The sequence below is a fragment of the Cupressus sempervirens genome, chromosome 3 (genome assembly GCF_028749045.1).
Source record: "Cupressus sempervirens isolate cs-2001-9-10 chromosome 3, ASM2874904v1, whole genome shotgun sequence".
NCBI lineage: Eukaryota > Viridiplantae > Streptophyta > Pinopsida > Cupressales > Cupressaceae > Cupressus > Cupressus sempervirens.
Genome location: NC_143120.1, coordinates 375,825,358 through 375,969,536, shown reverse-complemented (window position 1 = coordinate 375,969,536; position 144,179 = coordinate 375,825,358). Strand labels below are relative to the sequence as shown.

At 32.3% G+C, this 144,179-nt stretch overlaps 1 protein-coding gene and 1 long non-coding RNA gene across 3 annotated transcripts; one reads left to right on the top strand and one right to left on the bottom strand.

Annotated features, from left to right (window-relative positions):
- Positions 1-46,878: 46,878 nt before the first annotated feature.
- On the bottom strand, positions 46,879-49,018 carry LOC149566561 (transcription factor MYB30-like). 2 transcript variants are annotated; one of them, XM_089819867.1, is made up of 3 exons: positions 48,877-49,018; positions 47,816-47,945; positions 46,879-47,718 (listed from the first exon to the last, which is right to left on the bottom strand). In XM_089819867.1, the coding sequence occupies exons 1-3, from the start codon at positions 49,016-49,018 to the stop codon at positions 47,109-47,111; spliced, it is 882 nt and encodes a 293-aa protein (XP_089675993.1). In that variant the 3' UTR covers positions 46,879-47,108. The 2 variants fall into 2 exon arrangements, with proteins under 2 accessions (XP_089675993.1, XP_089675994.1); XM_089819868.1 differs by lacking the exon at positions 48,877-49,018 and adding an exon at positions 48,657-48,817.
- Positions 49,019-49,262: 244 nt separating this feature from the next.
- Positions 49,263-120,179, top strand: LOC149566560 (uncharacterized). The gene is made up of 3 exons (XR_016362219.1): positions 49,263-49,399; positions 119,687-119,758; positions 119,871-120,179. It is a non-coding gene; the product is annotated as an uncharacterized LOC149566560 (long non-coding RNA).
- The last annotated feature ends 24,000 nt before the right edge of the window (positions 120,180-144,179 follow it).

Sequence of the window (144,179 nt, the reverse complement as noted above, 5' to 3'; positions counted from 1 at the left end):
TATCCAAAGTTTGCACATGAAAAGGAGTTTCCTATTTTAAAAATAAAAGAAAAAGCATTTTGTCCACACATGTGAGGTAACACTTTTCAAAGTGGGTGAAATATCTTTTCTACTCCACACATATTTTTCCTCTTAAACACTACCATAGATTTTTCCTCTTGGATATTCTTATGCAAAAATTCAGCTTGAGATTGATTCTCCACAATTGGATTTTGCCTCTTAGACCCTACTATCCATTTCTCTTTAAAAGGAGCCTCTCTCCTTTCTGTCTCATATCTCATGATTGGACTCTAATGTTATGCTATCATTTTCTTTACTCACACTCTTGAGCACATTTAAACTCAATTTACTTTACTTGAATTTTATTTTACTCTCATTCTTACCTTATATTCCCTTTATCCATTATCTCAAATCACATCGTCTAAATAGGGTTTTTTGGTAACTCCTTCATTCTTTTTAGCTTCATATTCTATTTGCATTTAACTTAGCTTTAGATTGAATTGTGCATTGCATACTTTTGATTCTTGGATATTGGAATTCTTGCCTCTACTAGGTTTATTTGAGAGCTACCATACTATCTTGAATCCTTGTACATCATATATAGGAAGCTATAGGCTGCCTCTTTGGATGCTCTTTATCATGGGCTCTTTTAACTATAATGGTCTATAGAAGTGTTCCCACCTTTTGAGAATACAAAGAGGAGATTGAGTTTTTAAATATTAAGCATGATCTTGAAAATGAGAATGAAAATATAGAAGAACAAATTCAAATTAGAAATAAACATGTTGATTTTGATATGAGTAATGTGGAACTTGACATAGAACATTATGTTTTCTAATTAGATGTTGGAATTGGAATAGATAACAAGAATGTTAGAAATGGAAATGAAAATTATGTTGACAAACAAAACTAATGTTATACAATTCCAAATTACATGAGAAATGATGTCCCTATTGTACAAGAAAGAAAAAATTACAAATTCAATACCTTTTAGGACTCTGAAATGATTACTTGATATTGATGACAACATTGTAAGAAATTTAAAGGCAAGAGATCAACATGAACCATTTAATTATAGGCTTTGAAAAATTTTAATGATTTTTTTTGTGATAAAAAATTGGCCAAGAAATGAAAACATTTTGTAGCTAAAGATGAAAAATATGATACCTATGCTAGAAAAGTTGAGTTGTGTGAAAGGTAGTAGTTATGAAAGTTTGTCTCTTTCAAAGGTACTAAAGATGGATGGTTGTGACTCTCTAGAAAGGTTTTAATAATGAAATATTATGACTCTCACTTCATGTAGATATAGACATGAGGGAAAGTCAATTTTGAAGGCATGGAAGAAGTGATCACCATAGGATAACCATTGTAAGTTTTTAAAGATAAGATATAAGATAATTTTGACCTTTATTAAGGGAGCATAGGAATTACATAAGACATAGAAATAATGAGAAGAGAATAAGTATACACCTTCTAAAGGAATGTCAATGGTGAAGGGTTGTGATCATTTAAAAAGGTTGTAGTTGAGAAAGGGTGTGACTATTTGAAGGGGTAGGTATGCAAAAGACAAGGATATCTTCCTCACATTGAAATATTTAAAGAGGAGGTTTCATTTGAGAAGGACAACTAAAAGAGATAAAATTAGGTAAATATAATTTATTCTAAAAGGCCAAATTAGAATGTGACAACTCAAATCACACCAAAGGTATTGACACTTTCATCAATAATGTAGAAAAGAGAAATAATTCCAAGAATTCCATCATCTTTTATCTATTATTAATGACCAATACATAAAACTAGCACACAAACAATCATCACTCTTCAATCTATGAATTTAATATTGATTCAATCATAATCAACTGAAATATCAAATTAATTACTAACATAATAGGGTAGGTATATTTGGAGATGAAATATGGATGAGGTTCCAAAGTCTTAAGGGATTATACTAGTAGATTGGTGTGAAGTGCTTTACAACAAGTAAATCCACATGTTAACTGTGTATGTTAAGTAAATTAACTAGAAAATATATAATGGATCATCTATTATTTACTAATTTGATATAATTTAAATGTACAACAATGTATGCTAATCATTTGAAAGTGATGGAAAATCACGTAGAGTATTATTGAAAAACATCAAATATTATTGAAACACATATAATATTATTAAAACATAGTAACAACACTCACATTCGAAAAGTGGAATAATTCACCGTACTAATACATATAGTGCACATGAGGAAGAAATTTTTAGATAATTAAGAGGGGGGTGAGGGGGAGGGGGGTTAATTAGTAATGTCTAGTTATCTCATATTCCCTTCAAAATTTTCATCACCATTAAAGCACCAAAAACTTTAACGATAATACCTTTAATACATCCAATCACTTGGTAGAAATTTCCACTTAATAATCAACTCATACATCAATTTATTTTCAAACTATTATCAAATTGTTCCTTGCATTACCAACTATCAATAAATTTCCAGTTATTACCTAGACATATCTAGTTATTACCGAGTTGCAATAAACTATGAAACATGTAAATCAACTTGAAACAAAAATATCATTCACACAATTAACACCAATATTTTTAACATGGAAAACTTGTTAAGGGAAAAACCACCTAGGACCAACAACCTAAAAATTTCACTTTTCTAAAGTGATCTCTATTAGGAGACTACCTTGTAAAAGGTTATATTCACTTTGTTAAAGTGATATTGTTAGAGGATTTCACTAAAAGATCATCTAGACCTTATTACTCCTTGTCTAGGACTAGAAATAGTGGCCTAATTTAAAGGACTTACAAACACCGCTAATTGGTGTTACTATATAGGATTTCATAGAATTGTTAGGTGCACTCAGTGCTTTCAAAATTTCCTACTACAATGGTTAAGAAATAACAATATAATTGAAATAAAAACTACCATTTCTTGTTTAGATCTCTATTCTTTCTCTTTCTCTATCCTTTACTCACTCGGCTGATTCCATCTTCCACAAACTCTTCTTCTTCTCTTCTCTCTACCCTGCTTGGTTCACTTGGAACAACACTTCTTTCTTCTCCTTTAACAATTTTTCTCTTCATAGTATACTCAGTCAAATCTTTTTCATTTTTATTTGCTCTCAAACAACATCACAATGAAATGATTAGCCACTTCAAACTGACAACATAAAACTATCATTTTATCCTCCTTAAATAGAATTATCAATGCTTCTAGATTCTTCTATTTGTTTTGCTTGATCAAAATTGTCGATCTTAGGTTTACAACTAAATTGCTTTATACAATGAATTAGACACATAGAAAATATAACTTTACATAGAAATTTGTGTCCATCCTTATCCTTCCTCAATTTCCTTTGTCAAATCCTTCTTGAATTTTCTCTATTAGTGATCTTGTAGTGTCTCTCCCATTTGATTTCTATAAGTCATCCTGATGGATGCAACCTTGATGATCTTTCTTTATGAGTGATCATGAGTGGGACCATGAGTGGTCTACACCCTTGAGGTGATTAGATTTGTGTCATTGTTTTAGTTGGATTGATTATTCTTATGACTAATTTATGAGATTATGATGTGTTAGATGGTTTTATTGAGGTTTGTGCCAGTGGTTACTAGGATTGATGTGGTATCATGATGTTGTTCCATGATTACCTTGAGATGTGAACAACAGTTGCACTATGTATTATTATCCTTCTACAGATGACTAGGTTACTGTAGTAGTGAAGAATAATGTATTTGACCATGTTCACTTATGTGTTTTAAGTACCTTTTTATATTTTTTAACAACTGTTATTAATTCCATTATTAAATGCTTAAATAATTAGAAACAAATTGTCCAATGTGGATTCATTGGTTAGAGTGCTACGGATATGTACCTTATTCATTTTAGTAATTCATAAAATGGGCTATTTAAATGATTATGTAAATGTAATTAATTGGATGCTTTAATTATGTGATTTTGTGTAATTGTCACTTCGACTATTATTATTATGCATCTACACTTGATTATGTTCATTTATTTTGTAGGACTTATATCCCTGGCAGTGGCACATAGAGTTATTGATCAAAGCTTTCATGTTGAACCAATATCATCCCTGTAAGGGAAACATATCTTTATTGTTATTTTAATCCTCTAGTGATTGGTAATTCCAGATTCATAATGCATTACATGATTAGACCCGTGAGCATGTTTGTGCATTTAGGATTCTACAATGGTCACAAAAAAGGTTAAATTAAATGTTGTTTAATGGGTTGAAGGGTTTAATTATTTGATTTAATCTTTATTTTATTGCCATCTCCTTAGTTGGATTGGAATCACTTGATTTAATTTTGGTTTAAGAGAGCCAATTAGATTATTTAATTGAAATAATTTAATTAATATGTCACTTTAAAGTGCATATATTGGCTAAAAGTGAGTTTAGTTGGACTTCTCACTTTGTTACTTGAGGATTTTGGAGAAAATTACTCCAAACCCTCTTCTGAGAAATCAATGTTTTTCTTATTGTAGAAGATTGGCTTGATGGATCGTTGCAAGGTTAGTCTCATTGGATTCGTATTAGGATTACTCCTTTATGCCAATGGTTTCATCCAATTTTGTGTCCCTATTATTTCACAGTGGTATTTCTCATTTTTCCCTCTTGGTTGTGAGGTAGGGCTTTTGGGTTTTAATGGTTTTACTTTTTTTCAGCTTCTGTTTCATCTAAATGTTAAGGAGTTGAGAACTAGTGTTCCCCTCCATTTTTATGAATTCATATCACATAGTTGGAAAATGGTAAGCATTTCCATTTCATAGGAAATTAGAAATGCAAGTTTAGGTGCTATTATGCTGCTGGATTTCTATGAAGTGTCCAGGTCAATGATTTTATTTAAAAATTATGATGTTGGCTAGATTTGATTAGTGGGTTTTTTATACTATTGAATTCCAAGATGTTTTAGTTTCGGGTATTTTGGCATTATCTCAATTTGCATGCCATTTGGTTTTTAATCCATTTCTTTGTTTGGCTTATTTGAGTTTTGATCTTGTAATCCTTTTCTTAATGATGAGGATCTTGGAATCATAATGGTTATAGGACATTCTGGGGTATTTTATTTCCTGATTTGAACTCATGTTTCCATAGTGGATTTTATGGACTTTTTTCTTTTTCCAAATTTTCCAGATTGAGAATTTGAGCCTGTTTGGTGAATTTTATTGGACCCTTGGTCTTGTGACCCTCTTCTTGAGTTGAGGTTTCAATTTTTTTTTTTATTCAAGAACTTTGAATTTGGGGCTTTTTTTCTTGCCTTAGTTTGCATGCCACCCATATTATGTTGAGATTTTGGTATTGTCTCCTTGGATGGTGGAAATAGATTGCATTCGATGTTTCCTTGCATGTTATGTTTCCCCTTCATGGACATTGGGATTCATGTAGAATCCATACTCCTAGATTTAGGTCAGTTGAGTGAGTTCATGATGCTTGGTGATTTATTGTTCATTGGGATTTGTGCAAAATTTGTACCCTCAGATGTAAGTTGGTAGAGTGATCTTGTTTTACTTGGTATTTTGATTATTTCTCATCCAACCCTTGTTGTTTATGATCTTTGTATAGTTGGTGTGCTCACACACGAGCACATGAGCATGCTCTTGTCTGGTTCTTGTGAGACCTAAAATTCTAGTTGATATCAGTAGAGTTATGTTCATTGGGGTTGGGTTGGGAAATTGTATTGCCTATGTGTACTCATTGTGTGATGAGCATGGGTATGTAGGGTAGACAAGTGGAGGGGCTTCTCTCATATACCCTAGCTATCTCAAAAATGTATATGTGAAGAAGTTTCTAATAAATTGTAACTAAATGAGTTCATGGGTAATTAACTAAGATAAGAAAATATCATGTGCCTGTACAACTATTCTAAAGGTATATGCCCATTTAGTTATTTGAGGGCCAAATGTCTACATGGTTCATCTAGGGACACAACATAATGGTCTCCTGAGGGAGTCGCAAGGGAGAGGTTCTGTATGATGTTTAGGTTTGGAGTCCCAAGTGATCTACTCATCACTAGAGTCCCTACACAGTAGACCCATAAAGCATTTGACTGGGACTTATTATATTGCATTGTCTCATGATCTTGGTTTCAATTCACTATACTATTTGGTTAGCCATGGATGATTGTGTTGTGTGATTGTGGTTAGATCATTATCTCCATTAGCTTGGTGGGAGTGGGCCTATGGGTACCATGTGTTTGGGAGGCATAGCTACCTATACCAGTGCTCGGGATCGATGTATAGAGATGGTCTATTTCCAGTTTGACGTTGATTTTGGATATTCACTTGGTACTTTGGTGTATTTGGAGTATGTTTCCTTGTGACTTATATTTTACTTGCGATGCATTTGATATCATGTTTAGATGATGATTAGTATGTTACTTGATGCATTCCTTTATTATGATGTTGTATCATATTGCTAGATGATGTTTCTTACCACTACCTTGGATCAAGAATGCTATTGGTAGATTAGCATGTTGGATATACTTGTTTTTATGATGTTAGTTGATTATTATTTGTTGGTAGGAAACAAGCACGGTTGTTTTTAGTTTGGTGACTTCATTGGTTGTGCCTTCCTTCTTGTGATATTTGATTAAATCTCATGTATGTTCATCTTGATGTTTCTTTCCCCATGATTACATTAGATGTTATGGATTAGATGTTAGAGTTATTTAATCTCCTTATGCTTTTGAATGTTTACTCCTCGACCATGGTGGTTCTAGTACTCCTCAGTGTGGAGATTCTAACTCTATCTTCCTTCTAGAATTGTCATCGAGCTTTCTCCTTGTAAGCCTAGGTGACACTAGTTCAACATTTGGTGATACTGAAAAAGTATCACATGACTATAGGGAGAAATATCATGCAATAATGGAAAGCATCACACAATAGTAGAAAGTTCTAGATAAGTGCATGAAGATGGTGTACAAAAAGGTGGACACCCCCCAAAAAATGCAAAATTTTCAATAACCTAATTAGGTTATTTAAAAATGAAATGCCAACTAGGTTTGGTATCTAAACCTAACCATTATAATTTACAAAACCTTATCGAGTTTTGTAAAGTATATATTTTTACTATTGTCCATGTTTGAGGGTATTTTTATACCCTCAAGTGACGGGAGCATCATGAATTTCTTAGGAGAATGCCAAAAGCCAATTGGGTTTACCATAGAAAATGATTTTTGATTGCATCTCCATCCATGGCACCCTATAAATAAGGTAAGTCTTCATTCTATTCATTGGTTATGTATTTTTTAATCAAATTTTGTAATTTGGTTTTGTAATTTATAAGTTTTGTAATTGTTTTTAAATTTTTTTAATATAGATGCATCAAGGAATCCAAGAAAATGAGGGAGGGAAGAAAGAGCACCTCCTACACAATCAAACCCTCCACTAGTCATGACACAACCACAAAACACTCTACCCATTGTGACACAACCACAAAACCCTCCACTCAATGTTCCCGTTCAACAACCACCACCTCCTATAAACCCTTCATGCATATAATTATATCATTTAACTACTACACAAAAGGACCTCATAAGATGCCACTCACAAAATAGTGCTAACATTACCAAAATGGTCAATAGGTTGCATTCAAGGACACTTGATTGCAGCTCAACCCTAGCAAATACACTTGAAAAAATGACCCAAAATGCAAATGAAGTGTCCAAGGAGGTTACAAAATCGGGTACATGGAGGGATAGGTGTCATGAATTTTATGTTGAGGGTTATCATATAAAAAAGTGAAAGATAAGGACATAAAGAAAGGCACTATATGTTCTCTTTTCACCAATCCTATATTTGACAACTCCCTATTATAGACAACCAAAAATTTTCCTATTCATTAGTGCAATCATGCTAGGATGAGATCATGTTTTTGGGTTAGGTGGTCCCTGGTATTTGAGATACCACCATGTAATAATTATGAGGTGCTACTATATTTTTTGAGAAAGTTATATTGTGAGTTCATCCTTGGTGAGAAGCCAAATTACTTTGACATTCATTAGTTCAATGGTAGAGGGAGAGGCTTTGCATAGGATATACCTAGGGCTCATAGGGTGGTACAACAACATGAGAGGATATGTACAACATGAAAAAACCATGCCTCATGTTGTGCTTCCATCAATTGTAAAGTAGTATATTGATTTATAGACTCTTCATGTAGTTGTATCATTGATAGATGTTATCATTCAACATGGTTAATAGCTACGTAGTTTTCCTTCACCTATGGCACCCCGACCATAATTAGATGCACCTTTAGGGTCATCAGAGCATGAGAAATCTCCATCATCATCAACTATGGTACCAGGGTCATTACAACATGCGACAACTCCATCATCATCACCTATGGCACCTCGGTCACAAAAACCTATGAAAACTCCATGAACATCACATGCACCACCAATGTCACCTCCACTTGTATCACTTGCACCACTAGTGTCATCTTTGCTTGTGTCACCTACACCACTAGTATCATCCTCACTTGTGCCTGGTGCATTGTCATCATGTGCATCATTAGTCTTTAGAGCCCAATCAACATTTTTGTTTTAACTGTCAACACATGTGTGATGAGATAGATATGGAGGTTTTTGAGGATGGAGTGTCATCTCATCCATGTGTACATTATGGGAATACTTTTTATTCATATTGAGGTGGGTTTTCACACTCATAGATGATTTGATGGTGATGGTCTTCGGTGGACAGGGGACATAGGTTTTTTTTTTTTTTTTGAGTTTTGACATGATATTATTTAATCACCTAAATATCATAAAAGTTAATTTATTTTTTTATAGATCACTCTAGATTGATATGTGAACAATATGCAATATAGGGTGCAACAATCAGTATGAGAACACCACAGAGTACTCGTTCTACTAGAGGTACGAGGCTAGGAGCAAGAACACCCAAGGTAAAGATTTTTAAATATTCTTAAAAGTACAATAATACATTGGTTTTAAAATATTGTTTTTAAATTTTTATGACACTAAAAACCCCCTTATAGATCCTCTTCCATCTCCTACCATCATTGAAACCCTCTCATTCATCAAATCCATCCAATTCACATCCACACCTCTTGCTCCCAGCATTACCCAAATGCCATCAAATGAACCTCATGAGTTTTGACATGATATTATTTAATAAAATAGAAATATCATAAAAGTAATTTTTTTAAAATTCTATAGAGCACTTTAGATTGATATGTTCAAACAATATCCAATATAGGGTGTAGCAAGTGATACGAGAACACCACATAGTACTCATTCTGCTAGACGTACAAGGCTAGGAGCAAGAACACCTAAGGTAAACTTTTTAAAATATTCTTAAAAGTAAAATAATACATTGGATTTGAAATATTGTTTCTTCATTAGTATTCTTAAAAGTACAATAATACGTTTCCATCTCCTACCATCGTTGAAACCATCCTAATTTCGTCAAATCCATCCAATTCCCATCCACATATCTTTCTCCTAGGATACACAAACTCCATCTAATGAACCTCATGTGAGTTCATCCTCCATATATCCACCCAAATCAAAGGAACTCCATATCACATAGGGTGTCTTGTAGGAGTGTGGAGACCATGAATCTCCACTTTTATTTCTTGAAAAGGTACCCAAAGTTCATTCACATCTCTATTTTCCTTCTTGATCTCTTTGTTTTCAATTTTGACGCCTTGTAGTATCCTTCCAATATTTTCCTTCAAGTCCTTTTGTCTTATTTCCCTCCCATGATCTTCTTGTTGTTATTGTGTCTTCTTTTCATTTACAACATTATCTCATATTTATAACAATACTCTTTTCTATTTTATAGGGCTTGTTGGGGGCTGAAATTTCTCAAATTTATGATGCCACACTTTCTACCATTAACTTTGGCCTTGAGAGCTATGCGGTATCATAGCTTTCACAACTATCAAGTTTACAATTTGAGTTTAACTCATGATGTGTCTTATTGACTCCTCTTATGTTATATTTATTTCTTCTTTAGGGTACTCCACATAGCTTGAGGTCTAGAGGAAAGGGAAAGAAATCAACAAGAACATCAAAACAAAAAAAGGTATTAAATACAAATCAAGTTTATATTTTGAAATTTATTATGAATGAATGTATATACATGTACTCAATATTGATGAATACAAGTTGACTTGTTTGCTGAATATATGTAGAAAGAATTTAGTTTTGTAGAGTTGATGAATGCTCCCGAGACTGCTGATGTTGAGGTAATGGAAGAGGTAAAATTTCATGTTTTCCTTCTCATATATTTTAGGTTATGGTATGCATTTGTTCTATGTACATATTAAACAGTTGCATTTACAAATGAGTATATGTTTTTAAATTTTTTGATAATAATTATCAACAATTTGTCTTATGAACATGTGTTATTTATCTTTTAGCTATTACAACACTCTTTGAGACTTTGTGCAAATCCTTTCCCATTTCATTTTTTTAGGAGTCTCGAGCTTCAAAGATAGGGTCAAACTCAAAAAAGGCTAGAGCTATGTATGTAGAGTCTTAGTTAAAGCCCTTTTGTGATCTCTATTTGGGTTGCTTGTATGTGTGATAGAAATCTCTAATGCCTAGTCTACAATTCTAACATTTTAACGCTTACCATATAGGCTGTGGCTCATACCAACATCAATTCATTAGTGCTTGTACCTCATGCTAGCACAAGAGATCTAGCTCATGCTACAATAGGTTTTTTGTTTAATTACTCTAATTTTAATCCCTAATACCACTCTATAATGCTAATATTTTATCGCTTATCATATAGGTTGTGCCTCCCATGAGTATTGATTGATCGGTAGTTGTGTCTCCCATCATCACTCTAGCTCATCATTTTGTGAGGAGTTTGACCCATTGATGAAGGAGCCCATTACCGATATCTTTTAGTCCAACTATGGGACAAAGGGATGAGGTAATAAACAAATCAACTATCCACAATTTAGAATCCAATTTCTAGTTATTTTCATATTACTTATAGATAAGATATTTGATAGTGTATTTTAATTTTTCTTCTGTAGACACTTTGCGAGCCACACACTGCATCAAAGAGGCTTAGTTTTGATGATTCTGCATAGTCATAGATATTGATAGTGATATACATATGTAGTTGTGGTCATCACTTGAAATTGACATATATTCAACTTTTTTATTGTATATATTTGAGATTTGTATTATGCAAATTAGAAATTTATATTGTACACATTCAACATTTGTTAGGTATTCAACTTTTGTATTGTATATATTCAATTTTTGTATTGTACGCATTCGACATTTCTATTGTACACATTCAACATTTGTTGGGTATTTGATTTTTGTATTGTACCGATGAGACATAACATATTTTTGTAACTATATGATTGATATGACATAATTTATTGTTCATTTTGATATACATTAAGCTTGGATTTCCATCCATCTTGTTCAATGTATGCATACAAACTTGTATTTCAGCTTACTTTCTTGCAATTAATCAAACACAAGAACATTCATTATTTTATATAGAAAATGTAACATGTTTATAAAATTCATTATAACATTTAATCATATGCCACTTATTTTGATGTAATAGGACATGAAAAGTAAAAAATATGTCATGATTTTTGTATTTGTGTCAATGATCGCAGCCCAATAGTGCATATAGACCCTTAGGGACACTTCTATTCAATGTGGTTGATACCATTGGAGGGATGTTGTGGCTAGAAAAAGGTTGATCCTGGGCTAAACCTGACCAATTAGATCTAACAAAGTAGATGATTCAATCCTAGAACCAATGGTTTGAAATATACACAACCTTGCTCATTTTAACTAGGCAACATTGCAACTTTTGGCAATAGGAAAGATATGGATGCCAAATCCAAACAAAGTTGAATCTTTAAAAACTAAGACAATTTATTGTAGGCCTAGATAACATGATATGGTAGCACCTAATAGTTCATCAATACCATGCATGAGCTTAGAGAAATGCCTAATCAAAGATTGTAGCCCAATGGTGCTTAGAGGCCCTTAAGGGTGCTTCCATTCAATGTGGTCGATACAGTTAGAGGGACATTGTGGCTTAAATGAGGTTGGTCCTAGGTTAAACCTAACCAACCCAAGATAATATAATAGATGATTCGATCCTAGTACCAATGATTTGAAATATATAGAACCTTGCTCATTTTAAGTGAGCAACATTGCAACTTTGGGCATAGGCGAGATACATATGCCAAATCCAAACAAAGTCGAATATCTAAAAATTGAGATAGGTTGTTATAGGCCTAGATAGCATGATCCTATGGGACTTGATAGTTCATCAATACCTTTCACACATTTAGAGAAATATCTGATAAAAAATTACAGCCTGATGCTGCTTAGAGACCCTTAGGGACGCTTCCATTTAGTGTGTTTGATAATGTCTGAGGGACATTGTGGCTGAAATGAGGTTTATGCTAGGCTAAACCTAACAAACTAGAGCTAACAAATTAGATGATTTTTTTCTAGGACAAATGATTTGAAATATACACAACCTTGCTCATTTTAGCTAAGTAATATTGCAACTTTTGGCAATAGGCGAGATATGGATGCCAAATCCAAACAAAGTCAAATCTCTAAAAACTGAGATAGGTTATTTTAGGCCTAGATAACATGATCTTATACTACCCAATAGTTCATCAATACTTTGCACAAGCTTATAGAAATGCTTGATCAAAGATCACAACCCAATGGTGCTCAAAGACCCTTAGGGACGCTTCCATTCAGTGTGGCTGATACCGTCAAAGGGACATTATGGCTGAAATGAGGCTAGTCCTAGGCTAAACCCAATCAAATAGAGCTAATGGAGTAGATGATTTAATCCTAGGAAGAACGATTTGAAATATACACAACCTTGCTCATTTTGACTAAGCAACGTTGCAACTTTTGGCAATAGGTGAGATATGGATGCCAAATCCAAACAGAGTTGAATATTTAAAAACTAAGATATATTGTTGTAGGCCTAGATAAAATGATCTTGTAGCACTTGAAATTTTGTTAATATCTTTCACAAGCTTAGAGAAATGCTCGATCAAAGATCACAACCCGATGGTGCTTAAAGACCCTTAGGGATGCTTCTGTTCAGTGTGGTTGATAATGTTGGAAGGAGTCCTAAGCTAAACCCAACCAACTAAAGCTAACAGAGAAGATGATTTGATCCTAGGACCAATGGTTTGAAATATACACAACCTTGCTCATTTTAATTAAGTAACATTGTAACTTTTTGCAATAGGTGAGATACGAATTAAAAATCCAAACAAATTCAAATATTTAAAAACTAAGATAGATTGTTGTAGACCTAGATAACATGATTTTGTAGCACCTAATAGTTCATCAATACCATGCACGAGCTCAGAGAAATGCCCATTCAAAGATTGGAGCCCAATGGTGCTTAGAGACCCTTATGGATGCTTCTGTTTAATGTGGTTGATACCTTTAGAGGGATGTTGTGGCTAGAACAAGGTTGGTCCTAGCCTAAACCTAAAAAAATGGAGCTAATGGAGTAGAAAATTCAATCCTAGGACCAACGATTTCAAATATACACAACCTTGCTCATTTTAACTGAGTAAAATTACAACTTTTGGCAATAGGCGATATATGGATGCCAGATCCAAACAAATTTGAATCTCTAAAAAATGAGATAGGTTGTCATAGACCTAGATAACATGGTCTTGTAGCATCTAATAGTTTGTCAATATCTTGCACAAGCTCATAGAATGCCTTGATCAAAGATCGTAGCTTGATGGTGCTTAGAGACCCTTAGGGATGCTTCTATTTAGTATGGTTGATACTATGAGAGAGATTTTTTGGCTAAAATGAGGTTGGTCCTAGCCTAAATCCAACAAACCAAAGCTAACAAAGTAGCTCTGAATTGCTCGAAAAAGCCAAAATTGTTGATTATGTCCTAAGTTGGGTTGCTCAATGAGCCAAAAGTTACTGAATAGGTTAAAAGTTGTTAGGGATGGGCAACTAAGGTATTAGGTCACTTAATACATCATAGAAATCTTTACTAGGATCCTAGAATAGTCCTAGATGGACCCATTTGACCAAAATATGTCAAGAGCAAAAATTGCTCAAAAGTTGCAAATTTGTTCAAAAAGTTGCTTGAGTAGCTTTTGCAATTTTTGCAAAAAGCTTCAAATTGACCCTACCTTAAAAATAACCACAAACCTTACATATGGTAAAAACCTAACCGTAACTCTTTGTGGACCCTATTGACCTCATGATGACATCATCATCATGCCATGTGCCAATTAGAGGGCTACTTTAAGAAAGGGGTGACATAGTGTGACAGCAAGGACATAGTCCAAAATAATGCTATAAAAAATTTGCATATGTTTTAGAGAAGCCAAATGGGTATCCAAATCTATAATTTATTTTCCAAGCGTTTTAGGAAGTTTGGAAGAAACATGCAAGAGGACAGCCATTTAAATCCATATAAGTTGAAGATAATTAAATATTTTTTTAAGGATATCATCAAACCCACAAAAAATTTATATATGGCATACAAATATGCACATATTACATGTTTTCACTTGTTTCTTATACAAAATTTGGCATCTAAATATGCACCTGTTACATGTCTTCTCTTTTTAATATACAAAATTTGGCATCTAAATATGCACATATGAGATCTCTTATCATATTTTTATACAAAATATGACATAAAAACATGCACATGTTACATGTCTCCTCTTTTTTATATACAAAATTTGACATCTACATATGCACATTATTGCAAAGTTGCAAAATTTCACATAACATTTATACAAAATTGTCCAAATTATTCTACCATATGTAGATTGATTCAACTATATAGCACCTAATCAATCAAGGGTACCTTCTGGATCAACTCTAACCCTTATTGTATTATTGCCTCATGATCAGATTCACGTACTTTCCATAATTTCTTGTTAAGAAGTCTACCACAATACAATATCAATTGAAGATTTTTTGCAATAATAAGGTTAGAGTAATGAAGAATACGTTTTTGTATCTCAAAATCCTCAAATAACCATGTGGTAGATTTCTTGATAGGGTACCTACATTTAATTGTAAAGACAATTTAAAGTCATAATTTCAATACATTATACATGACACATTGACTTAAAAAGATCTTCATGGTGGGGGACAAAAATATACTACCTTCTAAGCCATGTGTTGATCACAACGATGGATCCTATTGCATACTCAATATACTCACTGTCAATGACTATAGCTATCAGTTTCTTTTTGGGCTCAATACGCCAACATAGAAAGTAATTTGTTCCTTCATCATTATTGTGATATGAAATAATTGCATATACATGATCTGCATTATATAGAAGGATAATTTAATAGAAAAACTGAAAATAATCTTTTAGAGCCAAGTATTAAATTGATAACTTAGTACCTAGTTCTACTAGGTTAGATACATGCTCAAAATGTATTGATGCTTGAACATGATTGAGTTGCAGTATTGTAGGAAGTTGATATGAATCAATTGGATGTAAAGGTCTACAAAACCATTGGTCAACCCACTCTTTTGATTCATATTCATCCCATAAATGATGCATACATGAAGAGAAAAATAATGCAAGCTTTCTAGTATGAATAGCTAGTGACGCTGCATTTGAACTTCAAAATGAATGCATCTCACTTGATCCTGTAAGTGTACAACAATCTTGCAATTTTTAATGTTAGGAAAAATAATGCAAGCTTTCTAGTATGAATAGCTAGTGACATTGCATTTGAACTTCAAAATGAATGCATCTCACTTGATCCTGTAAGTGTACAACAATCTTGCAAATTTCAATGTTAGGTTCACGTATCAACCAAAAATATATAGAAACCACAAACTTACTTGAATTACCTAGTCCCATTGTAGGATTTCACCATTGGAAAGTTGTTTCAACATTTTATAATATTGTGCCAACTTTACACTTTAATTGCTCTCTACTAAGGGCTCTTTTCACACATGCTCTAGCACCATCATGCTCTCCCTTTCCATGTCCTACCTCAATGAAATTCTAAAAATGCTACACTCCACTTGTCACATGCATCCTACTCAACCAATAGAACATCCTTGCATTCTTGAATTGTGCAGTGCAATTGTCTGACCATATAATGTGTTGATTGTATCTTTCATCTCTTTCCCTCAAATTATCATAGAAAACTCTAAAACATCCTTGCACAAACTTTGATGAATGAGTTTGATCATCTCTGATATAGAATTGATACCCTCTTAATATTTTTCTATCATCCTCTATCCTATCATGTGCATGAATAAATGCCATGTGTACAAAATTGACACTTGTATAGAGTTGTAATGCATTGGTTGCACTTCATTTTGAAATTATAGTGTATAGTTTTCAGCAAAGTCAAAAATTGACACAATTGTACCCAAGGAAAAAGTGTCCTTACACAAGTTGATTTGTTCATCTAACCATCTAGCCCTATCTGTATGACCTGTGTAGTCATAAACTATTTTCTCTTGAAATAGTTTCATAAAATCAACTACACATACATCACTTTTCACTAATTCATACCTCTTTAATTCTCTTCCATCTTTAACACCATATATAACTGGTTTTTACTTTCCAAGAGAAACTAGTGTCTTACCAATTTCATGTGTGCTATCTAGATGTAGGCATCTATGCAACTTTGGTAAACCACCACATTGAGGTCAAAAAAATTTCAAACACATGGTCTTCTAATAAATGTGTTAGAAGCATGAATCATGATGATACTTATATGGGGGAGTACTATAGAAACATCATTAGATCATTATCATGATGATATGTTAGATTCATGAGTGTGTTTTTCATTGATGTCAACATAACAGTTTTCTGTGGTATCTAACATAAGAACAATGGTAAAGGACAAGTTGGTACAAATAGAGAGTTGAACATTTTCACTAAATGAGTTAAAGGGAGTTAAAGGGAGATAATACTAAGTGTCTAGTATATGAAACTAACCTTAAAAGCATAAGATATTAATTTTGGAAGAATTTATACAAGTTTTGGTGAAGATTGTTCTAAGATAGAGTTTACAGAAGCATATTCTGATAAACTTGTTATCTCTTAGCAGATTTGTTATTCTGAGAAGCTGAAGTTAAAGATGTGAAGAAGACATTTTGGAAATAATTTAGCTAAGCCTGCTTGTCATAATGTTACATGTACAAAAATTTATCCAAGTTACAAGGAAAAATATTAATGTTATCACTAAGTGTAATGTGTTTTTAATGATGTCTTATGATAATTAATTAAGAAGGTGTAATAGCCAACTCAGAGAATTGTTTTATGGATTTAGTATAAAGGAAGGACATTTTCCTTTATCTTGTCTAGAATGAACGAATGATTGCAAGAAGCACAAAGAGTAGAATGTGAAGATAAGAAAAGCAGAGTGAAGGTGAAGGAATCTTCATTGCCAAGGTTTTATTGTGAGATCCAAAGTTTGATTATTGGATCCGAGGTTCATGACCTTTTCTATAAGGTCTGAAAGTGATCGGTCCAGTTGATAGGATAGAGGAAAGGAATTAAAGTATAGTACAAATAATTATTTTGTAAGGAATAGTTGAGAGATTAGTTGGATAGTGAGTTCAGTGGTCTTTCCCTAGAAGTTGTTTGGACAGTGGATACTTCTGCCTTCTACAACTCCTAACATGGCTGGCACAACTCCTAACAAGGTTGGAATCTCCTCATAGGGATTCAAAGCCTCCTAACATGGACTCATATGTAATAAATATTGTAATAGACTCCTAATAGGTTCCATTATCTAACAAGAAATATTTATATTAGTACATCATCTTGTGGGCATCATTTCCACCAGGGTTTTCCCTTTGATCAAGGGTTTCCATATTTAACAAATCTAGAGTAATTGTGTATGTGCATTTTAGTATGTTACTATTTACTTTGATTGAATGGTTAAGATTATTTAAAGTTGATAATTATTGGATAACTAATTCACCCCCCCCCCCGCCTTTGAGTTATTTTGGTGGACTATTGTTTATAACAATTGGTATCAGAGCATCAGGTCCTTGAAGACAAAGTTTAACAACTTTTTGAGATCCATGGAAAGCATATTAAGAAAGGATAGTCCAAAGTTTGATAGAAAAAAATATGACACTTGGAAGGAAAAGATGAAGACACATCTATTGTCTATGGGTCTAGGATATTGGATCTTGAGAAAATTAGAAAAGACAATTATTGTTGAAAGTGCTTTGGAAACTTGTACTGAGGAAGAGAGAGAACCTTTATGCATGACATGAGACCTAGAGAAGCACTATTGTCTACACTTCCTAAAATTAAGTACAACTAGGTAAAATCACTTTATACTTCTCATATGATTCAAAAAGCTCTAGAAAGCAATTTTGAAGGTGATGAACATTCTAAGAAATTGAAGCTACAAAGCTAGATTTGTGCATTTGAAGAGGCTAAAATGATGGAAGCTGAATCTATAATAACATATGTAGGCAAGCTATCATAAATTACTATAGGTATTAGATCTCAAGGAGGAACCAAGCAAGATGATGAGGTGATCTAGAAGATATTGAAGAGCTTAATGCTACCATTTGAGCATATAGTTCAAATGATATAGTAGTTGATCTCTTGTACAAAACATTACTTGGGAGACTTGAAGTAGTTGAGAATGAGCTTAGACAATCTAAATAATTGACCAAAATAGAAACAACTTTCAGTGCCCTAAATATTCGACCTAGTTTGTCAAGGAGCAAAAGTGCTAGAGGAGACTTTGCTAGTAGTAGTAGATTTGATGAGGACAAAAATATAGAAGAAGGAGTAGCCCTTATAATAAGAAGAGAAAAAGATGGTAAGGAAATATTTAAATGTTGGACTTGTAATGAGTTTGGTCATTATGCATTTAAGTGTCCTAAAAGAGAGAAAAAGTATAGAGGAAATTTCAAACCTAGAAGAGATAGAGAGTGTTTGCATGCAAATGAAGAAGATGATTTTGATGAACAAGAAGTAAGTGCTAGTGATGATGAAATAGGATTTGTAGTTATTAAAGAAGAAATTCTAGAGAAAATGGCTTTGGTATCATAGGTTGAAAATAAATCTAATTGGATAATTGACAGTGGTTGTTCACATCATATGACTGGTGATATGAACAAGTTTGTTGACTTCAAAGGTCATGATGGAGGCATTGTTAGAGTTGGAAACAATGTAGCACACCATGTTAAAGGTATTGGATCTATAAATTTTGATGGTAAGACTAACACTGAGGATGTATATTTTGTTTATGGTTTGAAAAACAATCTTCTAAGTGTTGGACAACTAGTCGATAAAGGTTATTAGTTACGGTTCATAGAGAAGACATGCAAGATCGGAGACAAAGATGAAAAGGTAATTGGAACATGAACTAGATCTAGAGGTAATGTATTTCAGCTGAATCCCACTGTAATGACATGTTTGGTTTCTAAGGTAGATGACAGTTGGTTATGGCATAAGAGATTTTGTCATATAAACTTTGACAACATTGTGAAGACTAGTAGCATGTTTGTATTTAGAGATTTTCCAAAGATTGTAAAGCCTACTAACATAATTGCAAGGAGTGTGTATTGACAAAGCATAATAGAACTTATTTTCCTAGCAAGAAGTTTACTACTACATCAAAGTTTGAGATTATAAATACAAATCTTAGTGGTCCTACGAAGACTAAAGGATTCTATGGTGAAAGGTATTTCATGATTTTAGTTGTTGACTTTTCAAGAATGATGTGGGTTACATTTCTTAAAGAAAAATTTAAGGCATTTGATAAGTTCAAAATATCTAAGAATAGAGTTGAGAATGAATCAGGTATGAAGATTAAATGTTTAAGATTAGATAGAGGATGAGAGTTTACTTCAAATGAGTTTAACATCTTTTTTGAAACTAATGGAATCAAAAGACAGTTATCAGCTCTAAGAACCCCTAAACAAAATGGCCTTGTAGAGAGAAGAAATAGGTTAGTAACATAAGAAACAAGAGCTATGAATATAACAGTCTACACTATGAATAAAACAGTCTACACACTAATCTAAGTTGTTTTGGAGAGAAGCTATGAATACAATAGTCTACACTATGAATAGAGTGCAAGTCAAAAAAGACACAAACAACACCCTTATGAACTATGGTTTGGTCACTCACCTATAGTTAAGTATTTCAGAATTTTTGGTAGCAAATGTTACATCAAAAGAGATGATGATATTGGTAAGTTTGATTCTAGAAGTGATGAAGGTATGTTTCTTGGTTATTCATTAAAAAACAGAGCCTATAGATGTTATAATCTGAGAACTAAGACTATTATGGCAAGTACAAATGTAAGAGTTGATGAGAAATATAGGATACAAGAAAGAGTAGTTGATTGCAATTCGAATGATGAAAATGTTGTTACTAAACCAAGGAATGATGAATTATTCTTTGAGATTAACAATGATTTGCAGAATGAAGGAGTGCTAAGACAGGAAGAAAGCTTGAAACCTTCAACAAAGCTAAGAGTTGAGATAATAACTCCGACTTCTAGTAAGAATATGACAAAGAATCATCTACTTGAGAAGATCATTGGAAGTAGAGATAAAGGTGTGATGATAAGAAGAAGAATCAATGAAGAACTATGTCTGATATCTCAAGTTGAACCAAAGAATACAGATGAAGCATGCAAAGATGACTATTGGAAGCAAGCTATGAAAGAAGAATTGGATAAGATAGTGAAGAATGGGACATGGGAATTGGTCCCCAGACTAGAAGATAAGAATGTGATAGGAAGAAAATGGGTATTCAGGAACAAGATGAATAAACAAGGTGAAGTTGTAAGGAATAAAGAAAGATTGGTATGTAAAGGTTACTCACAAAAAGAAGGAATAGACTATGATAAAAGCTATGCTCATGTGGAAAGAATACAAGTAGTAAGGTTATTCTTATCCTATGCATCATATAAGAAATTCAAAGTGTGTCAAATGGATGTCAAGTTAACATTTCTAAATGGAGAACTTGAAGAAGAGGTATACATAGAACAACTTTAAGGTTTTAATTTAATAGATGATAAGAAAATAGTATGCAAATTTAAGAAAGCATCATATGGCTTGAAGCAAGCACCTAGAACATGGTATGCAAGGTTGGACAAGAATTTAACAAAGCTTGGATTTAGCAAAGAAGAAACGAAGAAGGAAATTGAAATGAGCATGATAGGAGAAATGAAATACTTCATATGATTATAGATTGTGCAAGACAAAGAAGGAATCTTATTTCTTACACTAAGTATTTGAAAGATCTACTGAAAAGTTTTTTTTTGGAAACATGTAAACCTATTGGAACACCTATGGTAACTAGACACAAGTTATCTACAAAGGATGAGACACCTACTATTAAGCAGAAGAAGTACAGGTCTATGATCGAAGGGTTGCAATATCTGACTCACACAAGGCTGGATATAGAAAATTCAGTTGGAATTGTTGCAAGATTTCAAGATGATCCCAAAGAAGCACATTATGCAGTAGTCAAAAGGATATTTAGATACCTTAAAGGAAGACCGGAGTTTGGATTGTGGTATGACAGATCTAATGATTTCACTTTATATACTTATACTAATGTTGATTGGGTAGGCAATAGGGATGACAGAAAGAGCACCAGTAATAGAGACTTCTTTATTAGAGGAAGATTGGTTTCTTGGTTAAGAAAGAAGCATAAATTATACCTCACAAAGTACAACAGAAGCAGAATATGTTGTAGCAGCAAAAAATTGTAATCAAGTTGTTTGGATGAAGTAGATGCCAAAGGATATAAGGATAGAATTCAATGAGCCTGTTGTCATACATTGTGATAACACAAGCACAGTAAATATATCTTAGAATCCAATGTTGCATTTTAAGACTAAGCATATTTCTATCAAATATCACATGTTAAGAGAGAAATTTGTAGAAAAGGAAATTAGATTGGAGTATTTAAGCACCAAAGAGAAGATTGAAAATATTTTCACCAAGCCTCTTCCCAAAGAAACTTTTAGTATTTGCGAGGTATGTTAGGGGTTATGCCCCTTCCTACATCAGAGTAGATGATGAAAGAATGCATCAATCTAGTGTAACAAAGAACTATTGTTTGTCTGGACTAAATGGTAATGCTTCCTATATGGGAGAGTATCTATGATGGATAGAGTCATCTAGGACTCTTGATTGGATGTTATTTTGAATAGTGTCTTTGGATTCTTGAGCAAGTCAGAGATATTTCTTGCAGAGATTGATTGTTGCTAAAACCTTTGACATTGATGTCAATGGAGGAGAAATTATAGCATGAAAAATAATTTGATATAGAGCACATTAAGGTGTATCAATGGGGGAGAACGATTGATGAGGAGGATTTGAAAAGAAAGGTTAAAAGTCTTTTACAATTGGTATTTTTGGAACTAGATGTTTTTCATTTATGTTGCCATCAATGCCAAAGGGGGAGATTGTTAGAGGCATGAATGTTAATAATACTTCTATGGGGAGTATTGTAGAAATATGATTAGATCATTATCATGATGATATGTTACATTCATGATTGTGTTTGTCATTGATTTCAACATAGTAATTTTCTATGGTATTTGATAGAAGAACAATAATAAAGAACAAGTTGATACAGAAAAATAGTTGAGAATTTTCACTAAGAAAGTTTAAAGAGAGATAATACTAAGTGTCTAGTATATGCAGCTAATGTCAAAAGCATAAGATATAAATTCTAGAAGAAGTTATACAAGTTTTGGTGAAGATTGTTCTGAGATAGAGTTTACAGAAGCATGTTTTGATAAACTTGTTATATCTCTTTGCAAATTTGTTATTTTCAGAAGCCAAAGTTAAGGATTTAAAGAAGACATTCTGGCTTGATGTAGCTAAGCTTGCTGATCATAATGTTACATGTATGGAAAGTTATTCAAGTTACAGTGCAAATGATTAACGTTATTGCTAAGTGTAACATGTTTTTAATGAGATCCTATAATAATTAATTGAGAAGGTGTAATAGCCAACTTAGGGAATTATTTTATGGATTTGATATAAAGGAAGGAAATTTTCTTTTATCATGTATGGAATGAATGAATTATTGTAAGAAGCATGAAGAGTGGAATGTGAAGATAAGAAGAGTAGAGTGAAGGTGAAGGAAATTTCATTGCTAAGGTTTTATTGTGAGATTCGAAGTTTGATATTTGGATCTGAGGTTTGTGACCTAGTCTACAAGGTCTGATAGTGATTGGTCCCATTGATAGGATAGAAGAAAGGAGTTAAAATATAGTATAAACAATTATTATACAAGGAATAGTTGAGAAATCATTTGGATAGTGAGTTCAGTGCTCTTACAAAAATTGTTTGGACATTGGGTCCTTTTGCCTTCTACAACTCCTAATAGGGTTGGAATCTCCTAACATGGACTCATATGTACAAAATATTCTAATAGACTCCTAATAGGGTCCATCCTCTAACAAGGAATATTTATATGAGTATATCATCTTATGGGCATCATTCTGATTGAGGTTTTCCCTTTGATCAAGGGTTTCTCTAGTTAACAAATCTAGTGTATTTGTTTATGTGCATTTTAGTATGGTTACTATTTACTTTGATTGAATGATTAAGATTGATTATGGTTGATAATTATTGCATAACTGATTCACCCCCCAGTTATCTTGGTGGACTATTATTTCTAACAAAATGCACCCATCATCTCATTTACATGGTACACTTGCAATAAATTCTCTTGATGACTTAGGAGGTAGTTGTAGACCACATTCTTGCAATATTTTGTTAGTATTTAAGATATAACATATATAACAATAAACATCATAATGCATAGAAAACTTAACATGAACCCTACAAAAACATGTAGTGTATGTATGATTTATCTTAACATAGAATGGTTTTGTCATCTCAAAAAATCTTTGGCTGATTTCAATTTGAGAAAATCTTTGAAGAAACATTTCATAAAATTGTGTTTGGTTCGTATAAAAAAAATGTATTGCATGTGGCTCATGGTTTATTTTTCTAATTCGTCTTTTGACAACATCTTTTTGGATTGGTGAAGCCCTTCTGTTGTCATGCCAAAATTTTTCTATTAATGTTCTTAGTGAATCAACAATAAATTTATCCTTATGTTGGAGTCTACCTTGGAATGAACAAAAATAAGTCTCGTTAGAATTCTCAATTTTCTCTCACCTCACTAAGGCTTTGACTAATTTTGTTTTACTTATCCTTACGATACAATTTTTTTCCATTTCCTTTCCCATTATCATTGACATGAGGACCAATCAAGTTGTATTAGCATCTTTAGTATGTTCTTTTGAACCAATGGATTTGTATGCATCAAAGAGATTTCTAACAATGGTTCTTTCACTACTATTTTTAGATGTTCTTACCCCCACAATTTTCATTGTCTCTCTAAATTTTAGATTTTTAACTATTTCAACAAGTTGGCATCTTCCACTTTGATATAAATTTTCAAAAAAGTTAATCCAAACCTTTTGAATAATTCTCCTACAATTTCTTTCTAACATTTTATCATGCATTTGCTTTAAAAAAATTTCATCAATGTCAATTAGAAACTTTAGTTTTCTACAAATTATTCTAGTAGATGTTGATGTACACATATGCTCTATATTTTCATTACTTACATCATGTGCATTCATCATTTTAACTTGAGATGCTACATTAGGGGCATTAGGTGACGTAAGTGTATTTGTCATAATAATTTCAATTGGGATATGTTGAACATTTTCATTTGTCAAATTAGGTACATTTTCAACATCAATATCAATAATTAGATTTTCATCACTTACATTGGAGGCATTTGATGATGTACCTTCACATAATCTCCTCATACCCTCCCTTGTTTTTTCCATTGCTACCTCTTATTTTTCAATCATTCCTCTCTTGTTCGTTCCCATGATTGTAGATGCAAATTACCCTACAAACAATAACATGAATACAATAAATGATAAGATACTAACATGATTTTTTTAATGCTTAATCATAAGATATTAAAATAAAATAAGATGTTGACACATGAAAAATATAAAATTTAGCATTTCCAAGCACAAAAAACCTCACATTTGCATACCTGGTATACAAATACATGTGAACAATAGTAGAATCTAGTCCAGACCATGCTAAAACATCATAATGACTGTTGACATGTTATTTTATTTACAATTTTCAATAACTTGATCGAGTTATACAAAACTCAATGAGGTTTTAGTTTACTACTACACAAAGGTAGATTGAAGAAGGGAGGGAGTGATGGAGAGAATGAGAGAGAGAGGGTGAGGATAGGATAAAGAGATAGAATGGGATACAAAGAGGGAGAGTGAATAAGAGAGATGGAGAGAATGGGTGTGTGTGTGTGTGTGTGTGTGTGTGTGTGTGTGTGTGTGTGTGAGAGAGAGAGAGAGAGGATAGGAGAAAAAGGGAGAGATGGGGGATATGAGAGAGATAGAGAGATAATGGGATAGGAGGGATGGAGAGAGAGATAGAGAGAGATTGTGTGTGTGTGTGTGTGTGTGTGTGTGTGTGTGAGAGAGAGAGAGAGAGAGAGAGAGAGAGAGAGAGAGAGAGAGAGAGAGAGAGAGAGAGAGAGAGAGAGTAGGGGATAGGAGAAAGTGAGAGAGGGGATATGGGAGAGAGAGAGATTAAGGGATGTGATAGAAGTAGTGAGAGCGAGAGAGATTAGGGATATGATATAGAAAGAGTGCAAGAGAGGTGAAGAGAATAAGTGAGAGAGAAGGGATAGGAGAAATGTATATATATATATATATATATATATATATATATATATATAGAGAGAGAGAGAGAGAGAGAGAGAGAGAGATTAGGGGATATGATAGAAAGAGTGAGAAAGAGACGAAGAGAAAGAGAGAGAGGGAGAGAAGGGGATAGTAGAAAGAGAGGGGGGATAGGACAGAGAGAGTTAGAGAGAGAGAGAGAGAGGGGATAGGACAAAGAGAGAATGAGAGAGAGAGAGTGAGGATGGGATAAATAGAAGAATTAGAGAATATGATAGAAAGAGTGAGAGATAGAAGGGGATGAGAGAGAGAGGATATGAATGTGTGTGTGTGTGAGAGAGAGAGAGAGAGTGAGAGAGAGAGAGAGAGAGAGAGAGAGAGAGAGATTTGGGGAAAGGATAGAAAGAGTGTGTGTGAGAGAGAAGGGGATAGGAGAAAGAGGGAGGGGGATAGGAGAGAGAGGATGGAGAGAGAGATTAGGGGATATGACATAAAGAGTGAGAGGGAGAAGGGGATAGGAGAAAAAGATCTGAGGATAGGATAAAGAGCAAAAATGAGAGAGGGAGTCATGTAGAGAGAGAATGGGATGGAGACAAGGATTGGGGGATATGATAGACACTTTTTATGTAGAATACATAACCTGATCTCTCTCTCTCTCTCTCTCTCTCTCTCTCTCTCTCTCTCTCTCTCCCCCCCTTAATCTAACCTTGTGAAGTAGTAAGACAAAACTTGATCGGGTTTTGTGATCAGGTTCTAAATGCATTTTTTATTTTCATAATCTGATCAAGTTATTTGAATCCAAAAAACCCAATCAAGTTATGGCTTGGTGATAGCCTAGGAAAATGACCCAAAGACATGGGAGACTATTTTCCCTCCATTTTTTTCTTTTTATATGTTTTTCATCTTCTAAGATGAATTCTCATCTCTGCCTTCAGATCAGGTTTTCTAATGGTGAAGTGGGCATCTCTAAAATCACCACCATAATCTTACACATCTTCTTAGCTTTCTAACCATATTAATTTTTCTTTTTTTGGACAACATTAACATTGTAAACTTTAATCACTTTTACCAATGCCTTGACATTCCTCACAGACATATGTCTACCATTTTCAAAATAAATTATATATTATTGTTCTACACTTGATTCTATACACTTTTAAAAAAAAGTTTTCATTTTCAATTATTTTAATGCAAGGTATGCTCAACACATGAACAGGTACCAAAATTTTAGGATGTAGTTAGTTCAATAATTCATAATTAAAAAAATACCCATCATAAAATTACAAAACAATACACAACTTCTAGATATGAATCTTAACTATCATTCTACCAAAGGAAAATGGAAGATACTAAATATAACTTGATCTTTTGTGCTGCAAACAAAAATGGCTATGTTATGTTATCTAAAAAAGCTAGGAACTATTCTTTGTGTGTGTAGGGTTTGACCTTCCTAATCTTATCGATTTTGTAAAAACTCTAGTAGTTTAGAAAGTAGATTCCTAGTACTAAAATTAATATGTTTTATAAATCTTGTCATTTTTAGTGGATGATCCTCAAATGTCTTGTCCAAGTTCAAGTTTACTTGATTTAAGAAAAAAGGTGTCCACTTATACCCCCCTTTTTGTACATCATCTTGGTCCACTCACCCTTCTATCATATGATACTGGCAAAATATCACATGACAATAGTAAAGTATATCATGTGATACTGGAAAGTATTGTGTGATACTAGAAAAGTATCATCTTATAGTTGTGAATAGTATTGTACGATATTGGAAAAGTATCGCATGGTTTCTATGCAAAAACTTGCTTGAGAAAATATCAAGAATTTTCAAATGTGTCAGATGAGTTTCGAAGTGTGTTTTGGATACCCTATTGGATTTCACCTCTTCCTAGGTCTCAATAGTTTGTTGATTAAGTGTTTCTTGTTTGTTAACTTTCTTAGCTAGTTATTGATGTGTTGGTAGTAATTAGTTACATTTGGAGATCGTTGGTTGATTGGATTGTTTGGTTGAGTCTTCCACTGTGATCTTTGAGATCAGTTGCATGTTGATGTTGCATGTATCCATGCTTAATACCTTTTTAAAAAAATGTATTGGCTTTTATTTATTCTTGTTCCAAGGATCTTCGGGCAGGGCATTACAGATCATGCAATAAAGTTTGACTCACACAATAGACCTTCTCAAACTTTCCAAATTTCCACCCAAAGTCCGTTTCAAATTCCAATTTCTCAATCTTGTTCATTAGACTGTCACTTGGTAAACTTACATTTACTCAAGAAACATATAACTTGGTTAATATTAACTCACCCAGGCAAAACTATGTTCTTCCTTGTTCTTACCAATTGCTCAAGTAATATTGTAGTCACTCAATGAATACAATCTCCCTTCATTAACCTTGTGACTCGGTTCATCTTGTGATCTTCAATACTTCTCAATAATAGATGATTGCAAAAAAATCAAACCAATATTACATAATCATTGTCCATCTCATTCAAGTATCCACTAAATACCTTACATATCAAGTCTGACTTGACCATACTTTCTTAAAATCCTCTTCATCAATCAAATGATATTGTACTTTCCTGAGTTAGCATAATGTCTAGCCAATTAAGACTTTGACATCAATGATAATATAACAACTGATATGACTCTTTTACATACACTAATACATCATCACCTAATGATCAATTACAATATCAGTTGGGGATAACAATATCCTACTTTGGCATTGATTGTGACACATAATATAAGATTTTACATTATTAAACATTACATAAGATAATCAAATGTATGTATTGACAAAAATCCAAATTTATAATTATGGTTCTTCAAACTGATACTCGATATGTAGTTTTAGTAGCAACAAAACTTCAACATTACTCATCCTTTGATTATGATTTCTTTTTAAGGTTCAATATTTTTTCTTCTTCATCTGATTATTCTCTTATTCAGTATCTTCTCTCCATCTAGTAAATTCTCCCCCTTATAATATTGTCTCCAACTTTAGTTACACTTCTCCCCCTTTCGTCTGGTTATTCTCCCCCTTTGACAACAATGCCAAAGGTCTTTATAAATTTCAATGTGAAACTTATAAAACCTTGTAATTATCTGTGTACCTGGCATGCAAATATTACATTAGATTCATCACAATTAACTTCACAACTTCAAAAATACTCCTAAAGTATGAACACTTCTACATCAACACCATAAGATATTTCAATTCATCCATGAACTGATGTAGCATGTAGCTTCACTAAGTGAATTTTGAATAGGGCCAGGACCCCCAGTTTACCTCTAAGATACTCAAAAGCATCCTTATGCAATGGTTTGGTAAATATATCAAAAATTTTCTCCTTAGACTTTACATACTCAAGCACGAATTTTTTTAATTATACTTTCTCCCTCAAGTAATGATACTTGATTGATATGTGTTGTGTTGGCATTTCATGCATCACTAAGTTTTCTGTTATATTTATAGCACTTGTGTTATCATAGTAAACATTGACAGGCTCAGTTACTTCTTCTTGCATTCCTTCCAAAAGTTGATTGATCCATACAATATTTGAATAATTGATTGTAGCAGCAACATATTCAACTTCAAGAGTAGATTGTGAAATACAACTGTTTCTTTCTTATTTATGCCATCAACTTTTCTCCTAAAAATAATGCTCGTCCATTGGTGCTTTTTCTATCATCAACATTTCCAGCCCAATCAACATCTGTATAGACTTTAAGATTAAAGTCATCCCCTTGTTTATACCATAGGCTATAATCTTTAGTTCCTTTGAGATATATGAATATCCTTTTCACAATAGTCAAATGTGTCTCCCTTGGATTAGATGAAAAACTTGCAGCAATTCCAATAACTAGGGAAATATTTGGTCTACTATGTACAACATATTGTAGCTTTCCAATCATATATATCTGTATTTTGTTTGATCAACCTCACTAGTAGTGTCTTCCTTTCAAAATTTCACTCCAATCACCATAGGTGTACTCACTGGTTTAGACTCATCCATAACAAATTATTTTCAATATTTTCTTCACACACTTGGATTGAGTAACATGGATACCTTTTAATGTTTGATAGACTTGTAATCCAATGGATTTTTTATATCCCCAAACATTGACATTTCAAATTCAGTAATCATTTGATCAAAAAATAACTTACTCAACATATCATTTCCTCCAAATATTATATCATCAACAAATATTTCAGCAATTAAAACCATATCTTGTGCTTCATTCTTTAGATATAGATTCATGTTTTCACTTATTCTAGAAAATCCTATCTTAATCAGATAAGAGTGTTTCATTTCATACCATGCTCTTGGGGCTTATTTCAATACATATAGTGCTTTGTTCAACTTGTAGACCATGTCTTTCTTTCCAGGTTTAACAAATCCTCTAGGACTTTCAATGTAGACTTCCTTTTCAAGTATTCCATTCAGAAATGTAGATTCAACATCCAATTGATATACCTTGTATTTCTTTTATGTAGCATAAGCCAAAAGAGTCGTTAACCCTTCCAATCTAGCAACAGGTGCAAAAGTCTCACCATAGTCAATTCCTTCTTCTTGGGCATTACCTTTGCAAACCAATCTATCCTTGTTTCTTACCACTTCTCCATTCTCAATCAACTTGTTTACGAAAATCCACTTTGTTCCAAGCACATACTTGTCAGTAGGTCACAATAAAAGTGTCCATGTGTTGTTCTTCTCAATTTGATCAATCTCCTTATTCATGAAATTAATCTAACATTCATCATTCAATGTAGCTTTAACTAACTAGGCTCAAAATTAGCTATTAGACATGCACCTTCTCTTATTTTTATTCTTCTTTATACTCCAACATTTCTATCTTGAATTATTTTTTTAGCTGAATGGTTCTTTCTCACATATTTTGCTAATACAGGTTTAGTTCTCTTATTCTTAGCATTTTCTTTGCTCGATGGGAGTACAACTTCTAGCTTGGGTTGTATTTTCTAGTGCTCAGGTATAACTATCTATAACTTGGGTGCTACTATCTGATGCTCAGGTGTAACTATCTAATGCTTGGTAGCTGTGTGTTGTAACTCAAGTAGAGTGTCTAATGCATCTTCATAGACATAGACAAACTTGTTGCAATCTTTAGGTTCCTTCTTTCTTTCTAGATCATTTCTCTCTACAAACTCATCAAATCTTATATTTGAACTTTTGATCATCTTGTTAGTTTCCTTGTTCTAACGTTTCCAAGCCTTTCTCTTAGATGAATATCCTAGGAATATACCTTCATCTCCTTTAACATAAGGTTTACCATTCGTAGCATCCAAAAAATATCTACTTCCAAATATTTTGAAATAAATTATATTCAATGTATGACCATACCAAAAATCATAAGGTTTCTTGTTTTCTCCTTTCTTCAATTGATCTCGGTTGGGAGTGTACACAACAACACTAATTGCTTCTCTCTAGAATATCTAAGAGACCTCTTTCTCAATCACTAGTGTTCTTGCACAGTCCATGATAGATCTATTTATTCTTTCAACAATACCATTCCATTGTGGTGACCTTGGTGCAAATAGTTGTCTTTTGATACCATTCTCAGCACAAAAGTTAGCGAGTTCAACAAACATAAATTGACCACCTCTATTAGATCTTACATAATTCAAAGATTTACCAGTTTCCTTTTCAACTCTTTCTTTGTACCACTTGAACATATCAAAAGCATGTGATTTTACTTTCATGAACATTAGAGTCATCATCCTTGAATAGTTATCCCCAAATAATATAAAGTATCTATTACCATAGTAACTATAACTCTAATTAGACCATATAAATCAGTATCCACTAATTCTAGAATATCATTGGAAGTGTGTGACTTGCTAGAAAAACTAGACTTTGTGATCTTACCAAGCTAACATTCTTTATACATAACATTATCATGTTTTTGTGAATTTGGTAAGCCTCTTACTCTTTTCTTTCCAATTATTTTCACCATGTTTCAAAGTTTACATGACACAACCTCTTACACCATAACCACACATCCTCAATTCTAGAAAATAAACATGTCTCAACTATAGTTAAAAGGTAGAATAAGTTATCTTTAGTTTGCACTCCTATTTTGATCATATTGCCTTCATCATCAAAGATTTTGACCTTCTTTTTCTCAAATTAAATCTTGTGACTTGAGTTATTCAACCGAGCAACACTCAAGAGATTATATTTGAGTCCTTGAACCCAATATGCATCATCACATCTGATCTTATCATTCAAAAATAGTGATCCTTAACCTTTCACTGAGTAGGTAACATCACTACCAAACTTAATAGTTTCACCATCATTAATTTCTTCTATTTTTTCAAACTTAATTAGATTACCAGTCATATGATGTGAAAAACCACTATCAATAATCCATGAATCATGATTTGTAACATATGAAATAGCATAAGTTTATTTCTCATCCCTTTCACCATTTAATTCTTCCTTGATTGCAACATAAACAATTTCAACTACTTCCTTATCATCATCATAACTTGTCTCAGTATTCTCTTCTTTAGCAATATAGCATGACTTCTTTCCTTTGTATTTGTATTGTATACTCTTCTTGTACTTGTAATCTTTCTTGTCATTTCTACCATTTCTATTGGATTCTCCTTGGTTAGGACATTTAGAAATAAAGTGACCAACTTCATTACATTTGAAACAGATCAAGGGAAATTTACCTTTACCTCTTGATAGTTCTATCTTAAAAGAAATGCTTTAATCTCATCTAGATTATCTTCAGTTATGTATTCACTTTCTTCTTCGATTTTCTTCTCTTTCTTTGGATTGCTAATGGTTATTGAAGACTTAAAATCATTTCCTATCGTAGCCATACTTTTTATCATAATTGCTCAGCTCAAGTGGAGTCAACCCATCAACTAGACCATCAAGTGTCAGATCATATCTAGGCATAGCTCTTACTTCTTGAATGAAGAAACTTTCATAGCATAATTAGGTAAAAGAGTTCTCAAGACTTTACTTACAATTTTAGAATCCCAAATGACACTTCTAGAAGCTCTTATTGAACTCACAAAATCTTTGATTTAGTTTACATATTGTGCAACATTTTCACCTTCTTTCATTCTTATATGATCATTCTTACCTCTAAAAACTTTCAACTTTGGCTCTTCTTACATTGTCATCTCCTCCATAAACAAGATTCAAGTTATCCCACATTTGCTTTGCATTGGCACAATTCTTAACATAATCAAATTAAGAATTAGTGAGAGTAGATTCAATATCAATCATCATACTATTATGATTCCTCTTTTCATTCTTTTTTTCCATAGTCAGAGGACCAAGAAGGTGTGACATATTAACTATCCAACCAATGTGTGACATTATCTCTGATGCCTGAAAGATGCAATCTAATTTGGTCTTCCCATGAGGAAAAGTTATTTGTGTTCAGCTTTGGTGGCTCTCTCTTATACATCTTGATCTTTTTTTTAAGTACCTTTAAACTTCTTCCTTCAAGCACTCAAAGCTGTAATACCAATTTTTTAGATACCTGAGGCGAGGGGGAGATGAATCAGTTATGTCCAGTTCTCACACTCCTTTCAACCTTTTCATCACCAGCAAAGAAACATAAACATTAATGACAATATCATTAATACATTCAATCACTTGATGAACATTTCCATCTTAATACTCAACTCACACATCAAATTCTTTCCAAACTGTTATCAAACTAGTCATTGCATTACCATATTTCAATAAATTTCTAGTTACCAAGTTGCAATAAATTATAAAACATGTAAATCAACTTGTAACAAAAATAACTTTTAATTAACAAAAAGATTTTTGAGGTGGAAACAATGTTAAGGGAAAAACCCACTTGGGATCGACAACCCAAAAATTTCACTTTTTTGAAGTGATCTTCTTTAGGAGACTATCATATTATAGGTTACATACACTTTGTTAAAGTGTCCTTGTTAGAGGATTTCACCAAAAGTTCATCTAGACCTTATCACTCACTATCTAGGACTAAAAAGAGTGGCCTAATCTTAAAAACATACAAATACTGGTAATCAATGTTACCATATAGGAATTTGTAAACTTGTTAGGTCCACTCCGTGTTTTTAAGATTTTTGCTACAATGGTTAAACAGTAACAATATAAAGTGATATGTTAAGAATAACAACTACCTTTTCTTGTTCAAATCTTTTCTCTTTCTCTATCTCTATCTTTTACTCACTCAATTGATTTTGTCTTCCACAAACTCTTCTTCTTCTCTTCTCTCTACTTTGCTCAATGCACTTGGATCAGTAATTCTTTCTTCTTCTTCAACAACTTCTCTCTTGAAAAAAACATTCAATCATATCTCTTTTAGCTTCATCAACTCCCAAACAACATCACAATGCAATAATTAGCCACTTTGAATCAACAACATAAAAATGTCATTTTCTCTTCCTTCAAAATTATCAATCTTAGGTTTACAACTAAATTCCTTCATACAATGAATTTAAAGACACATAGAGAATATAGCTTTAAATAGAACTTTGTGTTCATCCTTAAATCCTTCTTCAATTTCTTTTGTCAGATCCTTCTTGAATTTTCTCCACCATTGATCTCCCAACATACTTTAACTCATACAATAGACCTTCTTGAACTTTTCAAATTTCTATCAAAAGTTGGTCTCAAATTTCAATTTCTCAATCTTGTTCATTAGGTTGTCATCCGGTAAATATTAGATTTACTTGTGCAACATATAACTTGATTAATACTAACTCACTCAGGAAACACTATGTTCTTCCTTCTTCTTACCAATCGATCAAGCAATATTGTGGTCACTTGGTGAATATAGTCTCCTTCACTAACCTTGTGATTGAGTTAAGCTTGTGATCTTCAATACTTCTCAACAATACAAGATTGTAAAACAATCAAACCAATATTATATAATCATTGTCCAACTCATTCAAGTATACATTGAATACATTACATATCAACTCTAACTTCATCATACTTTCCTCAAATCCTCTCCATCAATTAAATGGTATAATACTTTCTTGAGTTAGTATAATGTCTAGCCAATTAAGACTTTGACATCATTGGTAATATAACACCCGATATGACTCTTTTACGTACATTAATAGCATCATCACCCAACAATCAATTACAATATCAGTTAAGGATATCATTAATTATATCAAATAATTATTAATAATTATGTACATGTCTAAATACAAATATGTAATAAATATGAGCTCAAAAAAAGTTTTAGAAAATGTTACATACGCCACATCATAATCCCTACAAAAATACATGTGGCAACTAAATGACTCTATGAAATCCTAGGATACTAGTGGATCTTCAAAAGAAAGCCTCTTCACAATAATCTTCATCTTTAAAGGGTCTTGTTTGAAAAAACTAAATTTAAACCACAATTGAGATAAAGTTAAACTATATGTTTAAGAAACTAAAAAATAACATCAAAATTAATATATACTGAACTATGATAGAAATTTAAAATTGAACTGTAGTGTATGTCTCATTATAATTGCTCATCATGGCTTATTTGCATCTTAATAATGGTTTTTCTTTCTAATTTTATCATAGGCACTAACAATAGTTAATGCAACTTATTTTAAAGAATCATACTTCTTCCTGGGTTTGGCAAAAAATCATGACCTCTTCATCTACTCACATGTGTCCTAGTTTCTCTTTATGAAACCAAGCCACATAGATTGTTTAGCACATCACTTTTAATTTGAAAATGTTCATTGTTTTCATTTATAATTCAAACATGTTTCTTTTTAAATTGGTGTTTACAGTTTACATCCACATTATTGATTTTAATTGACATTTGATTTTTATTTTTAATTAAGGTTTGAATTTCAATTTTAATTGGGGTTTGACTTTCAATAAATTTATCATTATGATTATCATTTCTAATAATTGGTGTTTAATGAGCAATAATTGTTACTCTATTTTCATGAAGAAAATATAAATCATTTAAAGAGTAAACTGCTTCTACAAAATCACCAGCTTCTTCATTAGAATAAACATGTGGTTGTGAAGACATACTTGTATCTTGTACTGGATTAGAAGATGCACCTAAATTTTATTCTATTGTATTTTCTTCTTCAACCTTTTCTATTAGTTTTTGGTGATTGTTTAGGGAAAAACTGCGCATACTCCATGATTCCTCAATGAGGACATTTTTTGGGGCGACTAATTTATCAGCAATTTTGGGCAACATGTTGTAACTAATTTAACCCTAAATTGGAAAAAATACTTGTACAAAAGGGCTTAGGGTTAGGGATTTCATATGGTGTGATGTGATAAGTTCTTCTTGCAGTAGTTTTGAGTTGTAAGGGATTATGGATTGTAATCAGGTTGTAATCACTGGATGATAATAATGTTGGACTTGCTATTTGGTGGGCGTAGCCTAGTGATTGGGTGAACCATGTTAAATCTTGGTGTCTTGTGTTCTCTTCTATGCGATTTATTATTTTCTAATATTGGTTATATTTTCATGTATTTTTTATTTCTGTTTGAGGTTAATCCTAACATCTGTATCCATTATGGTGTACTTAGTGTTCTTCTCTCTAAAATATTATTGAACTTAAATGTGCAACATTACTCAATTATCAAACTAAATTGATCTTATTTCTTATTGTCATTTTCCCTTCTTCTCCCTATTTTCTGCAACCTTTGTAGCTATCATAACCTTCTTTGACCTCTTTCTACATCTCTTTGATCCCATGTTTGCACAAAAATATGAATTCAAATGCCTTTCCTCATGTCAAATATATAACAAAATGTAAGAACCTCAATAATGGGCACACATTTTTTAACTGTGCACCCATTTCTTAAAAATGGGCATCCATTTTACACTTAATGATCCAAATAGAAGTGGGCATCCATTTTTTGAATTTTAAATAACATGCACCCATTTCATGGAATATGGAGAGGGGAACGTACCTTCACTTTAAGTTTTAGTTAGGGGTAGGTTTATTGGGACCAAGCCTATGTTTGGAGCTCAAAAATAATTTCTAAGTCATTGGAATGCTAGATTTGAGCCTTGCAAAAGTTTTTTGACAGTCTTCCTGATCATTTTTTTGACAAAATGAGAACCCATTTGAGTTCTTATGCTAAAGATTTTAGAAATGCAAATTTTTTTGTGATATGATTAGTTTACTATTTTTTAATGTTTATTAATCAAAATGATTCCTAAACTTAAAATGGTGAGGTTTGCAAAAACTTTAATAACATTTTTTTATTTTTACTCTTTTTTGAAAATATATTACATGACATCAATCTAAATAGGATTTCCTTCAATATAAAGATTTTTTTATTGAAAATAAGTGAATTTTTCATCAATTTATGGTGGTTGTACCACATGAGAGGTTTAAAATATATATTTTATGGTTAATAAAAAATATACTTTCCATTTAATAAAAAATTAGTAAATAATATTCAATATTCATAAAAAATACACTCATCAATATTTGGTGTCTTAGATTTTTTTCTCAAGAAGGAATAAAAATAATTATTTATTTACTTTAAAATATGGTGGTTGTACACATGTATGATATGGTCATGAAATACATATTTTGGAAAAGTGATTTGTAAACATGGCTACTAAAAAGCTATTTCTACCATGTCTGGATAGTCAAATAAATTACATATTTGACAAGTAGACTTTGAGCACTACATGTTCCATTAATCAAGTTTTTTGAGATTCAATCTCTAAGAACCTAAAATTTTGACATCAATTGTACAAAAAAAGATGAAAATAGGGAAAATAGACTCAAATTTTGCCAAAACATGGGACTCAACTTCTTGCTACCATCCCACATAAGTTATTTAACATGTATTTCACCATACATCCACCATCTCATAGCCAACTTCACTTTTTAGGGGGATCAATTAGCAGTCTAATATGGTGTTTCACAAATAGGGAATCTATTTTCTCCTTTGTTATTCTAAGGGCCTACACCCCATCAATATTCAACCATTAGCATAATGAGTATGCATGAATTCTCACAATCAAAGTGTGATATTATGTTGGGTGGTCGAGATTTCTATATTCCAATGTATTAATCATGGAGACTAGTCTTTAAAGGATCCTATTAAATAAAAATCTCTAATACCCCTTAGTTAGTTCAAATATTTGGATATGAAGTCTTCTATAAACTAGTTATTTTCAGGTGAAGGGTTTTGTGCTTGTGTCCAAGAAATAGTTTCTATTAATGCTCCCTATTAGACCTGATTAAGTTGAAAACTCATATAATTAACATGTGGTTTAAAGAGTACAAAATAAAAACTCAATTTAAAAGAAAAACTCATAAATGCAAATAATTGATAAAAATGGATAAAATTCCAATGAGAATCATACATATTGGTTGATCTAAGTAAAATAATTTCTTCATTGTTAAAATATGTAGTATATGTCAATGTACTATGCTAAATTAGAAGTGCCTCAATTTAGTGATGATGCATTCGATTCTATCATTATTATTAGCACTTCCTTTCCTAGAATCAACAAAAGTGGTTATTCAAATTTGCAAAGTTGAGGTCTCTTGCTTTGAGCCTTTACGTTTTAGTGGTACTTGCAAGATCTATACTTTGGGAAAGGATTCTCATCTCTTTCTTGAATCCATGGGTAATGCTTATGTATCCCATTTCATCCATTATAGTAAGATATCATATCATTTTTTTCCCCAATAGTCATAGGTAAAAATGATGCACAACTATCATAATAGTTAATTTTATTTTTCAAGAAGTATCAAATATCCAATATCAATTTTGTTACTATAAATTATCTATATAATATATGCATTAATATATAATATAATATAATATTAAATATACTATATTTATTTATTTATTAATATTATTTATACATTTGTATAAGATATCATATATGTTATCAATATTTGATATGCATAGGTGCTTGCCATTGCCAAGTGTATAGACACTCGAACATATCAAAAATGTCAACACAATGTTTCATAGTTTTGGGTAGATGAAAAATGCATTGTTTCACATAAGCACTTTTTGAGCCCTCGGTATTCTTCACACACCCTATGTAGTAAGTAATTTGTATTGTTTGATATATGAAACCTATTTTCATCTTAGAATTTTGATATATGACATACACCAATTAAGCTTTAAGAGATAAGAAAATAATCTAATTTATCCATGGGCTCAAACTTGCACGTGAAGCTTTTATCATCACATAAATCACTTTATACTTCATATTCAACTTTGAAATAGTGCTAGATTTAAGCTCTTAAAATTATTATTTACCTAAATATTTGGATATGGTGACACTCATATAAATAATATTTATATCTTGCTATGAAGTTGTAGAATCCATCTCTTATTTTTATTGCAATGATCTAATAGTTTTTTGGCATGTTTAAAGAACACTAAGTAGAATGTAAACTTGTTTATTCCCTTATGAATGTTGATGCTAATAAATTAGTTACTTTACAATGCTTCGTAAGTGCTCTCGAAGTTTATTATATAACATGTTAGGCCAAGTAGATTTCAATAGCTAATGTTCAATGTAATGAATACCATAGTTAGTTTTAACTTACGATGAATTTTTTTATTTAAAAAATGGGAATAAATTACTTATATACAAATACAATTTACTAACCAAGCTCCATTATTCTCAGTCTAGGATTGATAATTTTTTATATTAAGGATGATATATAAAATCATTGATAAATGGAATCCAAGTTCAAGTTTAGTGACAAGTCGTACACAAAAATGTTAAATTAATGCACTATATATTTATATACTATAACAACTTTTTAAAAAATCATTTAAATTATTTTAAAAATTGTAAATGACTTTTATTTATTTAGAGAAACCAATATCACTTGCAAATATTGAACACATTTTCACAAATGAAGAATATATAAAATGAGAAAAACTATCATACACAACATGGACAACTTGCAAAATATACAAAATCTGTTACAAATAAAGGCAAGGACAAGGATGGGAGGTCGTGGGAGTGAAAATTTGACTACCCCAATAATGAAATACATGTAGGACTTTATGGACAAGTGGTGGAACATTTGGAGATTCCAAAATAATATGACAAAAACAATGATAGATCTTTGAAGTGAGCTTATCAATTTAACATGATAATAATATCCTATGTAGGGTAAAAGATAGTAATGACTCTCTTCACACTAACACTTGTCTTGCAGAAGAAAAACTTGGTTATGCATCAAGTTTTCAACTTGTTGGATGTTCTTTTCTCTATTCTTTCTTCAATTCCTTTTGGTATCTTTCTTCAATTCCTTTTGGTACTTAGAGGAAAATAATTATTGTTTGAGCACTCTAACTTTGTGTCTTTCAAAAATATGTGTGAAACTTGAAATCACTCCCAATTATTTTAACAAAAAATTACTTGGTAAATAACTTATTTAAAACTAAGGTCTTACAACCATACCATCAAACACAATGCCACAAAGTTAGCATGATTCTTGTTGAGGTGTAAAAAAACTTTCAAAAAATAGTTAGATCAACAATTGAGTACTAAGTTGTGATTTATTAGTTTATTTAAGTGTGGCATTATATGATTTGTTACTTTTGAGATCTAAGAAATGTATTTCATTTTGTTAAAAGAGTCTCCTAGGTAGGCCAAAATCTAGTAATAATTCTCTTCACACTACCCTTTTTAATCTCTTCAAACAAGTTTAAATAAAAAATCAGTTATACATCAAATATGCATACTTGTTGGATTTATTCTTTTCTCTATTCTTTCTTTAACTTCTTTTGATACTTAGAGGAGGGGACCATTTCAAGCACTTGAACTTTGCACCTATCAAAATCCCATGTAAAAATCTCAAATTACTCCCTATTTCTTATAGGAACTTACTTGAGAAATCCCTCGTATTCATAACTAAAGTCTTTAGGTCATACTATCAAACATGATGCTACATTTAATTAACATGATTCTTGCTAAGATGTCAAAAAATGCCCCAAAAAGAGTCAAACCAATAGTTGAGTACTAAGTCACAATTTCTTGGTTCATTAATGTATCATCACACAATTCATTACTCTTTAGGTCTAACTAATGCTTTAAGAGATGGGAAAATAATCTAATTTACCCATGGGCTGAAACTTGCATGTGGAGCTTTTATCATCACGTAAATCACTTTATACTTCATATTCAACATTGAAATAGAGCTAGATTTAAGCTCTTAAAAATATTATTTACCTAAATATTTGGATATGGTGACACTCATAAATAATATTTATATCTTGCTATGAAGTTGTAGAATCCTTCTCTTATTTTTATTGCAATGATCTAATAGTTTTTTGGCACATTTAAAGAACACTAAGTAGAGTGTAAACATGTTTATTCCCTTATGAATGTTGATGTTGATAAATTAGCTACTTTGCAATGCTTCATAAGTAGTCTCGATGTTTATTATATGATATGCTAGGACAAGTAGATTTCAATATCTAATGTTGAATGTAATGAATACAAACTAGTTGGACCATAGTTAGTTTTAACTTACAATGAAAATATTTTTTTTAAAATGGGAATAAATTACTTATATACAAATACAATTTACTAACCAAGGTCCATTATTCACACTCTAGGATTGATCATTTTTATATTAACGATGATATATAAAATCATTGACAAATGGAATCCAAGTTCAAGTTTAGTGACAAGTCATACACAAAAATATCAAATTTACATACTATATATTTATATACTATAACAACTTCTAAAAAAATCATTTAAATAATTTTAAAAATTGTAAATATTTTATTATTATTATAGAGAAACCAAGATCACTTGCAAATATTGACCACATTTCCACAAATGAAGTATATATAAAATGAGAAAAACTATCATACACAACATGGACAACTTTCAAAATATACAAAATTTGTTACAAATAAAGGCAAGGACAAGGAACGGAGAAGGTAGGAGTGAAAATTTGACTACCCCAATAATGAAATACATGTAGGACTTTATGGACAAGTGGTGGAACATTTGGAGATTCCAAATAATATGAGAAAAACAATGATAGATCTTCAGAGTGAGCTTATCAACTTAACATGATAAAGAATATCCTAGGTAGGGTAAAAGATAGTAATGACTCTCTTCACACTAACACTTGTCTTGCAGAAGAAAAACTTGGTTATGCATCAAATTTTCAACTTGTTGGATGTTCTTTTCTCTATTCTTTCTTCAATTCCTTTTGGTACTTAGAGGAAAATTTGTAGTGTTTGAGCACTCTAACTTTGTGCCTTTCAAAAATCTATGTGAAACTTGAAATCACTCCCAATTTATTTTACAACAACTTACTTGGTAAATAGCTTATTTAAAACTAAGGTCTTACAACCATACCATCAAACACAATACCACAAAGTTAGCATGATTCTTGTTGAGGTGTAAATAAACTCTCAAAAAATAGTTAAATCAACAATTGAGTACTAAGTTGTGATTAATTAGTTTATTTAAGTGTTGCATTACATGATTTGTCGTTTTTGAGATCTAATAAATGCATTTTATTCCGTTAAAAGAGTCTCCTATGTAGGCCAACATTAGTAATAATTCTCTTCACACTAACCCTTTTTACCCTTCAAACAAGTTTAAAGAAAAAATCGGTTATACATCAAATATGCATACTTGTCAGATTTATTCTTTTCTCTATTCTTTCTTTAACTTCATTTGACACTTTGAGGAGGGGACCATGTCAAGCACTTGAACTTTGCACCTATCAAAATCCCATGTGAAAACCTCAAATTACTCCCTATTTCTTATAAGAACTTACTTGACAAATCTCCAATATTCATAACTAAAGTCTTTAGGTCATACCATCAAACACGATGCTACATTTAATTAACACGATTCTTACTAAGGTGTCAAAAAATGCCCCCAAAAGAATCAAAGCAATAGTTGAGTACTAAGTCACAATTTCTTGGTTCATTAATGTAGCATCACACGATTCATTACTCTTTAGATCTAACTAATGCATTTCATTCGATTATAAGTACTCATCAATAACACTGATAACTTTAAAGTTAAAACTATCAGTATCTTATTATTAAAAATATTAACTCACTAAATCAACAAATGCTCACACAACCAATAAACGCACACATGCTCAACAACAAAGTCTTTCCCTTGCTTTTTAAAATATTCTTTGACAATTTCAAGCCTCACTTAACTATATGATAAAAAACAAAGCTCAATCAATAAAAACAGAACTATTTACGAATTTGTTTTTGGTATGGTGTACGTTTGACTATTTAAATATTGGGGTATTCTTGTTTGTTTCTCCATTTAAGTAATAATAATTTTTCAAAGTTCATTTTTAATAGAATATTTATAGAAGAAAGAGGGGTTGAATGTACACCATGCCCACCTCTGTCACAAGTGGGTCATCCATCTATTTTGAACAATTCCATTTGTAAGTCGTACACAACTTTTGTATGGAATACCTCTTCAATTTTTCAATTCTCCCTGAGCCACCTCGTGTTCTAAGCTCGTACTCATCAGCTGGACCAGTTGTTTGCCCTTTCAATCAACAATGCTTATCTCATGCTCAACAACACCACATTCCCGAAGCTGACAATGAGATCTGTGGGACTAAATTTCAACGTAACAATCTTGAGAAACGAGAAAGTATGAAATTATGAAGATTGGCTTTCCCAATAACTATGGACCATCATCAAGATTTCAACCATTTAAGCGCTGTCATGTTGCATGCAGTGTGGAATTCCAAGGTCATGTTGTCAACGGCTCTATAATGGATCTGTATGAGCCATGCAATCAAAACTTTTGAATACTTTGCTGTGATTATGATCCCCATTCTGATTAATTTGCAGCTTTGATGGTGATTTTAGAAAGTGGTAAAATGAGATTTAATTACAAATATAGTTATTTATAAGGAAGAAAATAATGTTTTGACTATGAAAAAAAATAAAATGAAAGAATAAGTGGAGATGTGGGTGAATTCGACAAGTGTGTATTTAATCTATGTTATTATATACTGTAAGATATAATATCTTACAGTTTGATAGTTAATACTTAGATAGGATTAAAGTTAGAAGTTGAGATTTAGATTTGGAATTATTTATACTTAAAAGAAAAGTACTATATATATTAAAAATATTTTAATTAAAGGTGGAAATATTTTTATTGATTGCTTGGTAGATAGTTATTAATTAGATTTATAAGTTGTAAAATAAGACTTCAATTTAGAATCATATGTATTTTTTTGGTTTAAACTATTTTATTAATCATCTTATCATCTCTTATAAGTTTTCTATTGTTAATGTAAATAATAATAATATTTTTTATAAGGTTGTTGTCATGGGGGACATCTTCTTTCATTAACTTGAAAAGGAACAAATAGCCACTAGTCACACTAAGAAAATTACAAACTATGTCTAACTCATTATTTTAATAATAATAAATGCCTATGATTCATGGGTTCATAATGAAATTATTTCCCTTATGATGATGGTCAATGAGTTACAAAGGAACCTCCGAAAATAAGTGCATAATAGAAAGGAGGAAAATGTTACTAGTTAGTTGGGTGAGGTTAGAAGAGCTATAAGTGATAGTGATAGAAAGATTCATTCATTGTTCCAAAAGTTGATATCACTGGAAAAGAGAAGGAGGGCATCCAAAGCCTAGGGAAAAGGACTCAAAGAAGACTCAACAAAAAGGATATTGTGGTTGGTTCCAAGACCACAGAGGGAGTCCAAAAGGTTACCGAGATCTAGAAGGTCAAAGCTCTTAGAGAGCTTGCTTAGGTGTTGACCTTGTGTTTTTTGTTTTGTATTAGATTGTTTTGTTGGTTGGTGCTAGTCATGTTTAATGTTTCTTTCTATTTCCAACATAGATGTTTGTAGGGACTTATAAATTTCTCTTATCCTTTTGTTTTAAAACTTTGGGTTGCAAGTCCTTGTAAAACCTATTTTTGCTAAAATCAAACTTAAATTTGATATTATATATTTTCTTAAAAATAACTTTGCAAATCATTATATCAATACAAAGTGGCAAACAAAACTTAAATTGATATCAAGTAGTTTCCTTCAAAACAACTTTTCTCATTCATCTTATTATTCTAACTATGTTCTAAAGTGATATATTATAGAAGTCTTATTTTTAAAAGGAAAAAATATCTTTATTCATTAAACTAGATGTACATAGAATAAAAATACCTTAATTAACCATAGAGCCAAATTCAATTATTGTTTATACAATATATTTACTATAAAAGATAAATCTAGGTTAACCAATGTTAGATTGAAAAGTGGTGAGATGGAAATTAGATTTAGAAACATGATTTTCTTATGAATAGTTTTTCCAACAATCTTATCATTTGATCTATGTTTTAGACTAATAAATAACATCCCTATTTTAAAAGGAAAATATTATTTAATTATTGATTAAAGCATTTTTTATTCAATATATTCATTATAGTCCATGATGAATGCAAGATAGACAATACTTTACTTAGATTAAAAAGAGGTACAACGAGATTTAAACTTGTAATAGGAAAACATACATTTAGGAGTCATCTTTTCACCTTATCTATGTTTTAAACTAATAAATATCCCTTTTGTTTTAAATGAATAATATTTTTAAACTATTGAACCACATACATACAACAAACTCGATTGAAGATGGAGATAAGTTCAATGATTGCAAATTCAATGTATTCATTATACAACAAATGAACAATTGATAAACACAATTTAGATTGGAAAGAAAGTGAGACTTAAATTTGAAATCTTATATTGTTTATAAACAATTATACCAAACATTTTATCTTATTTTTGTTCTAAATAGATAAGGTTTTTTTGTCTTTAACCATTACATCACATCCATACATAACGAGTACTCTAATTATAGATGTAGATAGATTCAATGCTTTCTTTGTTCAATAATTTAGCTATACAAGAATAATGGATTGTCAGTCCTTAGATTAGAAAGAGGGAAACTGAGTCATACATTTGGAATCATTTACATTTATAGTAAAATTTAGTTGTATCACTCATCTTATCACCTTGTCTATGTTTTAAATTGATAAATAACTCTCCTATTTGTTTCTTTCTAATAGTTGAATCACATAGAAATATTAAAAATAGCCCAATTAAAAATGAATATAGATTTATTGATTGTTTATTCAATATACTCACTACATGGTGAATGATAGATAGCCGATAATTAAATAAAATAATAATAAAATGAAACTTAAATTTAGAACCATATATTTTTAAAGAAACGGTTTTACCAATGATATTTATCACGTTATCCATGCTCTAAATACCCTTCTTATTTTAAAAAGAAACAATCTTTTTTTAATCATTAAACTAAATATACATTAAAACTAACTCAATTGAAACAATCATCTGTTATTCAATATATTCAGTACCAAAACTTCTGGAGATGCCCTTCAAAACATCTGATGAATGGAGAGATTCTGCACCTAGTTTGAAAAGTTGAACTGCTCGGGGCTCGATTATACTTCTCATTATTAGAGCTTCATCTTATGTGGGAGGTCATATATTTCCAATTTGGTTGCAGAGTATTTCATAGTTTTTCATCTGCTAGGAGAGTATTTTCATTAACCATTTGGCTTGGTAAGAGGTTTAAGTCCCTTTGGTCATTCAAGCTTTCTCCTCATTCTTATTACGAGGCAAAAAAATTAACAAAAACAGAAAGAAACTCTTACACAGACAATAATGAAAATCTTACACACAAAATAATGTAAGTAGTTCTCCTCCTCTTCTTATGTTTTTCAAAAGCAATAAAACACTTGATAAAGTACTATACGCAAGCACCCAAGTTTGTACAAATTTATTATTTCTTGGAACAAGGAACTTTGAGAGCACTGTAGGCTCTATCCCTACGTCATGTCGGGCAATCTCAAGACCAAACATGAATCTGATCTGGCTAACAATCTGGAGAACCAACATAGAAAGCATCAATGAATTCAGACAAGTTTTACAAAGATATACTTTTATCAGATATAATCGAACAGGCATTTTTATTCCCAAAACAACTACAATGCCATATACTATTATCAGATACAATTCAACTCAAATATTTTCCCTAGAACAAAAAGCAACCCATATAATCAGTGATGTCCAAAGTAAACAAAATTTTCAATGGTGATTTCAATCATAAATCACTCTGTCTTGGTTATTTACAAAGAATCCAATTACAATTCAAGAATTCAAATAATTATCCAGTACAAACTAATTTTATCAACACTAATTTCTTTCTTCTTCCTGAAAACCCACTTGAATCACTCTAAGGTGATTGGCTATAGTTGTATAAATGCTATCAAGAATTGGATCAAGGCCATAACTATAACTACTTTAATAGGTCCTCAATACTGCTGAAGAAGATCAGGACCAAAATATTCAGAGAACATGAAAATTGGAAGCTGGGTTTCTTCAAAAACAGATGGTTGAATGCTGTTGTGCTGCTTCATTTGTGATGGAGGAGGAGGCCATAATGAAGAACATGAATTCTCAAATATCTGCAGTTTAGGGTTTTGAAGATTGGGAATGATATCAATACTATCCTCTCCATTTACACAAAGATGTTTAGGGAACTCCCCTCCTTCAAGTTCATTTAATATCTGGGTTCCATTTTCACTCATGCATATTGTATCATCCCATTCTTTCATACCATTTGTGATTGCCATTTCCAAATCTTGTGTTAAATTGTCAATAGAATCAGTACCCAAGTGGTGGTTGTTGCAAGGATATGCCATGTCTGACCCACATTGAAGATCCACTGGAGCAATGTCAATGGCGTCTATGAGAGACAGATCAAAGTCAAGTTCTTTTGAAAAGTGTAAAGCTGGAGATGCAGAAGTTGTAGCAGTAGATATTCCCTCATTAGAAAGTAGCTTTTTCTTGAGAGAAGTATGCCAGTAGTTCTTTATTTCAGTGTCTGTCCTTCCTGGCAAGTGCTTTGCTATTTCTGCCCATCTGATACATCCATAAACATTATATTAGGTTAACACTGTGGACCACCATAGAAAGAAGAAAGATTAAATTGCTTTTTAGTTTCCATTTGTATTGTAACCTGTTGTCGAGCATTGCATGAAGGCAAATGATTAGGTTTTCTTCTTCATTGGAGAAGTTTCCCCGCTTAATTCCTGGCCTTAAGTAATTCATCCACCTCAACCTGCAACTCTTTCCACATCGCTGCAATCCTGCAGAAATTACTATGCCTCTTAGAATCTAATAACAAACTGTAACACTTATGAGAAATGAAATCTTTACTGGTTTAGTTTAGATTATTTTCCATTAGGTATGTGATTACAAGAGTTCTCTTGTTTGTTGATTCTGATGATTAATCACTAAGTGCAATCTGAAGAAATATTCATAAGTTTCAGATATGTTCCGACTAAGACTGTAATTCTTATTTGCTCATTCTAATGAAAATTTATGAATATGATCAGAAGCATCGATGAAGAGAAACATTCATTTAATCTAAACTAGAAATATCCAAGCTCAAACTGTAACCATTATCTAATCTAGAAATAGCCAAGCTCAAACTGTAACTCTATATATACGAAGTGGGATGTTTTGAAGAATACTAGCTGCATCAACAATGGATCATAAAGTGTAATATAAAACATCCATGAATAAAACATTTATATAATCTTAAATAGTTTCTGGTTTGTTCATTGTGATGATAAATCATAGGCTATGATCAAAACGTCTATGAAGATCATGAACAATATTAGCACCACTGATGACTCATGAAGTGTAATCTGAAACATGAATAAAATAAATATAATCTTTAGATAGATTATATTTCTGGTTGTTCATAATGATGATAGATCATAGACTGATTAAAACATTCAAGACGAAAAATAGTCACATAACTTAATCTTGAATTATTCAAGCTGATACTCTACCTATAAGAAGCATCTATGATGAATCTTGAAGTGTAATTTGAAACTTTCATGAAGAGAAAAACCTTCAATAGGTTCAAACTAAAATTGTAACTGTTGTTTGTTCTTTAAGAAGTGTAATCTGAAAGATACATGAGGAAAAACATTCACAAAATCTAATGGAAAATCATTCAAACTGAGACTGTAAGTCTAAATGTATGAAGTGGGGTTATTATTGAATTACCAGCTCTGAGAGGAAGAGAAGACCAGCGGCCATGGCCATGAGAAGTGATGTAACGAATAAGTTTCATATCTTCTTCAGGAGACCAAAATCCTCTCTTTACAGGATGCTTCCCACAACAATTATGCGCTGTGTGGTGCCGCATCTTGCTTTAACTTTTTCTTTTACGCAACTTACTTAGAACAAAACCAAAAGCACGATTCTGACAGGTTGTAATAGCACCTTGCTATACTTCTATTGGAAACTATGTTCTCAGTTAAGGGAAAAAAAACCAACAGGGTTAGGGTTATGCTCTTTAAAGCTCCACTGAAAGAAGAATATGGATAAATTCCAGCACAGAAACTTAGGAAAGCAAAAACCAAATAAGTTTTAAATACTACTGAGCAGAAGAAGAGCACAAAACAAAACAGAAGTTTGTCAGAAATAAAGCAGAAATGAGGGAGTCTATTTGTTGGTGTGAAGCAAAGAAAGAAGCTGCAACAACAACACGCAAGGGGAAGCTCGCAAAAATCAACTTGGTTTGAAGGTAACCTTTTTCGTATTTATGGATTTTTAGGAAAGTTCAAGTGTGAAACGTCATTATAAATATTAAAAGTAATTATGTCTATGATTTCTTCATACGCCATCATAGATTCCAATGTGACAGTCCTAAGAATTGAACTCCCACCTATCTCCCATTTGCTCATCAAAATTAACGGTCGTTTACACGTTTTTAGTATATTGGCTCATTTCTTTTTGGGTTCAAAGGCCTTCTCCAATTTGTGTTTTCAATATTTGTTCATTACCTATAGTCAAATATAAAACTTTAACATCTATTTGTTTTTTCAATATTTGTTCATTACATATAGTCAAATATAAAACTTTAACATCTATGTAGTCAAAATATAGTCTATAGAAGAAATAGACTATTACTTTAGGATAAGATTTATAATATGGATCCTTTACAAGGATGTGGAGGTCTTTTGTTTTCCTAATCTTATTCTCTAAAAATCTTTTTACCAAAGTAGATAGTTCAAATATCTATAGATGGAGTTCACATAAGATTGTTTTACTCTGGAATATAATGCTTGTAGTTTACATCTTTTTAGTTTTATTTTTAATTCTTTTTGGAATTTTCTACTATACTCCAATTTATATTGTCAAATATTTTCCATCATATTTAAAATGTGACATAATAAAATATATTAAAACCTTTATTATATCAAACATAATGGGGTTGGACCTTTTTGTTCTAGTTCTTTTAGATTTCAAAGTTATTAGGTTTCCACAATCCATATGAATGTTCATGAAAGATTCTCCATTTGATTGTGTAAGTTTTTTTATCGTCAAGATTTTAGATCACTCTACAGGATCCATCATCCTGTTGTTGAATAAGGACTTTTCAAAGTTGATTTGAAAATTTTTTATAACAAAGTAGTGACTGAAACTTCTACATGCTTTACCCAAACAAGATATGTTTCACTCTAGAATAAAATGTTCATGACTTAAATGTTCTTCATATTTGCCTCATTATTTTGGTTTGACAACATATGTTAATTTATATTATAAGACTCAATTTAACTTATGTAGAATATAATGGAATAGAATAAATTTTAGTTATAGTAGGTAAGATATGATAGTATAGACCCCACTATTCTAACTTTTAGATTTGGTGAATGAGTGCTTCCCAAAGTTGATGACGAACTCTCTTATTTTCTTAACCTTATCCTCATTAAACAAATCTTAGATCAAAGTAATTGACCCCTTGTCTACATGCTCTTCCAGATAAGAATTGTTTCACTCTATAATAAAGTACTTGTTGAATTCAATTGTCTCCATCATGCAAAAGATACAAACTACAATATTCCCATCAAAGATAGTATGAGCTAGTTTATTTCACTTTTGAATAATTGTTTTTTGAATTCAGTTGTCCTTAATATGTTAAAGATACAAACTCCTTCCTTCCATTCTCCTCTAAACCTCTCCTATTCACCCATTTCACATCGAATATGATATGAGATAGTTTGTTCCATTGGAGAATGCTTCTTAAATTCAATAATTTCTTTACCACAAAGACACAAGCTCCATTCTTCCATTCTTCTTAGAACTTTTTTTCCGTCCACCCAGTTCAATTAAAAGATAGAATGAGCTAATCCTTAATTAAATGTTTTATTTTTTAACTTAATAAGATATATTTATCTCACCAAAACTTCATTCAATGAACTTGAATTATTGCACAAGAATCTCCTTATTTTCAAAAACTATTATCCAAACTCCTAATTCCATGATTTACCCAAATCAAAATAACATTCCCTTTCATCTTTTAATTTTTTCCTTTAACATAGACAGCCAACCCAACCCATGTATATGGGCAATCTCACCTTCAACCCCATAATAACATATCTAAGCAAAATATACTTACCCTAGTCAAGATAACATTACTTTTGTATCTTTCCCAACCCTTGTATATGGGCAATCTCACCTTCAACCCCATAAGAATATATCTAAGCAAAATATACTCACCCTAGTCAAGATAGCATTACTTCTGTATCTTTCAACTTTTTTTCAAGACAACCCTAAAGCATGTATCTAGACAGCCTCGACTCCAACCTCAAAAGCACAAATTTCCCCAATTCTTAATTGCGTCTCCAATCTGGAAAGCAGTGTACAATGTGGCCGTGCATAGAAACAACATTAAAGGTAGCAAAAGACCCGGATAATACTAAGACCAGACTTAGACTAGAACACCAACACCACTGCATACATACCTACATTCCCGTCAAATTGAGAACCCACATAGCTGTTCTGTTGATTTTGTGTCGGCCAATCAGATGCAGTAACAATCACGCGTCAATGACGTCGTTGTTCAGCCAAAGTACTGAAATTAATGTAATAATTGCTGATGTAAGCCCCTCGTTTAAACTCGATTTCAATGCGGGAGCACATGTTATCATCATTACGCTAATCTCTCGTAGTCATTTTATCGCAACAATCATTGATCCAAGTAAAATGAATTCAATTATCTTTTACAAATAGAAAATCGCCCCAAAAATAATCTGTTGCTTAAACTATACGTCATTGACAAGGGCGCGCCATGAAAGCAAATGCAAAAGAAATATAAAGCACACTTTTTTGTGTGGCCAGGGAAGCCATGAATAAACGTCATCAAAGCAATAAATTACCAAACAATTACTTTTCCGTAACATAAAAGAGGCAGAGCAGCTAATTTAAAAAAGGCCCAAAAAAGATTGTGCGTCAACCTCGAGTAGGTTGCGACTGGAATCTCAGATAACGATCAAAGAAATGGTATAAAAATAACATTGTTAAAATCTCTGAGAATCACACGACGACCCCATTTGTCTTTATTTCTTTACCTCCTGACCCACAAAATTAAAGTTGATGAGATGGATTGTTCCAATGCCACAATTTTGTCTATGCTCTTTCTCAGACGACATAAATCTTATTATCACACGACAGGAAAAATCTCGCTTTTGATATGTAAATAACGGGAATTACGTAGAAGGAATTCTTTTCTCTTTTTCTTCGTATGATAAAGATGTCAGTTTTGATTTGTAAGCAAGCAAAATACTTGTCAAATGGGATAGATTTGGATCGATGTAAGCAACATGTTTGTATACACTTGTCAATTAGTAAGCATGCAGTAATGTATTTGTTAAAGTCTATAGATCAAACAAGAGAGATTGTATAGACTTGCCAATGAGTAAGCATCATATTTGTCATGTTTAGAGATCAAATAAGATAGATTTGTGATGCACATGTTTATCATGTTTAGATATTAAGCGAGATAGATTTGTATGATGTATAGACATAACACTTTGTATGATGTATAGACATAACACTTGTCACAAATAGATACCAAATGAGAGAGATTTGTATGATGTATAGACATAATATTTGTCACAAATAGATATCGAATAAGATTGATTTGTATCGATGTGTCAATAAACAAACAAAACACTTGTCACCAATAGAATCCAAACAACATAGATTTGTTAATATATTTTGGACTTCTAGAATCTATGAATTTCAATTATTGTAGCTTCGTTTAGACTAGATTCAGTGTAACTATTTATATCAACATTTTAGGCCACACTTTATGATTCATGTAATTTTTTTCTCTTATACTTTTTATCATCCTCAAGAAGTATAATAGAAGTGATGAATCAATAAAGTTATTGTAAAAAATAGAAGTAGAAATCAAACATGTGGACATGTAGCAAACCATTTGTCACCAATAGAACTCAAATAAGATAGATTTGTATGAACGTATCATATGATTCCATTTCAGCCCAATCAAAATCTGACTAATAATTCATCGAAATACCAATAATATGATTCCATTCTAGCCCAATAAGAATCTGATTCATAATTCATTGAAAATATCAAGATTCAAAGGCTTGAATTCCATGAACTTAATTTAAAAATTCGGCATATTACTTTGATCTGCGAAAGAGTATATGTGAGAGTATTGTGAAGTCAAAAACAAGAGATTTTGTAGAGTGAGGGAAATCTTGTCCCAGATAAGATTGCTTTCTTGTGTCAAGTTAAAAGGATTTGTCTCCACTTTCACGCCATAGAATAATACATCAATGGCAAATCAGATGGACATATATCAGTAGCAAATGTTTAAACAATCTATTTCCAGATTATCTGTTTTGTTTTTTAATTGATTGTCAGTTATTGAAATATGATCTTTGTCTTCTTAAAGTTTCTGATGTTATTTACTCCAGCCAAAAGCATGGAACAAATACAACTATATGATTTTTAAAATAGGTGAAATATTATACTAATTGATTGTTTCTTTGATGGTTATTTATAATTAAATAATTGTTCTTTGTTTTATTGTGGTTGTGGTTAATATGTTTCAGTTAAATAATTATTCGTTCTTTGATATTATTATTTTAGGTAGTATATTTCTTTGTTTGTTGTTTGATTTCTTGTGATTAATATGTTCTTATTGGTTGATTACTTTTATTGTTTTTGTTTTATTAGGATTTCTTTATTTCTTATTTGATCATTTTTGTTGCTATGTACTATATTAAATTTGTTTGACAAAGTGAAAGGTTTGGTGTTCTTTTAATGTCTCTTATGATAATTTTCAGGTTGTATGATTTTAAAAATATGTGCAATATTATATTCTATTATTTTTTTTGATTCATTACATTTATTAAATAATTATTTATTATTGTTCAATGATGCTTAAACAATTTCTAGTTTGACTATTTTTTTGTTTTGTGTTTTGTTGTGGTTATTTTGCTTTTTATTTGACCATTTTCCTTTTTCGTGTTCTATTTTAGTCTAATGTAATAAAAGGGTTGGTATTGCCTCAAAATCCTCATTTTTAATCTACAATTAAAAGAAAATGGTAAAATCAAACTTTTGAAATTCTAATTTGAGACATTTGAAAAGAAAAATTAAGGCTTTGTCAATGGCCCCTTGGTTGGATGATGAAGTTGAAAGGTTCTTAATGAGTGCACCATAGATCAAGTCTTATTAAGTGCAATGTTTTGACATCTAAAAATGATGAGGTCGAGATCATACTTCGAGCAAATTAAGCAGAATGGATGCCCCTTAGTTCTTGGAGACTTAGCTAAAAAGGTTTAGTCTAAAGACTAATGTCTACAAGAGAAATATTAAGAATTTCTATTTAAATAGTTTTTAAATTTTAGATTACACTTTTTAAATTCAATGATAAGGTTAAATTTTTTTTATAGAATGATTGCTTCTTAGAAATTTAATTTATATAACTCATTTAGTTAAAACAAGGGAAGAGACATGCCTTCTAATTGTACATACATGTAAAAATATTTATAAAAAGTCAAAGGTGATTGTGATTCACAACTAATACATTATTATAGTGGTATATTTGGCATATTCATGTCATTTTGATTTAGTTTTATGTTAATTTTGAATGTACATTTGTAAAGAAATTGTATGTCAACAAGTAAACATTATTGTTTGAGGTTTGGAACATGAATTCATGCTTATTATTGTACACTTCCTACTGATCACACTTATCCCAATGCATTTGTTATTTAACACTCACTACCCACTATTTGGCATATGTCATTAGTTCTCACTACCATATATTCAAGTTCCTATTGTTAAGATTATCATTTGCTACCCAAGTTTATGTACATGCCTCTTAGAACTAATTCTAAGACACGCAACAATGAATGTCAAATTCAAATATCAAAAGTCAATTTTTATTTTTCTCACATCCTACACTTGTCATGCATTTGTGGTATGTTGCTAAAGTTTGATGTTTAAAGGCATTCAATACAAAAATAATTAAAACTTAAGGGTAAGAAGATGGAAATGAAAGAATAACTAGAGTTTGTGCTTCATTTTTTAAGGATGCACTAATTAAAATTGTTTCACCTATAATTATAACTACAATAAATGTACATCAAGTCCTAAAACATGAAATTTACAGAAGTAATTTTTTTTTACCATCTCAAGTTGTTTAGAATGCTCATGGAGAACATTTAATATTCTCTCATGATCCTCACTATCTTGTCCCTGCTTATGACATTCACATTGAGAATTTTTTGGATGGAGAGAAATGAAGATAGAAACTACTAGGTTGTTATATTTAAACACCTTATTGTTACGCTGAGAATTTAAAAAAAAGTGAATTCCATGTTGTACTATTTCTATTTTATTGAAATAGGCTCTCTCCAAAATAACTTGACCTGGACACCATAAATGTTTACAATATAATTAAAATAAATTTTGCATTTATTATCTATATATTTGAAACATAAAGAACAATTTATAGACCACTAAAGCATGTACAAACCTAAAGGAAATAACATTTTGCCACTTTCTTTAGATTCAATGAACTTAATCGTTTAAGTAACTAGTGCAACACAATAAATAGTAATTAACTCCTACATTTCTACGCTCAACAATCACTACAAAGACATTTCCTTTACTAAAATATGTACTTACACGCAAGAAAATAATTCAAAATCTATACACACATGTACTTAACTTTAATTAAATGCCTAACAATTTTGACCAATCTCAAAATGGAAATAATCAATAAAAATCAAAGGCATTCCATCAAAGTTTTCATCTTCCTCTCCAGTAACCATCTCTAGTGACTATATCGGTAATAACAAGTGGCACCAAATTTCATGCACTTACATATTAACATTCCTAGTTGATGCATTCATAATAGTTTTCAACAATGCAATGACAACAAAAATAAGAGTAATCCCTAGTGTATAGTGTCCAATTGTGAAAGTTCTTATTCATAACTGAATGTAGAGATCGTGTCTTTTCTATCTCTTGCAACCACATATAGTTTTTCTATCCACATCTGAAAACATTATATTTAAAATAAAGTTGAGACAAATTATGAATTTTATTTTTAAAATTTGAATATAGGACATGCAAAATTAAATGTAAAAATGAAAATATATATGTGTTATGTGTGCACACCTGTCACTTTAAAAAATACTCTATATTGTACCATTTGAATTATTATTGATGATGCGCCAACCTTGTTTGATGTAAAATGTTTCTTGCACCATTCGACACCATCACATGTACATTATCTATGTAAAAATTCTTATAATTTATTTGATACTTTCGTAGAAAATGTGTGATGCAAGCTTTGGAATACCATCATATTCACCTTTTCCATGTCCACTCTCAAAGAAACTCCATACATATGGTATGCTTTGATTCTGATGATATATACAAAGTGCATAAAATGGTATGGATGAGTTGAACTACATGTCTCACACCCATATGACCAAACATAATGTTTATCAACATTTATGCCTCCTTCTTTCAAATTTGCAAAATCTTCCTAAAGAAGTTTTCTACATAATGATTATCAGGTTCTTTAAATCACAACTTATATAAAAGTGATATTCTTTATTGATGAGTTCTACTTCAAATATGCTCTAAATACCATCTAAATCTATCTATGCATGATGATAACAAACATGTACCATAATTGTAACCTACTCTAAAAAATAGCATTAAGATTGAATGACCTTTTGATGAATAAAAGAATAGTTTATATCAAATAAAAAAACTGATAGAATCGTTCTAGGTGGGAAATTATCTCTCATTGTTTGGAATTGTTTTGCTTAGCATTTTGCAAAAAAATCATGATGAATGTATAGTTGAATCAAACTTATCAATTTCTCCATAAATGCTCGAATATTTATCTCCTCTTCAAATATTCTAAACTTTTGGATTTTTTCCCATTTTTTGTTTCATTCCTTTCATATTTGTAACGCTTGCAATTTATCATCTTTATCACATCAATATCTTCATTTTTCAAGGGTAAAAGATTCAAATCAATAAAATTTTCAAATATTCCATTTATGCAATTTAGTTAACCAACTAAATCATCTTCTTTATCATATAAAATGATTGACATGAACTGAGTTAATTTACTACGAGGAGCATTTTGAAATAAAAAGTATCTTCTACAACATTTCAGAAACATGATAGTAGAGGTTAGATTCAATATGATTACGATAATAATAAGTTTCAAACATTTTGTTTCTCCTCACATAATATGGCTTCAACATTTCAAATAATGTTTCCCAATCTTTATAATAGGATTTGTAATACAAAATAAGTCATAAATTCCATGGTGTGTTGCATCCAACCAATGTCTTTTACGATGTTCATATTTATTAGTTCTAGAACCATGTTTCTAATAACATCTCTAGAATTTGGTGAAGGACATGTATTATCATTCCAGAGTGATGTTACCAAATTCCAAATTCCCTATTCAATCCCATCACAATGAGGATCTCTACACATAATTGTCCAATTTCCTTTCAATGTGATATCATCTAAAAAAATTCTCCTCTTAATATATTTTGATATTGTTTTTCTACAAAAACCAACTTGAGATGAAACTAAAGATATTTGTTTATTTTGGGTAGAGTATTACAACATTTCCATGTCAACATAAATCTTCTTGTAATAGTCTTATCTTTAGTTTGAGATTGCTTCCCTAGAGAACTCAAACCTATTCAAACATTTTTATTAATATCACTTTGCATGTTAGATTATTTTCTCTTTTTTGATGTTGTGTCTGCACACAACAATTTTAATGACTCTCACAATTTTTTCCTGTAAGAACAAGAGAAAATTATTGGGCTTGTTTAAGTGTTTCAATATTATCAAATTTAGTCATTATTTTTCTTTCTATCACATTAAAAATCATCTTCTTAAAAATACTTAAGGGTTTAATATCAACAAGTGAACTGCATTTACTCGCATCCATTGCACTTGTCAATGTTCCAAGTTTCTATAATTGATTTATTTCTTTACAGTTTGAACTATTTTTATGTTCTCATTCATACTTATAGGAGAAACTAATATTGACCCTTCTCCAAGTTCCATTGCTTGGTCTTCTACACTATCTAATTTTGAACCTTCTCAAATATCAATTTGTTCAACTTGGTTTGATCCTCCTCGTTAATTGTATGCTTCATCTTGTAACTATTGGTTACAAGTTACATGCATGAAGAAAAATCAAATTAGAAAAAATTAAAGAAAATTGAGAATGAAGACATATAAATCCACATGTTCAACTTGGTTTGATCCTCCTCATTAATTGTATGCTTCATCTTGTAACTATTGGTTACAAGTTACATGCATGAAGAAAAATCAAATTAGAACAAATTAAAGAAAATTGAGAATGAAGACATATAAACACACATATGAATTTATTGATGCATACCTTATGTTTTCCTATATAGTCGTATGCTAATGATGCTTCACAATTTTTATGTTCTCTAGCCGTTGACATTTCTCTTGCTAATTTAGCGTGCCTTCCCTTTAGATTCCCCATGTCCATTCTTAAAGAAAACTCTACAAAAATTGATAGATCTACAATACACTTGTTTCCCTTATTAATTTTTTGTTTCAAATTTTCTATTCTAAAAGTGAATTAAAATGATTTAGATTATTTTCAAAATGCAAAAAACTCACTTGTATATACCAAAAAATGTAATTTTTTTTTTGAATGATCGATTTGGGGGTTCAAATGAACACCCCAAGAGAAAATTTGACAACATCAAAACTCTCTTATTCTAATTAATCTTTAAATAAGAGTTTGGTATGAATTTAAGTTCTCATATTTCTTCAATTAACCTTCAAATAAGTTTTATCATTTCAAGTAGTTTGATTCTTGTATTCTCGAGTTAGGTTTAATTATATCATTTAGGGGTTTTCTCTAATGCCTTTGAGTAGAGCTCTTGATAATATTTATGCACTTTAGCACATAGCAATGTTAGATACATTTAAAATTTAGAATCACATACATTAATTTAATTTTAATATTGGACATTCATAGAGTTAGGCATAATCCCTATATAGCCACACACACCCTTTTTTTTGTTTTGTAATTTCAAGTATAGATCCTCATAGAAATGAGAAATAAAAAATCACTAAGAAAATAGAGATAATGATCCTTCAAAATATTTAGTTAAAAATTACTTGGCCAAGAGGTCTCATGGGTACTATTGACTTAGTCAATGGATATTTGGGTTCCATTGACTTCCCTAATTTTTCTAGAATTTTGTAGAAGTCTAGTATTGACTTTTGGGAACCTAAATCTAAATAATGAAATTCTATAATTCACCAATTTGGACAAAAGTGCCCTGAAAAACTAGTGACATCCCAACTTTTTCCTAGATATATTTCAACTTTATTTATCAATAATTTAGAATATTTATATGTGTGTCAATTACTATCATTTATAGGTTGTATGCATGTTTCATCATAAAAGTACAAAGTTGTGTCACCTTTCTAGCTGACTTATTAGAGCACTTGAATTTGAGTATTTCTATCCAAAAGTCAATTTTATTCAAACATTTGATCTTGAATGAGACGGATTGACGACTGAAGGATTTTTCGCTCTGCTAGGGTTTTCTTGCTTCATGCGAACTTTCAATTTTTTTTGCATACGACCTTTCGCTTGCACTCCCCTTATGTCGGCACTTGTCATACCACATTTACTACGAGAGCTTTAGGTTAGGATATAATGGCTATGGCCAGCGGTGAACCAGTTGTTTCTGGTGTTCACGCTGCTGCTTCAAACTGCCATGGCGCCGCCACCGAACAAATGCCCGCGCAAGTTTGTCCTGAAGGTTTTCCACGAGTTAATCCTGATATTGTCCTTCCTTTGCAAGAATTTGATGTTGCATGTGACTGGTTAGAACAACATACCTTGATAGAGTATTTTTTTGGTAGGACTCCCCCTAAAGCTATGCTCAGAGAATGGGTCAACAAAAGCTGGACTCCTCATGGCGTCCACCTTGACACTGTGCAAAACCTTACCAAAGGTTTTTTTTTATTTTGCTTCGCTAACTCGTCGCAAGCTGACGCAGTTTTTACCAACAGCCCTTGGTCTGTGCATTCCTCTCTGCTTGTTTTTCAGAAATGGTCCCGAGACTTCTCTTTCTCAAACGATAAAAAGCTTAGGGTTCCTATTTGGGTCAAATTCCCAGGTCTACCCTTGCCCTGCTAGCCTTTTATTGAGTCTATTTCCCAAGCCCTTGGCAAAGTTGTTACCAAGGAGCCAGAGAAATGTTTTAATGCTCGCCCTCAGTAGCGTGTTTGCATTGAAGTTGATCTTTCTAAAGATCTCAAGGATTCGGTGGAAATCCAGATTGGTGCTCAAACCTTTGCACAGAAGGTGCTTTACTTGAACCTACCTAACACCTGTTATAGGTGCCAGCCTACGGAACACAAGATCAGGGATTGCCCTTTGGCCACGCCTAGGGTCAAACCCCAGCCTAAAGTGACGCCTGTCAAGCAGGTCGAAGGAAAAAAAGAAGAATGGGTTACTATTGGGCGCAAAGGAAAGCCTGCCTTGAATCCTTTGGCCCCCAAGCCATCCTATGCGACCGTTACCGCGATTCCTCCTGCTTTCGTCGAAGTGTCAGTGCCTGCTAGCATGGAGACGCCAGCGGCTTCTGTTGCACTGGTTTCAGTTTCGCAGGTTTCAAACCCTGTTGGCTCACAGGGGATTAAGGTAGCCGCCAGGACCTTGTTCTTGGCTGGGGCTCATTCTCCTCTTGTAGTCTCTTCCATAGTACTACCAGCAACAAGGAATTCTCGCAGTCCTCCTGGACATGCGGAGATATCAGGGGTCAAACGACAGGCTGTAAGTCCAGAGGATTTCCCATTTGACTTTCACCCGATTTTTACCTTTTTGCAGAATAGTTACTCCTCTCTTGAGGACAAGGATGATATGGAAGAGTTTTCATGAACTTCCTCTCTTGGAATTTTTGAGGTCTTACAGACCTCCCCAAAAAATTTTATGTCTGGGATACCCGTCATAGACTTGGGAATTTAGATTTTCTTTGCTTGCAAGAAGTTAAGATTTCTAGTTTCATGCTTTCTGCTGCATGCCGCGTCATTTGGCAGGATAGTGTCATGTTTTCTTCTCAGCATGAAGCTGGCTGAGGTGGTGTAGTTATTCTCCTGTCACCTCGCCTTCATTTTGCTATTATTTTGCACAGTTCTGACCCCACACACCGTATTATTTGGCTTTTGCTTTCCATTAACAATCATTCTTTTGGAGTCATTAATGTTTATGCCTCCAATGATGCTGTGGAAAGGGCACAAATGTGGGTTTGGCTTGCTAACAACCTACCACCAGCTACTTGGGTCCTGTGTGGGGACTTCAATATGGTTGAAGTGGCTTCTTACAAAGATGGCATTCTGCCTTTCCGTTAGATAGCTGGGGAAAGCGAAGCCTGGCTTTACATGCATCATAAATTGGGCCTCTTTGATCCCAATACTAGCCGTTGTCATGATAATGGGGTTTGGCACACTTGGTCCAATTTTCGAGTCGGTCTTGACTGCATATTGAAACGTCTTGATCGTGCTATGATCTCGATGCAATCTTTTTTTTATTTTTCTGAAGATCATGATCTACCTGTCATTCCCCTGACAGATGTGACGTTGTCAGACCACTATCCCATTTATTTTGGCATTTCTTGGCAAACAATTGTCCCCAAAGTGGTTAAGTCTCAATTCTTCCTCAACACGTCTGTGTTATTGCATGCCTCCACCATCTCCCACATACAACGTGTCTGGAATTTGGAACCACATCCACATTCCCATCGAGGTTGGATTCAATTTTGGAATGATGCCATTACCAGAACGACTCATTTTTTATGCATCTACGGGTGTCAGCTGGCAATTTTCAGAAAATGATCTTATGAAGCCAACACCCTTGCCCTCAAAAAAGCCTTTGAAGCACTCACCTTCAACCCATTTGATGTGGATATTCAACTTCAGCTTGCCAAGCTTTGCCATGAAAAGCAAATTGCTGATAACTATGTTGCCTGAGGAGCTCAAATCAAAGCTCGTCTCCACTGGTTGGAGGTTGGCGACAAAGCCTCGAAGGAGTTATTCCATGCTCTCCAAGCCCGTCATACCAATATTGGGATTAAAAAGATAAAACAGGGAACTGATGTTCTTTCCAGTCTGCCAGACATCCTGCAAGCTTTTGTTCTTCACTATGAGAATGTTTTTGTTTCGTAGGGCCATTTAGTTGCTCAGGAGGAGGCTCTCAGAAAGTGTATTACTGTTACTCCAAACTGCCTCGCAGTTGAGCAATGCGCTTTCTGTGAGCAACTTCTTTCCCTCCAAGACCTTAAAGAGGTAGCTTACTCCATGGTGGATGACAAATCCCCTGGGTGTGATGGATTTCCCCATGAATTTTACAAACATCTTTGGGAGCAAATTGGTCCTGATCTACACAAAGTCTATCTTGAAGCATACCATTCTAAAAGCTTAGGAGCGATCATAAATAAAGTCAATATTAAATTCATACCTAAAGCTGGTGATCCTGAGGACATCTGCAACTGGAGGCCCATCACCCTCCTAAATGTGTCTTATAAGATCATTGCTAAGGTGTTCTCTCTCAAAATTTGCCATATGCTTCCTCTAATTATGTGGCCTGAACAAACTGGCTTCATCAAATCCAGGTATATTCTTGACAACATCATTGCTGTCTGGGAAGGTATGGAATGGGCCCGTGAGTCCAAGCAGCAGGCTATCTTTTTAAAGATAGATTTTGCTAAAGCCTATGATTGCATTGAATGGCCTTTCATTTTGGCTATGCTTCAGGCTCTGGATTTTGGTCCCAATTTCCTTCAGTCTGTGGAGATGCTCTTTGGTGACGCTAATGCTTGCATCACCATCAATAATTCGCAATTTGAAGCTTTTGGAATTTTTCGTTCCATCAGACAAGGTTGTCTGTTAGCTCCAGCGCTTTATGTCCTTGCTGCTGAAGGTTTTGGTTATTTACTTGCTCACTCTGTGTCTTTAGGGCTAGTCCGTGGCATTTCCTTGCCTGATTCTTCCTCCCAGTTAGTCAATGGTCATTTTGCTGATGATTCTTTTCTTACTCTTCTTGAAGATGAAGAAAACATCAAAAATGCTTTAAATTGTCTTGACACTTTTTGTCAAGCCTCTAGCTCTGCCATTCAATGGCATAAAACGCTCTGTTACCGACAGTCTTTTTTGCGAGCTCCACCTTGGCTCAGCCAATTCCAATGGAAATGGGTTACTCATGGAGAAATTTTTTGCTTTCTTGGCATCCCCTTTGCTTCCAGGCTTCCCCTGTGGAACTTTGGAATGCTGTGCTTACAAAGATTACCAAAAAGCTTGATTATTGGATCACTAAGCCGCTTTCTCTTGCTGGTAAATTCCAGATTTGTTCTAAGATTTTGGCTGCCACCCATGTGTTTTATTCTTCTTGTTGGGCTCCCTCCAAAGCTTCCTATCTCAAATTAGAACGTTTGCTCAGAGATTTTCTTTGGGCCTTTGGTTTTGACCATCATGGTTTTCACAGAGTTTCTTGGGATTTCTGTTGTCTCCCAAGGGAATCTGGGGGTCTCAACCTGCTTTCCACTCGAAAGTAGGGCCTTGCCCTCTGTGCTAAATGGATTATCAGAGCTATTTCTAGAGATGAAGCTTGGAAAATTATTGTCAGGCATTGCATCTCTTCAAGCTTCCCTGCTAACAGACCGGCATGGAAGGGAATTGGTTTTCAGACCCTTCTCACTATGCGTGAACCAGTGGTCATACAGGGCTCTTTCATTATAAAGAGCATTTGGAAAGCCTGGGAAGCTGTTAAACCTTGGCTTCATTGGGCTGGTAATGAGTTTCGCAATGGGCTGTCCTTAAATCAGTAGAACATTTGGTGGTCTCCCCTGTTTGCCTTCCAGGGTATTCCTCTTTCCAAGACTCAAGGTGCCAGTGCTCTGCGTTTCTATAAACGTGGCAGTTGCACTACTAAGGACATTTTTTCAAGAGTCGCCATGAATTTCAGGTCTTGGGAGGATATGCAAGTTCAATATTGCGTTGTACGTGCCGATCACTAGACTTATGAGCTTCTGTTGTCTTCCATCCCTGTGCACTTACTTCATAAAGTGGGGATTCAATCTGATTCGACCTTGGTGGTATGATTGGAAGTGGTTTCCTGCCACTCCATTTACCAATTATAAGCCCAATATGGGATACAGATGGCTTTCGCCCCACCTTCCGATGGTGGACATGCTTAATCAACGGTGGCATTTGCATTCTTCACTTTCTCAATGGAGAAAACGGTTCGACACCATTTGGAGTGCCATTAAAGAACCTAAGATTGCTCATTTTGCTTGGTGCCTTACTTTCCAAGGTCTTCCCCTAGGGCCTCGGCTCAAGCACATTGGGGTTCCTGATCCCAGATGCCCCTTTTGTGGCTAACCTGAGTCCTTTTTGCATATTTTTTGGTTTTGCAAATGTGCTCAGAATTATTGGCACTGGATCCATGATTTTTTCAAGCCTTTCAAGCCTGAACCTTTTTCATGGCACATGATCCTGCTGGGTGATTCCCCCAAATTTCCTCGAAAGTTTTCCTAGATTTGGCATACTTTCAGGATGGAAATTTTGTTTTCTCTATGGAAAGATAGGAATGCAGTCTTATTCACTCACAGTTTTTTGGATGTTAACATTACAATGTACACTAAGGCATGCATTTGTAACAATGTCATTATGCAGATACAGGTGCAAGCTAATAAAGTGTCCTTGGAGGTTGTCCACTTACAAGAATTGTTAAACCACTGGGGCAATGCTCCTTGTACCATTTCCAGAGTGCCTCTGGATGCCTCGGTTGATGCCTCCTCATCTTGCGATTGCTATTCGAGATGCCAGTCCTCTGGTCGCCATTCACACACGCCGCGCTCCCAGGGTCCCCGCCACTACTCTCCCAGTGGTGGTCATGGCGGTTGGAGGCACCGCTCTGCTTCCCCACCACGTGGTGCTTCTGGCTGGTCCTTGGCTCCCCCCCTGGGTGGGCTTCTGGATGGTCTCTGGCTCCTCCCCCTAGATAGGCACACTCTGGCAAGTTTCCCCGATTGGCCTTGGCAATTTCTTCTTTGCAGCCTGACAAGAAGGATGCAGAGACTGCAACTACCCCAGATCCTGCAGATGCTGCTGACGGCTGGACTGTTCCTAGTCTGCCTCACAATCCCACTGATGTGTGGGGATTTCCTGATAAAGATGATCCTCCTCCCTCTGCTGGTACTGCCTTGGCAGCATGAGGTTGTTTTAAATGTTTTTTTTTATGAATAGTTTATAGTTGCTGGCTGCGGCCATGTTGTTTACTCCGGCTTCGACCGATTGAACTCATTCACGAGGTGATCCTATATCCCCCGACCCTTTTTAGTGAATTGTAATCTTAGTAAATTTTATTAATTGAAAAGGACTATTCATCAAAAACATTTGATCTTGAAATTTTTATTCTAGCTAAGTTATATATGATTTCACACTTTTCCAATTGGGAATGTCTATTAAATGCATGTTTTATACTATTTTGTAAACAATTACTAAAGAAATAAAATTATTTCATAAAACTAACATTTCAGTAACTCTTACTATTTTTTATTATATTCTTTTAATTACATATAAACACCGTTTTATAGAGCTCAAAGAAAAGAATAATCTCATATATATTTTAAAGTGTTTTAATTAGATATAGTATATTGTAATTAAAAATTGTATAAGGACATGTTTTAACATTTGAGAAGATATCAATTTTGAGAAAGGAAAAAATATTAAATCATATCAAAAAAAATTAAAATCACATGGCATCCTAGAGGAGAGAGACTTGTTTAAGAATGTATATTTTTTCTTTTGGTTAGAATAGATTTGTTTTGAAAAATGTGGTGGGAGATGAAAACTATCGATTTCAAGTGAGTTGAAATTTGAATCATTATAAAAGATAAAATATAGGTCTAAATTTATTTATTTATTTTGATTGTTCTAGCTATATATGTTATCTATAACATAATCTAAAATCGAAGGAAAAAAAATTTATTTCAATATAGTTTTGTGGTGGGAACTAGACCCTTAATTTTCATCATTTTTCACTAAGTAAAAAATTGTACTTAAAAATTAGTTTCAAATATATCAATTTCTTATTCCAAACAATTATTAAAATTTATAATCCTAAACTTCATCCATTTAAACACATTTCATTAGTTTACTTCATTACCAAATTCTAAATAATACTATGAGTTTTATGTCATTGAAGATAAACAGTTATACTTTTGTTAGCCTTTTCCTTTATAAAAGGGTGACACAGGTTTGTGCTTTTACAACACAAAGTTGTGGTACCAAAAAGCTACCACTTTATTTTTATTTTTATTTTGACATCTAAATAATAGTGCAATCATGTTATTCTTTGGATGTGACAAGCCTAAGGCTCATAAAACTCAAAAATAGTGTGATTGCACAATTGTGCTATCAAAAATTATAAAAAACCCAAAACCCACAACTTATTCTCATTTGTACCATATCTTATAAGTTCATGTTGTGAGCTATTTCTTCTTCCTAGTAGTGGAATCATGCAATACCCTACTATTTTTCTTGCCAAACCATGTCAAAATGCCTCCATGTTATCAAAAATCACAATCGGGTGGAAGCAATAAGTATTTTAACCATTTTTTTTTTGATAAATTTTAATATTTTTTTATCAATTTTTGTTAATGCTTGTTTAATTTTTTAAAAATACTATTATTTAATTATTTGATAATGTACAAAATGAGCTGCCCAATCCTCTTGAAAATGCTCCACTATAAAATCCACCAATTCAACCAAATCCAACACAAAACCCTCCACCAAATGAATCTCAAAACCCTCCTAACGAGGATCAAGAACCTCCACAACCTCCATTAATCGAAAGATCTCCTCCAGGGACCTAAGAAAAATTAATGAATGAAATTGAAAGAGTGAGAACTAAATTAGAATCAGCTATTACAAGGCTAAAATTTCTAGTTCAAACTAATATTGGTAGGGCATAGTTGACACAATCTCTTGAGAGCATTGTAAAGCATGTAGCATCTATTAATGGCTAGTTGAATCGATGGCATAATAATAGAGAAGAACAAAAAAAATATTATGCTAATAAATTATCCTATAAAGATGTAAACATAAGAAATTCACAAAAGATGACATATGTAAATTATTTAGAAAGCCAACCGAATAAGATATCCTAAGAACCACAACTAAGAGGTTCCTCATATATCGGTGCATTAATGAAGATATTAAAAAATGGGACATATGGTGGATGGTGTTTGATGCCCTCCCTATAATAATCATGAGGTTCCAATTTATTTCTTAAGGAGTTTGTATTGTGAGTTTATCCTCAAGGAGATGCCCAATTATTTTGATATGTTAGATTCTCAAGTTAGAGGTAGGGGATCATCATTTGGGAGTTTGGGGGTCACACATCATGACCCTAATGCAATTAGGATGTTTGTTTCCACACCTCAAGTGGAGCATCTTATTGTTCCTCCTATTGTGAAGGAACATGTAGATCGGGGTTCACTTTAGTGGTTAATATTCACCAATTGGAAATTTTAGCATATCATCCTACATCAATTTGGAAAATTATTTCCACATATGTGGCAAGGCATGTTTCCCATACTTTACCAAGAATGGGTTGCACCTTTGAACTCATTATTGTATGATTTATGCCACCAATTCTATTTTTCACATGATATATCCAATTAGAATTATATTTTGCACACTATAAATTAAACACATTTTCCTATGATCTTTGAAGGGAAATTTTTGGAGGGCCTAAATTTTCCCATGGTTTTAAAAGGTTTTTTAGGAGAAGGTCAACATTTTCCCCACTAAACTTGTGGACGTGTGTCACACACTAATGCAATTTTTTTAACTATACTATGCATGGCCATCTATTTGACAGACCATGATAGTATAAATCAATTCATGGAGCAATCAATATATATATATAATTAGCTTGGATGAGAATTATAAAGATGGTGATGATACATGGTTAGGAAAGGGAAACAAGATTTATACAACTAAAAATGATGCAAAATTCAAAATAGAACAAAATTGGGATCTATCAATCAAGAGTTTTCAAATAGAATGGGCCTTGAAGTATCCATTCATTGAGCCATGCACAATAAAAAATGAAGGTGAGCCTTTGGTAGAATGTGGATGCATGCCATGCACATGGATAAATAAAAATGAAAAGACTTTGTTGTTAGAAATTAACACCATAGAAAATAATATTGGTAAATTTTATGAGAAGAAAATAATAGATTGAGTGGAACAATTAGAGATAATATGAAAAACCAAGGAGGAATGTCAACATGTTAAAAATGTAGAAATCTAGGAGGAAATCTAGACAAAGCCTATTGAAGCAAAAGGTTCAATTGAATATCTTCTTTGAAAAGTAATGGAAGTAGAAGAAATGTGTAAAGGTCTTCAATTAAGTCGTGTCTAAATTATTTATTAAGAAGAGGGATTTTCGTGACACACTACCAATCATTAAGTGTTTTATTACACTTTCTAAATCTTTTTCATTATTTGAGTGAGGTGTCAATGGTTAGTTAACAATGGATGGAAATGTGCAATTTGTTAGGTTGAGGGTGAAAAGGAAAATATGAAGGCAAAAATTAAAGAGTCAAATTCTATTTCAATACTTTTAGATGAGGTAAAAGCAATAGACAATACTTCTTGGGTACCCATGCATGTCTTTATTGTACTTAGTTTTTTATGCTAGCCTAAACTACTAACTATTGTTAAAATGAAGGATAGTTCAATAGTTGAAAATGTATTTCAACTTGTAAATATTTCTCTAATTTGACATAAAGGTATAGATGAGATGATGATTTCCCAAAGGGTGGTGTGTTCTCGAGGAGATGGAGCTTCAATAAGGCAAGACCATAAGAATAGTCTTGTCACAAAATTAAAATATTTTCTTGAACCTTATGTTGTTGACATTCATTGCATGGCCCACATAATGAATCTAGCTTTTGGAATTATCACTGACTATTCACAAATATACAAACTTGAGTTTTAATCAAAGATAACTATAGACACTTCTATCAAAGTCTTAAATGATTCATGGAATTTCAATAGTTTCTTGAGGGACTATCTAATGGGTGAAAGTTTCTTAAGGATCAATACCATATGGATCTCTTTTGATGGACTAGGGCAAAATTTTTTTTCTAAATGTCCATCATTTCTTTGTATAATAGAGTCAACTCATGATGAGGGTGGTAAACCGAAATATGGTGAGCTATGTGAAAGGTTAAGTAATGTAGAGTTACTCTTAATGTTATCATCCATTTTCTCTATCCTAGAGGAATGAGGAATATAATGGAGAAGATTTCACAATGATTTATGTTTACTACATAATATAATACAATGTGTAAAATGACATGTGTGACCCTTGACAATCTCTATAGAAATCCATATTCATTTTGTGTCAATGAAATTATGTAAGGGTGGATTATAATCAAAAAATTAGATAATCCTAATAAATTTGTAAATATTGATGCAAACAAGGAGATATGTGCCAATATATGTGGTGTTGAGATACCAATGTACTATTATGGAAGGTTTGTGTCCATGAGGAAATGAAAGAAATCCATGCAGCCAAAATTAATTATTATAAATGAAGTGTTTTACAAGATTGTTGAATCAATAATTGATTATGTGAAGGAAATTGATTATAATATTTCCTCAAAAATTAGAGAAATATTTCCTCCACATGAATTAGTTGAAGCAATTTGTATTGTGTTTCCATTTATTGGACAGAAGTCTAAAAGATTGTAGAGATAAGTTAATTATTTTGATAGATAAATTTTGTAAAACCAAAGAAATCAATGGGGTAATTATAAATGGAATTTTAGATGAATCTCATTTGAGAGAGGAATCACATCATTTTTCAAATACAATTAAAAAACAATATGATCTTATGTGGAACCCCAAACAAGAAGGATCATTAACCAAGATTTGAAGAAATCTAGCTCAAAGTGAAGTGTTGAAGGGTTCAATATCTGAATATTTCAAGCTTTCTGATTTATGTTTGACCATGATATTGGGGTTTGCAGAGGATGAGATATTTTTTTAGTGCTTTGGGGTTCCTAAATTCAAAGCTAAGAAATAAACTATATAATAATTTGGAATATTGCCTGGGGTTGTATACATCAAGATACGAAGTCAATAATTTTCCTTCCAAAAGGGCACTGAAATTGTGGAGGAAGTAATGTCAAAGAAGAAGGTTCAACAAAATTTTAAATAATAAAATCAATAACCAAAGTAATGGTATTGGTAACATTGATGTTGAAGCTGAGGATCAGGTAAGAAAAGGTATGCAGTCAAGAGAAAACATGGAGCATAATGAAGGATTCTTTGAACTTGATGACAAAAAATCCAAAGACTTAGATGGAGAGATGCAATAAAATCTCTAGCACTTATTGTATGATCTGGCAACTCTAAATTTATTAATTATTAGCAATTAATATAGTCTACTTTCTAGATTCTAGACACTATTCTTTGTATCTCATCATCTATCATGCATAATAAGTTATATCATATTCTAAATGTCTAATTTTAAACAAACATGCACAATATTGTATGTTAGATGATTCCATCATTCATTCAACTTTTACCATTACTATTGATTTTTATTTGCATTATTATGCTCATGTGGTACATTTTTATGGTACAATCCTTGATGATTTTCATTAATTTCATGATAGATAGAAACTAATATGATAAAATTCATATTTATTCTCATTACTTTATTTACATAATTGATATGATTCAATGAATTCATTTTGCAAAAGTTAAATTTCAATACCCAATTTCATAATCATAAGTATTAAATTTGGAACCATTAGATTTATCAAACGACCTTGAATTCCCTTCTATATAAATAAGTAACAACAACTTTAGGTCAATTTTCCTCATGAGAAGAGTAGCATCAAATTCAGTATCACAAAAAAATTTTGCATTTACATTTGACATGCTTGTTTAGCAAAATGGCATCTAGACTCTATTATATTTATCCTTTTCAAGAAACAAAGCTCAAAATTTAAATTCATATCAAACCATTAAAATAGAAATAAAATATATGCTATAAAGATGATCAAAATTAGTTTCCAAGTTTCACCTACTTAGATTAATGACTTATGAGATGATTGAAGATTTTATTATCTTTTTAAGGCATGTCCAATTATGCTTTGTTTAGAATGTGAACTTTTGCTATGCTATAGTAAATGACGTGCAACTTCATTAGATATCCATATTTGAAAGATTTACCTAAAATAAATGCTATATATAATAGTGCATTCAAAATTTTTAGTGGTTTGATGCAATTCACAACACCTTCATAAGTTGTATCTAGAGGAAACTTGACTACCTCATACCTCATTCTAGCCTCCAACTCTTTTCGATAAGGGAAAGGATTTGATAAACTAAGACTTATCATTAATTTTTTCTATGTCATTCATCTTGAGGAGCTCTTATGAAAATGAGTTCAAATATTTCTCTCCTTCCCTTAAACTCTAACATTTGTGAATGATAGTTGATGTCTTTATTGATGCACAAACGTGATCATGAATTCTTTCCAAATACCTATCACAATTTGCATTTGAGCTTAAAAATGTCTTTTTTCTCCTCAACTTGCTCTTTGATACTCCTATTAGTAATTCAAACACTTTTATGCAATTCAAACCAATCACACAACCTATCTACGTTTTGCATAATCCTCTCCACATGTTTTCTTTAATTTTCTTGATTGAATTTTTAATTTTTTCATTTGACTCATTCAATTTGTTTTTGTAGGTTGTGATTGTTTTATATTCCTTCTGTACCTCTTGCACCAATTGCAATTCAACTAATGTTTACTTTTTTCTTTATTTCCTTTTCTTTCTCTTTTTCTTTTTCACTCTCATTCTCCAACTCTTTATTTAAGTTAGTTATTGTATGTCCACTAGACTCCAAATTTTTGAAAATATTTCATGAGGATGCTCTTTCGTTCTCAAGTTGTTTATATATTTCTTGAAATTTTCACTAAACCTCTTTGAATTTTACTACTACATCCATATCAACATTAGTAAGTTTTCTATTGCTTTCTTCCAATTGTTCCTTTAGCTTCTCGAGATCTACCTTTCTATCCTTATTTACATTACTTATTTTATTATTTCTTTCTTCCAATTGTTCCCTCAAAATTTTCATTTATGCCTCCATATTTTCTAGTTGTACAATTTCTTCTTTTGAGGAAGCATTTCTTATCCTTTTCTCTATTTCTTTGCACCTATTATAAGCAGCTTTCTCCTTTTCCTTTGCATTTTTTGGGTCATCTTGAAACTTTTCAATTGCTTTCTCTAACCGTCTTTTTCTTTCTCCATCTTGAATAGTGAATTGTAGACCACATAGTTGGTCTTCTTTTCCATGTTATTTTTTCTACATTTTTTATTTGGAATAAATCCATTGATAGGGTGCTAACATAAAAATATGGTAGATTATTATCTAACTATGGGGGTGAAACAACATGAACTCCATCATTTCTTTGTTTGGGTTCTATGTTGGAAATACCCTACTCGATGCAAGTTTTTGAAAATGAGCCACATCAAGTACATCCTTCTTCAATGCCTTATTATTTTTTCTATTCATTTATTGGGTTTCATTGAAAATTCTTAAAAAATTATTGAATTCAAAAGCTAGGTCCACTGATACAATACAATGTTGGAAAGGAGAAAGAGTACTTACAACATTGTACTTGTCTCCACCAATGCACAAGGTTGTAATAATTGTATTATGAGTTCTAGCAATGACCTCACCCCTACCCTACCCCACTACCACTAATAAGTGGAGTTTTTGGACTATCTTGAGGGTTTTTTCCTAAGGGAATTGTGATTGGCATTGTATGAGTATCCATAACCTTTTGCTTCTTTAAACATCATTGTTGGCTAAGATCACTTATAGTCTTCATGTAAAAGTGTAGTAGTCATGTCCTTTTTGGACCACTAGGACTACTCATGATATTCCCACTAGTGATAGTGGCAGTGTAGTGGCACTTGGTTCATATTGAATATGAGTGTTTGGAAAATGTGGAGTTGGAAGGGATTCACCCTTTTTAATAAACCCTATGGGTCATCTCTAGTGGCTAGTTTATGACTAGATTTATGTGGATCTAGTATGGGAAGTGGATACCAAGGTCCTTGACCTATTGGGCCCAACCCACCATCATGTGAATAACCCATTTTATTATTATTATCATAGCTCCTATGCTATAACTTTCCTCTCTTTTTTTAAACTAATTGAGTACAAAATATGGTAAAGGAAATGTACCTATAGTAGTTTGGGGAGTGGAATTAGCACCAGTGGATGTAAGATCCTTAGAAATATCATACTGGTTTTCTTCATCCTTATCATCATGTTGTATTGTTGCTTCATCTAGATTCTCATTATCCCATAATTTGCCAAATGTTTCATCCTCATCCAAGTCATCAAAATTTGCAGAGGTCTTAGGCTTGTAGAGATTCTTCCTCATTTCCTACAAAATAGTATTTATCCCTCAAGACCAATGTGCAGCTTCACAATTTTTATTTATGTCATCCAAAATAGATTTTTTAGTTGAACGAACAAATTTATGGTAGAAATAGAAGATGTCCTAGAATGCACTTCTTCTTTTTTGAAATTTTTGCAATTCTTGAAATTGTGTTGACAATTTTGTATTGAAATATTTTTTTCAATGGTGCATTTCTCTATCTCTTTTTTGATTGCTTCTCTAGAGTCTATAATTAAAAAAATTCAATTAATGAAATACTTTCATTTTGGCATTTTCTTGCAGAGTTCTCATTCTATGTAAGATTTCTACCAATCATGTTTAGTAGATCATACTGCTAGTGTCAGCCAACATCAATTTTCAAAAATATAAAAAAAAATCTTTTGAATGCTTTTCTCTCAAATATGAACCCTTTGTATGAGAAAGAAAAGGAAGGAAATATGGTTTTCTTTTACTAACCATAAAAGATGACATTTGTGCTTTGTATTCTCCATACATATTCCAATTGAAAAACCCTCATTGTCATATGTTTTGGAAGTTTTTAGGGTTCTACTACTAAACTGTCAAACCTTAATATAATGTACTCGTCCATAAAGTACCAGTCAACTAATTGAATTTCACATCCTAGTTGAATACATTCTTTACAAGGCATATACAATCTAAGAATACTTATATTTACCAAATGTGTCCATTCATTTATTGTTTTCTCAACATTAAGTTGAAGCTTGTTTGTTTCAAATATTGGATGATGCTTTGATAACATAAGATAATACAAGTAGGTCATGAATCTAAATGTCCTCTATGAGCCTCTTTTAATCATTAATAATTGTTCTTGCATGTGATGAACAATGTGCTCAATAATAGTATACCTTACTAGTTACTTCTTAGAATGAATATTGAAAACCATTTTTAGAATGTTGGAACCTACTTTCTCATTACTTTCCAAATGGAAACACATTAATAACATAGATATACTATCTTGAATCTATCATTAAAAAATATCAAAATCATAAGGCATTTTATGATCATGAGCCAGATTGCATCTATCTACTAATCCTCTGATATACAAATATTTCTATCTTCTTGTAAGTTCTCATATGTTTCTGCTATTTTTTCCAAGTCAATGTGTGTTAAGTTTTGTGCTTCATACCCTAGGTCTAATAAACTAGAAAATTCACTCTATGTTATTGACATAATTAAGTACTATGTATTTTTATTGAAAAATTCCTTTATATTTTCATCATAGTTTTTGGTGTAGACCGTTAAAAATTCTAGACAAGGGAATATTAGAGGTAACCTAATGTGAGTCATTCCCATAATCCACATTGCAAATTTATTTATAGAGGACCCTGTCATGGTGTTAAATTTACCATAGTTTGATTCCTTTTGTGTATCATTCTACTTATTTTCAACTACAAATCTAATTTCCCTTATACTACTTCCATAAAAAATAGGATCATAAATATCATGGAATTCATCAATGAAACCTAACATTTTAACTAGTTTGTGGAAGTCTATTATCGGTTTTCCAATCCCCTATATTTTAATTTGGATTGCACTTGCACTGTTTGTGCCACTCATCTTGTATGTTTTCATCATCATTGAAAAATATAAAAAGCTATATAAAGTCGCAAATTACAATTTATAGGTGTGATTAAAAATTAAAACCTAAATTGTAATTCTATTATTTTACTTTGCAAGTCAGCTAGCTAGTAGAATATAACAATTTAGGCTTACAATGCTTCATTGATTCAAAATTAAATCCCAAATTCTACAACTGATACTACACTTACAGTAATTTTTTTTTGTCAAAACTCAAATTGATTCCTATAGTATGTGAGCTATCTTAGAAGGCTAAGACAATGATGCTATTGACTTCTAATTTGATAGTGTTTCAACAACCTCTTAGAAGTTGAGAATTCCAGGAGTTATCTACAAACCATAATGGGCATTCTAAGAAGCAAATTGAGAGGACCAACTGATAAGACTCTGTGATGTCTTCTCCACTTTAAACTATACAAAATTTAGGTGGGTATACCTAGGAAATTACATTTTATCTCTTTAAAACTCAATTCTCAACATGAATAACCTTATAGAAGATAACTTAAACTCAATTATTCTAATTCTAAGATTATAAAAGAGATGACAAATGGCTATTGTATCAAACCCTAAAACTCCATGAATCAAGCACAAGCTTATGTTTCAAATCTTAAACAATAAAATAGTAAAAGTATTAATTTATAAAAGATTGCACCATATAAGATATTCTTAGCTAGATCAACTTCAATGGGTGACCAATGCCTTATCTATTGGGCTATTATCTTACAGGAATTTGACATCTACCTATCCAATCTATCTTAACACTTTGTGAAAAGACTATCAATATTCATTTCCAGATCTCATTCTTATCAAAATCTTTAATGAAAGACAAAGAATTCTTCCAATTTACATCAATAATTTACATAACCCATTTAGATTATAAGAAAAATGTAGACTGAAATATAATTCAAAACAAATTAAAACTAAAAATTTAATAAACTTTTCTATTCAATCTCAGAGAATTAAATGGTAACAAAGGAAGAGACAAGATCTAGAATGAATAGCTAGCTTTCTACATCATTTTATTAATTTCTTTGAAAAATATAATTAGATGTTAACTCATACAAAATAAAGCTCAATTAGATCAGCAACTATTAACTATATTTTCCATTGTATCTTTTGGAACAAATTTACACAGTATACATGGACTGACTCAAAAAATAAAAAAAACTCTATTCAGACTAAACTTCTCAGACCCTCACTCCACATCTTGTAAATCCTTTTATAGAATAAGGACTACAAAAAGTTTTAGATGGGAGGACACATGTTCAAAAACTAGATATAACAATACTTTTCCATATAAGACAAAATAGTTGCAAAAAGAATGTTGGAGATAGCCAAAAGTGAACAACTGTCAATTTGGATGTGCATGATCAACTTTGTTGTTTGTAATGAGAGCGTACTCACAGGAGGTGAACTATAAACATAAGGTATCTCTATCAGATAGTTGTCCTCCCTCTTTAAGTTGCTTTGAATTTTCCTAGCTCATTTAGTCACTATCTCCAAATGGAATTGCTTTTATGTTTGCTATAACCTCCCAGATGGTAATTTATGATTCCTCATCTAGCTAGGTGGCTTCTCTAACTATATTGATATCATTTAGGCACTTATTCCATTTAGCATATTTTAAGGCTCTAACCTATGCAACTATTTTATGTATATCTGCCTCAAATTTGTACAAAATATCAACAATATAAAAAACTATTACAATGTCAGTTTCACCATTGCTATATGCAATGAATCTTTCATGCTTCAAAATATTGTTGAAAGAGTTTGACCATTCTTTCCATTCCCTCAACTTATTCTCATTGTCAATAATATTCTATTTGAAACTAGGTGTCCCATTGCCAATGGTCTTCACTTTATTATTTATTAATTGTAACTTACCTAAAATGAATGCATTCAATTCTTTGACCCTGTTTATCAGTTTCCTTGTGGAAATGATGGTCCCTTTGGGAATTCCTTTTTCTAAACCAAAATTGGGACTAACCTATCAAAGAATGGAATGTAAGGGCCCCACCTGGTGAACAATGGAGAAAGAATTGAAAATGGCCCAAAGCACTAATACAATGCTCACTATAAAGAAATGTAACTATTGTGGAGATTCTAGGAAACCTGTTTGAGGATATTTATTTTATGTGAAAGCATACTCTCCATCGTCTTAACTTATTTTCCTACTTCTAGCTCTTCCACCTCCATTTGTTGATCCATACCAACATTTGATGTATCAACATATGTTTGAGTCTGTTGATCCTTTACCTCTATGATAGACCTTGTTACATTCTTTAAAGTTCTCACCTCATTTGTTAGGGAAGCCACCTTTTTCTCTAGCACATAAGTCTTCTTCATTTCTTCCTTGTACTTTTTTCTTGTTTCAATGGATATTTTGTAGGTTTGAAACAACTGCTTTTCAAGCGTATCCATTTTTCTCTTCCCTAGGAGTGAAATTGTGTTCATCATGTTGTGTATCTGGTCACTTGATGTTGTAGTGACATTCCAAAATATCACATTACCTTGGGAAGAGTCTCTAGACTCCATCAATGTTGGTTTATTAGAGTTAGGGACCACACTCTAGACCACCATTTCTTTTGTATCTATGTTAAACCAAGACCCTTGCACTTCTTCAGCAATGTTAGTCTCCTCAAATGAGACATATCTACTTTGTCTTCTTATTTGATCTAGCTTAAAAGATGAGCTAGACTCCCACCTATGGAAAAGAAATATTCAACTTCTCTTTACCATCTCTTTAGCCTCATCTATAGTGAGTGTCTCACTATTTGGATCATATTGCTACAACTTTTACACTAATTCTACAACTTTCTCATGTGAGTCTCCTGGCTACAAGTGTAGAGTGAGTGAGTTCCATTTAATCTTTAAAAAAATAAATTTGAATCCTTAGAATTGATGAAGTTTTCATCCTTCATAAACTCTTGAGCTTGGATGATTCTTTAATCTATCTTTCTTGCCTCAAGCTTGAGTTTATTGGGGATTCATTTATTTTGATTTTCTTTCTTGATCAAGAAGTTATATCTAAGATCATGAAATTATTTAGTTCCCCTAGGCATGACATGTAAATATTTCTCCCTTTCTTTGTGTGAGATTTCTATCAGCTTCTCCCTTTTTCTACCACCTTTGGCCCAAGAAGAACTATGAAAACTAACAAAATAACTATTTTAAATTGTATTTATACTTGTAGGAGTCATGATTTTCTCCCCATAGTTCAAAAATAATTGTTGCTTGCACCATTAGAAAGATAATCAAAATTTCCATTCCCAAATTTCAAGAGCCAAGGCTCTTTGAATATTTTAGGGCCCATAAATTCCTTGAAGACTTCCAAAAATGCCAATTACTAAAACATAAAAAATAGAAAAAAAAATCATATTTTGATATTTTCCCATTTTTTCTTGTCCTAGCCTCCTTTGGATCATCATGGACCATGTTTTTATGTGTTCAACCCCATTGCATCCACACTCTACATGTTGGAATTACAAGTAGGAAAGATAAACTACTAAAGGGGGGGTTGGGGGGTGAATTAGCAGTTAAAACTTGAACCAATAAAAAATTTCACCACTCATCCATCTCATGCATTCAATAGATAAACTTGAAATAATAGGTAAAGCACAGACATCTACAACTTGTAAACACATAAGCAATCATACATTTGACACTTGATATGATTACCCAAAAACCCTCCAAAGTGAAGGTAAAACTAGGGTGGGGATGACACCCACAATTCTTCACTACTGCAGTAATAAAGTGTAGCCAATTATGGTTACAATTATTTGACCATGGGACATGATCTACCCTATTAAAGACTTACAAGGACTATTAAGTCCCACCTTGTTAGAGGATTTCAACACCTTGTTAGAAGTTTTTTTGGCTAAAGGAATTCAAAACATCCACTTGGAATGTCACCCGGTTATAAGATTTACAACAGTCTGTTTGGACTACTCTGCTTAGGAGATTTGACTAAAATAACTTGCTAGCATCTTTCAGCATAGATCTTGTGATTAGCTCTGAAAAATTAATTAAAGATCAAATCCATACTATGTCCTTCTTGATCCTCTCTGATTTGATATGTCAATGTTCTATCCTCTATCCTTTGTTCTTCTCAAACTGATGCTACAATTCACTCTCTATGTCTTCTAAGTCTCCATGAATGCTCTATTTTTTGCATGCTAACTTGACTATTCTCCTCCTTCAATTCCTTACATGCTTGTTATGAAGTTTAGGGTTTTTTCCTCCTTATGAAGACTAGGAAACTTAGGGTTAGATATGAATCTAAAACTAAGATTCATCTTTTTTGCTGCTTCATCCTTCCCTTTTTTTCTGATTGGATGCATGTAATTGCATAGGGAATCCACATACACATTCAACCTTATCTTCAAAATATCATATTCTATCCTTAGGTTGGCTAAATAATAGTTTACATAGTTGTTTGTGCAATCACAAACAAATATGTCCAATCTATGATGCTCAACACTTGATGTTATTGATGCTTGGCACATATTGTAGTTTTGTTTCTAACTTGGCACCTAAACTGCTCAACATCTACTATTTACTTGGCACTTGAATCACTTAGCATGTATTGTCTACTTAACACTTGAGTGACTCAACACTCATTGTAACTCAGCATAGTCTTGTATATACATATCATACTTAGCATGTATTACTAGTTCGACATGAACTTAGTAAATAACTTAAGTGTGTTGACAATCAATTGTCAAAACCAATCTAAGATTAACAATCTCCCCCTTTGACATGAGTGTCAAAAACACTTAACTTTACATAATCAATCTAATCTTCTCAAGTATGATATATTCAAAACTTATTTTATATACAAAACTTCAAAATTTTCAAAACTCTATAATAGAATATATACCTCAAAATTTATAACTCCCCCTGAGTTAATGTGCCTAACCTATATCAAAATTTGTTCTCCATTCTGAGTAGATTTGTCCTTTGTTGGTACTCTTTATCTTCAATATGCTAATACTCTTTATTCTATTTTCTTTGCTCCCCCTTTGGTTTATTTTGCTTATCTCCCCTTTTTATTCACTTGTTTCTCCTTTTTATTCATTGTTCTTTTATCATCTCCCCCTTTCTTATTTATTCCCCCTTGCTTATGTAACTCCCCATTTTTTGACACTTATGTTAAAGGGTCTATACTCTAATGGTGTATTTGTCCAAGAAAAATTTGTGGACCTCCATTATTATTTTTAGAGTAGCATCCCAATTGTCACATGCAACATCTAGTGACTTTATTTGGATTGCTATCTCTACTACAAGGTGAACTAGTCCATCAGATGTAGAAAGATTAGGATTTTTCTTCAACAATGTTTCTACAAATCCTAGTTCTTGATAGATTATCTCCATATTAGTGGTAAGGGAGGCTTGGATGTTAATCAACTTAGCTCTTATATTAGCTCTTCTATTGTTAATATAGCTAGTTGACTCTGTGATTGAAGCAATGAGTGAAAATTATTCTCACTCTGAGCTGGGTTTTGAGGTAGTTGCATACCTAATACTTTTAAATTTCTCTCTAGACTCATAATTCTATAGCTTTTTTCTTGTGAGAAGAGTGTGGGATCACACAGTTTAGTGTACAATGAGAAAATGTCTCAAGTACCTTCTTCACTATTTCAATTTTCATAGCCAATTCAACTTGCTGCAATGCTATATCACTAGATATCTTTTCATTGACTTTTCCTTGAAATTTCCTTTTAAACCATTCCAAAAATTTTGCATTGGTGTCCTAGTCTTCATTATTCACTTGTTCCACAATTTTTAATAGTTGTTCCAATAGTGGCTTTAACTCTTCAGGTGTTTGCAAGTTGAATGTATCTAAGAAGATGTCTTTGATTTCCTGTAATGCCTACCTCTATCTATACTACTTTCTAAGTATTTCTTGATTTTTCTTCTTTTCCAAGGCTTGTTGCATTATGCCTATCTACTCTAATGTTATGGTTGCATAATCATGTTTAGGTATCACTATTTCTTCATCTAGAGTTACATCTCCATAGTGAATTACCTTAGTAACCTTGAGGAACTTGAGCTTGGTGCTGAGATCTATAATGGTACAACTTTAGTGCTTAGCTCCTAGAGGACTTTTGTAGGAGTGCTAGATGTTGGTAGTGTTACCAATTCTTGAGTGGCCTTTTGCTCCTTCTCCTTTGGTATGTCCTTAATTTCTTAAGATCTTCTTCCATCAATCATAATGATTTGACTTGCACTTTGTGTTTATGCTATAGGTGTACAAGTGTCTTTTTGTCCTATTTATTCTATTGTAGTTTCCTTTTCCTCTTCTCTTTCAGTTTGTTGCTATTCAAGAAAATTGAATTTATCAATTGTGTCAACCTTTTTTGATGTGTCTACTAAGGTTTGTGTTAAAGGTTGAGCACTAGTAGTTGAAGGGATGGTAGAAGGTGGTTCTTCTCTGTTCACCTTATCTCTTATAATGTCAGATACTACCTTCTAAAGTTCATCAACACTAACTAATATTGGATTCTCACACAATCTGACTTGTAGTGTGGATTGGTCAAGAATCTTCTTAAGATCTTCTACAGTTAAAGGATTGATGTTCGGAGCTAAATTGTCAAGAACATCCTTAATAGTTATAGTTTCTACAGGCATGCTTGTATTATGTGGAGGGCTCATGCTCAACATTTTTGTGTCTTGCACACTCTGTTCTTCTTGTTGCTCTTTAGCTAAAGCCATCACATCTATCTTCTATTGTGTCTCCTCTATAGTAGTATCTTCTTTTCCTTTTACTATTTCATCTTCCTTGTCTTCATATTCATCTCGATTATTTCTTCCCTCAAAGGGATCCTCTTCTCCTTCTTTAACTGTTGTTAGACCATATATTAATTTCCACATTTGAGTGGATTTCTTCACAACATCTTCAATATTGTTCTAAAGTATGTTGAATGCCCTATATTTAGGTGCAAATCTACTACCATACTTCTTATTTGCCTTGACAATTTTTCCTCTTGTGAAATCTAGCATCACCTATGCTATTGTGGATTCTTTGACTTGTTCTCTAGATTTAAAGAAATAATGCCACTAATTTTCTACAATTGTATACAACTCCTTTGGCATTGTATTGTCTAATTCAAGTGGGGTGTTCTTGAACTTAGACATCATTTCATAAATTGACTCTTCTACTTGGTTCTACTCTTGTCTACCAAGCTTTTCAAAGTTAATAGCTTTTAATCCTATTAGCTTTGCATTATTCTTAACATTATAATAGATAATTTCAAGATCAAATTTAGCTGCATCACTTACCACTCTAAACTGACTTGTATCTTCAGATTTTGTTCTTTCATCATCTGTTTCTTGTTGTGCAATGTTTTTCTCCTCTGTTTCTTCTGCATTGGGCCCTTCTATTCAGTAGCCTTTGTTTTCTCTTTGGCTTGCTCTTTGGCCTGTTGATTAGTACCCCTTGTACTTGCCCTAGTTGTTGGTTTTGTTGGCTTTTCTAGGTTGGGCTTGACAATCTTCTTTGCTTTTGGTTGAGCCATAGGTTGTACCTTTTCTTTTCTCTTCTTAGGCGCTATTTGGGCTAGTGCTTACTTTGCTTCCTCAGCACCTTCTTCTTCAATGTCCTCACTTATGCCTTGGGTCAATACAAGAGGTTCTTAGGCTTGTTCTTGTTCTTCCTCTTCATCCTCTTCTTCTTCTTCATCAAATTGAGCCTTGATTTTGCTTACTAGTTTGTTTTTCTTTTTCAATGTGGATGTTGTCTTCAACTCCATCTCAACTTTGGATTTCATTACATTATAGTTACCAAATATTTTGGCACTTTTGTTACTCTCCTCTGCTAGGAGCGTAGTGATAGCAGTTGAAGCTTCATCAACATTGATTTCATAGCTAGGGGTCTTAACCATCTTACCCTGGATACTGCTACCTAAATGTATGTGTAATTAATATTGACAAGAAAATATATGTCATTATAGTATTTTTCTACTAAGGAGATAGGTATCCTCAACCTCTGCTTCATAGACTTCTTGAAATATGTAAAATAGCTTGTCATAACTGATTCAAAGTTCTCTCCCATTTGCTTAATATACTCATTAATTTGGACAACCACTGATCTATTTGTCTTCCATCCAACTTTGCCAAAAGATGGAAATTTATTTTGTACATAGAAGAATATGCACCCAAGTATTGATCAAAATTTACCTTGTGCACCTTTTGTCTTACTAATGGCACCTAGGTTCTCATTTATCTATTGTAATTGAAGTTCTGCAAGATCATAAGTATAATCTTTCTTGACAATTTTGTAACCAACATCGACTGCAATGCATGGCACATTGTTTGACCTTGTTGACTGGTAGAATTTATGAGAAATAACCCTAACAAAAAAATCAAGTAATGGGTCAGTGATGGTATCTATTGTCATTTCGTACTTATTCCATTTAGCACCTATATTCTTCTCAACTAACTCCTTTGAGTCACTCTATAGTGTCTTTGGCCAATTTAGGGTTAGATAACCAGTCACCCTATGAACAATTATTTTTGAAATCTTGATAGGTCCACCCTCTAACCATAGAAATCCATCATGAATTATGCTCAAAACTATTTTTATCCATTATATTTTGAAAATCGTGGGAAAATTTAGGGCATGAGTCAAACCCTTTCTCTCCACAATATGAAATTCCTCCTTCAAGACTCTATTTTCACAAAATTTATCATATTCTTTTCTTATCTCCATGTCACCTATGCCTCCTATTTTTTAGTTGTAACATTTTCTCACATCTTCTACCATTATGAATTTAGGCAGAATCATTGATAACATGCCTGACATATCTTGTTTATAGGCAATGTCTAGGAGGGCTTTGAAATTGGGTTGTTTGACCTCATTGCTAACTAATTGAACCTCAAAAGCTTCTTTCTCCTTCACACTCTTTAAATTGAAGCCATTCTGTCAAACTAGGGTTTTACAAATTTTAAACTGCACAACTGGGCTTATGAAGAACACCTTTGAAATTTGATGAATTGGTGCTTGATCATCACTAGAATCCTTGCAAATGCTTTGAACTAGTTTGTGAATCACTTCTTCGCTCTGCTTGCTCTTGCTTTGAATTCATAATGACGAAAATAGGTGAAAATCAACCTTATACCCTTCAAAACTTTGCATTTAATGCTTGGTACATGTACATTTGTAAAACTTGACATCAACATAATTATTATTTCATTCAGCATCTATAGATACTTCCTTCACTTAGAAGCTACTATAGACTTAGCTCTAAATATCTTTGATTAGCAGCTTGGCATTAACAAGTTATTCACTTGGCATACATAGAAGACTTTTCATGCTCGGAAATAACATGAAAACTTGAAGATTTAATTTTTAATTTTTCATAACTTCTTGCATCTTAATTCATGCTAATGTAATCATTTCAATTCCGGTTTCTTTTCGAACCGACGTATAATGAAACACTTTAAGTATCAGTCCCACATAGCTCTTGTTTGCTTAGTTTGATGAAGTGTGACCACTTGACCCATTGGGTGAAGTGATCCCTTCTCAATTAGATGTACTGCCAACATCTTTCTTCATCCATGTCTTGTTCATCCCTAATGTGTTCAACATTTGCCTTGCCTTTGCCTTTATCGAATTCACAACTTAGTGCCTTAGACCTAGTTCGATAATACTTGTTGATGTGACCTATCTTGTGATAGTTGAAGCAAGTGGTTTGACTCGACCATCTTTTGTAGTTACAACTAAAGTGAGTCCTAATGTAGTTTTCATGTACATGTCCATATTCTTGACAATATTGACAACTATATCTTTTATTGTAAACCCAGTTATAGGAGTTTTCATAGCTTCTTACCTTTCTTGGCTTGCTTAATGACTATGTGGACTTGGATCAACATTCAAAGGCTCTATGTCCATACTTTTGACAATTATAGTAGTTTCCTTCAAATTTTGATGCATGCATGGTCTTGGTTTTGCATTCATGTGCCTTATGACCTTGTTTGTTGCACTTGTGGCAATGAGTCATGTTCTTAGGCTTAGCATTCTGATTTGTATTCTTGTTGCTGCACACATTAGTTTTATGTCCTTTCTTACCACAATGATGACAAGTAGGTTTAGATTTATTACCTTTATTTTTCCTTTACTTAGCAGCTTTGGATGATTCTCCTTCTTCAGTTCTTTTGTAGCCTAATTCTGATATATCTCTATTGGATTTAGGGGATTTTAGTAGTTGCTCAAAGTACCTGATGGCTTCATTTGGCTTATTAAAACTTTCAATAAATTCCTTTTTCTCTTTTTAGGTCATTCTATAGTTGTTCATTCTGCAACTTTAAAGTAGTTATCTCAATGTCCTTGACATTCAACTCATGATGAACATTCATCATTTGGCTTAAGTTATCCAATTGCATATTTTAGATCCTAGATAGCTCTATTGACTTTTCTTCCAATCTATTTGTTGAAACTCTTTTGTCTTCTTCAATCATGGCTTGTCTTCTATAGCTTTCTAATTTTGTTCAGTCACCTCACACAATAGTATAGCTTGTGATTCTTCCTCCAACTTGAGATTTCTGATCTCTTTAGCTTGTGGGTGAATGCACAAAGTTGGGTCGCAATTCCACGGAAGTCAAATCTGTGAAATGAGGCCTCTTAGAAACGGGTACCCAATTTTAAGAAATGGGCACCTGTTTTCGGCTTGGGTGCCCAACCCTAAATTTTAAAAATGGGCACCCTTTATTTTAAAAAATTGGGTACCCATTTTTTATTTTCAAAAAACGGGCACCCGTTTCTCAAAAAATAAAAAATTTGAATTTTTAAGAAACGGGCACTCATTTTTTAAAAATAAAAAATGGGTACCCTTTTTTAAAAATCAGGTACCCATTTTTTAAAAGTAAAAAATGGGTACTCATTTCTTAAAAATTCATTTTTAAAAGTTTTTGGCAGATTTTACATGTCGCTTTTAGCTTTTCAAAATGGGTACCCATTTTTTGAAATTCAAATAACAGGTGCTTGTTTCTTACAACATGAGGCAAAATTTTTTTTCCTTCCTTGGATTTTGGTTTGGGACAGGCTTGGTGAGACCAAGCCTATGCCTTGGCCTCTCGAGATTTGGCTAAGGCATTGAACTGACAAATTCATTCCTTGCTATAATTTTTAGAGGGTCTTCCCGATCAATTTTTTTTACGAAACAAAAACCCATTAGAGCTCTCACTATCTTGATTTTAGAAATATAAATTTTATAGAGTTATGATTTTATTTACTATTTTTTTGTTATTTTTAATCAAAGATGGTACCTAAATGTAAAATAGCAACGTTCACTAAAACTTTAATAACTTTTTTATTTTATATTTTTTCTTAAATTAATTTATATGTCATCAATCTACATTCAATTCTTTTGAAGTTAAAAAAAAAATTGAAAAAAGTGATATTTTGATCAAATTATGGTGTCCGTACATGAGAGGTTTTAAAATTTTCCTTTATAGCCAATTAAAATTAATAAAAAAAATATATTTATTAAAAAATTCAAGAAAAATATTCTCATCAATCTTTGGTGTGTCAAGTAACTCCATTTAAAAGGATTCACAAAAATTCATTCATTTGTGTCAAATTATGGTGTCCGTACATGAGCATGGTATGGTCTTGAAATAGGCATTTTGAAAAAGTGGTTTTTAAAGATCCATACCAAAAAAAAATCTATCATATGGGTATACAAATAAATTACATATTCAAAAAGAAGATTCCAGTCACTACAATTTTTATTTCTGAAGTTTTTTTATATTTAATCTCTAAATGGCTCAAATTTTGGCATTAATTGACAAAATATTTCAAAAACAGGAAAAACACTTCCACTTTTTGGCCAAAAGTGAGACCCAACTTCTTGCACTGACCCTTCTTCTCTATTCTTTTCCATCAGATCTACAATTGTTTCATTGAATTCATCAAAGTTGTCATCTGCAAATAGCTTTGTGGTGTCAATCTCTTTTTATTATTTGTCATTTTCTGCTATAGCAATCTCTTTCCTTCTCTTTAGGGAACTCTTCAAACCATCTCTAGCTTCATTTAGTTGATGTATTTCATCTCATAGTTCTCAATGGTCTTTTCCAACTTGTAGACTTCCATTTCAAGATCTTTCCTCTAAGCTGCAAAGCTTGTTCTTCTGAGAACTTAGCTCTAATACCAATTGTTGGAATTACAAGTAGGAAAGGTAAACTAATAGGGGGGGTGGGGGGGTGAATTAGTAGTTAAAACTTGAACCCATAAATCTTTTCACCACTCATCCATCTCATGCATTCAATAGATAAACTTGAAATAACATGTAAAGCACATACATCTAAAACGTGTAAACACATAAGTAATCACACATTTGACACTTGATATGATTATGTAGAGACCCTCCAAAGTGAAGGTCAAACTGGGGTGGAGAGGACACCCACAATTCTTCACTACTATATCAATAAAGTGTAGCCAATTAAGGTTACAATGATTTGACAATGAGACACGATCTGCCTTGTGAAATGCTTGCCCTATTAAAGGCTTACAATGACTATTAAGTCCCACCTTGTTAGAGGATTTCAACACCCTGTTAGAAGTGTGCTTGGCTAAAGGACTTCAAAAAATCCACTTGGAATGTCACCCTATTAAAGGATTTACAACAGTCTATTAGGACTACTTTGCCTAGGAGATTTAAATACAATCACCTACTAGGATGTTTTAGCATAGATCTTGTGATTAGCTCTAATAGCCTGATTAAAGATCAAATTTGTACTGTGTACTTCTTGATCCTCTCTGATCTGATATGTCAATGTTGTATCCTCTATCCTTTTTTCTTCTCAAACTAATCCTACAATTCACTCTCTATGCCTTCTAAGTCTCCATGAATGCTCTATTTTTTACATGCAAACTTCATTATTGTCCTCCTTCAACTCCTTACATGCTTGTTATGAACTTTAGGGTTTCATCCTCCTTGAGAAGACTAGGAGACTTAGGGTTAGGTATGAATCTATAGGTGAGATTCATCCTTTTTTCCACTTAATCCTTTCCCTTTTCTGATTGGATACTTGTAATTTCATAGGAAATCTACATACACATTCATCCTTATCTTCAAAACATCGTATTCTATCCTTAGGTTAGCTAAAAAATGGTTTACATAGTTTTTTGTGCAATCACAAACAAATATGTCCAATCTGTAATGCTCGACACTTGAAGTAACTAATGCTCGACACATATTGTAATTATTTTTCTGACTTGGCACCTAAACTACTCAGCATCTACTATTTACTCAGCACTTGAATCACTTAGCATGTATTGTCTGCTTAGCACTTGAGTGACTCGACACTCATTGGAACTTGGCATGGTCTTGTATATACATATCATACTCAACATGTATTACTAGTTCAGAATGAACTTAGTAAATGACTTATGTGTGTTGACACTCAATTGTCAAAACCAATCTGAGATCAACACTATAGTAGGTGAGGCAAACAAATCTAAAAAATTTCATGTGTAAGCCATTTCCTAATGAGAAAATTGACCTACTTGCACCACATAATACATGTAAATGGTCTACTTCTTTAAGTTCTTCACAAACTTCTCCACAACTTAATTATCTTGCAGTGGATTACCCACTTCTAGATTTAATTTTGTTTGACTGATCTCCTCAACAACATTTGTAATTTCTAGTAATGGAGGGAAATAAGACTTCAATAGTTCAACACTAAAGATTAGGAGACTACCCAAGAATTGTGGTAAATTAAGTTCAAATGCATTTTCACCAACTTTTTTGATAATAATGTATGGACCATAATGAAAGGGTCAAATATTTTCATGAAGACCTTGTAATCTCTTCTAAAAATGTAACTACACCTTATCCCCAACCTGAAAAATGATGAGTTTGATGCTTGTCCTACCTTTATTTATTATTCTTAGTGGCGTGCTCTAAAATATCATGAACCTCTTATTTCTAACATTGAATTTTGATAATTAACTACATTGAATTTTCCTTCTCCTTATCCAAGCATGGTGTTAAATCAGGTTGCATAGCTATGATAGAATTATTTATTGGTGTTAATGGCTAATATCCAAGAAAAACTTCAAAGAGGTTATGGCTAATTGAACTATGAATTTCCCGTTTGTAGCTATGTTGTACATAGGGAAGGATTGCATCCCATGTATGAGGATGTTTTCAATGATACATGCCCAATATTTGAATGGTCATGCAATTGAAAACTTAAGTTTGACCATCTATCTAAGGATAGAATGTAGTGGACTTTGTTATTTTTGTGTCCATCATTTCCCACAATGAAAACCAAAAGTTACTCAAAAACTAATTATCCCTGTTTGAAAAATACTACTTGCTATCACAAAATGAGCCCAAATGTGCTTAAAGAAGAGCTTTACATTGTCTTCTATGTAAATTTCCTTTCTATAGACTATCAAGATTGTAATTTTTGAAAATATATCTACTACAACATATACACAATCGTGACCCTATCGAGTAGTAGAAAGGCTTGATATAAATCCTTAGAAATGGAATGTTAAGGCATTTCTAGAATAGGAAGTGGTAGATACAAACCATACTTATGATTTGCAAACTTTACAATGACCCATGTTGTATAGGCTTAAGTTTATGAAATCACATCATTTTTAATTTTTCCAATTAAAAATATCTTTGAAGTATAATAGTAGTTTTACCTATTCCAAAATGTCCTACAACCTTGCTATAGTGAGCTTCCCATATTAATTTCTTGTGTTCTGCCTCAAGTAGATAGATTTGGCCAATGTGGAAAATAATTTCATATTGCAAATAAAAATCATTCACATGTTTATCTTCTACAAGTTGAGTATATACATCATAAAATTAATCATCATGTTCATATAAGTGAGTGCAATTTTCTGTTTGGTTCCCACATGATTCTAACACCATGCTTACTCCTATAGTTGCAATCTTTCTCAAGAAATCTACTACCTTATTGGTACTTCCCTTCTTATGGAAAGTATTAAGATGAAATTTATGGAGATAGGTTGACCACCTTTGATGTCTATCATTCTACAATTTTCCATCTGCTTTCAAAAATTGAAGGGGTTTGTGATCTGTATGGATAATAGTTTCCTTTCCTAGAATATAAGGTTTCCATTGTTTACAAGATTGACCAATGGCATATAAATCCTTGTCATATGTGGGATACATATGCACTCTATCAAAGAAAATTTCATTATGTTTGTCTACTAGATGTCCATGTTGCATGAGGATTGCTCCTAGGGAATATTGTGATGTATTAGTCTATATTTCAAAAGATTGCTATAAACTAGAAAGAGATAAAATTGGTGTAGAATGTAATCTTTGTTTTAACTCCTCAAATTATTGTTTATGAGAACATATTTATTTGAAAAAAAAAATTTATTCCTCCTCATAGTCACTTGTTTAGAGGCCAAGACAAATATGAAGACACAAGCACAAATCTCTGATAAATGTTAGCTAGCCCCAAGTAGCTACACAACTTAGTGAGATTCCTTGGAGAAGGAAAGTCTTTAATTACTTTTATCTTTTCAAAAAATAACATTAATACCCTCACTATCAATAACATATCCCAAATATTTAATAATTTGCATACTCAAAGATGATTTTTCCTTGTTAGCACAGAGTCCATGTTATTTCAAGGTGGAAAATATTTGTTCCAAATGTTGCAGATGCTCTTCCTAAGTTTTTCTAAAAAGAAGAATGTCATCTAGATACACAAATACAAAAGAAATAGTAATGACCTTAGTACATAATTCATCATCCTCATGAATGTGGTTGGAATGTTTGTGAGGCCAAAAGGAATTACCAACCATTCAAGAAATCCCTCCTTAGATTTAAAACTAGTTTTTCATACATTGGCAGGATCAATTGGCACTTGATGGTACCTAGATTTTAAATCAATTTTAGTGAAGAAATTTCCCCCTCTAAGCTAGTCCAATAGATCTTTATCCAAGAAATTAGATATCTATTTTTCACAATGATCTTATTCAATGATCTATAACCAATACAAAGTCTCCATGTTCTATCCCTTTTCTTTGCAGGAATAGTTGAGCTACCTCAAGGGGATGCACTTAAATGAATATGCACTTTTTGAATTAGTTCTTGTATCTTCCATTGAATCTTATCATTTCCTAACAAAGATCTCCTATATACTATCTCATAAGGTGATGTTGTCCCTAGAATCAAATCAATAGAATGTCTAAATTGACAGTGTCAAGGTACTCATATTGGTAACTCAAACACATTTTGATATTTTGATAAACCTTGTTCCATTCACCTTAATAGTTTTTTCATGATGGACAAGGTGGTGTAAGAATTACATACCATTTTTTTTTGTTCCTTGGGGAAAAATCATCAATAACACAAATATACCTATTTGGACAATTAATCTTCTACATTATTTTCCACTAATCAAAGATGAAGAGTGTGCAAGTTCTACCTCTTGTATCTAATACTTCTGTTCAACCAATTTGATTATCACACTTCATGGCCTATACTTTTACACCCTATGGCACTAATACATGTATGATTCTCCAAATTAAATATCACACACATCAAGAGGATTTACATCATAGATCACCTCATCTTTGAAGTGTTTTTAGAACATGAAATAAGAAATTTCTTGTTTACTTGAATGTATAACCTTTAGCTTACCCATACCATAGAATATGGTTGTTGGTGTGGTGTTTTCTTCATATTTAGTCTATTGATAATCTCAAAAGATATCAAATTATTTTGGATAACACTATCAATAATAAAATGTAAATATTTTCATCCTACCCACATTTGTCAATGAAATAATCTCTCTTTGTCATTCCAAGAAAATACTGTTGTAGTGGCCACTATGGCGTATAGCTTAGCCTCAATGACTTGATATTATTCCTTTTATTTTCCATAATCTATCACCTCAAATTCTACAATTTCTTCATGGGTTTACAAAATTAAATTATTTATAGTTCTACAATCTTTAGAGTTATGAGAGGGACTTTTATGGACTTCACACCGCAAACCTTATTGTTGGCCTATTTTCTTCACACCCCATGTCTTCTTTATTGGTAAATTTGGAAATGGATCCTTGGCTATTTGTTTCCCAATATGTTTACTACCTTCACCCTTGTTAGACCCAACTAATAATGTAATTGATGGTGTTGTGAATAAATATAAATTAGTCATATTAGTTGTTATTTTGTCCTTAATGGCAAGTCTTAGTTGGTTAGACATTATGCTAATTTAGTAGAGTTCCATATCATTTGATTAATAAAGATGATTTAATTGATGAAGAGGATTTGAAGAAAGTATATTGATGAAAAAGTTGATAAGTATGGTATTCATTGGGAACTTGAGTGAGTTGAACAATGATAATGTAATGTTGGTTTGATTATTTTACAACCATCTAATATTGTAATGTGATGAACTATACAAACTACATCAAGTGACAAGGTGTAAGAGGGAATACAATATTTACTGAGTGACTATACTATTCATTGAACAGTTGGCAAAGTAAAGTGTAAGTTCAGTATTAACCAAGTAAGCTTAGTATTGATCTAGTGATGAATTACTTGAGTGAAATGTTATGTTCACCGAGTATCAACAAGAATAATAAATTTATAAACATGAAATTGGAGGTTGAATTTTGATGGAAATAAAGAATGTTCAACAAGTTCAAAGGCATGTTACAAGATCTACGGTTGGAAAAATAAAATGAAGATTTGATGATGGAGATTAAAGAAGGTTTATGATGCACACAAAGTTTTATAAAATTTCTATTTTCTAAGTGACTAAATGCAATGGATCTAAGATTGACAATTGTGATTAAGTGATAATAATTGGAAGAACTTAGAAGCAAGGAGACTACTATTTAAGGAGGAACAATAACAAGTTTTTGGTGGATGATGTTGTTGGTTAAGTGTCAAAAGGAAGAAAATTTGTTAAAGATGAAAGAAGAAGGGTGAAATGAGAAGATAAGAGTGGAGAGTAAAGAAGAGTTAAGAAAAAGTGAAAGATAGAGGAAGTGAAGAAGCCAATTAAGTGATCAAAAGAAAGAGATTAGAAAGAGATCAAGTAGAAAAGAGATTTGAACAAACAAGATAGTGCTAAACCTAAGAGATCAGTTTCTAATGTTACTTTCTTATCATTATTGAAAAAAATCTCTTAACCTAGTAGACATAACAAGTCTATGAAATCCTATATGGTAACATCAATTAGTGGTAACATGATGATAGAGAAGAGGAATCAAATAGCATAATTATTGATATTGCATTTGCACTTGATGATGTTGAGTTGGATGATATCAAGAATTACATGAATGCTAAATGGATGTGGAATTTTTTTGCATCTGTACACTATGGAGATCCATTAAATCTCTTAATCTAGCTAAAGTTGAAAGTCTTGGAGGAAATTATGATGACATGATAATAAAAGGAGGTGAAAATATTTCATAATATATTAACCAAATCAAAGAAGTTGTGAGTGCAATCAAAGATTTTTTATGGTTGTTTATGCTATCAAATTTTCTACAATTCAAGAAGTAAGAGCTATGTTTGGTAATGTTTTCACACTTGATAGTTTAGTCAATTGGTTGACAACATTTAAATTGAGTGGTTATGATAATAGTATGGATACACTTGAAAATTACTTTAAGTTTTTTCTAACCATTGGAATTTCAAAAAAATAGAAGGAAAGTAAGGAAGAAAGAAAGTATAAATCTAAAGATGATTTTGATGAACTTGAAGCATTGCTTGCAAGAAGGTTATCGAGTGATAAAGGTAAATTCAAAGTTAAACTAACCCTGATTATTTTTATGTACAATGAAGTTGGTCATTTTGATTCTAAGTGTTCTAATAGAAGAAAGAGTTATAGAAATGACAAGAAATATTATAGGTATAGGAAGAACAAGGACTTCAAATCCAAAGAGAATAATTCATGCTACTTTCTTGAAGAAGAGTACACCGAGTCCAATACTAATGAAGAGAAGGAAGTAGTTGAGATGGTATATGTTTTTATTAAGGAAGATCCTAGTGGAGAAATCTATGAAAGTGAAATTTTCATTATTTCACATGTTAGCAAGAATGATTCACATATTGTAGATAGTGGATATTTACATCACATGATAGATGATCTAAGTTTAAAAAATTTGAAGAAATTGATGATGGTGGAACTGTTAAGTTAGGTAATGATGTTCCATGTATGTTGAAAGGTAGAGGATCACTAATGTTGAATGATAAGATCAAATTTGATGATGCATTTTGGGTACAAGGACTAAGTGTAATATTGTGAGTATTGCTAAGTTAAATAATTCAGGTCACATACTAGAGTTTCATAATACAAATGTCAAGATATATGATGATGAAGGAAACCTAATTGGAATTGTGATGAAAACAAAAGATAACTTATTTTTATCTTGATACTACTATTGATTCTTTATTGCTAAAGTTGAGGATGTCTGTTTGAGGCATAAAAGGTTATGCCATGTAAACTTTGAGAGCATGGTGAAGGTGAGTAGAAAGAAAAGAATTAGAGACTTATGGAATCTAAAAAGACATGAGAATGCTATGTGTAAATAATATTAGCTCAGTAAGATGACTAAATCAAGTTTTTCAACCAAGATACACACTTAGAATGATAACTTAGAAGTAGTGGTGCATACTAATATATGTGGACTAATAGATGTGGATAGTTATTGTGGTGACAAATATTTCATCTTTTTTTTTTATGATTATTCTAGAATGATTTTTGTTATGTTCATGAAGGTGAAATCACATGCTTTTGATATGTTCAAATGGTGCAAAGCTAGACTTGAGAAAGAAACTAGTAAACCATTGAAATATTTAAGGTATGATAGAGGTGGTGACTTTATGTTTATTGAATTCACTAACTTTTGTGCTAAGAATGGTATTAAGAGATAATTATCTACACCAAGGACACCAAAACAAAATGGAATTGTTGAGAGAGGAAATAGATTGATTGTGGAGTGTGCAAGGACTTTGATGATTGAAAAAGAGGTTGCACATATATATTAGAGAGAAGCAATTAGCACTCTTGTTTATACTCTCAACCAAGTTCAATTGAAGAAAGGAACAAATAAGATACCCTATGAACTTTTGTATGGTCATACACCTAAAGTAGTTTATTTCACAATATTTAGAACAAGGTTTTATATTCACAAGCATGCAAGGAATTTTAAAATAAGATGAAGGTATATTTCTTGGCTAGTTATCTAAGATAAAATTGTATAAATATTTTTAAAAACCTAATAAAAAATGATTGAAAGTGAAAATATGAGGATTGATGAGTTTGTACACAAGAATGATGTGCAGAGCAAGAAGGAACTTGAATATTATAACAATTTTGTGTATGTGTATGAAGAGACACTAGATACACCACCTAAGTTATAGCACAGGGTTACAAACTACTTTACTTGAGCACTGGATAGTACAACTTAAGTAAGAAGTTGAAGCCCTATTGAGTGGAGAAAATGGTAAAAATCAAAGTTGAACTATATTGGAAAAATATGTGAGAAAGAATAATTCCCCTAAACAAATTATTGGTGACAAAAGTACTTGAGTACATATCAAAAGTAATTTAAGAGATAGTACCTATTTGATAGTTGATTTTGAACCAAGAACAATTAAGGCTAGATTGGTACAATGAGGATTGGATAAATGCTATGAATGAAGAAATTGATTAGATAGAGAAGAATAACACATGAAATTTAGTATTGAAACTTGTAGACAAGAATGTGATAGGAACAAAATGGATTTTCATAAATAAGCTGAATAAAAATGGAGAAATAGTTAGAAACAAGGCAAGACTAGACTTGTGGCATTGAAAGGTGTAACAACATTTTTAGCCTATGTTGCCTACAAGAAGTTCAAATTTTATCAAATGGATGTCAAATCTATATTTCTAAATGGAATACTTGAAAAAGAAGTCTATATAGAATAACTAGAAGGATTCATTGAACCTAATTAGAGGAACAAGGTTTACAAATTGAAGAAGGGATTGTATGGACTAAAACAAGCACTAAGAGCATGGTATGAAAGGTTACAATCCTATTTGATTAAGATTGGATTTTCTAAAATGAGTGAGAACAGTAATCGGTATTTGAAATGTGAATCTGAAAGTATGGTGTTGATTAGTAAAATATTTGTGGATAACATTATATGTGAAGAAAAATGCATGTTAAGTAAGACATTTCCTGATCAAATGAGTAAAGAATTTTGAGATGTCTATGTTTGGTGAGATCAAATTCTTCATTAGATTACAAGTTCATCAAATAAGGAAAGGTATACATGTACTCAACCTAAGTATGTAAAGAAAATCTTGAAGACATTTAGAATGGATGAGTCTAAACCAGTCGATACAACTATGGTGACTAGAGTGAAATTATTGAAGGAATATGTTATTGCTGAGGTAAATGAAACACAATACATATCAATGATTGGTAAATTATAGTATATTGTGCATATTAGACTAGATATTGCACATATTGTTCATATAGTTGCAAGGTTTTTCTCTAATCCTAATAAAACACACATGACTTTTGTGAAGAGGATATTTAGATATCTAAAAGGAACTAAAAATTTTGGCCTATGATATAAGCAAGATGATGACTTTAACCTTAAACTATTCACAAATGTTTATTGGGCTAGTAATATTGATGATAGAAAAAGCACAAGTGGTGGAGCTTTCTTTTTAGGAGAAAGATTCATAACATGGATAAGCAAGAAAGTGAGATGTATTTCACAATCTACTACTAAAGTTGAGTATATTGTTGTTGTAATAAATTTTTCAAATGTTGTATGGATTCAAAAACTATTAGAAGGTATGCAAGAAGAGATAACTGAGCCTTTTACAATTTATTTGTGATAACAATAGTTTAATAAATATATCAAAAAATCTAGTAATGCATGTAAAAAAGCATATATTAATTAAGTATACTTAGTTGAGGGAGAAAGTACAAGAGAAAAAAGTTAGGCTAGAATATGTAAAGTCTATAGAAAAAATTATAGACATATTAATTAACTCATTTCCTAAGGATGCTTTTGAATATCTAAGAGGTAAATTGGAGGTTCTACCTCTATCCAAAATTCACTAGGTGAAGATACATGCTACATCAATTTATGGATGAACAAAAATATATTTGTGGAGTTAATGCAAGAGTTCACTCTTTAGGAGTTTCTTGAAGTTGTGAAGATGATGGTGATGAAACTAATATAAATTTTACATGCAAGGTACAAGGATAAGTACAAAGTTTTATAAGTTTTGCATTGGAACTTATAGTTGTCTTTGGAATAAGGGGGAGATAATTAGTAAAAGGGGAGAGAATGAACAAGAAGAATTTTTTTAAGAAATGATAAGGTATACTAGGGAGAAATGTTGAAGAAAAGAAGAAAAAAAGAAAATGAAGAGAAGAATAAGTCAAAGGAAGATTAAATGACTAAGAGGAAGGATAATTTTTGAAGATGATTGATGTTGATGAAGATAGAAACCAAGTACACCTATTAAGGAAATTTGATAATAAGAACTTGAATGAAGCTCTTTATCTTGAAGATTTGTGAACTAGAGAGTTGTGTTGTTGTCAGTGAATACATTTTATTATGTTATGTTATGTTTTTTAGTTTGGAATCATATGTTATGTGTTTCCATCAATGCCAAAGGGGGAGATTATTAGACCCAATTGATAATGTAATTGATGATGTCTTGAATGAATGTAAAAGAGTTAGATAAGATATTATGTTGTCATTGATGTCAAGTCTTATTTGGATAGGCATATGATAATTTAATAGAGTTCCATATCATTTGATTGATGAAGAGGATTTGAAGAAAGTATGTTGATGTAATAGTTGATAAGTATGGTATTGAATGGGCACTTGAATGAGTTGGAAAATGATAATGTAAAGTTGGTTTGATTGTTCTACAATAATTTAATATTCTAATATAATGAACTATACAAATTACACCAATTGACAAGGTGTAAAAAGGAAGACAAATTTCACTGAGTGACTACAATGTTCACAAAACAGTTGTCAAAGAAAAGTGTAAGTTTAACCAAGTAAGTTTAATATTGACCAAGTGATGTAATACCTAAGAGAAACGTTATGTTCATTGAGTATCAACAAGAATAATTTTTTTATAAAGATGAAATATGAGGCCAAATTTTGATGGAAATAAAGAATGTTCAAGAAGTTCAAAGGCACTAGTCAAAATTTGTTACAAGGTCTATGCCTAGAAAAATAGAAGTACAATGTAATGATGTTGATTGAGTAAGGATAAGAATGCACACAAAGTTCTATGAAAGTTATATTTTCCAAGTGACTAAATGCAATGCATATGAGATCGACAATTGTGAATAAGAGGCAATGAGTGGAAGAATCTAGAACCAAAAAGACTACTATTTAAAGAGGAGCTAGAATAACTTTTTGGCTACTAATGTTGCTGGTTAGTTTTGAAAGGAAGTGAAGTTTTTAAAGCTAAAAGAAGATATGTGTACTGAGTAGAGAAGAGAGGAGAGAAAATAAGGGTTAAGAAAAATTGAAAGATAGGAGTAAATGAGCCAGTAAAGACTTTAGAGGAAAGAGATCAAAAAAAGACCAAGTAGAAATGAGATCTAAATAAGAAAGGTATTATTAGACGTAATAGATCAATTTGTATAGTTACTTTCTTAATAATGTAGCATAAAATTCTCTTAATTGAGTAGACCTAACAAGTCTATGAAATCCTATATGGTAACATTGATTAGTGGTTTTTATAAGCCCTTTTGATCAGGCCACTCTTTAGATAGGATCAAGGAGTGATAGGATATAGATGATCTTTTGGTGTAAGTCCTTTAACAAGGTCACATTAACAATGTTTATGTAAACCTTTGACAAGGTTGTCTCTTATCAAAGCTTACTTGACAAAAGAGAACATTTTGGGTTGTTGGTCCCATAAGGTTTTTCCCTTTATAGGATTTCCCCATTAAAGAGCTTGGTGTCAAATGTGTGATTCTTTTTTATGTTGCAAGTTGATTTTCATGATGTTATTTTTTATTGCAACTCAGTAACAACTAAGCTTTATTACTAAAAATTAGTAATAATAGAAGTAATGAATGAATAGTTTGAAGTAAATTTTTGTGTTAGTTAATTAAGAAAATGAATGATATCACTGAGTAAATGTGTATTATTTTTACGATGCTTGTTTGATACTAAAATGTTTGAAAGGATTGTAGGATAATTGGGCATAACTGATTCACCCCCCACCCCTCTTAGTTATCTAAAAACCTTTCCATTTGTTGTTCATTTGATTTTTCATCCTCCCTTTTTGTTTGAACTTATCTTCAATTTTTGATGCATATTTGAAAGAACTAGACAATGTCTTTTTATTTAAGAAATTCACTTCAGTTTGGATGTATCTATGAAGACAACTCTTATACTTCAAAACTTGGTGTTTTTATGAGTCTTTGATACCAAGCTTAAAAGAGAGAGAGAATAAAATATGGTAGTGTAATCCTGAATTGATTGGTCCTTCTTATGTCAAAGTATTTGTCATTGCATATATTTCTATTCATAAGTATCTTCAGGGTAATATTATTGTTTTATGTTCTCCAAAAAATCTTCCCATGTGGGTACATACCATCCAATATTATAGAAAATCCATGCTCATCTTGAGCTGCTTGGGCTTCTTTACCTTTTGCAGAATCTTTCCATGCCAACTTCATATGATTCTCAACTTTGAGGAGGGAAAAGGTTATTTTTTCAATATTTGAGAAATTATTAACACAAAAGTACATCCCCAATTTTGATAACCACTCATCAATAATGTTGGCGTCAATTTTCCCTTGAAAATTTGGGATATCACAACTTGCATGTACTTTAAATGGAGTTTTCCTTCTAAATATTGAATCTCTTGGATTAGCATGCGACTCTTGTTTTCTCAACATCTATGAAAATTGCTTCATTATTTCTTCCTATTGTCTATTCAATGCATCTTCCATTAGTATCTTGAAGGATTATTCCATCTCATCAATATTTTGGTTTTCCATCTATGACTATGTGTCTCTTAAAGGAAAATAATCTAAAGGATCTCTCATACACAATCCCAACCTTTGGTAAGTTGACCATGTATGATGGGGGTTTATAGGAGTAAACAAGCTTTCATACCACTTATGCTCATTATGATTCTATTACAACATCTAGTATGATACCTATAATATTGTTAATTCTAATGCAAATAGAACAATTTCTAGAAAATAAATTATGAAAGCAAAAAAGCAATCCATCTATTTTAGAATTCAAATTTATAGAAAGCATGAGGGATATGAAGGGCCACCAATATCCCTTCAAAAGTAAATAAATAGTCCACACAATGTTTATTACAAAATAAAATTCCAAAATTATGAAAACTAATAAAAAAAACTATTTGAAAATTTATGTCTACTTGTAGGAATCATAAATTTCTTCGCATAGCTTAAAAATGTATGCTGCTTACACCATTGGAAAGATAATCAAATTATCTATCATTGATTTTCAAGAGTCAAATATTTTTAAAACTTTCATGGCCCAGAAATGCCTCGTAGACTTTTGAAAATGCCAATTTTGTAAAACAAAGAAAATTTTGAAAACTTCAAAGCTTGATATTTTCCCATTTCTACTCTTTCTAGTCTCCTCTAGATCCACATGGACCATGTTTTGATCATAAAGTCTACTCTAAATAAATTGTTTATAGATGTGACAACTATGGTCACATTGTAGCAAAATATCCTAACAAAATTAAACATCAAGCTTCCTTCCTTGAAGTCGGTAATTCAAACTTAGATTTAAAGAAACTTATAACTAAAGAACTTCAAAATATATCAAAATTTATGAAATATCAGATTGAGAGGGAGTTCACTATTCTTTACCATCCTTACCAAACCTCCTACAAAAATTAAGGTGGACAATTTCAGAGGTAAACTTGGTATGTTGTAATTATCGAGAAGAGTCTCAACATATTTGATTATTGCATTAATGAATTACTTTATTAATGAGTGTTATTTCATAACTAGGTAAAAGCACAAACCTGTGTCGCCCTTTTATAAAGGAAAAGGCTAACAAAAGTATAAGTGTTCACCTTCAATGACATAAAATTGATAGTATTAATTAGAATTTGTAAATGAAGTAAACTAATCAAATGTGTAGAAATGTATAAAATTTAGGACTGCAATTTTTTAAAATTATTTGAAATAAGAATTGACATATTTTCCTAATTTTTAAAGATAATTTTTTGGTTGTTGAAAAACACTAAAAATTAGGAGTCTAGTTTCCACCACAAAACCATATAGAAATAAACTTATTTCTATATGATCTTAGATTATGTTATAGATAACATATAAAGCTAGAACATTCAAAGAGAAAAATTAGCTTTAGAACTATATTTTCTCTTTTATAATGATTCCAATTTCAACTCACCCAAAATTGATAGTTTTCATCTCCCACCACATTTTTCAAAGTAAATCTATTCTAACCAAAAGAAAAATTATACATTCTAGAAGAAGAATCTCTCCTCTAGAAAATCGTATGATTTATAATTTATTTTGATATGGTTTAATATTTTTTCTTTCCCGGAATTGACCTCTTCTCGAGTGTTAAAATATGTAATTGTGGAAATTTCTAATTACAATATACTATATCTAATTAAAACACTATAAACTCTATAAGAGAATATTCTTGACTTTTGAGCTCTATAAAATGTTGTTTATATGATGTTAAAAAAAATCATGAAATATAGTAAGAGTTATTGAAACATCAGTTTTATGAAATTACATGATTTCTTTAGTAATTGGATATAAAGTAGTATAAAATATGCATTTAATAGATATTTCCAATTGGAAAAGTGTGAGACCATATATAACTTAGCTAGAATTAATTTATATTGATCATATATTTCAAAAAAATTGACTTTTAATTAGATAGAAATACTCAAATTTAGTCATTCTAATAAGTTAGCCTGAAAGGTGATACAACTATGTAGTTTTACCTAACTATATGGGCCTTGTGTACATAATGAGGAAGTGAGGACTTACAAATGATTATCATTTGAATTTGCAAAAGTTCTTGAATGGTGATGATCTTACAATAACTTAATTTTTTATTATTATGGATATCTTATGATGTCTATTTGAAGATCATGATAGATTATCTTGCATGGTGGATTAATTTCCTTAAATAGACCATGAATATAATGTTCATATGGTAAGTATCATTGAGAATACATGTATACATAACATATGAACATTTTTTGAGTACTTGGTGAATGTCATGCAACTTGATGTTTAAGAGGCCATTACTTAGAATACTTGGTGAATATCATGCTACTTGATGTTCGGAAGGCCACTACTCAAAGTACTTGGTGAATATCTTTCAACTTGGTGTTCAATAGGCCATTACTTGAATACTTAATGAATATTATGCGACTTGATATTTTTAGACCATTACTCTTGATAGCATAAGATGATATCTAAATGGTGCATATCTTTTGATCAAAGATATCCTTATATTATGTCATTCTTGATATTACATTGAGGTAATATATGTTCTTGTGTTTATTGTCCTTAGCTAAAAGGAAGAGTTAATGCATTTTAATGCATGTGTGTGTGTGTACATACATACATACATACATACATACATACATGCATACATATATATATATATATATGTGTGTGTGTGTGTGTGTGTGTGTGTATACGCATATATATGTATGTATAGTTTTTTAATGATGACAAATTGCATAATAATAAAGTTTGTTTTATCTTGACTGGTGACATTAACATAAAGTTTGATTTAAATTTTTCACAATGTCTAGTGACCCCATCTTGGAAGTGAAAACCATGATGGATTGTGACTCCATGATGGAATCACAGACCATCATGACTTTTCACCATCATATGTATGGTCATTGAGATCTACAAAAGAGGCATCAAACACATACCTTAGTCAATCTTCCTTTGCCTTTTATTGCATGTTGTCACTCATATTTTTATTGTACATTACTACCTATACATATTTGGATATAAGAATAAAATATGATTAGATAATATCCATATATATACAAAAATATAAATATAAATATAAGGAAATAAATATTTTTTACATGTATTCAAATAGATTTGATATAGAATTTAACACTATTCAAATAATTATAATATTCACTTATATTATAACTAACCCTAATATTCAATTTCCTAGTATTATTATTATATTAAAGTCAATTTCTTAAATTTTTTAATATCAAAAACATTCATAGAACACTTCTGAACAATTTCTTCAAGAGAAATTTTTTATATCTTGCAGTTATAGTAGAAAATCATTGGTGATAGTTACAAGCTTAATCATTTTCTTGGATACAACTTTGAAAGATATGTATTCACATCATTGGGACGATTACTTTCACCCCTCTACTCAAATTTCATTTGATCTGGTTCAAAACATATGAAAGTTAGCATATGCGCCAAGTCTTCATCTTGAGCAAAAATTGTGCTAGCTATGATAAAATTCTTTTTTGTTGCCTCTTTAAAAATACATAGAAGATAATTTTCTAAGTGCCAATGCAATAGAGGATTTCAAACTCAACCTTATGGATTACTTTTGACTAGGTACTTTTCTTGCTCTATAGTATTCGGGTTACATCCTCCTTGATTAATTCACTAATATGCCCTAATTTCTATAAGGTGTATGTTGTTGTAAAGACAAACAATAGGAAATGAATCTTAAGGAATAGAATCCTAGCACTGGCTTATATTAACAAGAAGTATTATGATATAGAGAAGTGTGAAAAACAAGAAGGATAAAAAGCTCATGGAATAATATATATTTCTTAATAATTACTAATAGCTAGTTTATTTTCAACTTTGCTAACCAAGCCAATCATTTTCTCTAGAATAAACCACTAGATTGTGGAAATTTACTCTCATAGAGAAGAGTCAACTAATCATAGGGCATGTAAATATTTACAAAACCTTGTTCTTTTCCTCTCTTCTTTTATTCAATGACACCCATAGAGTTGGAGAACACTAAAATTCTAGGCATTTGAGTAAAAAATATGATATAGGTAAATTCAAGCATAAACACATAGAAAAGTTGATAGGTAGTGAACAAAACCTATGATGAATGAAGGAAAAAAATTTAGCTCTATATAAAAAATTCAGTTTTGTGATAAAAAAAAATGACTAGTTTTTAGTTTGCACATTAATTTGTGTAGCATCTATTGATAGGTCCATCTTAGTACCACACATTAAAAGGAAAATTTTCAAGGACATGACTTGATGGCTTACCTTAGAATTCATTTTATCAAGGACTTTGCCTTCTTTAGAATAGTGGAAGAATTAGGATTATTTTCATTGGTTTAATTCTCAAGCTTCTACAATACTATTAGAGTATGAAAAATTAAATATATTTTGAAATAAAACCATTATATCTAAAGAATGGCCAAATCTTAAAGCTCTCTTAAAGAAAAAAAGATAGAAAAATGAATAATAGGATGAGTAGGATTTATTTATCATGTTATAATAAAAGAAACAAGAAAAAATTATTCTATGATCTAGAACATTATTAATAAAGATTTGTTAACCTTGTACAACAAATAATGCATCTTCTATATTAAAACAAAGAAAAATAGTATAATGTTTTTGTTGGTGCAAAAAGACAATATAAGGCTTTAAATTGGGCTTGCAGATAATCATAGATTCATCCTCAACATTTTTATTTTGTCAACAAAAGCAAATGTCTTGAGGGACTCTTGTAGGTAGTTGGCAAAATAATTAATATCCTTAGATAATTTGAGGTTATCTTTGTCTATCACTGAATCATCTCTGAAGGTTTATAAAAATTTCAATATGTTGCAAAATCCTAATCATTTCTTCTTATTGTACCTATGATGAAGCTAACATCCACTTTTAGACAATTTTTTAGAACTATGTTATGTAGGCTACTTCAGTAAGTGTCAAAAGAGCCTAGGCACAATCGATAGTGTCTAAATAGAAAAAGAAAATGAACTCTATACTTTCACTCAAATTTATTGAGTACTCTTATAAAAAGACATATACAATTTCATACTCTCATCCATGCAACAGGGATAGAATAGTTGCATGCACTCATACCAAATCTAATAAATTATTAACCATTGAACATTATATAATTATGTTAACATAATTAAATTTTATGTATGTTATTCAAGATAGAAATCTTTTGATTAAAAAAATGTGTTCAATAATAGTAATAGGGAACATTCATGGAATTAATTTGCATAATAAACTTTAAACATGAAGATAACATTTTGATTGCAAATAAATATGTTGAGAACAAATACATATCTATGTAATCAGAGAATCTTACTATCTGGCACAGAAAGAGGTTTAATAGTTTAGGCTCTTCCTCGCAAAGAGACAATCCTGAAGGAAATTGATCTCTATACGAAACTCATTGGTTCTTATTGAGCCAACCTACCTTCACAACACAAATAACATAGCCTTGGCCAAGACACCATCAGGTGTATGCTACATCTTGAGTTGGATACACACTATATGCCCCTTCTCCAAATGTCTTAATGCCAACCAAAAACCTCTAACCTGCATTATTTTATGCACTTCTTTTTCCTTTTTTCATCTTTCTCCTCTATATTTTTTTGTGAATTTCACTATTAATTTTTAATTATCCCAAGGTGGTTATAAAACTTACACCCTTTCATAACAATAATAATACATTTTAACTATGTTTCAATTTTTTTATTATATTTTATTTACATGGGAAAAAGTCTCATTACAAGAACACCAGTGGTTGTTGACCAATCCATGATAGCTTGGGACTTCGTAGGATCCACTTCAATACCATCACCTCTATTGATGTGTCCCAAATACTTCACCTTTTTTTGGAAGAAATCACACTTTCCCAATTTCCTATACAATCGATGGTCACATAAGCATGACAATACCTAGTGCAAATGGACCACATGCTCCTCCATAGTCTCAAAATATATTAATATGTCATCTAGAATTAGAAGGAAAATTTGATCGGGCTATGTGTAGAACACTATATTCATCAAGCTCGTGATCACTGATGACACATTGATAAACCTAAAGGGTATAACCATGAACTCACAATGCCCATAACATGTATGATGTTTTAAAACAAAATGAATGTCAACCTCATGGATATAAAGATGATGGTATTTTGACTTAAGAACAATCTTTGAGAATACCTTTTCTCCCTTCATTTGATTGAACAAGTCATCTATCCTAAGCAAGGGACATTAGTTACTCACTATCACCTTATACAATTGTTGATAGTTAATGAATAAATGTAATGATCCATCCTTTTTCTCTACAAAGATGACTAGTGCACCCCACCAGGATACACTAAGATAAATATGGCCCATGGCCAATGTTCTGTTGTAGTGGCATACTAATTGGTTTAGAAAGAATCATCTCATATAGAAACATATCTATGTGCTCATGCAAGAGTGGGTGATCATCAAGTGACATCTCTCAATACTCAACATCATCAAGGTCAATAACAAAGACTAAAAATATTTGAGGTACATGCCTCACACTCTATTTCAGATTCTTAGTTGAGACTATCCAAAGTGAGACTACTCTCTAGACCCCTACAAGATCAACTTACCTACCTATGTCATTGACACATTGTACCAACTTACATTTGAAATTAATGCTCACCTAATGCTAAGGTAACTAATCCATAAAAAAACACAATGTCATAAGATCCTAAGAGTAGGATACAAAGATCTATTTGGTGAAGATGCCCAAGTTCAACACACAACTACCAATTAAGGAATCCACAATCACTTTGGACCCCATGGCTAACTCAGTCTACCATCTACCTACCTATCGTGTCACCACTATCACACATCATTGAACAAGAAATGGATAAATAAAATAATATAAAGAACTAGAATCAAATGACATAATGGTAGAGAAGCCATATAATGTACCTATAGCCTTGACTATAGTACCTTCATGCTTAGCTTGATAATCATGAACAACCATAGATACCATATGGGATCTATAATATCCCAAAATTGACACATTTCCATATTAATAATTCTAGTCTATTCAATCATTCCTAAATCCTATTTTACTAGGCAATTCTAATTTTGATAATCACTACTTGACCTAGGTGTCAAAATGTATAAAACTCTAATCTGCATTAATCACACTATATATTCAATTCCTAAGTATTGACTCAAATTAGCTATAATAGACCTATTGATTTAATTTAATTTAATTATAAGTGTTCATACTTTAATTAAATTAAAATTACCTCTTTAGCTAATATATTTGATCTAATAAGATATCTCCTCTTTTTAATTATTAAATTTAATTATTCAATTAATTAAATTTTATCCATTTATGAGGTTATATTCTATTTTATTAAATTAAATATTCTCTCCAAATCTTCTCTTTAATTTAGAAATTGAAACTCTAGGTGAACTAAAATTAGAAAAAGAATTAAATCACTTAACTCCTTATTCCACTCAAAAGCAATCAGTTAACTCCCTTTTCATAAGGAATCTTCCATTATGACTAAGTCTCATCTTCAATCTTGATCATCTGTTCTAATTAATCTTTACCGTCAATCGATTATGGGGTTCTATTTAAGAAGCATTTGATTCCTCATTATGAAGGTTGAATTGAATTTGCATTGAACTTATGCTAGAATATCTACTCATTTGCTCTTGCATTCTTAGCTTAATATTCTTTCATGTTAATCTCATTATAGTTTAATAATGCATCCATTTAGATTCATTGTTCTTTCTTATCCTTAGAATAATCTTGCATACATTTAGATTAATCTTGCATATCTCATATAGCTTAAAATCCTTCATTCTAGAGGTCTAGTTGCCCGCTTCTCATTCTGAGAGCAAAGGAAAAATCCTTCTAGTTAGAAGGCAACAGGTCAAATTCTTGGATTACTTAGATGAATAATTTCATATTCATTCCAGGATGATCTTTCAAATAATGATTGTGTTGAAGTGTGTGTGAGGAACTGAGGCCTATATTTCACATATACAGGATCTACCTACATCCCCCATGGTAGGCTCTAGCATAGCTATACCTCTAATAAATCCTACTAATAAATTCTAAGGAGATTCCAAGGTAAGTGCAAGAATTTGGGTCTTACTTTTGGGCAAACAATGGAAGTGTTTTCCCTATTTTTGAAATTTCTTGTCAACTGATGTTAAAATTTGGGGCACTCAGAGAGTGACTATTAGAAAAATTTACTAATAAAAAATGTAGTTTTTGGAGTCTACTTCTTAATATGTAATTAATTTGAATACCCATATGACAAAAAATGATTTGGGTGTAAATCTTTAGAAACAACTTTTCCAAAATAATTGTTTCAAGACCATACCACACTCATGTATGGACACCATGATTTTACACAAATAAATGATTTTAAAAATATATATTTAAACAAAGATATCTAATTCACCAAAGATTAATGAAAATATTTTTCCTTAATTTTTAATTGGCTATTAAGCTCATTTTTAAATCCTCTGGTGTATGAACACCATAATTTGGTTAAAATTTCACTTTTTAAAAAACTTAACTTCAAAAGAACTGTATGTAGATTGATGACATATAAATTAATTTGAGAAAAAATTAAAATAAAATTATTTAAAGTTTTAGTGAACCTCAGTATTTCATGTTTAGGTAGTAATTTTGATTAATAAATAATGCAAAAATAATAAATAAAATCATAACACCATAAATTTTACATTTCTGAAATTAGGATTGTGAGAACTCTAACGTGTTTTTATTTCATCAAAAAAAATGATCAAAAAGAAACTCTAAAAATTATGCCAAGTCTTGAGTTTATTAATTCAATGCCTTAGCCAAATCTTGAGAGGTCAAGGTGTTGGTGTAAATAGGTATTTACTATTTACACTTTACTTAAGTTTACTTAGGTTAGTGCATTATTTTATTATTTTGCATTATTTTATTATTTCTCTTTATGAGACACTTATGAGTTTGTGCATCTTCTACAGTTGTCATGTAGACAACATAGAAGTACGCAACTCTAATTATGCACATGGTGTCTACACCATAGGAGTTTGCATCATTCACTGAGTTGTTATGTAGACAACACAATTTTTTGCACTCCTAATTTTGCACATGTTGTCTACAACACTGATGTGTGTGTTTCACCTTTGTAGGCTTATCCTTTCATTATCGCACTTAATTTCATGCATAATGGAGGATAACCCATATGTGGTGGACATGTGCCTAGTTGTTGTACATAGAATTGAATACTACATAGTTATTCTAATTATACTCTGGTCTAATTTGTGCTTGTTTTTTGAGTTCCTTGGTCTTGGGTAAATTCTTCCCTAAAGAAAATTCTTACACAAGGCATAGGCTTAGTCCCTCCAAGCCTATCCCAAACTAAGATTGAAGTTGAGGAAAAAATCTCACCGCATGTTATAAGAAATGAATGCCTTCTATTTAAAACTCAAAAAGTGGGAATTTAGTTTTTTTTTAAATATGACATCTAAATTGCATTTTAAATCAAAATTTTGAAATAAAAGTAAAAATGAGCACTCATTTTCTAAAAATAAAAAATAGCTACCCATTTTTTAAAATTTTAGATTGGGCGCTTGAGCCTAGTATAGGTGCCCATTTTTTTAAAAGTCACCCATCTCTAGAGTATTAAGGTCTCAATCCATGGACTTCTATAGATTTGAGATCCAACTTCTTACTTCCACCATCTTCTAACTAATGACCAAGCTGGCCACAAGAGAAGCATACCCCAACACTAGATCCATAACCATGTCCTCCTTGAGTATCACTAGATTATTGAAAACTCTCCTTGTTAGAAAATTTTTTACAATCCTAGGTTGGGTGACTTTATTATCACCATTCATTTTAGTAAAACTGGTGCAAGAGCATGCTAGAGTCTTGTTTAGGTTCTAGTTCATTTTTGGCTTGTAAGTGATCCTAGACAACCATCAAGGTAATAAGGACTATGGATAGGGTCCCAAGAGAGTTTTTATTTGTGTTTGTAGATAGGGGTTCTTCGAATTTTTTTTTGTGGTTTGTTTGAATAAACCTAATGCTAAGCCCTATAAAAGCCAACATGGTCAACATGGGTCAAATATTGACCAAATCTCCAAAATGGAGCAACAATGATACATTTGATGTTTTTAGATATTCTTAGGACCATATGATGTGATGTGGATCGAGTTGTGCATGGGAAGATAGTAGAGATGCAAAATTGCAAAAAGATGTAAAGATGTTCATGACAACTTTGTAAATTTACAAAGTTGTCATGACAATATTTTCCTAAAATCTAGGAAATAACTCTAAAGGATCCCTAACCCTAAGCTTAGGGTCTGAACACAAAGGGTTGGCATATTTAAAGTTGGAAAAACTCTAGTCTAGGAGGTAGTTGTCAAATTATATGGTTGGCATTGGGAAAAGATATTGGATATCACTGACAGAGAGGTTTTTACTTTCATCTAGACCTTTAACGGATTGAAAGGATTACTGTGAGGCATTGAGAAATTGATTCAAGTTGTGTAATTAAGTATTGTGGAGTTTATTTTAAAAGTTTATATTATTTTTTGACATTTCACAAATTCTTCAATTTCCATTGGTTTGATGTCTTGAATAGTACCAGTCATGTAGAAATGAGTCCTACTTGAATTCTCATGGTTTAAATTTAGTGGTCACTTGGAATCAAGGAAGGGAAATTGTAAATAGTGTAAATATGTGCTTTGGAGTTCTTTTTTTGGGGGGATCTATTTTTGCCAACAAGCCCTAGGTTGCAAAGGCATTTGGTCAAGGATTTTGCATAGAATAATAGCAAGAAAGCTTGCAATATTGATTGGTCTATGCCAATAAAAGGTAGGGGTGGATAGGGCATGTCACCTTGATAAGTGGCTACAAGGAGAGTAGTGGATTTTAATAGAGAAATCAAAAGAAGCCAAAAACCCAAATTGGTTCTCGTGCCATAAAAACCCAAGAAAATAGGGGTTTGGTGAAAGGCCTATGTTTGTTTGGGGAACTAAAACCTAGGAAATATGGAAGCTTGGTAAGTCCTAAGAAAGAATCCCTTAATATATTGGGGGTTGATTTGGAGAAGTTGGGAGATATCCCAAGAAAACTAAATTTGGGAGGCCTAATTGGGGAAAAAGGCTACAAGGCCTAAAACTTGATAAGTAAGAACTCAATAAAAAACCATAGAGGAATCCATCCAAGGGGGATAGGATGGATTGAAATAAAATAGGGAATAACAAGGAGACCTATTCTTTGTCCCAAGGTCACTTGGGGAACCTAGTGGCTAAGTTGAACCATGCACATAGTCAAATTACAGAACATAATTGGGAGTTTTAAGTTTGTGGAGAGCTCTTGGTGCAAGAGAACCCTAGGGTTGTACTCCAATACATAGTTCATTTTCATCCTTGTGATTGAGGAGTGGATCACATTAAATAAGCCACCAAAGTCTTCAAACTTTTGTTCATTTGGCATTCATAAGGTTGTATGACAACATAATCCCATAACCGTGTGAACTGGCAAGATAGTAAAAATTAAGCTTAGTGCATGATCACAACTTGAAATAACTAAAATCAAACAAAGCCAGCTAAGTTGATAAGGAAGGAAAGATAGTGGATCACATTGTTGCAACCACTAGTGGTTAAGGAAATGTAACCATAGTGAAGTAGTGATGAACAAAAAAGTAGACCATTTTGCACCATCACAATCAAGATATTCTAAGTCTAACTAATAGTAGTGAAGCAATGACTAAAGGTAGAATAGACCATTTCACATTATCATGAATAGAAGATGTTAAGTCAACAAAGCAACAGTGAAGCCACAATCAAAGGAAATGAATGTTAGAACATGATTGCAATTGTCATTGACTAACTACAGAGTAAGCCATTGAAGCTGTGACTAAAAGTGGAATAGATAGTTTCTCTTCATCACGAACATAAGATATTAAGTTAGAAAAGTAGAAACAAAATAGTGACCAAAGGAAATGAAATGATTTTGCAAGGTTGCAACTTAAGAAAACCATCATTTTTAAGGTCATAGGAGTCAAGAGATGGTTAAGGAGAATAGTTGTGAATCCACACAAGTCTAAATTCACATGGTCATATGGTAGAGTAAGTAGTTAGGAAAAGAGGTGTGAAGCCTTGACCAATGTTCACAGCATCATGATGATGAAGTAGATAGTTAGAGGATAAGTCAAGAAGCCATGACTAGTGTTTACAATGTCATAACAATGAAGCAAATAGTTAGAAGATAAGTCACGAAGGGGAAAATCTATTAAGAAGATGATCAAGTGCAACATCAGAACTTGGAACACAATTAAGGAAGAAAGAAGTGAAAAGAGGTGAGAAAGACTTGTTCACAATGTCATAGCCAAAAAAGTCAAAAAGAGAAAGAATATGTGGTGAAATGAAAAGGACATGTCAGCCAAGAAACAATTATAAATGAAGAAAGAAGTTGTAGATTGGAAAAAGGTGGTTGAATACCAAATCTTGATGATTTTCTAAACAAGTTGGCAGGGAGATAAAAGCTAAAGGGTCTCGGATTGCATACAAAAATGGACGAGAAATTAGAGAGTTGGAGAATTAGCATCGTAGAAGCTAGAATCGAGTTAATTTCTAGTAGATAGAGTTTTCTTGAATGTAATATGATTTTATGAATTCAATAAAGAGAGTTCAAGTGTGTTAATCAGTTTTAGTTTGTAATTTATCTTCTATTGGTAGAGCTTAGAAGAGTATAATTGTGTTATGTAGGAGTATCTTAATAAATGGATTTTTCTTGAGCCTTGTGTTCAATCAAATGGAATTCTAAAGTCAAGAAGAATCCTCTATACATATATTCTTTTCTTGTCTATATGTGTGTGTGGTGGAGCTAGCTCTAAATTCAAGCAAGGCCTAGGTGAGAAAGGCATGTCTTGGTTAGGAAACTTGTAGAGGGAAAGAAGAAGTGAGAGGAGAGTGCATGATTGATATTTATCAATCATGAGAAGTGGTGGTTTGATAGTCTTTTCAGTGGGTAGGAAGCCTTAAGAAGGAGAATAGATTAGTTCCTCTAGTACTAGAGTCAGGTAGTAATCCTAGGGGCTCAATAGTGAGTCTAAGGAGTTCTAGAAGAGAGTAGAACTCAGTGTAGAAGGTGACCTCCCCATCAGCTCTATAATATGGAAAGAGATCTGAGGAGTGATATCTGAGTGGGCTAGAGTGGAATACCCTATAAAGACCAAAGAATAGGTCTTAGGAAGAGAAAGAGTGCTCTTAGGTGATAGTGCTCCTTACCAAAGTGGTATCAAAGCCACTAAAAGGCTTGGGAAGTGAAGTGTGTATGTCGGAGGGAAGAGAATCCATAGGAGAAGGCACCATGGTAACCAATGTAGATCTGACAAGAGGTTTTTCAAAACAACAAGAAAATAATAGGCTTCTTGAGGAAGTTGTGGAAGAGATGAGTCAAAAATTAGATAAGGTTATAGAGATTGCAGGAAAGATGAAAGAGTAGTTAGAAGTGGATAAAGACAAATGAAAGCTTCAAGTGGAAGAACTAGAATCTGAACCAGAACCTCCATTGGCTAAGGAACCTTTTCTCAAAGCATTAAAGGCACTAAGTGGAAAGGCACTAGAAGGCATTCCTATTTTCACTAGAAGAATGGATGTAGAATTAGTAATGGAGTGGATTGAGGGTAAGGAGAATCACTTTGAATGTGATGGAATAATAAAGGCAAAAAATTTTAAGACAACCAAATCAAGGTTAAGAGGACAAGCATTAACTTGGTGAAGGTTTTTGCAAGAAGAAAGAAAGAAGGAAGGAAAGAAGCCAATAGTTAGTCAGAAGACTATGGTGGCTAAAGTGAAGGAGAACTATCTGCCAGAAGATTATGACATCCAACTACACAAGAAGAGACAAAATCTTAGATAGAGAGAACTAGATCTGGCTACCTATATGAAGGAGTTTCAAAACTAAGCCCTAGGTCTAGAGTTTAAGAAATAAAAAGCATTAAGGTTTCCAAGTATCTAAATGGCCTTATATGGAATTTACAAGAAGAGTTGAGTTTCTTTACACTTACTACCTATTGGCCATTTTGCCCCCGATTTAGCCCATCATTGATAAATGATAAGAGAGATCTTCAATGGGATGGATTCTTTGATGTGGGCTAAAACACATTTTGGTTGGGTTAACATCTCACTTTAACTCATTTTCTTCATGAGCTGAGTTGTTCCTTCATTGGCCGAGCTAGTTTAGTTTGTTCTTTGACCGAGTTGTCTTGTTTTCCTTCATGTACCAAGTTGCAATTTAACACATGTTTTTTTCCAAGGTTAACATTTTGATTTAACCATTTTCACCATTTCAAAGAGTGGCTTTTATGCTCCTTCCAAAATAGAAAAAAAAATTATTTCAAAAGGCCAAAATTTTTTTTTATTTCAAAAGGCTTACCTTTTTTCTTCCATGAAATCATGAAATTTGTTGTTATCTCTTCCACCATGCATTTTGTGAATGTGTTGACCAATATATTCATGCCACATGGTGGATGCTTATTATTATGGGCTACTTTCAATCAAACGGTTCTCATATTTTTGCATTTTCTACACCTTTCTCTTGCAAAGATATGATAGTCTTTGGATCTAGAAGCTTCTTTGGATATTTTGAGTGTATCTCAACTGTCCATTGGTTATAAAGTTGATCTTGATCTATGGTTGGGTTTTAATCACTTATTGAGGAGATTTCTTGTATCATTTGGGTTGTCTATTCCATAATGAAGATCTACATCGATGGCTCATTTTATTGGGGGAAAATCAAATTTATTCCACGTGGGTCAACTCTATAATTTTCATGGTGGGTTAACATTCCATGTTATCCCATCCCACATTATTTTTACAATGGTGTGTATTTATTTGTTGTGCTCATGACACATTACAAGGATTCTTCTTTAATACTAAATGACATTCTTTGGCCTTTTTTGCATGACAATTTTGCATCTCCATGTATCATTAATGATTGTAATGATTGAATCTCAGGGGATTTGATTTCTTATAGTTGAGTGCATTTTTTTTCCCCTTCTTGTCGTTTCTATAATAGATTGTATTTCATGATCAAACTTAGTTTTGATATTCATTTATTGTTGCTCTCTACAACTCAACTCCATCTTGGTTGGGGTTTGAACTCCATAGTTTAGATCTAAGTTATGTTTGATCTATAAAGGTAGTTGTAAATATGTTTTTCATTGGCTCTATTTTTTAGTAGATTGGGGAATTCATGATTCTTTTCAAATCCATCTCCTCATTCTTTCTTATTTGCTCATAACCTAGTTTTTGAGGTTCCTCTCTATTCTGATAATGTCTACTTGCAATAGCCTTTTGCTCTATAACTGTATTTCTTGCCTTCCATTAATAAAATAGATTATTTCTTACCCTCTCTTGCCATTCATTAGTCTGTGCAAGTATCTTGCCTCCTTTGAATGTTTCTTTTCTACTTAGATTTATACGTTGAGTTTAGATCCATTGATGGTTGCTCTACTGTAAAAGGTATTTTCCTACAGCATTCAATCAACCCTAAACCCTCATGTGGCATCTTAGAAGGTAGAATAGAGTTAAGAGTTAAGTATATGGCTTTTCATCAATGTGTCAAGCATATAGGGGCAGAGTCATAACCATTTTAATTAGGTACATCATCCCTTTCCCTTTTAGCATTTTATTTTCTACATCTCCTTCTTCCTTTTCCTTCAAAGTAGTAGTTAGGTACATCCTGGGTAAAAGCATAAAGCTTTGTCACCGTTTGTGATATCTTGTACCATTTTGACCGAAACACTTTCGGTTGTAACGGTTTCGACCGTAACGGCTCCGATCATACACACATGGGGGTTCTGCGTGCCTACGTGGTGCATACCATTTTGGGCGAAACCCATTCAGCTAAAAGGGTTATGGCCAAAACCCCAAGCCAGTATAAAATCTGCCACAAACCTCTAGCGGCTATCATTGTTACTGTTGCGGTTCCTAGATGTTTGGAGAGCGGGTTAAGGGTTTCAGCCGTAACCAGTTAGTGGTTTTTTCCTCCTCATTTTTTAATAGTTTTTAAACGTATTTTTTGATTAATAGATGTTAATCGTACTTAAAATAGTTGTTTTTGACGTATTTTGTGAGTGAAATGCTTAAAATTGTTTATTTTTTAATATGTTTAAATTATTTAAATTATTTTAGATTATTTTAGAATGGTATTTAAATTAATTTGTTAGCAAAAATGTAGTTAAGCATAAGATAAAAATGTAGAAAAACATTGATTAAAAGTGTAGAAAAACATTAAGTTAAAATATAGAAAAATATTAGGTTAAAATATAGAAAAACATTAGTTAAAAGTGTAGAAAAAAATTAGGTTAAAATATAGAAAAACATTAGGTTAAAATTTAGAAAAACATTAGGTTAAAATATAGAAAAATATTAGGTTATGAGGTAAACATGTAGAAAAATATTAGTAAAAAATGTAGTAAACCTTTAGGGAACATTATGCAGTTTCTAACATAACCTGGTGGATCTAGAGGTGAAACAATAATATCTTATGGTGAAATTAATTTTGACATTAAATACACCTTCTAACATAACCTTATATTAACTACAATCATAACCCATACCACATTCTAACCATAACATAGGCCCTCTACTAACCGAATGAACCACACTTAGATATTGATGATGTTCATTTTAACAACTAGTTATTGTTAGGTAATAATGATTCTTACATTACCAAATGACACATAACGACCTCATGATACATTTCTAGGTATTTTTATCCATATATATGTTAAGGGGACCTAGGGACTCCTACTAGGTCATTACGTCTGTTATAGGTTGTAATAGGTATTCATATGTTTACTAGAACATAATAGGTATTGTCAGGTAATAATGAGTCTTACATTACCAAACAACACATTACTTGATCACTTATGTCAACTTCATTTTTCAATACGTTATCCATACATGTGTGTCTTGAGGAGACATAGGAGTCGTAATAGGTCATACTATTTTTTTTTAGGTTCTAATAAGTCTTAATATGTATTATTAGGATATAATAGGTCTTATTAGGTAATGATGATTCTTACATTATCAAATGACACATAACGACCTCATGATACATTTCTAGGTATTTTTATCTATATATATGTTAAGGGGACCTAGGGACTCCTACTAGGTCATTACGTCTGTTATAGGTTGTAATAGGTATTCATATGTTTACTAGCACATAATAGACTAACCTTACTATCAACCTTAATAAAACTATATCCCATTTACTTTATTAACATTCTTAGCTCTAATTCAAACTACTAAATTAAGTCATGAGTTCTAAATTGTAAACTAACATTTGCTAACTAAACTCATTTACTTATCTAGTAACAAATTTTTCTATCCCTATGTCCTAACTCTCATCTACACTCCCCATAATCATGAAAGCATTTACATCAAAATTTAGATTTTAGTCAAGAATTATATTTTTTTATTGCATGTATGTACATGTGTACACTTAGTTATCATTTAATCAAGAAATTTTATTTTATTTTTATTTAATATACATGTACATGTACGAATATTTATTTTTCACATTTGCATGAGCACGTTACAATGTACATTAGATATGGTCTCTAAGATAATTTGTTTTAAAATACATAAGTATGTTACATGATTGTTCATTTAGCACCATACATTTAATGTTGTGTATTTATATGTACATGTGTTTCAAATTAAATTTAACTTTTAATTATTTTAATTTAAATAGACTTGTATGTTTATATTTGTATATATATGCATGTGCAGATCTCTAGATATTTATCACTCAGATTGTAGCTTCACATTCATATTCTCATATTTATTTTCATATATACATTATGGAATCTAGTTCTGGGGATCATGCTCCTGCATCCTCGGGGGACGCTAGTGTTCGTGGTGGGGGTCAGAGTGCTCAGTCTAGTACAACATGTAGATCAACCTCCTCCACCCATGATAGATAGCAGTTATTTAGAGATACAGTGGCGAGATTATCTCGTGCTATGCAGGTTTTGGATACCTCTCTTTCCTCTTCTACCACCCTCCCTAATAGGGAGAAGGTCATAGTGATGCGAGAGGATTTATTTCGTATGATTCAGATAGTTGAATCATACAACCCTTTTGATGATATGAGCATTGAGACATTTTATTCTTCTTTATCTCACAGTGTCACTGGCATTGTGAAGTACACACATATTGACACTGAGGTTTCCACCAGCATGGTGAAAACCATATTTCCATCTTATGCAAATCGTTATAGAGTTAGAGGCTACTCTGCGATGAAGTGTACTGATCCACTCATCACACCATTGATGTATCCTCGTTGGTTGGCTACTCATCATAGATGGCCACAGAAGGATGAGTTCCCCCTATATTTCTGCAAACAATTGTTTGTAGAATTTCATTTACACTATGATGTTGACTATACAGATTATCCAGGGCATGTTGGGCAGGGTCAAGGGAGACTTTCTGATAGATTTAGACCCATGGACACTCCTGTGCCTGTTAACAAATGGGAAATGGTGGGTCCAAACCTTTTGGTTATGCCGAGAGGTCCACAGATGGCTACTGCAGGTGAGAGTGTTCCTGATGACACAATTAGGACACAAATTTTTTTGAGCATCACCACCGTCGCCACACAGTTACACAAGATTTCTTCTGATCGATGTACTCGATATATGCTATGATCTCCAAGTACCGCTCCCACAGCTACATCATCTAGCACACCTGTTGATGATGATTATGGAGTTGCAGACATACCTTCTCCTGTAGACATTTCTGCAGTCTTAGAGGTGGATGCATTGCATCGTTTGGCATCATATTTAGCATCTAATCTTTTAGATGCATATCAAGAATTATCTACACTCTCAAGGATTCCACTTCATGACATGAGCTCTTAGATTAGACATATTTTGTCACGTACAGTAGTCCTAGAGGATTCACAGAGGCAGGAGGACATTCCTGCACCTTCTACTACTCCTACTGCTACACAGGCCTAGGCTACAGCACCAGCCCCAGCTACTCAGGACCCTACAGCACCCCCCTACTTAAGATCTCAGTGGCACCATACAGCCTGGTCTATTTACTTCCATGCTTTCAAATCAGGGCCGCACTATTGACTTGGATGTTGATACTATTTTTTCATTACAAGATTTAGATATCAGTCAGATCGGCAGAGCATTACATAATGCTATGGTAAATATCTCTATATGTTTACATTTATTTTTATTATAGTAAATAATATGTCTATATGTTTAAATTAATGTATATGTGTGTGTTTGTGTATGTGTTATAGGGTTTGAGTAATAGTATGTTACGTTTTGCTGATCTGCAGACACCGACATATCCTACACGTCGTGAGTCCCAGGTATGTTACAATTTATATATATATATATATTTGATTTATATACATGTAGATCTTGATATATAATTTTTCTATACACATAATTAAATGGTTCACTTGTTATCATTTGACACAGGGTTTAGATGCAGCTGATAGACCCTTTTGGGGACAAGGCCCAGGATTAGGAGGGGGGATATAGTTGATTAGATCATATGTGGCCTTTTATTTTATTACACACATGTTATGTCTAGATACATATTTATATGGATAGTTTGATGTTTTATATGTTATTTCCATATGCATACATTTTATATCCAGACACTTTGATGTCTTATATGTTATTTTCAGATACATGGTTTATATGGACACTTTGATGTTTTATATGTTATTTCTATATATGTGTTTATATCATGGACACTAAATGATTTTTTATATGTTATTTCCAGATACATGTTTATATGGAGATTTTGATGTTTTATATATGTTATTTCTAGACATTTGATCTACATGATCTATTTTTATACATTTGATATGGGTACATTATATTCTCCAGATATATGCACATGTATGTTATTGATCTTTTAATGTAGACGTCTATTTTATTGATCTTTTGATGTCTTCATCTTTTATGCAACTTATGTATGTGTTATGCACATGTTTCTATATGTTATTCATATTTTCAATAGTCAAGTTTACATGTATATGTATAGTTATTCATCTTAATGCCTTAATCTAAGTGTAATTAACTATATAATTAACTATATTTAGTCTAATTATATTTAATGTAGATCATGTATTAACTATATTTAATGACATGCCTTAATTAACTATAATTAACAACATTTAATTAATAAAATATAATGTACATGTAATATGTAACATAGTTCATATAACATATACATGTAACAACATAACGATTATATACAAACATAAAGAATGTATCATATAAGAACATATAAAGATTATATGTACATACAAATACATACAAATACTAAAAAGGTTGTCTTAAGGGGAGGTCCTAAGAGACCTGGTCTTAAATGAGATATCCATGTCGAATTTAAATAAAAATAACAATACATGTCTAATTTTGCATATGCAAGATAAATGATCCAATGTACAAAAATTTATAAAACAAATATCCTATCAATATTAAATATGAAAGTATAAGAGCTATATAGGCATAACTCAACTAGAGCTCCACAATAAGTACATAGGTAAACTAGAGCTCCACAAACAATGTATTGTTAGGATCCTCTCTACTTTTTATTATCTCTAGAAGTTTTTCATGTTCTTCAATAGGAAATTTCCACTTTTGATTTCCACGACATCCTTTTCTTTGTACTGCTTCAAATTGTAATTTGGTTGCTATAACATGGTTACTGTAGTGTAAAACCTTTTCTCCAGGCTTGTATTCAATAAATTCAATACCACTACCAATTACCCTTGTTTTTTGATAATATTTTCCTTCAATAACAACTAATCCAATTGGATATGACTGTTCATCAGCATCTATAGTTCCTTCTAGCAACTTGTGTTTTTCTTTTGTGCATCTTAAAAGATAATAGTCCACATTTTTTGCATTATCTGGTAAGGCTTGAACTGCAAAAATATCTCCTGCATGTATATAAAAAGATAACTATAAATTAATTTTAAAATAAATATACATGTATATTAATTTATATATATGTATATATGCACACAAACCTGCCACAACTAAATCAGAAATGGACTCATAATCAGCTGAATATACAAGATCATGAATATCAATGTCAATGTCAACATCTTCAAAAGGAGGCTTTCTAACTATCTCCTTCAAATCCCAATGTGAAACATATCCATTCCCAATATTTTCACATGCACTCACTACATTGTCCTTAATGCAGTCATCACAAAAACATGTTTTCTCTCTTACTTCAAGTACTAGAGGTTTATAGTTTCCTATAGTCATCACTTGATGTAAACTTCTAATTCCAAGAATCGTTTGACAATTGTAAGGATTAGATCGATCTATATCTGTTACAAATACAAAAACTAATTGTCATATTTCAAAATAAATATTTAATTAAAAACTCAACTTGATTTGAAAAAGACATTAAAAATAAATATAACTTAGTTCACCTTTCACCTCCCAAAAGTAACGCTTATTGTATTCAGTATCTCGAGTAGCAAAATGAACTTTGCACCATTCAACAATTTGATTTGCGCTCTCTATCCTATTTCCTGTATGTACATAAAATATGCATGTATATATAAAATTTAAAATACATGCTATTAGAGTATTAAACATGTACATTTAAAAAATGCATATATTTACCTGCAAGTTCATGTTGTCGAAGCGCACGTTTTATACATGCTCCTGCTCCATCATGCTCCCCTTTTTCGTGTCCACTTTCAAATAAATTCCATAAAAACTTAACATTGGTTCTAGCATGTTGCATTGCTAACCAATTAAATGCTTTTGCAGATTTGAATTGTCCTATGAATGTGAAACATGATAAGTATCTACAATTATCCAAGTACATATATCAAATAGAAATAGACATGTCCAAATAAATACAAGTTAAAATAAAGTTAAATAAATGTGTAACTATTTCGTGTATACTAACCTACACATCCATCAGACCAAATTCAGTGCTCTGAAACATTTATTCCATGATTTCTGAGATCTTCAGAGAACATTGCAAAACAATGAGCCACATAACTCCTGTCATGAACTTTATCATCACTAATATAGAAATGAACCTCTTTGATGATGATGTGTTCATTTTCATCCAATCTTTCTATCTGATCCACCTCAAATTGTGCTTGTCTATAGGTCACTTGCACAAATATTGCAACTTGTTCAGAATGATAATATTGGCTTTGGAGCTCTGTATGAGGTGCAAATGTATAATTCTCAAAAAAATCTACAATTGAAAGTATACAACCAGGTGGAAAACAATTTTTGGAATCACGAAACTATTTAGCTTGCCATCGTGCACCATGACAATGTTGGATATGTGGATATATCAATGGACAGAACTTGGCCATGAACTCATTATAATGCAATTCACTCTCCTTCAATACAATTTTTTTGGATTCATCCCCTCTATTATTTTGGTATGTCTCATATTCATATCTCATCCATGAAACTAGGGTGGATTCATTAATATTCTCAACTTGCATAATTTCAAAAAATTTGTGTAAATCTGCACAATCTTCACACTGATTTTTGATGCATTGCACTTTGAATTCATCTAAATCTTCTAATTTATCACATAATATGGACCTCACAAATTGTGTTGTACTACTAGGGATGACCAAATTAGGATCAAGTATTTCCATAACTTTTTAAAATGATTGCAAGTGTAGACCAAATTCAACATGATTTCTACAACAACAAGTTTCTCGCATCTTATTTATGCATACAAAGGAAGGACGCAAACTCTCAAACATTCTCTGACATATTTTGACATTTGAAAATTCTTGTTTGAATGCTTCAAAAAGTTCACTTTGAGTTATATCTATGAAATGTTTTAGATGTTCAATTTTGGCCCCTATTTCTTGATCTTTAATTTGTATAGTATCACGCCTGTTGGAAGAAACATGAGAATGTGTGGTCCAAAATTCAATAACTTGTCTTTTTACTTCTTCAGAAATCCTGTCTTTTCGAGGAACTCTACAAATATTCACCCAGTTATTCTCAATGTTATCATCTAGCATATTTCTCCTCTTGATGTATCTCTAGATAGTTCTTCTAGATATATGTAGTACATCAGAAATTGCACGTACCTATTTTCTAGGTGTCAATTTTCTACTAGATATAGTAGTCATCAATGCTCTACGTGCATTACTCAAATCACCTCCTAGAGTTGTGTTGTCAATTTTTTTATAAGCATTTTGCAAATTTTCAACTATTGTTTTATTAATATTATGGGCATGGCTTTTCCTGTTATCAACACCCAACAACTCTAAAACAGGTCTCATAGCTCTTCTCCTAAATAACTTGACAAATAATTGTGCCTATCCAAATATACTTTTATCCTTGAAATATTCATCTCACATGTTCTGACAATGCTTTTTGATAGTGTTATCATTTATCATATCTTTAGATAGAATTTGGTTTAAAAGTAGTTCTTCATCTAAATCCATCAAATTTTTTATGCTTTCTAATTTGTCTCTATCAATAGAACTGTCAATTTCTTCCTCTTCATTACTTTCATTTTCTTCATGAATCTCATCATGTTCAAGAATTTCAGTAGGTTGGTTTTGAGCATTTTTTGTATGGCCTTTCATTTTGTCATCTCTTTTTCTATCATATTTCCTTGATCTTTTCCTTTTACTACCCATTGAATATTTCAATCTATAGAAAAAAAATTTAAAAAATTTAGATTTCACTAAATATCAGATAATGGTTCAATATATAATACATAAAAATAAAAATAATTAGAAGAGAAAAAAAGCACCTTCAAAATATTCGATCCTTTGCAATATTGATTAAATCCGCAAAACAATTGTTGAAAATTGCTTCAAAATTAATTATTTTTTGCAAATCTTCTTCCAATTTTCGTTGTCCCTATATATTTAATTTTTTTAAAAAGGGAAAACAATATTTTTTATATCAAATAGTCACATTAACCGCTAGCAGTTTCTCATGCCGATAGGGTTTGGGCTGAAACAGTTTCGGCCGAAACCATTATGACCAAAATAGTTCTAGCCGAAACAGTCTATGTGCCAGCCTATGTGGCAGCCAAACAAGCAAAAATTAGAACTTCTATAAACATCTCACTTTGAAGGCCAATTTGACCTACTAAATTGAAGTATTTTTTAAAACTAAAAATATACTTTTGTAGTTCTCGGAGTCACGATTATGATTGTATAATTTTTTTAAAGTTTTGATTATGAATAATTTGTTATAGTTTGAAAATATTACAAGTAGGTGTCTTAAGATTCAAGAAGATGTCTATTCAAAAATAAGAAAAAAATAGTAAATCATGTTAAAAAAATTTATTTCTTTTATGGTGCACTAGAGGAGAGAGTCTTCTTCAAGAATATGTAATTTTTTTTAAAAATATGTAGATTTGATGGAAAAATTTTGACAGGAGAAAAAAACTGTCTATTTTTGATAACTTTGACTTTGACCAATTATAACTTCAAAAATATTAGCCAAATTTCAATTTTTCTTTTTTGGTGCACCAGGTATACATGTTAACTCTAACATATTCCAAAATCAAACCAAAATATGAATATTTGCATATATTTGTTTGACGAGAAAAAAACTCTATATTTTTAGTATTTTTAAAAAATTCAAAAATACACTTTAAAAATTCAAAAATAAATAAAATTTTCACTCAATTTTTTTAAAAAAAATTATAGACATAAACTTCATCCAATTTTACACATTTTATTAGTTTACATCATCTTCAAATTCTAAGCACAAATGCCACTTTTATTTCATTAAAGTTGAAGACTTTAAATTCTGATATCACTTCTCCTTTATAAAAGGTGACACAGGTTTGTGCCTTTACCCTCTTGATTGTAAGGAAGCTAGCCTTCTCTAGAAACTCAATCTTATAGTTCAAGTCCCACAACTTGGAGATTGTTTCCATGTTACACAAAGTTTCCTTTAGGTCAAACTTCAGGTGAGGGTGCAAACTTTTTTGATAGCAATTTTGACACACCTAGTGGGACAATCATTTTCAACTGCACAAGTCCACTAGAAGCCAATCTAATCTTATACATTAAGAATTTGGGTGTTATTCCCAATGAAATCAGCCTTTAGAGGCATTTGATCAAACACCATGGCTACTCTACAATAATATTTTGGTGTCAAGTCTAGTGCTATTATGTAAGATCAAGTTTGGTCTTTCATGTTTTTTCAAGATATACATCATGGAGGAGATCGATGAAGATGAAAAATTTTGGGATGAGCTAGAAGTTTTTATCTCATCTATAGATAGAAATACATCATCTCCTACATGCAAGAATCATGAGTTATATTTGTAACAAGTGGATACAAGCATGTTACCAGCTACACTACCAAGGCCAAACCCTACTAGCCATAAAGATTTAGAGGTTGTAAAGCACAAAAATGAGGTCAAAGCTAATTTCTTGGACCTGCAACCATCAAGGGGATACCCCATAAGGCATCTAGCCCTACAAAAATGCAAGTTTCCCCTAGTCATGCTTATTCTAGAGCATGAGGGAGAGTTCTACAAGGAAGAGAAAGCATGTTTTGCTCAAAATTTTGGTGTCTGAGCACTAGAGAGCTTCATTTTTCTCAGCATTGGGAAGGTGTTTCAAAGTGTAGTAGTATTCTTTTCATATTGGTTGATTTATCTAGCTTCCCATGTGCATGGAAGGAAAAATTAGCTTGGAAGGAAGGGAAGCTATTTCAACAAGCCAATTGTACATAGTAGAGTAGGAGTTTTTTGCTTTCCAACAAGTGCACAAGAACATTTGCTCCCTTTTTCGAAGATCCCCAGAGTTGTTTTATTTTTTGCTAGTTACAGAATTTTGTGAAGTTACAGGTAGGATAATGCATCAATTCTTGGTAGTGACTCTATGCCCAATAGTTTCTTAAGGTCACTAATCTATGCTTAGCAAGAAAGCATCCCCTCTGAGTCACCAAGAATGTTGGCCATTTTTGCCCCCCAATCAGCCCATCATTGATAACCAATCAAAGAGATCTTTAATGGGATAGATTCTTTTATCTATGTTAACATGCTTTTTAGTTGGGTTAACATATCATGTTAACTTAGTTTCTTCATGAGCCAAGTTGGCTCGATTCATTCATTGGCTGAGCTAGTTCAATTTTCTCTTCGACCAAGTTGGCTTGTTTTCCTTAATGTGTTGAGTTGTAGGTTAACACACATTTTTTGTTAGGGTTAATGTTTTTGTGCTAACCATTTTTTCCATTTTAGAGAGTGACTTTTCTACTCTTTCCAAAATAGAGAAATTTTCTGTTTTGGAAGGCTTACCTTTTTTCTTCCACAAAATCATGAAATTTGTTGTTGTCTCTTCCATCATGCATTTTGTGAATGTCCTAACCAACAGATTCATGCCACATGGCAGATCCTTATTATGATGGGCTACTTTTAATTAGACAGTTCTTATATTTTCACATTTTCTTCCCTTTTTCTTGCAAAGATACAATGGTCATCATATCTAGAAGCTTCTTTGGATATTTTGAGTGTATCTCAGTTGTCCATTCATTATAAAGTTGATCTTGATCTATAGTTGGGTTTTAATCACTTGTTGAGGAGATTTCTTGTAGCATCTAGGCCATCTATTCCATAATGAAGATCTACATTGACAACTCATATTATTAGGGGAAAATCATATTTATTCCACATGGGTCAACTCTATAATTTTTGCGGTAGGTTAAGATTGCATGTTATCCCATCCCACATTTTTTTGACAAGTGGTGCAAATTTATTCGTTGTATCTAGGACATGTTACAAGGACTATTCTTTAATGTTGAACAACATTTTTTGGCCTTGTTTTCATGATAGCTTTGCATCTCCATGCCTCATTAATGATTGTAATGATCAAATCTTAGAGGATTTGATTTTTTATGACCAGGTGCATTTGTTTTGCTCTTCCTATCACTTCTACAATAGATTGTATTTCACAATTAGATTTAGTTGTGATATTCATTTATTGCTAATCTCTATAACTCAACTCCACCTTTGTCAGCATGTGAACTCCATAGTTTAGATCTGAGTTATGCCTCATCTATAAAGGCAATTCTAAATATGTTCATTGTTGGTTTTGGTTTTTAGTAGATTGTGGAATTTGTGATTGTCTTTGAATCTTTCTCCTCATTCTTGCCTATTTTCTCATAACCCAACTTTTGGGGTTCCTCTCTATTTTGATAATGTCTACTTGCAGTAGCCTTGTTCTCTATAATTGTATGTCTTGCTTTCCATTAATGAGATAGATGGTTTCCTACCCTCTCTTGCCATTCATTAGTTCATGCAAGTATCTTGCCTCCTTTGAATGTTTCTTTTTTGCTTCTTTAGATTTATATGTTGAGTTTGGATCCATTAATGGTCATTGTATTGTAAAAGGTATTTTTCTTTAGCATTTGATCAACCCCAAACCCTCATATGGTTTCTTAGAAGGTAGAATAGAGTCAAGAGCTGAGTATTTTTCTTTTTATCGATGTGTCAAGCATATAGGGGCAAAGTCATAACCATTTTAACTAGGTGCATCACCCCTTTCCCTTTTAGCATTTTATTTTCCTACATCTCCTTCTCCCTTTTCCTTTAAACTAGTAGTTAGGTACATCATAATTGTAAGGAAGTTGGCCTTCTTTGAAGACTCAATCTTGCAATTCAAGTCCTACAGCTTGGAGATTGTTTCCATGTTACATAAAGTTTCCTTTAGGTCAAACTTTAGGTGAGGGTGAAAATTTTGGTGATAACACTACCCTCCATAGTTTTTATTAGGTGGGTATTAAAGTGGAAGAAAAGTTGGAAAAGAAACAATACTCAAGTACTAGGGGTAGAGGAAGAGGCAAAGATTCTAGAGGTGGACATAGAGGAGGTTCTAATGGGAGAAGCCATGAGAATAGATTCCAAGGAGACTCCAAGGTTGTTGAACAAGCACATGAACCTAATAGCAGGGGTAGTTATGGAAAAGGAAGAAGTTTTTCGAGGAAGACCAAGTAGATTTTGAAGAAGTTCTCACTTTTCTTTCATGAAATTTTACAATTGTGGAAATTGGGTCACCCTTCTTATAGACATATTGATAAGCCATCATCTTCACAAGGGGAGGAAAAGATAACATATGTGCAAGAGGAGGACTATCCTAAACATTCAGAGGTGAACTTAGATTCAAAGAAAGGTGAAAATCTAATTCTTAGAAGGGTATTGATCAAAGAACCTACCAAGGATAAGCACAAACAAAGGAGGGATATTTTTAGGGTCAATTGCAAGATACTAGGAAAAGTATGTAGGGTCATAATTGATTTAGGGTCTATTGATAATGTCATCTCAAAGGAGGCAATCCAAAAGTTGAACCTTACCAAGATACCTTATGAATGTCTATATAGAGTCACTTGGTTAAACAAGGGGCAAAACATATTGGTTAATGAGAAAGTATGGGTTGAGTTCTCCATAGGAAAGTATCAAAATATAATGCTTTTTAATGTTACCAATGGATGCATTCCATCTATTGTTTGGTAGACCATGGCAATATGACAACAAGGTAGTACACCATGGCAAGGAGAACAAGTACTCATTAAAGAAGAATGGAGTAACTTATAAGATTCATTCTTTGATAGAAGAAGATGTAGTGTAGAAGGTAGAATCCAATACACTTTTGATGAATGGAAAGGAATTCCTAAAAGATTTTAAGGAAGGAGGAGTTGGCTATGCCATACTAGTGAAACCTAAGGAGGAGGAGTCACCTCAATAGTCACCTATGCCAAAAGAAGTGAAGCAATTGTTAGAACAATTCAAGGACATTATTTGTAAAAGTACCCCAACTAGATTGCTACCAAAGAGAGAAATATTTCATCAAATTGACTTTGTACTAGGGGCATCATTTCCTAACAAGGTAGCATACAAGATGACACCAAAAAAAAAACAAGTAGATAGCAAGGAAAGTTCAAGAGCTATTGAACCAAGGGTTTATTAGGAAGAGTGTAAGCCCATGTGTTGTCCCAATGGTGTTGGCTCCTCAGAAGGGAGGTAAGTGGAGAATGTGCATTGATTCTAGGGAAATAAATAGTATAACTATTAGATATAGGTTTCCCATTCCTAGAATAGATAATTTAATGGATTGCTTAGGAAGTGCTAAATACTTGTCTAAGATTGATTTAAAAAGTGGATACTATCAGATTAGGATGAAAGAGGATGATGAATGGAATTCAGCCTTTAAGACCACAAAGGGGCTATATGAGTGGTTAGTAATGTCATTTGGGCTTTAAAATGCACCTAATACTTTTATGAGGGTGATGAATGAAGTTCTAAAGGACTATATAGGAGTATTTTTGGTATTATACTTAGATGATATCCTCATCTTTAGTAAAACAAAGGAGGAACACATGAAGCACCTAGAGCTTTTATTGAAGAAACTTCAAGAGGACAAGCTCACCATAAACCTTGAAAAGAGTGAGTTTATGAAACAATAACTAGTCTACCTAGGATTTTTAATATCATAGGGTAACTTGAAGATGGTAAACAGAAAGGTTGAAGCCATTCTAAGTTGGCCTACTCCTAAGGTACAGACTGAATTCATAAGTTTTCATGGGTTGGCTCAATTTTATAGGAATTTTAGAAGAATATTTAGTGAAATTTGTGCACTAGTCCTTGACACTATAAAAGGAGGACTTAAGACAAAGTTTGTGTGGAACAACAAAGCCAATGAAGGTTTTGAGAGATTGAAGAAGGAAGTGGCTACCCAACCTATACTAGTATTGCCAAGTTTTGATAAGCCATTTAGTGAAATGTGATGCAAGAAACATTGTGGTGGGTGCAATCCTAAGTCAAGAATGCAGGCTATTGGTATTCTTTAGTGAGAGGTTAAATGAGACCATGTCTAGGTACTCATCTAATGACCTAGAACTATATTTTTTTAGTGCAAGCCCTTAAGAAGTGGAGGTACTACCTATTACCTAAGGAGTTTATGGTTTACACTAGTAACCAAGCCTTAAGTTACATCAACACTCAAGATAAACAAAGTTTGAGGCATATCAAGTGGATGGAATTACTAAAGTCCTACACCTTCACCATTAAGAACAAGAAGGGAGTTAATAATAAGGTTGTAGATGCACTTAGCAAGAGTTACTCACTTCCCAAGAAATATAATTGTAGAGTAGTGGGGTTGAGGAATTGAAAGACCTCTATAAAGGAGATGCAAACTTCTTAGAGATCCAAAAGGTATGCATTGAATTTGATAATCATTTTCATCATGAATATGTTGACTACACATTACAAAATTATTTACTTTTTAAGGGAAAACAATTATGTGTTCCAAGAGGCTCTATGAGGGAGAATCTCATTAAAGAAAGACACAATAGGAGTTTGAGTGGGCACTTTGGGTTGAACAAGACTCTAAACTTAGTAGAGAGGTTCTACTATTGGCCTAAGCTACAAAAGGATATAAGGAAATATGTGGATCAATGTGGAGTGTGTCAGAATGAAAAGGGAACATCATCAAATGCAGGTCTCTACCAACAATTTCCCATCCCAAATTGGCCTTTGGAGTGCATCAGAATGGATTTTCTAGTAGGTTTACCTAGGACACCAATTGGGTTGAATAGTGTGTTTGTGGTAGTGGATAGATTCGCTAAGATGAGTTACTTTATCCCATACAAAACAACGCATGATGCCAACCACATTGCCCACTTTTTCTTTAAAGAGATAGTAAGGATACATGGGCTGCTAGTAAGAATAGTTGCAAACAAAGATGTAAAGTTTATGGGCCAACTTTTCCCATAGCTTTACATATCATCCCCAAACTAGAAAATAGTGGTAATTAATTGGGTACTTGGTAACTTGCTAAGATGTTTGACTAAGGAGTATGGACAAGGATGGGAACAAGTCATTCCTTAAAAATAATTTTCCTATAATGATAGTACATATAGAACTACTGGCAGGAGCCCATTTGAAGTGGTGTAAGGATTACATCCAAGAGGAGTTCTTGAGCTAAGAGACTTCAAGGGATATGAGGGATTAGTGGTCATGCTGATGACTTTTCTCAATCATTGAGAGAGGTACATGAGAAAATAAAGAAGAACCTAATGGAGACCACTCAAAAGTTGAAAGCTAAGAGAGATGAAGGGAGAAGAGACCTACAATTTGAGATAGGGGACATGGTGATGGTATTGTTAAACAAGGATAGACTACAAAAAGGCATACCAAGTAAGCTAAAAATGAAAAGGATTGGACCATGCAAAGTGTTGTCTAAATATGGTCCAAATGCCCACAAGGTGGAACTACCCAAAGAGATGTCCATCTCTCCTATCTTCAATGTAAAGGATTTGATCAAATACAGGGGACCAAAGATGGGTGAAGAGCAATATAGCATTGAGGTGATTAAGGATGTGGAAGATCTCAAGATACTTGATCATAACAAACCCTAGGTTGACAAGATTCTAGATTCAAGTGTGAAGAAAAGACTAGGCACAAGACATATGCTAAGAACCTAGTGAAATGGAGACACTAACTAGACTCAGATTCTACATGGATAGAAGAAATTGACTTTGAGAAGCATGAAATTAATATGAATTTCTTAACACTACAAGTTCCTTAACCTTTTTTTGCAGGGGGAGAATGGTATAGGAGCACCCTAGAGTCTTGTTTAGATTCTATTTCATTTTCATCTTATAGGTGGTTCTAGCCAACCACAAAGGTAATAAGGAATAGGATAGAGTCCCAAGAGAGGTGTGATGTGTGTTTGTAGAGAGGGGTTCTTAGAAGTTTTGTTTGTGATCTATTTCAATAAACCTAATGCTAAGCCCTAGAAAAACCAACATGGTCAACATGGATCATAGGTTGACCAAATCTCCAAAATGGAGTGTGAATAATACATATGATGCTTTTAGTGTTCTAAGGACTAGATGATGTTATGTGGGTTAAATTTTTCATGGGAAGATAGTAGAGATGCAAAAATGCAAAAATTTGTAAAGTTGCTCATGACAACTTTGCAATTTTGCAAACAAAATTTTCCTAAAATCTAGAAAATAGATCTAAAGGGTCCCTAACCATAACCTTAGGGTCTAAACACAAACTTTTGTCATATTCAAGGTTGTAAAAACCCTATTCTAGGAGTTATTTTTTATATTAATTGGTTGGTATTGGGAAAAGGCATCGGCTTGTTGTCCACTGGTTTGTTGTCCTAAACAGTGCTAGTCATGTAGAAATGAGTCCTGCTTGAATTCCCATGGTTTAAATTCAATGAACACTTGGAACAAAGAAAGGGACATTATAAATAGTTTAAATATGTGTTTTGAGTTTTTTTTTTCATGGGAGCTATTTTTTCCAGCAAGCTTTAGGCAAGTATAGAGGCATTCTAGCTAAGAGTTTGTACAAAACAGTAGTAAGAAAGCTTGCAAGATTGATTAGTCTATTCCAATAAATGGTAGGGGTGGATAAGGGGATGTCACCTTGATAATTTTATTCAAGGAGAGGATTAGTGTATTTGAATAGAGCAATCAAAAGAAGCCAAAAACCTAGACCGGTTCTGATGCCCTAAAAACCCAAGAAAATTGGGGTTTGGTGAAAGATCTATGTATAGACACTTTGGGGAACTACGAAATATTGAAGCCTAGGAATTCCTAAAAAATAATCCCTAAATATTTGGCATTTGGTTTGGATAAGTTAGGAGATATCCCAAGATAACTAAATTTTGGAGGCCTAATTGGGGCAAAAAGGCTATAAGACCTACAACTTGATAAGTAAGAACTCAATGGAAAAACCAAAGAGGAATTAATCCAAGGGGGAAAAGATGGATTGAAATCAAATATGGAATAGAAAGGATACCTATTTGTGGTCCCAAAGACAATTGGGGGACCTAGTGGCTAAGTTGAACCATGAGTTCATAGTCAAATTCAAGAACATAATTAGGATTTTGAAGTTTGTAAAGAGCTCTATAAGGGGAAAATAGATCTTAGGAGTAATCTCTGAGTGGGGTAGAATGGAATACCCTAGATATGCAAAGGAATAGGTCTTAGGAATAGAAATAACACTCTTGAGTGATAGTGCTCCCTAACAAAAACTCATGCGGCTTCCCTCCTATGGTAACTAAGCTTTGACCACCTTGTTTGCTCTATATGTAGTGTTTTCGACCAAAATGAAGACGTTTTCATCTTGAGGGTATTGAATGTGTAGGAGACAATCCTATGAACTATGTATAAAAATTAGGTATAACCAATCTGATAGGTTGTGCACTATGACTCTATGTACCTTTTTTTTTTTGTAATCTCTATCCAATTTTCTCTCAATAATCTTCCCCTTCTTAGTGGCAAAATAAAGTTTCCTAGGTTGGTAAATATGTACACCCACAATCATAGAGTTGGAAGTACCTCATTATGGTTGTATCTTAAGTATTTTCTCATCTTGAATAACCTCATCTCATAATGTTCTACTATTATGTTTCCCTTCCTAATCTCGTGGAACTCATTCTCTTGATTCTCTCTCTACTAAGAAGATGCAAACATTTCTCTGAGATTCTCCTTGAATATCTCTTAGGTGATATCTATTAGACTAATTTTGAGCTTCTACTCCTCTATTATTTAACAAGTGGAAGCATAAACTAGAAGGTGTGTCACTACACAACTACCTCTCAAGTTGCTTGCATATGGATGCATAGCAATGAAACTCTTTAGATCCAACAACCAAGTCTTGGCCTTACTGTTGCCACCCTCTATATCAAAGAAAGGAATTTGATACTACTAAAGGCATCTCATCATGTCCAATTTTATGGTGTCCTCATCATCCCCAAATTTACCACACTTTTGCATCCTTATAGAAATGGGTGGTGTATGAGAATTTTCATGCTCTCTTATCTACTCTTCATGCTTAGACATGTTGAAGTCTCCACCTTTTGATTTCTCTAGCTATGAACCCCCATGTTGAGAACTCCCAATTTGATGTTCCAACCAATCTATAAGGTCTAAAAAAAAGGGTAGTAATGCCTCTACTCCACCATGTGTCTCTCTTTATATCTCCCCTTCTTTCTAATGTTCTTCCTTGTGATTTTCCTCATGTTTCTCTTTGTGTTCATTCTAGTGGGAATTCTATCAACAATGATCTCTTCCATGTCTACTATAGGAGGCATCATTTAGGGACAAAAAGACACAATTTAGAGCCACACAAAAGTGTGCAAGACTATATCATAATCACAAACCATTTAGTTACAAGTATCAATACATGTAAAGGCTTCAATATTAAAATATCATAATGAGAGCATAACACAAGGATCCCAATGTTGCAACATAGGCTCTACCAAATATAATGCCTCGCTGGAGATCCTTAGAAATAAGACTAAACATGTACCAACATTTTTTTGTTAAACAATACATCATAGCATGTATACAACAGATATAAGATCACAATAAAAGACACAAACCAACCAACCAAAGATCCCCAAGAATTCATTGCATGCAAATGCATACTTTCCATCTATGAGAATTAATTGATATATAATTTTTATTTCATTAAACATACTAACATTTGATGCAATATTCAATTTATGTTCCAAATGCATGATCCTAAGTGATTAAGCTATACAAGTTTATTTTCTAGATTAAATTGTAGAAAGATTATGATAGCATCCAAAAATAACATTGAAATATCCAATATGTGATCTATACCAAATTGGGAAGAAGTAAATCACAAAAGGTTACTCAAATCACTAGGTTACATACTATCAACAAGTTGATAAATGTCCTATGTTTTAGGAATGATGATTGTCTATCAACATCATATGATAAAACTCCAAAAGTTGTGAGATAAACTAGTGAATGACATGCAATACTCATATTATGGAAGTCTTAACTAGGAGAGACAACCTTCTATATTACATGATGAAACTCCAATAGTCATTGATATAACTCCCAATTTTATACAATAACATGTGAAGTCTCGTCACACCATATGATTTGTTTCCTATATGAGGTATGACTAAGTACCTATATTAGATACAAGAAGCTAATATAATCAACAATATAAATCAAGACTCCACACCATAGAGTATCAGATACACACATCTCAAGGAATAGGAACTCTATTGCATAATAAAGAAAATTATATTTCAAATACATATAACATTCCTTTATACAAAATACCACTCTAATCCATTGCAGTGATAATACAACATCATGATATAATATAACCATCAAGTAAAATCATAAATCACAAGAGACATACTTCAAAGTAACACTAAAGAAACCAAGTGAGCATCAAGATCCAATCTTGAAGTTATAAGATCATATTTGTACTATAATCCCTAGTAATGGTATATGCAGTGATTACCCTAAACCACGGCAAACTCTTAGGTCCACCCTACCATGCTCATGGGGATAACAACCTAGCCATAATCACATAAGACAAATTTCATATATGGCTTACACATCTACCAATTAGTGCATGACAACATGATGCAAGGTAAAATGGGGAATGGTGTAATGAAATCACTCTCCAAACACCTTGCTAGAGTTACACATAGAGGCACAATGAAAATATGGAAGAACAAGCAATTATCTTCATTCTAATGTAGATATGCTAAGAAAAAATTCTTATAATGAGCCATGCATAAGACTGACCTAGTTGTAGTCATTATAATAGAATTAGAATGAGAAATATTAGAAGCTCATGCCATCTAGTTCAATTGTCTATCTATCTTAATTTTCTAAATTCCTACTATTTACTTTCATCCTAGATAACAAATATATAGCAATTAGGACACAAAATTTGGCTAACAAATACAATTATTATAAAAGTAGAGGTCTTTTTCCAGAGGAGAACCAGTGACTACACAACCAAGAAAACAAACATATATGAGCATAGAGATAGGTCCACACATGATACAAGATATCCCCAATGCCACAATATATTTCTTAATCATATGAACTCTATTGACATTGATATCTACATGTTACTTCATATACAAGAAAAACAAATCCTTGAGCAAAGATGAAGGATAACTCCCACACAAAGTGAATTTAAGTTTTGTAGACATAGAGAAAGGATCCAAAATACATCCACACTAAGTAACCAACTATGTAGAAGGAATAAACATGAACAAGGGTTGTCCCACAAATAGAAGACTAGATAAAAAATAAAGGAAATATTTTTGTTTGATGCAATATTGCAAAAGAACCCAAGATTCTCATGCATTAGACACCTAGAATAATTAAAGACTGATGTACAGATTAGGAACTTCTAATTCTTTAAACATAACTATAAAGATAAAACTCAACTTGAAAAATCCATGAGTTGTTTTCAACTGATTTATCATGCCACTGAACTAAATATTCCTTGTAGTATTTTCCTCTAGTACTCTTTCTCACTTTGGTATTCAAGATTCATTCAATCCCTTATGTGTTCTTCTTAGAATAATCAAGATTATTAACTACTTCTTTAGTAGATTCAAAGTTCTCATAAATGTCTACAATGTTGGTGAAATTTCCATGTCCACAAGTATCTCAACCTCAAAATAAGCATCTCCACTATTAGATTTTCTCAAGATCTTACAAGGCCCAAACTTCTTCATCTTCATCTTACTGTACATACCAATTGGAAATATTTTCTTCTTCAAGTGTAACATCACTTCATCTCCAATTTTGAAATTTTTGTATCTTTTGTCCTTATCTTCCCTTTCCTTATATCCCTGATTAATGTTCTCTAAGTTACTCTTCACCTCCTCACATAAAGTCTTCATGAACTCCACACATCCCTCTACTTCAACATTCTTCTTCACTTTGATACTCAAGATTCTTATCTCAATATTTCATCTAAGGAATATCTCATTTACTATCTCATAAGGTTTCTTATTATTACCCTTGTTCATATAATTGTTATATGAAAACTTGGCTTTTGTTAAAACTAAGTTCCAATTAGTAGGTTTGTCTCGAATTGGAACTTGTGTTCACAAGTTCAATTTTTCCATCTATCTATAGATGAAATGTAGAAATAAACTTAAGCTCAATATTTAACTTCTTCCATAGTTCCCTCCAAAAGTAACTAGTAAACTTTGTATCTTTGTCTAAAATAATTATCTTTGTTAATCTAAGTAAACTCACAATATCCCTATAGAATAGGTCTTCTATGTATATTTCATCATAATGCATTAAAAGGAAGGAGAATCCTTGAAGCAGATGTCCTAGCCCCCAAAAATTAACCACATAGAGGAATATAAACAATAACACAGAGATTAAGATCCACAACAATGCCAATTCTCATAATTGAATCATAATATTTTTATTCAACATGCCTGACTATAAGACCTTTCAAGTTATGACCAATAACAAAGAAATTTACAATAGTAATTATGCAAGACCTCACAAGATCCAATCTCCTAGTTATTCTAGATCTACACTTTGGTAGAAAATCCAAGAAGAATCTAAACTTGTCCTTGCAAGCCACCAAGCAACCTTCTTGTTTCCCAAACCCACACTTAGCTGTTAGCTCTGCTACACTTCACTCCTCTTAGCTACTCCTTCTCCATGCTAAATGACAATGATTCAAGACTCCACAAGACCCTCTACTTATACCTAACTAAGCCACAAACCATCCTAGCAAGTTATAAATTAAATAAACCCTTATACTAAATACCTATTTAAGCCACAAGTCGGCCTACAATAGATATTCAATACCAAAATCCTTAGAAGGCTTACAACACTCATTAATACACCTAGGAAAAATAACTAAGACCCAAATAGGTCCATAGCAACTCCCACAATCCCTTCATATCATGATCTCATGCCGCATGCATTAAATGCTCCAAGACGATTGATTAAATTTGTAAGAACTTTGTTTGGCAAGCCCAAATTATTTAATTCGTACAAATATCATCAAGAAACATAGTATACATCAAGGAATAATATATGTCATGAAATTTTGTATGCCTAGATCCTTTAGTGATTAAGCACCTTGGCAAACACTACACCCAAGAACTACCCAATAATGATTGGGCACTAGTCCTTCTATGACTGAGTTCTCCAAATCCAAGGTCCAACCACTTCACCATGCAGGATTTATAACTACCCTAGGATTGTCCAACATTAGAAATCCCAAGTGTGAAAATATGTTCTTTCTAGATTGAAAAGCATCTTCTAGGATTTAACACATAAATCCCAAGCTAGTTCTTCACATACATGTCTTCCAAGTCTTAATCTTGAACACTCTTTCCCTTGGTCCATGTCTTCTTCTTCACATCCATCCATAGTGCACCACATGTTTTTTTTTTTTACACTAATCTCTAACCCTCTTAATATCCTTCATCAAAGCTTAGCTACCAATACATAGGTTCCTTCTACCAATTTTTTAGTAGTAATCATATTCTTGACATAGTCATGCATAGCCCTACAGTCATGCTATGAAGGTCTACCAAGCAATATGTTACAACTACTCATGTCCACAATATCACACAACACTTGATCCTTAAACTTCCCAATCCAAAAATCAACCAAAAATCAACAAGGCACTGCTCCTTCACTTCCAAAGAATATTCATCTTGTAACCCACCAAACCTATAAGGACAAGGATGTATCATTCTCTTCAAACAAAGCTTCTAAACCATCTCCTCAGCAACAAGGTTGTCATTAATACCACCATCCACAATTACATTGAATATTTTACCACTAAACTTATAAAGAGTCCTAAACAAATTACTTCTTTGGCAAGGTTCTATTAAACTCTTGCCAAATATTACTTGATGAGCCAATAAGCTTTGTCCTTTCTCAAGTTCAATGACTAAGCCTTCAACTTCATTCACAATAACAACTCTTGTATCACTTGCCTTCTAGTAACATTCATAGGCTTGATGCACTTCTTCACCACAATAAAAATAATTACCTTTAAAGGAAATCTTACGTGTCCTTTTCCTCAGCTCTACAGGTTTTGGTTCACCTTCTGCACTCAATTTATCCTTGGCTGAGTGGTCTTACTTCTCCTTCCAATGAGAATTATCTTGATTTCTTCTCTTGAAATTATCTTCTTCCTTGTAAGCATACTGATAAGCATCCTCAATAGAAACACTATCCATCATACCAATCTCATCCTAAATAGTGAATCTCAAGAAATTAATGTACTAAGCTACCTTCTCCTTAGAAAGTTCTCTATGCCAAGACTGAATAGTCAACTTGTAAAATTCCATGATATAATCTTTCATAGAAAAATTCTTCCATTTCATATTTTGCAACCTCTTAAACAACTCAATTTTGTAATCAAAATTCATGAACTTAGCCTTCAATTTTGTCACCATCAATCTCCAACAAGTTTTCTTCATTTCACCTTCCTCTTCCTTGTATATTTTTAATTCTTTCCACCATAAAATAGTGTGCCCTTTTAGCTTAGTCTATGCCAATCTCACTCTGACTGGATCTCTAATATCCTATAACTCAAAGTAGTCTTCTAATTCACCAGTCTAATAAATCAAGTCTTTAGAATTCAAAGTACCTAAGAAATTAGAAACATTTATTTGATGCTTCAACTTTAATCGAGTTCAAGTCTATTTTGCTAGCTAGCTCTATCTTTCATAGATCTCTCCACATGATTAGTTAATTCCTCACCACTTGATCCAAAAACTTCAAAGTCCTCAATGACTTCCTCATAACCATATTTAGAACCCACATGTTGAGGTGCACCATCTATGGCCATCATGATCTCATTCTTAATCAATTCAATCTCAAATCTGAAATCTATTTTAACCCTCTCTAAGATCCTTACTTCCACAACATCATAGAGATCTTCAATCACCCTAGGGTCCAATCTTCTTAGAAGCATCCTCCAAGATCTTCAAAAACCCTCTACAATAAATCTCTAACCAAATCAAACCTTTGATCTACTAAGATAAACCACCCAAATTAAATCTTTACACAAGTAAGGTCCTAGTGCAAACTGTCTCACATTTGATGATCTATCCAAACACTTAGGAAAACTAACTCTGATACAATTTGATGCAGTACAAGGAAAGAGATTCCCCAAAGCAGATTTCCTAGCCCCAAAATATTAACCACACAATAGAATATGAATAATAACATAGAGATTAAGATCTACAACAATTCCAATTCTCATAATATTTTCATTCAACATGCTTGGCTATCACTACAACATTTGGGGTCAAATTGCGATGGCAATTTGTGATGAGAGTGAAATTTGTGTGTGATTTTTATGTTGTTGTTGAAAATGTTCATGATTTCATCACAATACCAATGGTGTCATCATAATTACAATGCTTGTGTGATTATAAATAACAAAAAGAAAAAGGATGGCCCATTTGTTATATATTGAGGTAGGGTGAAGTCATGGAGCTATGGTGAAGTATTGGCATTAGATACCTCAGCATTCATAGGTACCCCATTTTTTTTGGATCATGGTAGGAGTGTTGTAGTAAATATTATGCGATCTTGGCCTTGCATGTGAAAAGTTATACACAAATCCAAGCATATACTGGTAGCAGAGCAAGCTCAAATTACATGGAAATATATTTGAAGATATTTGGCGACTCTTGCAAGCATCCCCCTAGCTCATGCACAAATTGATGAACATGATGATAAAAATAGAGAGCTAAATATTGATCCCATGGGAGAGAGCATAGATTAAATATGATAGTCCAAGCATCTTCTCTTGAACTTGTTTGCTTAAATTTTCCCTGATTATCCCAAGGTAAACTTGTTGCAATGTGCTACCTAAAAATGTAGTGAGAGCAATACCAACATACTCAAAGATAGTTACCCTAATTTTGTGCTCCATTTTAGAATGATTCTTTATATAGAAATTGGCTATAGATTCAGCCATAAACAAAGCAAGTATTGGAACTAGACAACCTAGTAATATAGACCCAAATTTTCCCATGATTGCATATGGCCAATCTATTGCACTCATTTTCAAAAATCTCCATTTAGAACCTTTGAATTTCATAACTTTAGAGCCCATCTTTGAAACTATTTCTTTTTCAATCTCTTTTCTCTCATATATTTGTCCCTTTACACTTGGTTAATGTTTCTTATTATGATTTTTAGGCATGAAACCAATGAAAAATTAGAAGACCAACCATAGTAATTAGTTAAATATGATTGAGATATAGAATTGAAAATAGATAAAATATTTTATAGATCTATGAGGGTTACAGTAACTTTTAAATAAGTAAATTAATTAATTAAAACACACAAATTGTTCAATAATAGATGAACTTTTTATTTAGTCAAATTAAATTACAAAACAACTTGTGGTTGGCCGATACTTATACATAGCTTAGAGATTCTAGATGCATTAAAATATGCATTTTTATATAGTAATCTTGATTCTAGAATAACTAAAATGAGAAGAGATCTCATGCATATTGGTACAAAAAAAAAGGTCAACCAATATAAATTTAGAATGTTTATTTTTATTCATGTAAAAATCTTTTATTTTCATTTGAAAGCTACTCATTCCAAATTGGGAGAAATCAAAGTAATTAATCAACAATCAAACAAATGATAAAAAATCTAGTTAATTCATGATAAATGAATTGAAATTACTTCATTGTCTATAAAGATCTTTAAAACATTTAAATACTTCTTATTTATATTGTGTCCTATATTTTACATATCCTATAATTTTCATTATTGGAGTAATCTAGTGCCTGCAAATTCATGAGAGAAAAGTATGTGCCTCTATCTTGTTTGGCTTTAGTTGATCATAGCTTCCCATTTCAAAAATACACCCATCTTTCATAACTTCTATGGTATCAACATTCTTGGTAGTAGGCAAGAGATGTGCTATGACCATTGTTTTTCTTCCAATTATGAGCTCGTCAAGAGCTAGTTGAACAAGATGCTTTGAAGCAGAATCAAGGGATTTGGTGACCACATCTAGTAACAAGATCTTTGGATTCTTCACAATTTCTCTTGCTAGTGGAATTTATTTTTTATACCCTCTAGAAATTCGTGCTCTTCTTTACCCCGTCTATTTTTTATTTAAACAATATGTTACCCATAAACTTTTGCAAATAAATGGCTCAACTAAAGTAGCTTATTGTAATTATAAATGTATTTTTGGAAGACAAATCACTATAATAGTACTAATTAGATAATCTTTCAACATATAATTTTTTAAAAATTCCATCAAGGAAAATTTTCTTCCTTATTTTATATTAAATTGAATGTGTAGAAGCAATGGTTGTGCCCTTAATCCTTGTATCTTAATAGATTAAATTGTATGAAACTATTTTTAAAAAATTATTCACACCTTGGTCTCATATCCTTGGCAAAAATTGTTGATGAAATCATGTCCATTGAAAACCTTTGTAGCTTCAATTAATTCTTTTTAATTGGCACCCTCCTTTCCATACAATATGTTTTCCCTTATACTTGTGGGAAAAAGCACAGACTCTTGACTTACTAGCCCTATCTATTGTCTTAGCCACAATGTTTTCAAACTTGAAATTAAAGACTGATGTGTATGAGAACCTTCTAGTGATAAAAATAGAGGATACTCCCTTTGATAAAACAAGTCATGCCATGCATGTTTTTCTCTCATCTGTGGAGGATACAATTTCTATATATTGCAATAAGGTTCTAGTTTCTACTCACTAGACTCAACAAGAGACAAGTCCATCTTTTTAGAGCTGAAAAAAGTTATGTATATATGAGGTCATGAAATATGGACTTCACAATGTCTAACTTATTGAAATTCTAGTTGTACATACTAGCTTTCTTCTTTCTTCTTCTATTATAATTTTTAATGATTAAAGGAGTTTTAACTTTGGATCAATTTTAATTAATATATCTACCTCTCTCAGCATGTTTGTTACATATTTGGCTTTAAAATTAGAAAAGACCCTTGAGAGTTACCCATGAGACCTATAGTTTTGAAGTGAAGGTATTATGTCAGAAGTTGTCCGATGTTTACCCATTTTGGGAATTTTACTAGTTCATAAGTTTTTGTATTAAAATTTGGTTTCCACTCTATTCAATGGAAAAGTTATATGCTTTATAAATTGGTGGTTTCCCATATAAAATTCCTTTCTTGATGTTTTCATTTTTTTAGTCAATCAACAAAAAATTTCTAGCTAGGGTTAGTTTTGTTAATGTTTTAAACTAGAATGCAAGAATATAGTAAATAGAAACTCAATAAGAAATGACATGGTACGTTGTCCTATGAAAACCCTCCACTTCAAGTTGAAAAATTGATAGGGAGATTGGATGAACCAATCATTGGCTCATGCTCCTAGGCTTCTTGAAGAATTCTAGGGTATTTTTTTCTCCTAACCTAGAACTTATAGGACTCTTTGTTCACTAGGATCCCCTAGTCTCCTTAAGCCAACCTACCTAAAAATAAGTTTTGTATTCTCATTCCACTTCTTGTTGCATTCTTGCTCACTTGTCATAGCCCTTAAACCATTGTCAAGGGCCTAAATCCTCCATATGCTTTAGCCAACCTTGTAGATGTGTGGAGGTGTCCTAAGGAACTATAATGTAACCAACTAGGGGTTTTAGATATCCCTCCTAGTCTAGTTTCTTATCTAATCTCACTGAATTCTCATATTAGGTCTATTAGCCCTATTAAGTATCCTACTCTGAGAAAATAAGGATTTTTTCCTATGACTTCCAAAGGAACCCTATAATATTTTGTATATTTCTTGGTTCATTATTTATCCCCTTCAATATTTTTGGGTTCTTGAGGTCATATCTTCGACCCATTTCCCTAACCCAAATTAGGTGAAAATTAGGCTTTTTAGGCTTCACAAGTTGCTCCAACAATCAATATTTTTTTAGGCTTTCTTTAGGATGGGTATAATCCTTTCC

What these genes read in the sequence shown, in the direction of transcription:
- LOC149566561 (XM_089819867.1), bottom strand. Translation starts at nt 49,018, where the DNA reads ATGCGGCACCACACAGCGCATAATTGTTGTGGGAAGCATCCTGTAAAG. An exon ending in TTCTCTTCCTCTCAGAGCTG is followed by an intron (nt 47,946 to 48,876) that starts GTAATTCAATAA and finishes TAATTTCTGCAG; the next exon opens with GATTGCAGCGATGTGGAAAG. An exon ending in CATGCAATGCTCGACAACAG is followed by an intron (nt 47,719 to 47,815) that starts GTTACAATACAA and finishes TGGATGTATCAG; the next exon opens with ATGGGCAGAAATAGCAAAGC.